The 141,967-nt window shown below is 46.2% G+C and overlaps 2 protein-coding genes and 1 long non-coding RNA gene across 3 annotated transcripts; 2 read left to right on the top strand and 1 right to left on the bottom strand.

Annotated features, from left to right (window-relative positions):
* Window positions 1–21,829: 21,829 nt before the first annotated feature.
* LOC125727614 (hyaluronan and proteoglycan link protein 4-like) lies at window positions 21,830–30,147 on the top strand. Its single transcript, XM_049004460.1, has 5 exons — window positions 21,830–22,151; window positions 23,099–23,216; window positions 24,830–25,192; window positions 25,516–25,818; window positions 27,372–30,147. Exons 1-5 carry the CDS (start codon window positions 21,948–21,950, stop codon window positions 27,701–27,703), a joined length of 1,320 nt encoding a protein of 439 aa, XP_048860417.1. The 5' UTR covers window positions 21,830–21,947; the 3' UTR covers window positions 27,704–30,147.
* Window positions 30,148–42,251: 12,104 nt separating this feature from the next.
* Window positions 42,252–119,021, bottom strand: LOC125727612 (neurocan core protein-like). The gene is made up of 15 exons (XM_049004459.1): window positions 118,659–119,021; window positions 98,065–98,135; window positions 90,470–90,862; window positions 87,853–88,027; window positions 86,875–87,002; window positions 86,098–86,391; window positions 84,301–85,185; window positions 80,223–81,620; window positions 68,394–68,510; window positions 58,864–58,977; window positions 51,724–51,882; window positions 50,371–50,453; window positions 49,676–49,820; window positions 46,521–46,703; window positions 42,252–44,884 (listed from the first exon to the last, which is right to left on the bottom strand). Exons 2-15 carry the CDS (start codon window positions 98,126–98,128, stop codon window positions 44,766–44,768), a joined length of 4,257 nt encoding a protein of 1,418 aa, XP_048860416.1. The 5' UTR covers window positions 98,129–98,135; window positions 118,659–119,021; the 3' UTR covers window positions 42,252–44,765.
* LOC125727615 (uncharacterized) lies at window positions 107,644–110,097 on the top strand. The gene is made up of 5 exons (XR_007388805.1): window positions 107,644–107,912; window positions 108,299–108,493; window positions 108,651–108,847; window positions 109,042–109,184; window positions 109,713–110,097. It is a non-coding gene; the product is annotated as an uncharacterized LOC125727615 (long non-coding RNA).
* Window positions 119,022–141,967: the final 22,946 nt, after the last annotated feature.

Genomic DNA, 141,967 nt, shown 5'->3' with positions numbered 1-141,967 from the left:
AAATTCTTAAGATTCCTTTCCATTGATCAATTTTTAATAACTAATTACTGGCTCTGGGTCAGAGAGATTAGGAGCCAATCGTGTTAATCATATGGAATGGGCCGCTGGCTATCACACCTTCAGATGTCAGTAGACTTATAACCACATGATGAAAAAGTGTAAACCCATAACCTGTATGGCAGTAGCTTAACCCAATAAGAAACCTCAATTTACTCCCCTAATTTTAGTAGTTATACTCATGTTCAATTGTCTACTTCTCTGACCAGTTTTAACGCCTTATGGTTTACATATATAAAAATGATCGAAACAAATCGTGTTGTGTATCACGTGTTACGTGAAAATAAGAAGCGAATGCTTCTCATATGGCTCCGTCTACTGGCTGAAATGTGTAAAAGCATGATTGCAAAAACGCTACTTTATCGTAAGCGAGAAAAAAGAACACCCCACCCCCAGTCTGAGACAAGCTGTTGGAAGGACTTGGGTTCAATCATATGTGATCACTTGAAGGACACATTAGTTTTCTGCGTTTTTTTTTCTAATTCACATTAAAATTAGTTAATACGTAGACCTATATATTACGTTAATATATTGCATAAAATCGTAAATTTGCTGTTGTATTGGTACTAGACTTTGCTCCGGAAAATTTAACTACACCGTCAGAAAAAAGTACCTTTTGTAGGGGAAGTACTTGTCATTGGAGTTGTACCCTCAAAGATCTGCCAGTTGTACACTAGATGTAGTAAATGTACCTTTTAGTCTAATGTAAGGTACAAAAATAGACTCAGGAACACTTGGGGAACAAAACTGTGCCAGATTTGTAGCCTTTTTTTCTCACAGTGCAGAATAGGTGGGTAAAGGTTCAATAAAGGTTTTGTTATGACTGACTTCGTGGATACAATGCAAACCTGCATGAAAAACACATCGCACAATGGTAATGCAAATTTGTCGCGAAACGGTCATATACAACCCTAAAATAAGCTGCTGTGTCCGGTCCTCATTATACCAGTTAATCCCTCATTATATCAGTTAATTTTTTCCACAATGTTCAATTACCTTCTCACTACCAGAGAATCTTCAGGGTTTGTTAACTGCTGCGAGAGGCACTGAGCTGCCCTCGAACAGAAAGGCACGCAAGTGATGGATGCAGTTCGTACTTTCTGTAACCTTTCTGTAACTTTACTGTAACCTTTCAGCAGATACATAACTTCACATAAAGACACTGACGTACCTCGGAACATAGAACACTATGTATACAATTTAGATAATTAAAAAGATTTCACTTAAAATTGGTCATTTTATGTATGTTAGATTTTTTTTCTAAATATTTTAGGCTACAATATAATTATTTGGAGGCGATCAGGTTTATCTTGTCTTAATTAAACAACCGACCAACTTCTCCATCTTGCTTCTTATCATTATTACGGGAAAATGGATCGGCTGCGTTAAGGTGGGTGTCGTCCTGAATAGGCCGCTCTGTAGGCCTAGTTTAGTTTGTGAATTATATGTGGACCTAATTATGATATTGAAGATGCAGCAAGTTAATATGTCACTATGTTGTACTACCACTTTTAAGCAATACAAATTAAACTGAAAAGTGTGATCAAAAACGTATTTTTGTTGGATACCAGCCTATACATATCGGGTGGTTAAATAGTAGACATTTGAAATTTGTCATTGTAGGCTTATGAAGCTTACAAATGCATCAAAATAGCAAGTAACATTCTCCCTTATTCATTTGTATCGTCCGCTTGAAAATGCATTAAAATATCAAGTTATTCATCTTACCACGTCTTAACTCTAGCAGTCTAACTAATAAGGTAAGTGTTATGCAGCAATACGGTAAGTGGAAGAAGCTAAAGTACAACAAGACGGGATATAAAAGTAAGTAAGTCATGTAGGAATATTTCATCCACTCTATAGATTAATGTTCGGTAAGAGCTACATGTACTAATTAAATTATAATGGTCATTATAAAACTGATTGGGGGGGGCATTATTTTAACGCAAAGCTGACATTTTATTAAACTGTTTATTTTTGGTCGTTTACTACATTTTTGGACATCAATAAGGAAAAGGTTAACGTTGAACGAGGCGGAGCTGTTCTCTGGCAAGGTGCGATTTGGACATGAAAATGCAGAGCTGGGCTTCCACTCCCTTAGTTCTCTTATTTTTTAAACAGAAATTTAAAGGCCATCGCATAGTACATTTCAAAGATATATCACTCATGTAAACATCATCTGTAATTGTGAAACAGTAGGCCGTTTGTACATTATTCCGCTATCGTACTGAAACGTTATCTGAGGTCTGGTCAGTCGGGTGTTTCTCAGCCCCTAGGGGGCACTGTAACACTTGCCAGGTCACTATTTTTTTTTTAAATTCAGGCGTTATTAAGGAACCTTACTACAAAGGAGCACATATATGGAGAAAATGCCAGTGTTGGTTTTTATCTGTGCAGCGGTTTTAGTCACGCCATTTATCTAAGTTGGAGTCAGTAGAAATGATTATAATTAGGCTGTCGCTGTTGGTTCTGTAGCCCGCTGGTACTGCCGCTGTTGGTACAGCTGAAAGAAGTGCTTATAATAAAAATGATAATTATAATTGTATTGATTTCTTTATTACCGAGTTGATGGTATGTTTGTGAAAGGATAAATGATGAAGACCTTTACCTTTTATTGATTAGTGTATTCCGCATTTTACAGTTCAGTGACTTTAGATAATGAGCCAGACATATAGAATATTTAGTATTGAAATGTTTCCCCCTTGCTGGGCCCCAACAGCTCTTACGGCGTGAATGTCACACAAACGCACCCGCTATCGTTTTCTCAAGTCAGAAGTGTGGAAAGACTATATGGGTGAGTTCTCCCTGTCTTTCCATTCAGTCTAATTCTTTTCGAAATAAATCTAATCACTAAATAAAAGGCATCGAGTTTCTTGCTGTCTAATATTAAAAGGACAGCCGCCACAGGAATAACAATTATCGCCGCGATTAAAGTTCATTTCCCCAAAGTACGTGCTACTGGTCCTTAAAAACTAGCATTAGTTCCCCAGATAGCACACATATTTTGAAATGAAATGATTCCATATCAGACAAAAAGGTTGAAACAACGTCGGTCTTCGATCTCTCACTTTATATCAACATTGAATCAAGGTTTTACCACCATCGATTTTTCAATATTGAAAATCTGACCAAAAATCAATTCAGTTTCAAGGCTGATAATTTAACACTGACCATAATTCGACGCATTTAACTATAATGCAACGTTGAAACAATAACATGGTGCTATCTGGGTCGTGAATAGCGTATGCCGGGATTTATGAAGGTCGACAATAACTATAAATGAGAGATGGATGATTTTTTACAGACTTTTGCAATTTGCTCAGCCTGTTTGCAAACACCAGTAGGACATGCATACTTCTGCACTGACAACTTGGTGCTTTTGCGGTTTCGGAAAACCTTTGAAGTGTTTGCAAAGAGTAGGGGTTTCAAGTGAAATGACACATCGCGTAAGCTTGCGTGCTACTGTTCAAGAGATCGATAGATTCTATCGCTATTTTCCACCACCTCCTTAAAACACTGAAAAGCAAAGCGGTTATGACCCTTTAAACTCTATTCCAGCTTTTATGGTGAATAAGGGGACGGGGTGAAGAGATTTCGGTAGACTGGATCGATCCCCTTAGCTGGCAGGTTGATCGTGCCCACCAAAGTGTGTGGGAGTGAGTACAGAAAGGTTCACTGGCACTGCACGAGGGAGACAGACCCCATGACCCGCACCGAGGGAAACCCCTGCCTGCACGCGGATGAGGAGGATGGCTTAGGGCCATGCAGTCCTCTGGGGACCCTGCAATATACAAGATGGCTATTCACTCTCTGCCCCAACGTCATAAATGAGCCAGGGGGCTTATCCTACCCTGCACATTATTCAAAAATAGAACAAAAATTACTTTCAGTTTGCCATTAGCGTTATAGAAATAGCACTTCCTGCTTTAAAGAGCCCAGGCTTGAGTATAGCTACACCCCGGTGGCCTCCTCATGGCAAAAGCCCTGTCTGTGTTAGGGTTTCACATCTCGCCCTGCATCTCCTGGTGCACTGGGTATTAATTACAGCCTTTGTCTGCGGGCTCATCGCTGCTCAGTAATTGGAAACCACCGAAAAGGAGCATCACACTCTAGATGAGAGCTAATTAGAGCTGTCGAAAAATCCAGTGGAAATCGCTCCTCTCTGTCAAAAAGTAAAAAAAAAAATCTCCATACCATAAAGTTTTCTTGACAGGTCCTTAGGGTTGTCCCGGGGTATGTTACTCTTGGCCTTATTCTCAGTTTGTCACAAGCCACCCAAAGTCTTCTAGCGGGTAGGAGCCAAGGATGGAGGGGTTAATCCAAAAAACGGAGCAGTATAAGCTGATAAGGGAACACTTAGCGACGAAATATCACGCTCCTTTTCATTTGTTTGGATGTGGTTTGCATAATGGAGATTGCTAAGTTGACAGTTTCTTTATAAATGAAATTTACATCGATCGCCGACTTCTACAAGTCACTTTGTGGCCTAAATCAAACTGCAATTTGCAACAGAAATCTTGTAGGAAAACAATTAATTTTGCTCCAGCATTTGCTGAAGCTTATTTTGCTGTGCACACTTACATCACCAGTTATAATGATGAATTATTTTCATTGTTCGTTCATTTATCCCAAAGCGGCTTATTCGAATCGGGAGGACAGCCAAGTCACGGTCTAGTTTGGCTTTAATGGAGGTGATAAGGAGTGAATTCTGATTTCCTGGCACCAGCTCCACCAAAATGTTTTCATTTATTGATTTTTATTCTTTAAGCTTCTCATTCCGTTTTTGTCTTGATGACAGATTTTCACAGTGTAGCGGGGTACGGTGGCTCAGGAGGTACTGTAGCCCCCACACTACCAAAGCTGCAACTCCGATTTCCATTTCTGACTCTGCAATTCTTGAGTTTGCATGCTCTCCCCAAGGCATGTAGGTAGGCGAACTAACTTCTGTAAATTTCCCACATTGTGGGTGTGTGTGAGACTTGTGAGGGACTTGTACCAAATCCAGGATCCAGGACTGGCCATTTGCCATACCAGTTATTTCTCAATCGGTGTTTGGGTAGGCAAAATTTATTGCTCAGCAACCATTAAACGGGACCTTCCTCAACTCAGTTGGGGGATTCCCAATGTCCAGGTTCGATTTTCAATCACAGTATAGCCCTGTTAGAGTCTCTCCTACACTACCAGAAGTACCAGTTGGTACCTTTAGGGGTACAATTACTTGTCACTGGAGCCGTATCCTCAAGGGTCTGCCAATTATACTCTAGCTGTATGTAAATGTGCCTTTCAGTCTAATTTAAGGAGCAGAAATGGACACTGAGGAACATTTCTGTACCATTGAGGTATTAATGTTGTTTGTACCTTGGGGAAAAAAATCAGTACTAGGGCTGTACTCTGACAGTGAACCTTATGACCTGAGCCTCTGGAGATATACTGTAGGATCACCACGGCACTGCACTGGAAGACCAGTTGTGAATGTTGGATTGATGAATGGGTTGATGGTGGGATTGATTTCTGCATTTTTTAAACAAGGTCACACTTGTTGCTTGAGCTAAAAAAAAAACAGTCAATGTTAAACAAAGAAGCAATGTGCCATAAGTGGGATTTTGAAAGCTAGCGGCTTAAAATCCCCCTATACATTTCTTACAGACCTGCGTCAGTGACAATGCTTCATGGCACAGGAGACACAGTGCTGTGGACTGCCATCTTGCATGATGCTCCCCGCACTGTAACTGCAGGCATGCTTATCCCAATATCTTACCTGTCAGCCTGATAAGCTTAACCAAGAGCCACAAGGATTAAAATGGCTGCGCTGGGCAGCAGGTGCATTTCTGACAGCAGCCATAGCGTAGGAATGGCTAGACTTCTGTGCTGTTACGTCGCTGTAGGCCCACGGTCAATCCGTGGAGGCATCATTAAAAGGATGTTTGAATGCCTGATTTTTCAATACATTTAAACACTGGAAAGTCGATTTAATTATGAATGCAGGCAATACTGCCTTATACCCTAACCCTTTTTGATCCATGTAAGCGGTTGATCACTATAACCATGATCACTGTAAGGGGTTTCTACTCTACTGTGTTTTTGAGCTAGCATGTTTATCTTTGGTGAACTGCAAGGCAGGCTAAATCAGCAGAGCCCCCCCGATTCCCACCGGCCATCCCTCCCACCTACCCCAAAAACAAACTTATCAGCGCCCCGGAGCAGATGCAAGAACCTCTCTCGATGAACCCCTTCAACCTGCTGAACTGGGGTGTTCTCTGGCTCCCATTCCTGCTCTTTTGTTATTCTGAACTCCTAATACCCCAACTCTAGAATAGATACGCTCGGCACCCTACAGCTGGCAGACATCATCATCTCCCCCCCCCAGCAAGAGAAATCGATAGCAGGGTGGATGGGACTGTTGCTGCATACAGCGAGAGGGGACCAGAGGAGGTTCATTGTCATGGGTTAACTCTTAACTGGCGACTGCATTTCATGTCTCAGCCAAATGTTTTTCTTTTTGCCTCTTAGCCTACAGCTTCACACAATCCAATTGTTTAAATTGCAAAGGCTCTAAATATCTTCGCTTTTATAACAAAGATAGAAAAATAGGCCAGGGAATAATATCCAGATTTGTGAACCTTGCCGCAAAATCAGATTATCATATTTCGACCAGTATCAGGAGTCTGCTATGTCGACTATTTATTAGATATAAGATGGTTATGTAACAGAAATTGTTTCTCTTAAATTGTGAGGAATTCTAGCAACAGATGCAGCCCAGATGTACAATAGCATTGCTTGTCCAAATGAATGAAGCAAATCTTTATATTGATAATTTTTTTTCCAGTAACAGATCGATTGTTCGTTGTTTTTGTTTATCTGACTGCTGCCTCGGAGAACAATGGCATCACTTGTGGTCTGATGACCGCAGCTCAGTCACATGACTACATCTGTTTTGGTCCCTCAGCAGGCCAAGAATCTCGTGCTGAGCCAGTTAGCCAGGTGGCACATCGCTGAAGCAGCAGACCCTTACTGCTTGCTGGCCTTATGGTGCTGATTTTTGCAGTGGTCTGCACCGCTAGCACTTGTTCTGCCTCGGCAGAGCCTATGTTTTCATGATGGCTTCCTGGATTGACATTAGGGTCTCCTTATGGTGTGTCAAATGGACAAGAAGGTGGTAGCAGCTACTCCTCTTTTTCCATCTCCTCTTCTTCGCCCCCTGATTTGGCCGGTGTACCTCCCAACGTAATGAATCGAGGCAATTTGCTGGCACTCCTTAGCAATCAGTCGGCCTGGCCGATTTGGTTGGCGGGGAGTTATAGTGTGAGTTATAGTGAACGTGCGTGATTGTGAGGTTTGTGGTATTGACAGTGACCCATAACTGTCACACCACGGGAAGCCAAACTGCAGCTCCTCATCCACCGGCATGATCTTTTGGGATCATCTCCTGTGACAAGCTCCCTCACTACCTGCCTTACTGTGTAGATGTTATGGTAACACTTTCTATGAATGATACGTCTATAAGGATCTATGAACACATTATTAACACACTATAATGTATTCATGAAGCATTATAAACACGGCTGTAAATATTTATAAAAAGACGTAACACATTATAGCCATGTTTATTATGCATTGTGAATACATTATGAAGCTCTGATCTATAATGCACTACAGATTCCTTCATAATGCAGTACAAAGTATCTATAATTCTTATACCAACCATTATAATGCGATATGAAGGTATCTATAGTGCATTATAGATCAGAGCTTCATTGAAGCTTATGAAGTGTTATAATCTGATGCCTTATGACTGTCAATAGAAGATGCTGTAATGCTTTATTGATTCTTATGCTGACCATTGTAATGCATTTATAAAGGCATCTATAATGCATGACAAATGATCACCTTCAGTAAAGTGTTACAGGTGTTATCATAGCTCATGCGCTGGCTGCTTGCCTTTTGATCTGCATTATCAATCAACAGGAAAAAATGGAATTTCACCACACAGTCAGTTCCGAAGATTAAAGCATCACATTTCTGTCACTCCCCGCTGTCCCCGGAGCTCTCTTCAGGGCATCCCTCGAATCTCAAAATAAATATTCTGTGAACATTCGTTTTCTAACTATACTCACAATGGCTAACGTGAAATATGACATAAGCACTATCACCACACACCTTCTTTGATCGGTTATATAGTCAAATTCCATAAGGCGCCTAGTAACCCAGAAATGTGACGGAAATGAGTGTCACAGTTACTTTAGCTCTGTGGCTGATAAAACGTGTTTCAATGGGGGAATATGGTGTCAAGATCCATCCTTCTTCCTGACTCAGTAAACCCTTTGCGTTTGTGTCTTTGTGGGGGGCAAGTTCTCTCCTTATGGATTCCCATGGTGTCTCAAAGGTCTGGGCACCTGTGCACTCCAGTCAGAGCCTGAACACAAGATTAGGCTGATTTATAGAGATGCACATTTCAGGTCCAGAAAGTAAAAATCCAGACCGAGGCTTTGTTTTCGCCAACCAGTTGAGTATGAAGAGTCACAGTGACAGAGCACTCAAGTGCTCGGTTGAAACAACATCTAGACTTCAACTTTCTGCACCTGAAATGTCCACTTTTGCTGGTCTCTCACCCTTTGGACCTGCTCCAGATAATCTGCAGACCTGCTCTTATCCTTTTAATAACAGGACACATGTACTGGAGCCGTCTGGTCTTGGCATCAGGATTATTCGTTTCACCTGGACTGGGGGTATTTACTGTCCCAATAACACTGGAGACGCAACAAAGTCTGAACCCCGGTCAGTAGCTTCACTTCTAAAGCTGACTGTTCATTTGCTCTCCTCTCTTCATGCAGAGTGGGCTTCATTGTCCCCAGGGGGCTTGTTCAGCCTACTTAATTCATTACAAGCATTACTTAGAGAGCCAACAGGCTATCCCAGGGTTATGCTGAGGATGGTTCAACTTAATAGATCTATCCCCGATCAGAAACTAGCACAGAAGTCCCATTTTAATTATGACTGACCAGAAAGGTGTCTTATTTTCACATATCTGCATTTATGTACATCATGAAATAGCCATAGTTCTTGAGTCACATGATGCCATATAGCTGAGCAGATGCAAACAGCTGGGCTGTTTGATTTGTCCATCTGTTTACCTTCAAGCAAAGCTGAAACACCTGCTTTATCGTGGCGTACCAGCACTCAAGGGTTGAGCTCCCCGCTGAGCAATGGATCATCGAAAAAAAAAAAATTAGGAAACACATTCAGGAAGATACTTGATGCTTCGACATTGTGACAGCTTAAGCCAGCTCACAAAATGTACGTGACTCAGAGCTCCACTGACAAGCTTGCAGTTCTCTTAAGCGAAATTCCAGAAGGTTATAAAAATCTATCAATAAAAATGTATTCCATGAAAGCCAAGCTTCCACTGATGCTCTGCACTCCACTCCGAGTGGCTGGCTAACTTGGTTTATGGCGGCTAACCGATCTGTACATTAGTGATGCAGGGGATATGGTGAAAAGGTCTGACCACCACATTAGCTGCAACAGGACAACGACTGTCTCTCACATAAAGTTGAACATTAAAAGAACTAAATGAATTAACGTTTGGGCAGAAAGGGTCATGATCCTGTCAAGTTTACCAATGAACTGTGTAACGTGGAATGCGGCCACTCTGCACTAAAGTCTAAGCTTGCATTAGCCAAACACTGTTAATCTTAAAATCTGGACAGTGTGAACTGGGACTTTGCCGGCATGGTGGTGCAGTGGTTAGCACTGTTGCCTCACACCTCTGGGACCCGGGTTCGAGTCTCCGCCTGGGTCACATGTGTGTGGAGTTTGCATGTTCTCCCCATGTCGTCGTGGAGTTTCCTCCGGGTACTCCGGTTTCCCCCCACAGTCCAAAAACATGCTGAGGCTAATTAGAGTTGTTAAATTGCCCATAGGAGTGCATGAGTGAATGAATGGTGTGTGAGTGTGCCCTGCGATAGGCTCCGGACCCCCCGCGACCCAGTAGGACAAGCGGTTTGGAAAATGGATGGATGGAAGGAGATACTTGGAACAAAGCAATTCCTCAAATGAGATCTACTCGGGGCCATTTGTGTGGAGGGGTTGATCCATACATTGCCCTATGAAAAAGAAAAGCTTTAAAGTTAGCAACATTTAAAACTAATGGTCTGGATGGTTCAGTACCTGAAAAAAATTCTACACTGAATTTGTTCACATGAAACACATCTAATGATTTAATGAACACAGAACATTCAACAAATTCAAAATGGAGTTGCTAGGACAAGCTGATGCATCCTAATTTAGCCAGAAAGCAAGGGGACCCAGTACTCTGATTAACAAAGACATCCTGCTAAGCAGCTCGAAAATGGCTTGACCCCACAGACAGATTTGTTTTAATACAAGGATGAAAATACTCTGAACAATGGACCCTAGTGAGCGTTTATGAACCAAACTTTGATAATCATTTATTTATGTAGTCTGAAGACTTTTATTTAACTGATGTCTTGAGGCAGAAACATCCGCAGGACAGTTATAACCCCTTTTACTCTCACCCACACAGCACACTTAGCTGCATTGATTGATTTTTGCTGTTCACTCTGCTCTTTCATAGAGAATTATATGTTGAATATCCCCTCAGATTGCCTAGTCTTCATTCCGCCCTGGTGCACTCATTATTAATCACAAACAAAACAAGTGGGGCCTACAGTTGGAGACTCAATCCTACACTCCTTAAAGGCCCGGAATCACGTACATTCTGTCAGCCATCTGAAATATGAAGTACGAACGCAGATGGCGGCAGGGGCTGCGAGCAGATACAAATATCTTCAGATGCACAAAAAACATGAAACTCTATCAGGGGAGACAAAATGGGAGCTTAGGTGGTCACAATAGGCAAGAAGAAAAGAGGCAGAACAACTCAGGGGCCTCTATGCCCACAACAAGAGTTTCAAGGCTGAACAGAGGATAGCTGTTGGTCTAAGTAGTCATGTCCATGAGGCACAGGTGATTTCCTTAATGCAGTCATCCTTGCTTACAACACAATGACATCACATTCTAAGGATTCCCACAAGATTCCCCGGAGCCCCTGTCCTCGCTAATGCCACCTGCTGCCCGTGCATGGTATGACGCATGTATCAAACATCAGATTAATATTTTTAGTCTTATTAACCATCCCTACTTTTTCGTGAAGCATTGACGTTGTACCAGTGGGGCTGAATGACTGGCTGCAGGAAGCGATGAATCAAAATACTCAAGAATCCAAAAATTTAGTCCTTGGAGAAATGAAAGAACTCCAACTAAAGGTCTGCACTGGGATTTCGTCGACGTGATATTGAAATATGACGCACTAAACAATTGCTCGGCAGAAAGGGCTATTATTAGATGAACACAATGCTAATACAAAGGAAACATTTAATCAATCCCGAGGTGATAAAATCTTACCTCAGGGATTTTTTTAAGAATTTCATTTTTTTGTTTTAAATTGATATACTTGAATAAGCCAGGGAGGACAAGTATTTTCCAGGTACTTTCTGTAATGCTGCTTTATCCAAAACAAAGGGAAAGACCCCTTACAGTAGGACTCTGACAGGCCTGTCTCACTTCTTAACATTGACTATAAATTAGACATGATGAATAATGCTGTGAGGAATGGCAGAAACATCTACAACAGCAGCTCAATGTGTGCTATGCTGGATCAGGATACGTGCACCGATTGTCTGACCATGGGGTGATAGACCATCTCAATAGACCCAGCTCAAAGTTTCTTTATTTCTTTTTTCGATGTGACACAGAAACAATTTGCCGCCAACATCACCAAAGGGACCTCCTCTGGGCCTGTAGTTGTGTCAATCGACCCAGGGGCTGGGGGACACGTGGGTCTTCCCCTGTGACCCATCAGTCTCCATTTGAAGGTCACCTTCCTGGATGACCAGCCCTTGGGGAAATTATCCATCTAACTGCTTCACTAAGACTGTGAGATGGTGAGATTCACCAAGAAACCCCCCAGATGCTCGTGATCTCATCCCCCTCTGTCCCCACACACTTGAACATACATCATGATGTTAGCATTACTTGTCTATATCCTGCAAAAAAGCACCAACTCTTGGTTTGGAGCCTCCTCTGTTTGTCCCCATGCTGAGCTCTGCCATGCTGTGTTACTTCAATAGGACGCCCTGACACAGCAGCAGTGGATAATGTATCTCCTGAATATGCAGAGTTCCAGATGCTTGCATTAAACCAAGCTGCCTTCGCTTCTTCCACTCCAACCCTGGGACTACTCCAGAAAATTGCTCCCCGGTACATCATTTCCTCAAAGCCAAATTTACCCATCGTCTCTTCCCTAATCTCTAAGGCTCATTTACAACATATTGATGGAGCCCTCAAAACTATATCTATCAACCTTGCCCATGGCTTCCGAATTTTTCTTTATAGAAATAGCAAACAAGGCCTCCGGCCCTGTATCGACTATGACAATTTGGACAGTGATTTGTACACAAAGGTGGAAAAATGTGAGTTCCATGTTAATGAAGTACCTTTGCTCAGTTAAGTACTAAGCTTGCAAATGCTAAAGATGGATCAGGAGTAGCTCATGCCAAAGACTGACAGGGAGATGCCGTTTTTCCTGGGCTTGGCAAACGTTTATAACTGGTTCGTATGTAGCTTCGGTAATGTGGGACCCCTCACATCACTGATTAGGAAATCTAGAACATTGTTTCCCAGCCTGGTCCTCAGGGACCCACAGATGGTCCATGGTTTTGCTCAGACAGTCCAGTCTGGGACTGGGAGGGAGTAAAAATGCAGACCATCTGTGGGTCCCCGGGGACCAGGTTGGGGAACATTGTCCAAGAACCTTGTTCTGGGTAATTGTGAAAGCCTTATTCACATAGTCCAGAGCTCCCCTTTGTTGAAGCAGAAGCTTTGGAGGTAGAACAGGAACTGTCTTGTCTCACTGGCAGGGTGATCCTCAAAGGCCAATCACAGAAACATTGAAAGAATGACGATGGTGGGAGTTTGGAACTGCTTGCTATTAACTAGCATCATAAGTGTGGAGACACTGACTGAGAGGAGCTACCCATCCATGCTTAATTCTCACCACTGAAATATTGAATACATTTTGGGACATAAAGAGACTTAACCTCAGGTCAGCTTGGTAAGAATTAGCTTTCAACCATTTCCAGTTCAGAATACAGCATCTAAAATGGAAAAAGGCAAGTTTCCTTTCACGGATGTACAAACCACCACTGACCCTGGTCATTTTTAGTCTGTTTCCTCCATATTGGGGACAGAAAAGATGATGTCATCTTCACCCTGTCCTCTTTGTACTTGTCATTGAACCATTACTTGAGGCATTCAGAACCAGAGGCTTTGAGTCTGGCCTTGACATACATGACATACACATCACTTTTAGCAGGACAATGATCTTGTAATTGCTAAATACAAAAGACTTCCCTTAGAACCTATAGGATTTATGTAGCTCTTTCTCGGGATATGAGGTCTGCTATGATGAAAGTGAAATTCTCTCTTTTTGACTGTAAAACTGCAGATAATATGTTTCCTTTCAAATGCTTACCTCCTGTCTTGTCTTTATAAATTCAGGCTGGTCTGACTCTTGCAGAGGGTCAGTAATGAATGCGCTGATAGATCCTTCACGCACTCAGTGTAATCAAATTGAACACCTTACATAACTTTTTCTGTATATTCACAGACTATATGTTTCATTGTCTTTTCTCCCTCTCAGTGAACGAATCAAGACTCAATAGTTCTTTATTTTCGACACAACCATGTGCTGAAATAGTTTCTCTTAAGCCTCAATGGTGCTACACATAAATACACCCACCCAATGAATTACACCCACAATACATAGATCCATTTTCAGCAGCTGTTTATCTCATGGGGGGTCCAGAGCCTATCTTGGAGGTTACGGGAACAGGGCAGGGAACAACCCAGGATGGGGCGCCAACCCATCGCAGGGCACACTCATACACCTATGGGGAAACGCCAATTAACCTCAGCATGTTTTAGGACTGTGGGGAGAAATCTGGAGAACCCAGAGGAACCTCCACAATGATTTTGGGAGAACATGCAAACTCTACACACATGGAGCCATGCCAGCGACTAGAACTATGGTCACAGAGGTGTGAGGCAACAGTGCTAACCACTGCACCACCATGCCGCCGACAACACAATACAATACAATACAATATAAATACAGTGTAGAAAACTGTTTGATTTTGTGTGTATAGTGTAGTGCAAAAATGTCCAAATAAACAACATGCAAATGTAATTAAAAAACAGAGAACAAAAAGCAAACCATGGTGGTTTCAGGTCTAAGATTAACTCTGGACTATGATCAAGCAGAACTGTAACTACTTTAAAATGGATTATTGTGCAGGCTACTGAGATGTTTGATGGTCTTTCCCCTTTCTGGTTTAATACTGAAAAGCAGTAAAGTCCAACAGGGATGTCAATGGGATAAAGTTCAATCGAAACTGCAACAAATACCTGCTGAAGAACCTTGGGAACGAAACTTTCCCCCCAAAATGTCCCTAGGGGAAAAGAGGGTTCTCCCAGTGATTTTTTATAAGAATTTCAGATTACAGTTAAAAAAAGGAATCAGTTGTTTGAACATTGCAATGAAATCTCCCTTTACTGCAGAAACAGGAAAATCATTTATGTAATAAGATCTTTTTCTGGCCATTTGTGACTACAAGTTACACTACCCTCTGTGACACACATGGAAATACTGTCATCTAGATCAGCCACTGGGATCTTTAAGCAGTACAAGGCTCTTATATCAAGTCGATCTGTGCCTGAGTGGGATAAGACCAAAATTAGTTGGGTATAGACTAATAAAATGTAACTTTTTACATCCAGATTGCAGGACTTCATTTCTTCAGCTGTAGTTGAAGGAACTTTTTAAACTTTCTACTTAATCATGCTCTAAAGTTCACAGCTTTTGGCAAGGTGAATGTGACACCCCCACCCGAACTTCACAGAATCATCATCCCAAGGTCCCAGACATCTGTCTCCTCCAGAGCAATATTACTCACTCCGGACTTAAGCACTGCTGTGCTGTAAAACTTACAAGCAGAGATATATTAGCGAAGGATAAAAATGTATTGCATGAAATGAAAGTCAGGAATGTGGATGTCTAAAATGAACAGATTCTTAGAAAAGATAATATACAGGCTAAGAACTAAGATAAAAATTTTCTACAAAATCTGGCAACCTTTTATTCATCGCATGGAAAGCACCCCACTAGACCAAATCGATAGCTTTTCTGTATGGTCAATGTTACATTTTATCCATTCATCTTCTTACCCCTTATCATGATCATCTTGATCACATGGGTGGGGGGGTGGTCTGAAGAATAGGCCACATAGCTGGGGTGCACCTTGGATGGGGTGGCTGAGATCAGATGATAGCTGGTGCATCCAGAGAGGTATGGCCAGGAGATCAATGTTATATTTTATATGTATAACAGAGGCGTTTGGTCTATAGAGGTACACGAGGTCTGTCTTTGAGATTAAATTATGAAACAATTAAATTTGAAATAACTCATTACTAAAATTTTGCTGTCATTTCTCTTCTTTGGGAAAATTCACTATCACAATATTATGAAATGTGCTTACCTTAAATCTTCTTACCTCCATCTTTTTTAGCCTCCTGCCACCTCTGATGTATAAGTGAAATAGCAAACATGCCTGCAGTATCTCTGGTAAAAAAAAATTCTGCTTTTGTTGAATGTGTCTGTCATTTATTTCCTCTTTTCTCCTGCGCCTTGTATTTCTTGTAGTGTGGGCTTTGTTTTGTCCTGTTTCCTTTTCATTTGAGCCAGTGGGTTATCGCCTGCACTCGCCGCAGCTGGAGGACGGGCACAATGGCGAGGCATCGATCAGGCGGGGAAGCGGAGGGGCGAACGCTTGATAAGATAATCCCCCCACTGGGTCCGGAGTCCTAGATTAAAGCAACAAAGGGGGCTGGGGTGTGTGTGTGTGTGGGGGGTGCGTGGGTTGTATGAGTGTGTGTGCCATAAATATGCTGTTCAGGATTCCGATGCACATGCTCATTAATTATCAATCATGATAAACTGGAATGGGCCATCAGTTTGCTGCAATCCAAGTTGCCATGCCCCAGAGAATTCTGGGATACTTCTTGCTGGGTTACATAGTCAGCTAATCACACCTCCTCATAACTACAGTTAGTTAAAAGACTCAAGGAACCTATTTACCGCAAATGGTGGTTCTGACCGTTATTTTTTTTCACCCTCTGAGGTAAGCTATTATTATGCTAATGAGACGCCGCGGTTAGCTTGATTGCTTCTGCAAGTGCTCCATCTTTGCAGGTAGAAATAACACGCGAGACAAGTCTGCTAATGAAAAAGTGATGGACCTTAAGTACATTGCCAGCAATATGTATTCAAAGGCTTCTATATAGAGCGAGGCTGTAGTGCTCATTCACTGCAGTGTTCCTCTTTATAGGAGGGAACAGCAGTAGTGTAAAAAGCGTAGTAAGTTGCAATTTATATTCCAAAGGCTGCCTCACTGTCCTCAGAACCTGTTACAGCACACAGTCGGTACGGCACCGGCGACGCCCCCGAGAATGTACCTGCAGAACCTTAGAGCGTGGCGATCCTCCTCCTCTGGATGCTGCTCTCCTCATCCCAAGCTCCACCCCATCTGGCCCCAGAGCCCCGCCCCCACCTGGCCGGTAGGCATTATTGGACATCATTGGCCCTCCCCCTGTGCCACCATACACGGACTTCGGTCATGCAGTCGCTCGGCTCATTCGACAGCATAACATACGCGCAGTCAGGAAGCCTCCCAGGCCACAGATATAAGCTTAGCTGCACCATATTCATATTCCCATAAACCATGATGGTGTTATTTACACCCCCTGACAAGAATTACCGCCATGACAGGCCGGAGCGGGCCATTCCTTGACAGCCGTGTGAATTATGTAGATTACAGGCGGATTTCTTTCCTCTGGCTCTCGCGGACTTGTCCACAGCGGCCTTTGATCAGGGCGCCGTCAGTGTTAGAAGTCTGTCTGCAGCTGCTGTTTACTTGCTCCGACGCAGCGCGATGGCCAAAGCGTCTTTGCATTCGGCATTCTTAATCAAAATTGGGCGCCGGGAACAGCGTGGCGTCACGTGACAACACCGGCAGAGAGGCAGGGTTCAGTGGAACAGCGCATATGGAATAAATCTGCCTGCCTGGTAACATTAACCTCGGTTGTTGAAGTTGCCGTTTATTTAAAGGGGTGTACAGCACTACATCGCACTACATCGCCACATGTGTTGGAGGGTATCGCTTGCTGTTTTTGAAAGCAGAAACAGTCACAGAATTTCGTTTTTGGCCGCATAATTATTAAGCAGCGTTCAGATATTCTGTATTCTCTTTCAGTAGATTTTGGAGTTATATGTCATCCATTCATCTCCTATACCACATACCTTATTCAGGATTGTGGGGATCCAGAGCCTATCCTGAAAATGATGAGCACAATCCTGGCAATAACCCAGAGCAAGATATATGCACTGTTCACAACTATGGAGAATTTGGTAACTCTGATTAACCTTAACGTGTTTTTGGACCGTGAGGGGACGCCAAGGAACCCAGTGGAAACACGACGACGCCAACAGCATGCAAACTCTGCACAGTAGGAAAGGTGAGACTCGAACCCTAGCCCCCTATGTGTGAATCAGCAGTGCTAACCACCCCATACATGACTCAATATAATTCTATTTAATTTCACTTACTTCCATGTGATTCATGCCCTCATTGGTTATCTCCATGCTGTCTGTCTAGTGAAGGAGAAGATCCTACCTGTGATGTTCCCCATCCCTCCATGCCTCAGCAGTTTCACTCTGGCCGCTCTCTGCACCTGCTCAGCCTCCAAATCCCCAGGGGGAGGCAGGGACCCGTCGCCACACTCGTTCCAATATAGGTGGTGCTCCCCCAACTCTCAGCCCTGTGCTGCAACTTCGGTTCCCGTCATCTGCCTGAAAACGGCACCTGGGGGTCAGGCCAGGGGCGAGAGGAAACGCAATTAGCAGTCACCGCGGGAATAAAGCTCATTCTCCTGCCCGGGTTTGACCTTCTTTCTCTCCCAGTCAGCTCTCCCACCCTGACTGTGTAACACTAATAAATGAGTCTACTTGTTAGTTTGTGTTCCCAGGGGCGAAATGAATGAAATGAATGCGTTAATGGTCAGATTAATGGAATATAACTCTGGGCTTATACAGAATGATACAGTAAATTCCATTAATTCTTGGACTGATTATAATAAAAGTTTTAATGCAGTATAACGTTCACACATTGAACCAGTTGTATAGGGAAAATGAGATGAAATAAGAAACCGACACTGCAGCGTCTTTGTAACTGGCATTGAGGGTGAACGCTGACAAAAACAGAAAATGAAGTGAAGGAATGATGCTTCATCTGCCATTTGCTCAAGAGAGTACAGTATAGGTATAATGGAATACCTCGACGCATGTCCCATCATGCTCTCCTTCGGGATATACACACAGAATGAAGCTTGGGGTCCGAGTGCAAGGTCAGGCCATTTGTCCAGCACTCCTGGAACATTTTGGGTGGTTAATGGCTTAGCTCATTCTGCCCCCCCAAACACCTGAGTGTTTGCACCTCTGCAGGAGAGATTTGTTGGTACCCGTTGGCAAAATAACAGGTCATGTGTGTAACATATACATGCATTAACACATAAGGTAAGAAAGGCACATAATTTCCACCAAGTGTAAACATCAAACTGCCTGTATATATTGCAAAGATAAACTGCTGCCGTAAGATGATTCTAGTCCCTGTTCTGGTTAACGCTGACTGCCGATTTAAACATACACAGCTCACATCCTACAGTAATTGAGAGATTTGTGTCTGTTCATTACTCAGAGAGGAGACTCTCTAATCATTGAGGCCTTTAGTAATAACTGTAATAATACAATCATTCTGTTATGGAAGATAACGGCATGACATTCGAATACAGAATTCAAATATCCAATATTTCATAACAAACTTGGAAATGAAAGTTGTTGGCTAATTTTATTTCATGCCACTTTTTTCAAGCAGGAACTGACTGGGTGATAAATCACCAGCCTTTGGGTGTTTTTGTCGTATGATACCAGTCTCTCACTCTTCAGAATTTGTTAACCATAATGCATCTGTGAATCCATAGAATGTCGACTAAGCCTGATTCGTGAAACTTGCTTTTGACAATCCTGCTCACGTCGAATTACTGTCTGCCTCACGTCAGCGCATCCTCCACGCAGATGCCCTTCTGAACTCCGTGCTCCCTTCTTGCTGCCGTGTTACAGTGACATAGTAATGAACGTGTGCTCACCTGTGCATGTTTATTTTTGCACACGTCAGCTCGAGATGATAAGGTCGACACTGTCACTGCTGAAGGTCCTCACTGAGCAGCTCTTTTGACTTCAGGTGCATTCCCAAGCTAGTGTTGGGTTGTATAGTTCTGTTGTACAAGACAGACTGTTTGGCAGTGATATATCCATTGCCTGTCAACACGATCTACATGGGATCCCACTTTCTCCATGTTTGACAGAATCACCCCCACACCCCATTTAACAGCAGCTTCAGCCTCATTAAAATTCCGCCTGATTGAGACACACATTTTAGCTCTCAGCAGCTTTTTCATGCTGAAGAGAGGAATTTCCCACATGCAGACAGTGCAATCCGCGTGACAGCCGTTCTAAATCAAATCCGCGCGCAGTACTGCCGCCCCGCTCGCGCAGTAAGGGATTCCGCAGACTTTTGCTCAGGCGCGCAGGAGAGACTCACAAGCTGTACTTGCTCTGAGCTGAACTGCTTTGAAGCAGCAGTATGGCTTCTCATACTTAAGTCAGTATTTCACATTGACATAGCATTTGTTTGAAAGAGGAATCCAAGGCCCTGCGTGGGGCCTTAGGCGAGCGTCTCTACCACCGCCAGCGCCAAAATAAATGCACAAATGATGGGGAAAATAAAGATCGTTCATTGCTTAATTTAATATAAATGCAATAAATAACACAATAAGTAACATCTATCCATCCATTTTCTGTAGCTGCTTGTTGTATTCAGTTGTGGAGAAATAACTACGCCGAACATTTTATAATAAACATTACATAATATAATAATGTTTTATAATAATATGTTATATAATCAAAATAAATGATTACAAATAAGAATAAAGAAGTAAAAGCTCTCGTATCTGGCATTCAAGTGGCCAGCACAATTCTAAAATAACACTAGAACTATACAAATTTTTAGTTCATAATAACGATTAGTACCATGATACTATTAAAATTTGCACTAGAGTGACTGAAAATACTAAGTAAAAGTATCGCGAAATATATAGACTGTATTGGTTCCTGCTAATGTCTAAGCACGAAGGACGCACCGACATATCTCAAGAAAATTGTCTAGAGGTAAATTGGGTGTGTTCCGAACCCCAAGTTCATTCTTGGGAGGCAAGTTAGCATGACCGACCTTGCCAAGACCACAAGTACGATCTTTGCATTCTTAGTATTAAGAAACTCCCATGGGTAAGGGTGGGAACAGCTGCTGACACAAATAGGAAATCATCTGCAGACCAGACCGTCCCATGTGACATAGTATTCTGTTCGATCTTTGCATAAGGCAGCCTAAAAAGACCGCGAAGCATACAGCCCCAGAATTCAAACACATTTTTAAATGCATTTTTTAAATGCATTTTTTAATACTGGATACCGCTTGTTAAGTTTGATGCGGCACATGACGTAAATCTGATTCTGTGGCCAAATGGTCCAAACATGCCACACTGGTGTCGATTTTTACCGTAGCTTCCTTCTTTAACAAGGCAGCGTTAAGGATGGGGACTAACTTCCATTAATTAATTCATTCCATCAAGTTTGAAAGGGGGTGAAATTTTCTTGACAAGACAAGAACCAAAATTCCAAAAAACACATTAACTGTGGTTGTAGCTACAGCTAGTCCTGGTTACAGTCCGTCATACTCGGCAATTTTTTGGTTTCCTAGTAAATTACATAAATACTTGAGAGCGAGTAGTTGATAAAAACCAAAGCTGGCCGGTTATTATACATAATGTTATATTCTTTGTTGAAATATGTTGCTGAAAAGATGAAAGGCATACTACCTTCTACTCGGATTGGCCCCTGAAACAGTATTGTCAGGTTATTCGAACGTCATGGCTTAACAAGCGGATTGATTGGTAAGAAATAGAAGCAAAAAGTTCAGCAATGAAGCTATTTAATTGGTAGGAAATGGAAGGAGGACCGTGAGCTGACTGGTAAGAAATGGAAGCAAATATTGGAAATGAAACTCTTTCATTGGCTGGCTAATGCAAATCATTAAAAATGCACTATCTGGAGAATGCGGGCATCGATCCCGCTACCTCTCGCATGCTAAGCGAGCGCTCTAACATTTGAGCTAATTCCCCACCTCGAAGATACATGTGTAAAGTACATTAGATATCTGCATAATTGCGCCGTATTTTTCGTAAATAAATTTTACGAAATCTTGGGTTGTTCCCTGCCCATTGCTTCCGGGATAGGCTCCGGACCCCCAGTAGGATAAGCTGTTTGAAAAATGGATGGATGGATGGATGTTGTAATTTAATTGGTAAAGTTTTTCATAAAACTGAAAAAGAAAAAAACTTGCCCGCAGATATAAAAAAATATATATGTAAATGTGACTGTAAAGTTTTTTTCGACACCTGTTATTACGTATGGAATATGATTATAAAATTTCACGCGCCGGCTGTGTATTACGGCGTCCGTGTTTCGGACGGCTGCGTCTGCATGCGACCTCCTGCTACTGCGACATCGCACTGCTGCTGGGTATGAAAATGCGCAGCTAGTCCGTCTGAGGGGGTGACTGGAGAAGTCAGCAGTTTACCCCTGCATGGGGAAAAAAAGAAACGTAGTACAGTGGGCAGGAAAAAGTGACGGGGAACTGCGGGAATGGCAGAATGAGAGACAGGAGGGCGAGAGCAATATTGCAGCAATATATCCCACTTGCATTTTTCCAGCTGACAGTGAAGGGAAATTAACGATAAACGGAGCTTTACGACTGATTAAAAAAATATTTACAGTTGCCTTAAGGATGGTAAGTATTCGTTATATTTGAACGGGAAATATCGCGGCGGGCTACCGCTTCGTGCTCAGTGCGTATAACCTTGAAAATGCGTTAAGCCAAGCGATGGGTAGGAAAGACGAGATGCAGAGCAAAGAAAAACAGGGATCCGAGTGGGACACGCTGTCGCCTTGCTGCAGGTACAGAAGTGGGATACGGACTTGTTTGCTGTTCCCAGAAGGGGCCTGCTTTTATCATTTTAACTGGGCACTTAACCTAAATCCATCCACTGGGGTATCCAGCAGAGTTTATGATAGTATGTAAATCGCGGCAAAAAGAACAACTAACCGGCTCTATATTACAGTAAAAATATAGCCAGTGTGCGGAAACAGATGAATGCAGACGATTGTAAAGTTAATAAAACTTTTGAGCACTAAAATAGTTGCGGTCTGCGTTTTCACGCATCAGCGACCCGTGAACGTATTATCTATAGTTAACGTAGGTATATTAGGGAAGTATATTAACCGGTGCATGTGTAGGTAACGTGACAGCATGTATAAAGTTGCGGCGAAGCACTGCAGTTTGACACAGCTCGGCGCACTGAAGGATCAGCGGCACCGCAGACCAGCCCGAAGCGGACGGTCACGTGACGAGGGGACAAGCAGCTTCCAGCGATTGAGGGATGCTGCATATTTTAGTGCGCTACCGAAGCTAAATCGCATACACTTCTCCCACAGCACAAATAATCTAAGTATACAATTGTATACATATTATAAATAGATAGCACCTGTCTTAATTTTCTTGATCTGCAGCAAGCACACAGACTGTGCTAAGGATAAGCCCTGCGTAAGGATCAGCCGGTGGGCATCCGGGGAGAAGGTGTAAGGAGAAACCAGGAAGAGCCAGGTGCTTTGTGACAGATGCCTTCAATGGTGCTGCAGGGAGAAGAGACTGACATATATGTTTTTTGTCATATTTAGCCCTGTGGACAGCCTCTGCTGTTGATGACCGTCACCTGGATGACTCTGGCCTTAGCCTCACCTGTGACCTCCCTCCCTGAGGCAGACAAAGGAAGGAGAAAGGTGGTTCACGTGCTGGGTAATGTCCCCCCCCCCTCTCTTTGACAGACATGCATAATGGTCTAATTAGGCAGTTAAACCATTTTTAATCGCCCTTCTCTTTCATCCCTCGCTCGTCTCAGTATGTGGCTGTTCTGCATTGCGCATTAAGCTACCAATCGTCAAATCAGTGAAAGTATTAATCTCACCTTTATTGTTGTTTCACAAAGACATGTAAATGAAGCGCTGCTTTGAATATTACCCCCTACCCTTTTACCTGTTCTCTGGTCTGTATTTGCCATTCAGTGGGAAAACACCGTTTTTGGAGAAAGTGTTTAATTATGGAGCAGTAATTGCAGTAATGAGGTAATCAGAAGCATGTTACTATGCTGTCTGGACAAGCCGAAATGTCGGCTTCCCAAGGCAGAGCGGTGAGCCAATCAGCTGGCACATTTGCCATTTTTGAGTGCCTGTTTTTAAACTTCCATGCGTCCTGCATGGCCCAGCTTCACTATAAGATATCCCAAAATAAAGATACCTCCTAGCATTAGTCTTGTGTCTAAACCAAATAGTGCAGCCTACAAAGAAACGGAACTGGCATCTGTGTGCAAATCCTTTTAGCACCACTAGAACAGAGCAGTTAAAATGTTTTGAGCCCATTACCGCAATAATAACGGTTGCAGGCCTGGTGATTCAATGGTTGTAGATCAGGTTATTCACAAAGAACCTGCAGTCCTCTGATCTCAATGGCCGCATCTGTATCTCACAGGTATTCATTTGTTTTTTTTTTTCTTTATCTGTGCCGTGGACAGCGACAGCCAGCCTGAAATGGAGGCTTTTAAGATGCCGCTGCTAATGAGCAGCTGCCACGGCTAATGACAGACCCCAGGATCTGCCTGCAGAAAGGGTCTCTAGTGCTGCCGTCCGGCCGACAAAGGGCCGAGGTTATTATTGGCCCTCAAATGGACGCTCGCTCTAAATGGGCGGAAAGATTGAGAGCAGAGCTGCCAATATGTAAATGGGGGTCTGTGAAGCAGGCATCTGCAAGGCTGACAGGAAGAGGGTCTTTCGCTCCGTGGGATGTAGTGAAATAAGCCGCGACAGGACTGCCATGTACAAAGAGGCCCCAAGGCGGATTTTTTTGTGGATTGGCACACAGACTGCAGAATGCATCTGAACAAGGGGGGGGCATGAAGTCATATCCACTCAGATATAACCTTTATGCTTCATTTTTATTTAAATTGTTGAAGGCTTCTCACCTTACCATACACTCTTTTTCACTTGTGATGCATGATTTAGCTAATGCTGCCGACAGAGGTGGATAGTTCAGGTCCAGATAGTATAAATCCAGACCAGGTGTTTGTTTCAACCAAACAGTTGAGCGTAAAGAGTCACAGTGACAGAGTACTCGGCTGGTTGGTTGAAACAAAATCCTGGTCTGGATTTATACTTTCTGGTCCTGAAATTTCCACCTCTAGCTGTCTGGGGTTGAGTGAGAGGCCGGGCAGGACAAGCCATTTTCCCGTCCCCAGTTGACAAAATGTACAGCATGGCAGAAGTTATCATGGGGGGCCATTTAGGGGTCCAGGGATTATAATCCCTGTCCAGCCCTGACAAGCGGCCAGCTCATCCTGACCCACTGCCCCTCCACAGAGGATGAGACTGGGGCCGTCATTGTGCAGACCGCCCCCGGGAAGGTGGTGACGCATCGCGGGGGCTCCATCACCCTGCCCTGCCGGTACCACCACGAACCGGAGAGCGCCGACCCGGCCCGCATCCGCATCAAGTGGACCAAGGTGTCGGACAGCCTGCAGTTCGAGGATGTCTTCGTGGCGCTGGGCCGGCAGCAGAAGGTCTTCGGCGCGTACCGGGGCCGCGTGGCGCTGGAGAACATGGGCCCCGGCGACGCCTCTGTCGTCATCCACAACATCACGCTGCAGGACTACGGGCGCTACGAGTGCGAGGTCACCAACGACATGGAGGACGACACTGGCTTCGTCAACCTCGACCTGGAAGGTCAGCAAGCGCCGTCCCGGAGCGCGGTCATTAAAGCTGTCGTCCCTCCCTCGAGGAGCAATAGGGATTCATTAAAATAGAAAATAATTAACAATAATAAAGACGCAGGTTTGTTTAAGGGGGCTTTGAAGGTGAAGGTTAAAGCGCGAGTAGGAAGGATGCTCCCCACCTCGTGTGGCTCTCTCCCGCGAGCAAAAGTGATACTTAAAAATTCATCCATCGTTCGGACAGATGAGGATCAAGGGTTAGGGTGATAAATGCATGCGGGAGATCAGCCGTCAGCTGTAGCCGGCCACTCTGGACGCTCGTCCTTCTTCTGGCAGGAGTGGTGTTCCCCTACCATCCCCGCCTGGGCCGCTACAAGCTCAACTACCACGAGGCAGATGAGGTGTGCAGGCAGCAGGACGCCATCTTGGCTTCACACGGCCAGCTGCACAAGGCCTGGGTGGAGGGGCTGGACTGGTGCAACGCGGGCTGGTTGGAGGACGGATCCGTGCAGTACCCCATCGCCCAGCCCCGGGAGCACTGCGGCAGCAAGGACACCCCCGCCGGCGTGCGTAACTACGGCTACCGGCACAAAGAGGACGAACGCTATGATGCCTTTTGCTTCACCTCCAATCTTAACGGTGAGTGTGTCCCTTTGCGTCGAGCATTGGGGGAGTTGAGGTCTACACCCATTTAAGGGGGTGCAGGGTGTTGTATTGGCTGGTTTTAACCCTCTGCATAATTTACACCCATGGTCTGGTCTGGGCGGAAGCTGAGGATTCTGGGATTTTTTCTCCATTTAAGGATGGTGACCTTCCAAAGTCCCAGACTCCAAAGTTTTGCCTGATTATAACAGGTATAAAATTTTATTTCCATTCACCAGCCATTAATCCTGAGCAGGCTCACTGCTGTATCATTTGTTATTCATTATTTATCATTTCTAATATTTTATATCCTTTTTTTGTTTATATTTTTTATTTACAGTACTGTGCAAAATCTTAGATAGTCAAAGAAACTGTTTAATGCTGTCTGGGTAATAAGAAAAAAGAAAATTACACTCTCTGCAAAGGAACAGTTACATGGTAAAAAATAACAAGAATTTATTCTTTTAGAAAATGTCACTGATCTCTTGGATGGTACAGCTTCAGATCCCAAACCTCTCCTCAGGGGCACCTCAGCCATTCCATGTATTTCTTAAATCTTACCACCAGCTCACTTAATTAATGTAAATAACTTGATGAAGCATTGATTAGCTCAAAATGTTATGCTAGCAGTCAACAAGTATGTGGGGTGACTTTAGGAGAAGTTTTGAAATGGCTAAGCTAACACACTTTGACAGACACAAAATCATCCTTTAAAGAATGTAATGGGAGCCACGCTTTGGTGTGTCTGGTAAAGCATTTAATCCGTCCTGTAAACATGTCCGCTTCCCTTCCGTTGGGTTTCGAACAGCGAAAAGCGGGGATGTCTTTGGATTGGAGGCGGTGAGCCGCGATGTCGCTGACGAGACGATGTGGGCAGCTAATAGGCGGCGGCAACATGAGGCAGCAGAAAATCGATAGCAGAGTGCAGCGCTGCTTCCCACCCGTGTGTAGAGTGCGGCCTGGTGGGGGAGGGCTTGTGGTTTCATGCTCGGCTACCCCAGAGTGGCTGTGCTCACACTTGCTAGCCACAGAGTAGATAGACAGATAGATATACTATGCTTATTTTGCATATCCCACACATATACAGAGGTGCGCACAGAGCAATGCTTGGAGTCTGAGCGCAGGGTTATGTTACTTATCCAGGGTCCCTGGAGTATTTGGGGGTTAAGGTCCTTGCTCAGGGGTGCAATGGAAATGTGCAAAGGCTGTTTGAACCGGTTACCTTCTGAATACACGCACAGAGACTTAACTGACTGATCCCCACAGCGCCCCCTATAGATAGGGTTTATAGGAGGCTGGTTCTGTCAATGTCATTTCCTTTAACTGAGGTCCACGTGGAAGGGGACAGGCAACAGCGGGGGAGACAGTTTTATATTGGGGGATGGGGGGCAACTGAATTTAATACAAAGGTCTATTTATTTGGGGGGGGTGAATGAATTCATATTAAATATGGGTGGGTTCCCCACGTTCCTCAGTTCCTGTGGAGTGGACTTTGGGGACTTGGTGACATCTAGAAGCTCATGGTGTCCCCTGCCCCATCTCCTTCCCAGGCAAAGTGTACTTCCTGAAACGCTTCAAGAAGGTGAACTACGCCGAGGCGGCCAAGGCCTGCCTGCGCGACGGCTCCGCGATAGCCAAGGTGGGCCAGCTGTACGCGGCGTGGAAGATCCAGCTTCTGGATCGCTGCGAGGCCGGCTGGCTGGAGGACGGCAGCGTGCGCTACCCCATCGTCAACCCGCGGGGGCGCTGCGGCGGCTCGCACCCGGGCGTCCGCAACCTGGGCTTCCCCGACAAGAAGTTCCGCCTCTATGGGGTCTACTGCTTCCGGAAAAATCCAGAGAAGAGTGCCGTTGGGGGAGCCCACAGAGCTGGGAGCATCTGACGGAAAGCGGCGAGCAACTCCGACCATGACACTCGCTCGTCCAGAGATGACTGACGAGTCAAACGAGGTAGTGGGAACTGCCAGCAGGAGCCGCCTGTGATTTTACAGGGATGTCAGTCATCTGTGGTACAAGTGAGCCGCATTAAAGCCGAAACCATAACACAATAAGTCAGATACACCTGGTTTCACTCTTTATTATTGTGTCTGCTGCCATTGTGAGGTAGGCTCCCCCTTTCAGCTGCTACTTTTCATTTGGTTTTCCAGCCAATAAAAAAAAATAAGGAGATAAGGAGACCCATCTACATCATCAACATTAATTAGTACAAAGACAGAACGGTAGCTCTTTAGAAATGCCGCCGCATCTCTCTCAAGCCTGATCACATCCTTGATTATTTGACGATGGCATGAGAAAATCCTGCGTCTCCCAAACGCAAGCCTGCAGCCTCCTTCATGGACGTCTCCGCTGTCCAGCTTCATCCCCGAAGACTCTGCACAGTTCACACATCAGGAGGAAGGAAGGTGTGGACCAGAAAGTAAAACCACGTCCTGTTGTCTCGATGCGACGCGCTTGCTTATGAACATTTCGGTAATGATTCAGACCTGATAGTAATAAAAAACAAGCATGTTTTAACTGTGATTTAGGCCAAGGAACCCAATTTGACGTACACTGTTCCTGCCATGTAACTGAAATATTAGTGCAATTACGGTCACAGTTACAGTAATGATACAACAAACTAAATGATAGCTCAGTACAGACATTAGAACATATTATATTAAGTGTAAGAGTCTGTAGTTCTAATGAGCTTCATTTCTCGCTTAAGCAGTAGTTTTTGCCAGCATGGAGCTTTGAATTTAAATGTTTGTTACAATGCTTATGAGCAGCAGCAAATGCTAATCTTAAGTTCCACTTAAAGTGTCAAAACTAGCTGTAGGCGTCTCAGAGCTCCGTCAGCAAAACCGTTCTGCTGATGAAGTTGGGATGTTCTCGTCCTTACGTGGCTCTTACAAGGACAGAGTGAGAAGTCAGGAATAGCACACCGCATGCAGCGTTTAACAAACGTAACATTACACTCTGAATATTGCCCTTTCGAACCTGTTAGCCAGAATATAGAACTGAATCTGACCTATAGCTAAGCACATTACCTAAACCCACTTTTGTGGGCCGCACTTAGGTTTTTATGTTTCTGACTGACACCCGAGCGCGAACTGTCAAAAGGCTTAATTTGCCATTGTTCGAAAACTGAAAAGTCTCAAATTATTGATGAATGATTTTTATTTTATTCCATCTGTTATTGTTTCGAGGCTGACAGCTAGAAGCAGTTCGGCATCACTCACTCATTATTATGGCTGGCAGTTGGCATTGTACAACAGACTCCAACAACAATAGATTGAAAGTAGAAGCTGAATGTAATGCACTTGTCTGTGCCTTTCTGCAGAAATATCCCATCAGTTTGAGACAAACATGTACATGTCTGTACTGCCTTGGTTCCGGTCAGTCGCGTGATTCACTGCAGCAGTAAAATGGTAATGTGCTTTATTCAGGATGTTTTAATGGCCATATGTAACAAGCACATTCAAATGATTACTCATTCTTCCTAGTGCCAGGAAGAACAGTCTTCAAATAATCGATAGATAGACAATTAGATATGCAATAGCACAGTGAAGATGAATAACATTTAGATGTTATTTACAGAGTGATGCTCTGTTGGCACAGTGTATTGGGTTTGGATAGATTAAAAGCCTTTAATCAACAGAGTGAGTTTGAACGAACATGAATGTTGTCTGGCTGTTCCTAGACCAACCCATTTTCTCAGAACAGGAGCCAGAACTGCAGAGAGAACGATGGCGAGAGAGTGAGAGAGCAAGCCTCTCCATTCTGCATTTCTCTGCTCGAAATGAAACGCAGTGACCTTGTAAGGGCTGAGCACACCCCCCCCCCCAGAGTAAAAACAGCACAATCGGGTAGCAGGAAGCTTTCATCTGTGCGCTGTTTGTCAGCCGCTGACAGGGGTCAGCAAACTCAAGGAACGGTTTGTACCGAGAAGGCACACTGAGCCAGAACGACACAGAGCAATTGAGACGTTACCAGATGAGCAGCGGATTAAGGACGTGGAAACAGCCATGCGATTCAGAACCAGTGATTGTCACTCATCCACAATCTGCTCACATACTATATACGTTTCATTTATTTATGTTTGTGTATACACACATAAACGATTATAAATGCCACGTAAATGTGTGTATTTGTAAGCATACTCACAACCCTGTACTTGGAAAAACATTTTGGAAGATTGTACAGATGTTACGGAGGTGATACAGATGTGTTAAATACAAATTTGAATCCCATCCCTGGTGGTGTGAGGTTGTTTTTTTACTGCCAACCCCTTTGCATTGCATAAGAAGTCATGGAAGATGGATGCACGCATATTTTAATAGTTTTGAAGTTGCAGATGGTGATAATAAATGTAGTCTATTGCTGACCCCTTACCCCTGGCATATGTTTCTCTCTCTCTCTTTCTCTCGTAGACCTTTTGTTTTGAAGAAGCTTTTTTTGTCTGTTTGCGGTTAAGAGCAACCAAATGCGAATATTGCCCAGTTTGGCAGTGTGGAGTGGCTTACAGGCTGGTTAGCAAGGCCAGACAGGTGGATGGCCATTGAAATGTAAATCACTCTGGCGGAGGTTTGGCATAAATAAAATGACACAGGGAGTTCAATGAGGATTAAGAGATTGGCCCGTTTAGGCTGAAATCCAGCGTGTACATGAAAGGCAGGAAGCAGAGCAAACGGCCTGGTCCGCCGTCCATCTGTCATCAATGCACCAACAGATTTGTTCAGGCTGCAGAAGAAACATGAAGTTTGGGTTTCCAACAAAAAGATCAGAAAAGGAGATTTTATAAGGGAAATATTGAAAGCCACTTAAAGCAAGACCCCCTTCATACAGCAGCCACAAACACTGTGAAGGAGATGGGAATAAGTTAATTAGAGAAAATATGCTTATTGTTTGTTTAGAAATATGCTTATTGTTTGTTAAGTTCCAGTTCTGCGTATCTCTGGGTTATTACTCAAACGCTCATAACAAATTTACTCCAGGCACCTGTAGTTGGGTGAGTACTTGTCTTACAATGCCAGCCAATCAGAGGTATTTAATTAACCTGCATAGCAGATTTGCAGTCCCTTAAAGCCTATTAGAGCTTGATGGTTCACCATCTGCAGGGCCGTCATTTGCATATTTAACGACAGTGAGATTGTAAGCCTTAGAATCTCAATTTGTCAAGCCGCCTGGTAAAAGTTTGCTGCCATAAACGACAATTAACCTTTTACAACTAATCAGGCGCCACAGCAAGGCGCACCGCAGCGCCGATCACAAGGACAGTCCCATCCCCTGGAAATAACGACAGTCCCTCAGTGACGTTCCACACTCAGGAAGAGGAAGGCCGTCTAACTTGCTAGCCTTTAAAGGATAATGCCTGTTAAAATGTCATTTCAAATGTCAAATAATTAAATCTCAAACTCCAAAAATGAACACACATTATAAAAGATATTGGAGGATGCTGAAATTTTCATGAATTAAATCTTCGCCTCCAGTCCTGTCTACAGCCAAGGTGCCCTTGAGACTATCATCAACAGGGACATGTGTTTGAAAAGCGACTATTTTTTTGCATGGGTTCGGGGGGGATTGTGTTCTCACCCATCCAGGGTTGGTGGTTCAAATCCCACCCATGGCCTGTATTTGTGGAGTTTGTACCTTCTCCCTATGTTGTGGCAGTTGCCAATGGATACCATCTTATTCCTGCACTCCCCAGACTTGCAGTTAGGTGAACTGGAGTGTTGAGACTGCACATTGAATATGTGTGTGTGTGTGTGTGCGTGCGTGCGTGTGTGTGTGTGTGTGTGTGTGTGTGTGTGTGTGTGTGTGTGCGTGTACAGGCTTCAGTTCCCCTCTTACCCTGTACTCGAAAAGTGATTAGAATACGGATGTATAATTTCCTAACACCACCTAAGTAAATATTAGAATGAATGTGATTAAAGTGATTAAATTAAATCATAAATATTAATGATAGCTGAATGAAAGCCGGGATGTTACTCCATAAGCAATATATGAAACATTAAATTTTTAATGGCCTTTGAAGTGTTACATTTTAAACTTTTCATACACTTAGCATAAGAATATCATCCACACAAAACGGCTGCAACCTTCTGAAGTTACTGACAGCACATCAGAAAGCAGACGGTATTTTATCGGCACAACCGCGTTCAGTAGATCTGACTGATTAATCAGAAATGTAGACTACCGGGCTCTTTTATGGTTTATCGCGTTCTTCGTACAGTCATGGCCATGCAAGGGTATCTAGCATTAAAGCATCTTAAACCCATCAAGCATCAGAAAAAAACAAACATTTGCATATAGATTAATGATCTATCAAATTATAAGACGCGCCTCTCAAAGCGGGAATTCTCTAATTGCGTTCACATTTCTAAAAGCTATTTAAAGGAACCCGAGGCGCATTTCTTATAATTAGAAGCAAAAAGAAACTCTGTACTTTAGGATCTGATTCTTTCTAAACAATTAATGTCTATTTTGGCATTACTTTAAATACAGGAAAATAAATATACCTAAAAAATATAGCTCAGTCATAGAACGTAAATGGAAAAAGTTCGACTCGCCAGCTATAGATTTCACAGTGTTGGTAGACAGCAAAGGTTAAAAAGTTTTTTGCAACAAGATGACATTCTCTGATTAATAAGTCAGGCCGATTCCGTCAAGCAGCATCACCCGACTTAAAAACCAGACCACTCCAGCAAAGCAATACTTTTTGCGCCTTACACCTGTTGCCCATTTCCGAAAGCGCATTACAATACACTGCCGATATTTTTATGTCTTCCCCACGTCATTAATATGCGTAACAGGTCTTTATATTCTAAAACCAACTTTTATTTACTTCCGTTCTTTTCTATCCCTGCACGAACAGCATAATCCAAAGGGAACTACAACAGACTTTTCCATATCGTGGACAACGAATCGTGGACAGATACCCCTATGGAGCTAATGCAGTCTCTGAACGATTTGCATGTCTACAATGTAATTGTATTCATGAATATGAATTTATCCTCCTACTGACTAGGCTATTTTTAAATGAAGAAAGTTCCTATTTAAAAAGTATTTTACATTTTACGTAAACCATGCATACACTGCAACACTAGAAAGAGAGATATACAAACATGTATAATACAAATTGTCACAATGAAAGCTTCGAGTACATCTTTGCTCAAGAACACTTGCGTCATTCGTTGCAATAGCGTCGTCTTCTGCTGTAGGAATGTGCTGTTAATATTTTTTTCCAGTTGCTTTGCATTATGCAAAAAGGCATTAAATTATGCGACCGCGTTTGGAGGTTATGCATATTTCAAATTTGCAAATGTTTTATGCAGAAACCATGTATAAATGTATTGTTTAATACGTTTTTTCACTTTTGTTCTTGCGAGAACACGGTGACTGGGGGAGCTCTGCTATCGGTGATCATCCTCACCCGGGAGTCACTGTGCTGGAAATAGCGCGTGCCCGGGGGGAGCACAGTGTGCAGGGCCGCGCGCGGGCGAGTCATTGACCCCGATGAACAGCAGCAATGCTCTGGGCAGCGTATTTTGCATCTCAGCGCTGCGTTTTAAACGGAATCCGTTTTTTGAGAGATGTAAACAGCACGATGTGTGACTTTTAAACCGGAAATTTTAAATTGCGAGGAAGAAACATTAAAGGCTTTCACTTAATTATCACCACGTGCCTACCCCGCATCAGGGTAGAAAGTAAAATGTCAAGAGGCAATGAAATTTAGAAAAACTGCTAAAGAAACAGAGAAAACGGGATACAGCTCACAACGGGGTGGATAATAAAGATATAGTGGCTTCTTTATGCGACGTGCATGTTGCAAAAAAGGATGCCGTTAATTACCGTTTAATCCGAGGAATGAATACAACATACTAATTGAATAAACAGTCAATATAAAACATGTTCTCATGGCTACAGGGGATCGTGATCATGTTATAGATAGACATTAAATTGTTCAGTATCAGGTTTAAGGTGACAATAAACAATATTATAACAAGTATATTTATAACAATATTATCATTGCAGTAAATAATTTAAAAATTATAATTAGTTTAAGAGTTAAAAAAACTGATCAGTTTAATACTTCTTTTAACGGGGCACATTTGTTTGTGCATGTTTGTGACGTATGTAAATTTGAACTCTGTTTTCCTGAAAGTAGAGCCATTTGTCAGGGCAGCTGGCAGGAAGCTCCGCCGTTTTGTTGTGACTCATCACGCCTCATTCTCCTCAACGTACCTGGCTGATAACGGCAAAATCACGTAGATTCACGATCAATGTTTACTTCATCAAGCGTTTCCAAAACTTCGTCCTGATTAAATCTCAAACATAGTCAGGGCCTTTCATTTTTCTGCGTTAGAAGTACACCTTGCACATTCCAAGGAATCTTCTAATAGAATGGTCCGACTCCAATTCTAAGCATTTCTCTGTTTGATCTGTAAATAGATAACGCCCTTTTATGTATAATCACAGATGCAGAAATGCATCATTTCTAGCTCAAGAAGGAAGAGGAATTATTGATGTATCACCATCATCATCGTCATCATCATCATCATTAGTATTATTATTATTATTTTAACATGTGCAAGCATTTAGTTGGCTAATTATTGTCGCTCAACCCATCTATTGGTATTTGTAATCATCTGACCAGTGCGATTAGATGACTTCTAGGCAGCTTAAATTGAGAAAGTTCCTCCTAGTTGGCCCTGTGCCCAAGAGGGTTGTGCACCCTTTCCCAGTGCATGACCATAACTCCTACCAGTTCCCTTTGCCTGTTCTCCCGGCAGTGTGCCCGATTACCTGTTTGGCTTTGACATACCATCTGGACACATGCAGCTGAAGACAGGCAGCAAAGGCCTGTTCAGTCTACAGTGTACCTCTGTTTCTATGGGCAGAATAGCAGGCACCTGGGGACTGGAGGGAGGCTCTGGAAGACAGATCCACATGTATGAAACACCTTTATAGGCTAGCTCTATGGTAAAGGAATTACAATAGAATCTGGCTACAGTTTGAAAAGAACTGACTTGATTTACCTAAAGTACAATCAGTTCTCTATTGTGTAACCCAGCTATCAAATTATACTGCATAATGAATTGTACTCTTTACTAAACACTAGATTCTGGTTATGTGTTTGGTTAATATTACCTTTGCTGTAGAATTGCCCAGTATTTTTGAATGCAATTATAAAAATGAAATATTGCCTATAAGTATGATTACATTGCAAAGAAATACGTGTAATTCTGAGATTGCATTACTTACACACAGTTTCTGTGCTTAACGTCCAGTTCCTGAGGTACTTCGAGAAGCCAGTGGCCTTAGACTTGACCTAATATTCCAGAAAGATCATTCACAAACCGTGGTATGTGAGTATGCTTCATGGAAGGGTCACTTATCAGAAGTCATAATTTACATGACTGGTACATATTCTCACTGGCTTTTGACATTGTACAGATAGCTCAGACCTACCACATTTCCCCGTCATGAGAAGATGGCAGCCGCTCTCTGAGAATTTTAAACAAGCATAGAACAAAATTACAGGCATAAAAAAGGGTTAGCAAAAACAAAAACCAAAAAACACAAGTTTACTTTGATAGTGCGTGTAGGTACAGTGCCCTCCTGTCCTCCAACCCCACAGTAGGCTAGTGGATAATGATCTGCCAATTCTCCTCGCCCAATCAGCACAGCCTCTCTTGAGGACCATGCATTTAAGTGAAAGATTGCGATATTTTTCCCGGTACCACTGGCACAGCTTATCTATAATAAACTTGAACTTGTCTCCATATCTGGAGAATTACAGAAATTTCGAGCAGTTTCCCTGGAGACCCAGTAAGCGATCAACATTCCATTTATGTAGTTTTGATTCAAGTCCTACACACTTTTGACTACATATATCTCCATGATGTGTATCTCTCTTGGCAGTATCTCTTCAGTCAAGCACTGGGGAAGAAGTGTAACATTCGAGACACGCGTCAATATGGAGGAAAACTACACTTAGCTCAAGGTCTTGAAACTTTTAGTATTGCATGCAACTCTTTTGAAAAACCGCGTGTTTTTGCCTTAAATCAAATTTTTCTGAAGCCTACTGGAGGATGGAAAAATGCATCATTAGAGATTAATGTTTCAAGTAGTGGTGATTTGGTATTGCTCAAGAGAAGAGCGTTGGTGTTTATATTTGTGTGCAGTTTCGATGGATTACAGTAGAACATTAAATCATATTATGTCAAACCAAAGGTTTCCACCTCTACTCTACTTTCAGGTCTGTCTGTCCCTGCTGACCAGGTGAGGAAAGTCCTGGGGAGCCTCTGCACAGGCAAGGCTGTGGGCCCCCTGGTAATAGACCACCTGGATCCCCTGCAGCTTCCCTACCACATTGATGTGAACGGCGCTGTAGTCCACTTGCGGCATGGAGGATTCTCCTAGCTAGACAAATATGGCACCATTGCCAGTATCGTGTTCAATGATTTCTCAAGTGCCTGTAACACCATCCAGACACTCTGACAGGATAAGAAGCTCAGGACACTGCAGCCTGAAGCCCCCACAGCCTCCAGGATCATGGATTACCTATCTAATAGATGGCAACACTGAGCAACACTGGAGCACCTCACGGAACCATCCTGTCTACCGTCTTGCTTACCCTCAACACGCCTGACTTCCACTCCCGCACCAGCTCTTGCCATCTACAGAATTTCTCAGATGACTCTTACATTGTAGGATGTAATGACAATGATGAGTCGGAGTACAGAGGACTAGTAGAGGACTTTGGAAGTGGAAGTGGTGCAGGGCTGCAAGATCCTGGGGGGGTCCACCTGCAGGCTGGACTGAGTGATCATCACAGCAGTGCTGTACAAGAAAGGCCAAAGCAGACTCTACTTTCTGAGGAGGTCTTTCAATGTGTGTAGCAAGATGATGTGTTGTCTACAGCGGCCAGTGTGCGTTTCTACTCTGTGGCCTGCTGGGGAAGTGGCATCTGTTCGGGAGGCAGTAGAAATGAAGAGGTTGTTGGCAAAATAAGATAATATTATGAACATGTCTGTCAGGATCGGTCACTGTCCTGTGTCTGTCCCCTGTTTGGCCAGCAGGTTGTTGGGCATCGTGTCCTTGGCGCCTAATGCGCTTCGCTCTCCCATGGCTGCAGTGGGTAGCTTTCAACCAATCAACCAACCAACTTGTGATGGGTTCAAAGCTGGCGAGAGATCAGTCTCACCTTCTTCAAATGTTCTTCTTCCCTGATTTTCTGTCACGCTATTTTGTCAAATGTGTTCTTGCACCTCTGTTTGGACCCTTGTTTTTGTACCTTGGTTACACTACCTGATAGTTGCATGTAATTTTTTAGTATGTTCTGTTCCCACGTTCAAGTGCCTCCTTGTGTTTGTATGCTTAGTATTTGATTATTACCCTCATCTGTTCTTCGTTGCCTCTAGTCTATTGTGTTTGTGGATAATTAGTAATAGCTTGCACTCGGCCCTTGTTAAGCCCATGTTACCTATTGTATTTAAGTGCCTTCTTTTGATTTAATCTTTAGTTGGTCATTGTATTTGTCATTGAATTTGCTACATGGTTTGTTCCAGTCTTGCTCCCTTCTTTAGTTCATTAATTTTTCCTGCCTCTGTTTAGACCCTTTGTGGTTCCTTTTGTTTCTTTGTTTTTAATTGAGTTAAAAAGTATCTCCTTTTGTTTGAGCTGTAACGTGGATTGTCCCTTTGTCCTTCCGCTATGCCCATCTGTAACTAATTCTGCCCCTCCATTGCAGAGGGCGCTATCCTGCTCGTTCTAGCAATATGTCACAAAGAAACACTACTGGGGTTCATCTGCTGCCATCAGACAGCACAGTGCCTCCTCCTGACCTGCCAGCCCATAATATCAGGAAGCATCTTGTACAATAAAAAAAAATTCTCAGGAGATCTTCTAAACAAAGTTACGGCGAGACCTACATTGAACAGTGGGGTGGAATGTTACTTCATGGGTTAGGCCTCTACGTTTGTGATTGGAAGGTTGCTGGTGTGAGACCTGGCCTCACCAGAATACTAAAATCTCCATTGGACCTTTGAGCAAGGCCCTTAACCCCCCAAGATCCCCCAGGGGAGCTGGATAAATGACCTGACCCTGCAGTCAGACCCCAAGCTTTGCTCTCAGTTATGTGTGTGTGTGTCTCTCTCAAAGGAGAGTAAGACGGGATATGCGAGAAGAAGCATTCTAATGTACTTGTGCAAATAAAGTATCATTTAATTTCATGGGGGAATTACTTAAAAAGTAAAATCTTTAAATGTCCACTAGAGTGCTGTCAAAATCCACATTAAAATGGACAAAACATATTGCAAGATGTGGCTCCCATTCAGTGAACCAGCACTAATCAGGGAGGCCGCAGGACGAGTTTTATTTAGATGTTTAGATATTTTACATCTTGTTTTTCAAAAATTTGGAGCATTAGCTCATAAATAAAAATTAGTTTCTTATCTGTTGGCTTACAAACGGTCCTGGTAGGCTTGCTTTGAGGAATTTCAGCATGTACTGTATGTATTCTCTCTGGAAGGCTTGAGAATCCCGCCTGCGTTTCCTCTCTGTCCGAACCCTGCAAAAAGCCTCCCATGGAACCGAAACCCACCTATTCCCTGGGGTTTTGTCTTTTTACTGCTGTGCACACCGTCATACTTCTGACAAACCCACCAAGTTGTGAGCTGAAAACCAGAGGTTGCTGTCATGTACACACCGACTCTACAGAAGGCGCTCTGGTGAAGTCCCACAGCCGTCCATCTTCACATCGCCACTTTGACTAAGAATCTTCTGACTTACTGGTTAGTGGTAGATCGTGCAAAATGCAGGTCACACCCCAAAGCTGGTATTCATGGGAAGCAAAGATGCCAGGGCCTTCTACAGTTTCATGGACTTCATTCTCCTAACAGGCACCTTTCTTAGCATGCTGACCTTCCCAAAGTCCCACTTTTCAAGTCTAATACATTCATTCTGTACCTCATCAAGCACACGATTGCCGCTCCTTTACAATAATTGCAGTTTATGAGATGCATTGTTCACCTTTTCCGGAGGAGATCATTCATGTTAAGACACGATTTCTATTTTCGCAGTACTGCTGGAACATGGATATATTTTGGGTACCCCCCCCCCCCATAAAGTGTTATGAAAAGCATATGGAATAAATGCTACTTCTGTAAGGTCTGTGATGGTGGACTGATTTTAGAGGTTATTATCATGACAGAACTACTTTATGCTGTTTCTTTAGACCAGGATTCACCAGTTCTGGTCCTGGAGAGCCAGTCTGCACCACAGTTTGCAGATTTCCCTGCTCAAACATACCAAGCTAATATCCAGGCTTAATAAGTGTATTTGAGCCTGCAAACTGTGCTGCAGACTGGCCTTCCAGGACCAGAATTGGGGAACTGTGCTTTAGACTAACAAGGATAACAAGTATCAACAACTTAGTATGGTTTTATCAGTATCCATTATCTGGATGTTTCATCCAAATATCTCTCGCTGGTGAGTGGCTCAGGGAGTTGGGGCCCTGTGATTGGATGGTTGCCAGTTCCAATCCCAAGGTTGGTAGAATGATTTTGCCAGTGGGCCCTTTAATACGGCCCTTAACACCAATTGCTCCAGGGCCGGGCTGACCCTACTCTCTGATCCATACTTGTACATCAGTTTAGATTAAATCTTCTGCTAAATATATAAATTTCAACCATGTGTCAATCTGCACTGTGTGGTGTCCCGCAAAATTGACTCTAGCAATTGATCTGTTACGTCTGCAGATAATGTTTTCTGATGTTTTTCAATGAAGCGGCATGACATTATAGCAGTCTACTATTTCCTAGTAGAAGTAAACATTTAGGTTCAACAGACAGGGCCCGTAGAGTGTAGAAAAACGAAAGCAAGAGTGTTTTGTCACCTCCTCGATGTATGCACAGCTGAATGTCCTTATATGCGGAGAGCAATCAGCTCCCGCTTAGCGGAGCTCATAGTGTCTTCTGAAGTTTTAATTTTTGCACTCACAAATTGAACTTAATTTCGCACTTAAAACCCCATAAATCTACTTTGTGCTTTTCGGTCTTCGTGACACATGAGGAAAATGTAAAACAAACCTTTGATCACTAGGGGTGAGACTTCATCTTTGGAAACTCAGCATGTCAGCAAGGAGGTTTACAGTCAAAGGCATCCATCCATCTATTCATCTTCAAACCACTTATCTAGGGCAATGACATGTGTTTAAAAATGATTTTCAGGCCTTTATGGAGAAGGTCTGACAACGGGGACATAGAAGCCCACAGTTGTGGGATCACTACCTGTTTTGTAACAATGGATGATTGGCTGAAACTGAAGGAGTCTGACAGCCTGCAATAAACATGCGGGCACTTGTAGGCCTTGACATTTGTTTGTCATGAGCAATAAAACTCTAGTTGGCAGAAAAAGGGAATGACAGCATGCTAGTCTACAGTTCAAGGAAGTTACATATGACCTTATACATTAATATATCAGATAAACTCAATGCCCTTTGACACTGAAAACCGAACCTCAATTTCAATTTAAAATGCAAACAAGACAGGAGCTTTCAATAACAAGATGGATCCAATCAGTCCTTTAATGTTTTGTGTTTTTTTTTTCCAATTTTGTAAAGAACAAAATACAATGACAAGACTAGAATTGATAACATCTAAGAATACTGATCAATACGTAAAGGCCACATTTCCAGAGCATCCCCCACCACACAAGCAGCCTCTCACAGGCAGAGAACTGCGACATCAAATTGCAGTTACCCTGCCCCCCCCCCCCCCCCCCCCGTAAGTGTCTGTTAAGGTTATTAGTTAGTTTTAAACTTGCTACAGCTTTGAGAGGTTTCAGAGTGCTGTGTGGCCCAGAAGGCTTTGCAAACAAGGCCCCTAAGGAACAAACAGATATCAAGATTCCAAAGTATTTCAAAAATCCCACAGTATTTACATCACAGAGTAGAAATGCTTTACAGGCTCTGGAGTGAGATACATGTCTGCTTTTGTTTTTGGATTTCCGGTTCTTTCTCATGACCACTTGCTGGTTTAAACCCAGAAAGGCGCTTTGTCGGTGAGTTATTTTCATCTGTAATCAAGCATTTGATGAAAGAATAGATCTTAAAACATCAAGATATAAATAAATACACTCATACATAAGACATGAAATCATAGCATCAAACGTTCCGAAGTGTTTTACTCTCTAGACAAAGAATTTTGCTGTTAGGGCTCTTTGGGGTAAATAAACAAGAGCAATTTGAATGAGAGGATCTTCTTTGTCCTGCTGCGTTCACGGCACGTTCACTCCCGGCACCGAGTCACGTTCCATAATTAGTTTAAAAACACTCATCAGGCGAAGGGGCTGATTCGGTCGCTTTCAGTCTTCGATCTCTCTACAGTGGGGATGAGCTCGTATGCAAGATAAGGCAAATACGATCGCGAAAGAACATGCACGTGCACAAACACACACACACACGCACACATGCCCGCACATACATACGCACACCGCATGGGCGATATCGTAAAACTGGAGGCACTGCGAGGAGAGTGGGAAACCGAAATTTCATGTGAAAGGTCAAATGGAAATGAAAGCTGAGAAAGTCGGTTTGGGGTAGCTGAATGCGAGCAGACATGTGGGAGCACACAAGCGCAGTAGGGGCATGGGTACCCCGGCAGTGCAGGGGCCCTTGAATACATTAGATTATGAATCTTATTGGCCCAAGGTGACGTTTTATAGGTATCTGTAGTTATACCCTTAGGTACGGGTATATACAGTGAAATCCACCTAGAAAGGGGCACATGTAGTGTATGTGTGACTGACTGCAGCTTTTCCCGCCAAATGGATATCCTGTATGGATCTGCCTCCAAGCCCCGCCCCTCTAATGCAGCGGATGAGACCTGTGTTGACGTCTGCTCTCTCATTGGCCAAGTATCGGCATGGGAGAAGGGAAACACTGCCCTTAAATTCTGGGCTCGGCAGGCAGACTTCGCATAGGCCCCTACAGAGATCCTTAAACCTACCCCCCCCCCATATCATCACACTCTGGGGCTTTTCTTTTGGTCGTCTGAGTCACAGCTGGGACAGAAGGCTGCTACTAATGAGAGCGCAATGGAGAGTGGATCAGAGCCCTAGCACATGGGGGGGGGGGGGCAGCTTGGCTGTGCCCAATGCGAGGTTCAGTTTTGCTGCAGTTCTGATTATCCGCCATTCTGGGCCTGACTGGCTCTCCTCAGACCGCTGAGGAGAGGGATGCCACATGGATTGCTCCATCCGGTGGGCAGCTGAGGTAGCCAATCCCGGTCGTGATCGGCCAGTGAAACCATGCTGTCCCACAATGTCCCCGGTAAACGAGGCCGCATGGATGACAGAGACAGCACAGCACCCGTTAACCTGCGGATATGTGACGGCCACATGTCCCTCGCCAGGAACCCCCCCCCCCCCCCTCCCCATATGCCAGCCGGGGGCTGTTGGGGATGCCGATCGCTGCTGCAGTGGCAGGTGACACAGCTCAGCCTGCCGCTAGCTTAGCTGTTAGCTCACATGGGAGCCGTGCTCATCGGGTCCTGCCACGTTCATAACCCAGAAAAAACCAAGGAGCTCTGCTGTAGTCATTGATGGATCTACGGTACTCGTGAAAAGCCTATATTAAACAGAGGGAATGGTGTCTCGCCGGGCTCTCGTGACTACTTGCCACATCCCTGTCCTATTTTCCCACACCTGTGTCGCCTACTAGCGCTGACAGCAGGCCAAAAGTCTCCTTCATCTTCTGCTTCCGAACATTAATCTTTTATTTTTACGATGGTGTGGGCAGGGATCAACCCCTATAGGATCATATTAGGCCAACAGCTCTCGCCCATCGCTGGCGGTAATTACGCTTGCGACGGAGCTGTGCTGTAAATCCAGTCTTACCACTAAAACACACGCCCCGGCGACACATCTGAGACACTCACGGCCGATAAAGGAAGGGATGAAGACAGTGGTGAGCGTCAAAGCAGACTCGTTAAGGAGCTGGCTCTCTCGCGGCTCGTGAACGAACTGTGAATGGCGGCGCGGCGAGCGGGCGGCGCAAAGCGGGATGAAAGCCATGCCGCTAGGAAAGCCGCAGCTGGCTTTTGAAGTCTCGCCCCGGGGCTAAGAGCAGCTCCTATTTAGTGCTTCATCTTCATAATCAGAGTGTGCAATCAGACTGTCTCGTCTGAGGCCGCTTGTCTGCCTTTTGAGACCTCAACTGGGGAGTCTGAAAATGCCTGTGGTGGGAGGGTGGGTGTGAGGGGGGAGCACATAAGGGACGCTGAGTCACTTTTAATAGCAACGATGCGTCTCAGAGTCATCTGCCAACAATCTGGCTATGAAGATCCGCGCCAAATTTGCACCCAAATTTGATCGATCGCTCTCTGGTCTGGCTGCAGAGCCCCTGTAAGTCCCCCCCGATTCGCCTTCTGGCTAATTCTTTTCAGTGGCAGCGTTTCCGTGCTGATGACTGACAGGTGGAACCTAAGCCTGCCGGCTGAATTGTACCCCGCAGGAATCAATCACGCTGCGGCCATTGTGATGTCACTATATAAAATCTGGGAAATACAAATATCAGAAATGCAGGTAGAAACAGCCTCTTATTGCTCTGAGTGACAGATGCTGCAGAGATACAGCGTATAAATTATTGAACGGGCTGTATTAAGATTGACTGTGCAGACGTTCAGCCTGATTCCCCATTATTCCATGAGGCACAGAGGCAGCAGAAAGACCCTGGATGGCTTGGAAAGGGGCTGAACCGGTAATTCCGGCTTGATGTCAGGAAGGCAGGTTTCATGGAGAGGTTACGCAGAACCTGAAGCTCCCTCTATCCATGCGTACTTTACTTGTCCAAAGCGGTCAAGCCCTTCTGTAGAGCTTCAGACCATGGCCCCCACCACGTCTCAGATACATGTGCCCATTCCCCCCCCCAGCTGCCCTCTCTGTGATGCCTCACACTGTTCCACCCTTCATCCTTCTGCTCCACACTGCCTTCACCTTCCATGGGGTCCTCAGCGGGGCCGCGGTGAAAGGTCTCCCATGCATGAGATCGCTTCATTCCCATAGCCGAACCCAAGCGAATAGACCCGACGCTGCTGTTAAAGATCTCAGACTGGATACTTTCACTAATCCACATTCTTACTGGTGTCTGAGTATTACGCTTTGTGATGCAAAGATACAGCAGCGAACTGAGAGAGATCTAGTATGTACGACTACTCTTCTTGAAGAGAACAGGGGAGGTTTAAAAGCGATATGAGATACAAAAAAAAAACACCCTCTGGGTTGAATCGCGATGAGACGTCCATCTTTAAAATAAGCAAAGCAAAAACCGTCACTTTAAGGGCCACACCGATGTCCAGAAAGAAATTAAGTCAGTGCTAAAGGGCCACGAGCGTGCAAACGCACGCCTGCCTCAGCTCTCTGGCCTGACACTCTGCACATGTGAAGAAATATCAGGGGTGGAAAGTTCAGGTCCCGGAAGTACAAATCCAGACCAAGGTTTCGTTTCAACCAACCAGCTGAGCCTAAAGAGTCACATTCGTAGGGTATTTAACTGGTTGGTTGGAACAAAACCTTGGTCTGGATTTATACTTACTGGACCTGAATGCTGCACCTCTGAGAAGGATACAGTATTTACAACTAGCTGTTTACTAAATTCCATCCTCTACCGTAAAATGAATATTAAAGACGAACAGTGGCCTTAGAAAAAGGGAGGAACGATCTGGAATAATCGAGAGGGTAAAGGGGACGGATTCTTTAAAGTCTGAGACGGAATGGGGAAGGGAAAAATGAGGATGAGGGCGGAGGAAAGGCTTGCTATAGTCCCCTGCAGGCCTGGCGGTCCCCTCTCAAGCCTCCCGGTCGAGCTGAAGTGGCAGCTTGACCCCGAGAGGCGGGGCCAGGGTGGGGAGGGGGAGAAGCTGGGGCTCTGGGCCAGCGCGGCAGGCGGCGGGGCACTTCCGTTTAATAGTGACCGCGGCCGTCCTCGTCACCGTGGTGACCGCCGGCGCCATGCTTCCTGTGCTTCCGCCGCTCGTGCCGGGACTTGTGGTGATGGCGCCGGTAGCGGTGGGATCGCCGAGCTGAAAAAGACGACGGATGAAGAAGGAGTTTACAAGAGGAACAGCCGGTAGCGAGCACCCGGCCTCGGTCCCAGCTCGTCTTGATTGTTCTCGTTTGTTTTGTTCTTTCTCACAATCCCCCAGTGGTACTTCGAGCTGTTTTAAAGTCTTGTAAAATGCTGATGAAGGTGGCTTTTACGTCTGGTGCTGTTCAATGGGGCAACCTTGGTTTTCTGTGGCCCGTGTCGGGGGTGATGGGAGCCAATCACAGGGGAACAGGCCCTGAAGCATGAGACCTGGCTGGTGGGACCCCGATGTTGGGTTTGGGCTCGGCATATAAACGGATGCACTCCCTGACAGAGCCTGTTGATGGCGCTCCCAAGCAAACCAAGGGGCAGTGGCTGACTTAGCCCCTCGGCACCATTCCTTGCTGGCTGAGGGCCTCCAGAACCCATGCAGTTTATGACTAAGCATCAGAGATGGACCAGAAGGCGGGACCGAAACATCTGATTTGGATGGTCCGCCTTCACTAGTTGCATGGACCCATTTCCTCTACAATCTGATGATGGAGATGACGACTCTTAGCTCGCCGTCCACCGCAGCACCTGTGCAGTGGGACCCTTTCTGTGCCTGACACATGTCCGGGTCCCTAATGCAATCCACAGGCCCTAGGAGTTCCCCACACCGTCAAAGTTTTACTGTCATCATTACTGACACTTACTGTAACCCACCCTGATGGCCAGGAAGCCGTTCATGATCAGAGCGGCAATGAACTGAATAAAAGCACTGAAATAGTTTTCACCACTAAGCACTCTGTCCTGAGACTCGGCTTTATAATACGGCCTACGTGAGCTTTAGTGGCATCCAAACCACATCCTGTAGGACACACACCACTTCACTGCTTTGTAACTGCTTCTCATCCAAGATCTCTGTATATACCAGCTGCAGTCATCGCAACTTTTTTCTGCACTACAGAAAAGTAAACTTACAGCTGCATTGTATGTAACATGCAGATGAAAACGGTCTGCAGTACTACTGTGGCTGCTGCGGTAATGAAAACGGTGCTTCGCTGAATAACAATGTGGTCCAACACCACCAGGGCTGGAGGTTTGAATCCGGCTTCTGGCTGCATGGGTACATTCTGCCTGCTTTCCCTGTGTTTGCATGGGGTTTCTCCCATAGTCCAAAAGCATGCAGATCTGCTGAACAGGTGTCCCTGCGATGGACTGGTGACCCATCCACACTGGGTGCACACTGGGGTAGGTTCCTGGCCTACTGTAACCCTATAGTAGATGGTTATGGAAATCAGTTGCTAAGTACGTTCCCAGGAAGTGTCTGGAAGCTGGTCATGGGACCAGAAGGTTCCCCAGATGAAAGTGCTGTGAAGACCTTATACTCATGGTACTCTCACTTGAGCACCCCCTATAGGTATTCAGGGGTAAAACATCTGATGATTATTGCAAAAGAAAAAAAAAAACAACATTCCGTAATGGTCTAATTGACAGGCAGGTGGCGTAGTGGTTAAGGACAGGGAAGGTAACAGTGAAGCCTTGTGGTTCTGACCTGAGAAAGGCACTTAACCTGAATGTCTCCAGTGAAACATTCAGCCACGTAAAAGAGCCAAAGGGGATCCCTCCCCCCCCCGGTGTCCACTCACGCTTCGTGCAGATGATCTTGGGCCGGTCCCACTTCCCATTGGCGCGGCACTTGGCCGTGGGCACGTGGCGCTGGAGGAAGCCGTCGGCGCACTGGTAACGCACCACCGAGTGGATGTCGTAGTGGGGCCGCTTCCGGCCAATCAGGAATGCATTGTCCACAGTAGGAGGCGCTCCGCACAGCACTGGGAAAGGGGGAACAGGAGCCGTGTCCCATTAATGGCTTCATGCAGCATGTCAGTGAGCTGTCTGCAGCTGTGTTCCAGTGCATGGCTGTGCCAGAATTACATTACCAAGAATTTGATTACCGGTAACTTCGTTACTGTTGGCACTGATTAAAAAAATAAAGCTATTAATAGAAACTACCTTAGGACTAGTTTAGACCAGAACACAGAAAATGTTTCTCTGTATAAGTGGTAATGAGGATTTGGAATAAATTACTTTGCAATGTGGTGAAACTATGGTCTTTATATACATTGAGACACCGAACACTGAGAAGCCCTCTCTGATGTTAAGGTCTTATATGCATCATAGCAGATCTGACCCAGTCAAATGGGCCCGGCAGAGCTGGGCAGAAACCACACAGCATACACTGCCCAACTGACCCAAACAGCGTGTCAGTCTTCAAGGGGGCACACTGGTGTTGGAGCCGCGCTCACGTTAATTCTCTATGCACGTGCACAAAGGATCAACCACGGGTGCCCATGGAAACTGCCAGCCTGATCCCACACCTCTCCATTCCATTCCAATGCTCAGACGTAACTAGTCCACCACTCCCAGTTAATTTTTAATCAGTACTATTTTTAGAAATAGTCCTTCCTTTTAACTGCAGTATCAAAGTGTTGATTCACTGATTAAGTGCTAAAAGAGCTGTGATTTTAATATGCAGATTATTCTTATGAATCGAAAAATGAAAACGATTGAGTAATTAAGTAATTAAGGTGGCATGTTGGGGAGAGGGGGTGTACGTAAGGTTTTACTCCAGTGACCCAGCAGGGAGGTGGGACTCCTGCCCCTTAGCTTAAAATCTCATCCGTAGTCCCAGTACATCAGCAAATTTCCAGGTCCAGACAACCCCAAATTATATATAATTTACCACAATTAATAAATGGAGCATAAGGGGTGTCAGGTCTTGTCCGCTGTTTGCATTCCTTACCCTAGAGGGCGCTCTTGGTAATGACAATTAATGCTATTTGAAAGAGTCCAAGGAGCCTTTGTGTGGCAAGGCTGTCCATTCCGTGCTGGATAATCATGGATTCCACAATAGCTGATTAGTCCCCAGGGTGGCGAGTTGCAAACCTTCAGCGGCCTCAGAGCGGAAAGCCCCGCCTCCTAATTCCAATCAGGACAGGAGCCCAACGCCATTAATCCTGCAGTCACATTTCATGCCACATTTACAATCAAATTAATCGTAAATTTGACCCCCCTCACACAAAGAAGCTGAATGGAAGGAATTTAGCAGAGGATTGATTTGGAGGAGGTGCCAGGCTCGTTGGAAGAGCTGACAGCTACTGGCTAGCAACCTGCGTTGATGCTGTCACCCCTGTGGAGACCTTCAGCGCCTTTGTGGGGGACGCCTACCTCACCAGTGATGGAGACAGATGACCAACAGAGCAGTGAGAGTCACTGGCAACAACCGAGATGCTAATCCAACGTGAGTCACCCAAAAGTTCACCTTAGTCTGTCTAATATTTTTATAAATAATTCAAGATTCCGAATCAGGCATATAATACGGAGTTTCACTTCAAAGGCTTATAGAATGTATACAGCATTTTCTGTACTGTACTGTAACAGCTCCTGACTTTTGAGATAGTCTAGTGTAAACTCCAAGTGTCTGTACGCAGCTCTCTAGACGAGCAAGTCAGAGGATAAATTTGATCTTAGTTACGTTTCCAGGACTCCTTAGGTGATTACAGCACCTGAAAGTGATTTCTTTTAAATCAATTACGTTTACATATTTAGCAGAATCAGTGTCATTCCTTCAGTTTTACATCTTTGGTTCAAGTGGCTCAAAATTCCATGTTTTTTGCTTGTTTTAAGCGCACAGGAACATCAAAGAGGCCGTTGTGGACTATTGCCGTGCAGAGGGATCAGCGATCAGCCTCCCGACGACTCAGAAGTCACCAGGCAATCCAGCTTGCCGTTTCTGAACACATTGTTGGAACGGCAGGCAATTAAGCCGAGCAACGCACTCGTACACAGAAAGGTTTGAAAGACAGCCCGGCCTGTTGACCAGCCAATCAAGACTCCAGCCCATACCACTCGGGGTGCAGAGATCGGCTGGAGCCAGGGCAGAAGGCGGAGCTGGAAGTGTTGGGGGCGGGGTCAATGGAACAGGGGGTGTGATCAGGAATACAGGGAGAGGGGTCGGGAGCACAGGGGGCGAGTGCAACGATAACTGGTGGCTTAGCAAAGTGGTTAGTGGTTTGGGCTTAGCAAACGGATGTCCCGGGGGAGGATTTAACAGCAGTGTATAGTGTGCAGTGGGGGGCTGGGGGGGGGTTGGCACTTCCTCTGAAAGCTGTTCCGTGGGAGTCAGCAGGCTCCAGCAAGGGGAGACAGAGGAGAAAGTTCTCCTCACCAACAAGTCCTGCGCCAAGGCCCAGGCAGATGAACGTGGCCCCCCCCAGTGGCACTACGGAGCTGTTCTCCCCATGTGAGGGTCATCCTTGGCAGAGATGCTTACATCCGACCTTCCAGTAAATAAGCAGTGGAACACAGAACTTAAATGTCTCCTGCTCCAGACACCTTGGATGCAGGCAGCTTTCTGAGCCACTGAAGATGATGACACAAATGAAAACTGCTATTATTTTAAGGCCGTAGGAGCAAAAGGGGCTTCCTGTGAGAATCCCTGCCACCTGGGCTTACAGACGGACGCTCACAGACACGGCCCCAAAAGGCTGGACCCAAGAGGATTCTCATTCGCTAATGCTGTGCTACTCTCTACTGCCCCCAAGAGGTAAACTGGGTTTCATGCTCTGGAAATAAAAGCACTTATCAGAAAGAAACTGGCATCTCCAACTTCCGTTTTGAGGTTCGATCTGCTTACGCCGCTTCTCAGCTCTCTTCTTCTGGCAGACATGACCCATGGAAGGTGCTTTGGACACAGCCGGGAGTAGGTGGAGCCTGCTACTTACCCCCCCTCACCCCTCCTCACCTGTGCCCTTCTTGCAGATATAGGGCAGGTTGTAGTTACAGGGCACGTCGTTCCACTTCCCATTTTCGTGGGCGATCATCACCACGCAGTCCTCGCCACCCGCAAAGAAGTTGTCCGGCTGGTTCTCCCTCCAGTTCTCGTATTGCTGTGCAGAGAAGATGTATATGTGCCGGTAATTAACGTGGAGGATGAGGGTCTGGGACAGTATCACAGACCACAAGTCTGGCTGTGATGGAATATATGACAGAGAGCCTCATGTACTGTACTGTAGCCCTTGTAAGTGGTCTAGGCCAGTTTCAGCTGCTAAATCCCTAAATGATGAACAGAGGAGCTTACGGCTAACTTAGGAGTAACACTGCCTGGATTAAGTCCCCCCTCCGACAGCCCGATTGGTTCTGTTCCAGCAGCCGCAAGCTTGAGACAAATTATCAAGGGTTTTATAATCAGCTGACATGTATGGGTAGGAACAGAGCTGTGGGAGGCCGGAGGACGACATTCAGAAGCACTCAAATGCTGAAAACTCACTTGTTTAAGATGCACTGAAGCGCTAAAGGGCTCTCGCACCGACCTGCCATGGTGAGTGAGTCACCTTAGGGGGTTCTGACCAGCCAGTCTTGGCAAAAGAGACACGTCACGCCATCTAGAGGCGAGGACAGGGGCTGCGTCGTGTCTTGCAGGAGGCAGCGTGGGCATACCAGAGCCATGTTGTCCGTCCACTGGAAGTCGTCCTCCACGGTGCGGTCATTCAGGCCAATCCAGGTGTTCTCGTGGCTCAGGTCTACGGGAGATGAGAGACGTCGGTGAGGAGGAGAGGTCAAAGGTCACAGGGAAGGCTGTCGCATCAAGATGGCCGTAGGCTAGGGCAGGGGAGGTCATCGCCGCGTCAGCCGGCGGGGGTGTGAAAAGTGCATGCTGGGAGAGCATTAGCACTTAGAGCATGAACAGGGTGGAGGGATGAGGGTGTCTGGCTTTCATCGTGTCCTGAACGCAAATCGAGAAACCAGCTCCGAGCTAGGTCAGCGACCGAACTACCCCTTTGGTTTGAAGCACAGAACCTGCATTTGATCTTTCTGAATATGAAGTATTACAAGGCTGAAATGATGCAACTGAACTTGAACTTGAACGGAAATGAAGCGCAAAAAAAAAAAATCTGCATTCTTACATGCGTCATTCAATGCACTCGAGTCATTAAATGCGAATCGTTTCCAGCTTGTCTGATATCTGCCATTACATCAAGCCATCATAACTTATAAATTTTGCAAAGACAAATAAATCTATCTTCCATCTTTATAAGGTATTTATGCGAGTTCTGCATGGAGTTAAATAGAATCACAATCAGCATGTAAACAATTAACATCATTATGGAGCAAATTAATCTGCCTAATGGCACTGGTCCACTTATCGCAGGGGAAAAGACAGCCATTTTCAAGGCAATTAAACACACTTATTCAGGAGAAAAAAAAGGACTCACAAATGTTCAGCTGCTTTTCAAGAGTTCGTAAGACCCGAAGGACCTCCCCCTGAATTTCACTGCTGGATAACACGATGGCGGTCACCTGCGTGCTCACCGTTAAGACATGCTTTTGTAAACGCCGCTGTCTTTTATGTGACTCTTTCTGCCATCTCAGTGAAACACCACAAGAGGGGGAAAAGTATTTCCATGGTAGCCGTGAGGGGAAAAAAAATAAAAACTATATAAAAATATAAGAGGAAGATGTGTGGAAAGCAGAAGAGCCAGATAAAAGATGGGGGATTTAAACCTTCTTAAAGGTGCTTGGAGTCCTGTTTCAATTCCTAATGATTATTTAGAGTCTGTGGTTTTTCCTTTGTATTAAACTGAGAGGAAGTTACAGGGACAGTGTTCTTCATGGGCTAATTTGTCTCACTCTTAGTTAAACAAGCCATCTCCACCGCCAGCAACCCATTCCTGTGAAGACAATGGAGATTTGTGGCTTCTTTTAGCAGCGGTCGCCTCTGTGCTCTCCTTGGCCGGGTTTCAGGCAGTGGTGGCGTGTAGTGCGCTATGGCGCCCCCTGCAGGCGACTCACCATTGACGAAGTCCTGCTCTTCCGATGAGTGGATGCTGACCAGATGGCCGCGGTGTTCCCGGCAGTCCTTTTCGGCATCCTCCCAGGTGTGCCGGTGGCTGAAGGCACGGTAACAGTGGCCGTGAAACTTCCTCCAGTTGTGTTCGCAGCCCTCTGTGTCTGTGAGGAGAGAGAGAGGAATTATGGGTAAGGAATCACTGACACCGCCGTACACCTTGATCCTGCTCCCGACCCGGATCATGTGCCCATGTACTGCAGTGTCAGTTCCCCTCGGCCGTATGACTCTGCCGGAATGATGAGAGGGAGCTTTACTGTACGAGACGCGTTTTAATCCGCTCACACGACAACAATCCGCCGCAATGGCACCCGCCACTCTGCCACGGCGCTAATTAAGCCCCGTCAAAATCCCCGTCAAACAGAGCACCCCCCCCTCTGGCATCCTGGTGCATCTGAGCTGAGTCTCAGAGCTAGTGGAGTCCCCCCCCCCCTACGCACACACACACTTCTTGGGGTGGGGGTCCCGTTATCTGTGAGTGCAGCCACGCTCCTCATCCGCTATCTGGCCAAACTGGAGCTTTCCTCGCGCCCCGAAAATCTGAAGCGACACAAATAAATTGGCCAGTGCAAACTGTGCCAGCTGGGGCCCTCGCTAAGTGCGAGGAGAAGGGGGGGGGGGGGGTGCTGGTGTGGGTGGAGGGCAGAGAGAGAGAGACGCAGAGCAAAGCAGCAGGGTAAGATGGAGGAGGAGGGAAGCGATCAGTGGCGGAGGATGAGAGGAGAGGAAGCAGCAGGAGAGCAGAGACGGAGAGGAGAAGCTGCCCAGGAGCTGCCTGTCAGGAGAGAGACTGGGGCATGCTGGGAGAATGGGAGGCGGCCTGCCGGCCAATGGGATGTTCAGATCTGCCCACCAATGGGATGTTGGGGTTTCTCCCTGCCCTGCCCGCTCTGCACTGAGACGCCTGCTGTGCACTCTGAGCCTCCAGCATCAACAGAGGGGCTTTAAGGCAGATGAGGGAAGCCGCTGGTGACAACCCCTGTCCCCCCCTCCACACCCCGGCGAGGTGCGGATTGGCCACAGATGGGGGGGTGGGCTCCACACCTTGCTGTGGAAACGGTTACTGACTGACCCATAGATCACAGCCTGCGGCAGCCGGTCCACACACCGGTTACACTCCGGTTAACCTTCAGCCTGCACGACAGATGAAAAGAGCCACCCTCAGTGATTTTGGGGGGGGGGGTCTTTCATGTGTGTTTTCCCTGATTTCCTGTGAATATGTATAAAATCATCTGGTGCTTAGGGTAATGTTGTATTTGGGGGGGAATTGCTGTTTAATGCCACCCCGTCTATCACGCAGGGTACCGCGGGGTTGTGTGATTGGCGCGGGGGGGCAGGTTGTCATGGGTGACCCGGTGACTCCTGGGTGCTTCACAGCAATTTCCCACCTCCCTGCATGGCGCGGTGGGGAGCGGAGATGTACATCAAGCATGGAATCGAACTCGGGGGGCATGGAGGGGTCCCATCGGATACAGAAGAGGGCAGCCAGCAGCTACAATGTGCCAGCCAGCAACCAACTGCGGGTCTCATATCCGTTAGGGTTTCTGAGGGGCCCTCCCCCTTTGTCCTTGGGGGGAACAGACGGAGCTGTTAAATTGCTGATATTTATTAGGCAAAAATCTGGAGCGCACTGGGGGGCGCAGTGGAGCTGAGCAGACGAGCTGATCACAGACACAGACACGCCAAAGTCTGGCTACATGTAACACACACACACACACACACACAGGTTTGTAATTGTATCTTTGTGGGGACTCTCCATTCATTTCTATGGGGGAAACTCTAATCCCAACATGACGACCTTAACCCCGACCAGCCCTAACCTTAACCATAAGTGACCAAAGGAAATACGAGACTTTTAGCATTTTTACTTTTTTGGTTGCATTCACAGATCTTTGTGGTCCCTACAAAATGGTCCCCACAATGTCACAAAATCAGGTTACAAAAAACAATCTAATACAAACCTAATCCACACACACACAGACACACACACACACACACACACACACACACACACACACACAGGCCGTGATGCAGCACAAGGCTACACGCTATCTAAAGAGGCCCTGTTTTAATGCCCTTTCACAGAGTCCGAAAAAACTGGACATCATTATGAAACAAACATGTTTTTTCAAAGCCTTCCACACCAAGTCTGACAAATTTGCATTATTGTGATCCTCCATTTTTTTTTTTTTTTATTCGGACGGGACTCGATTTTTGCAGGTTTCAGATACATTAATTAAACAAACAACCAATAGGATGTCCGCTTCTACACATGTGATCAGTTTGTTTTTCTAACAGCAAGGAAGTCGTCCATTTGGTTTCCAACACTCGCCTGTAATGATGGGTGATACCACAGGTTTTCTCTTCGATCCAGTGTCGGGATTGCAGACAGGGAAACTCAGTGAAGGTCCCGACGATAAGTAATAACTGCCAAATGGGGGGTGGGCATTTGCCTGTGGATTGATCCTTCCATTTTCCTATAGTGTCTGGGCAACATCTCAACAATGCTTCTCAAAATGCAGATCGAAAGCATCCGTACTGCTCCGTCTTGGCGGATGACAAGGGTCATGTTAAGCTTTTCTGGTGATTTATAATTTTTTTTTGATTGATTTATAGACATATTTGTATACAATCGATATCTAAGAAAAATCCTTTTTAAAAAAATCAATAAGCTCCGTTTTCTCTATTCCTGAATTTAATTAACTGATTATTGGTGATGTTGCTACTATGTTGTTAATATTAATTTTGCTGATGCAGAAGCACCGGCAAATCCGCGTTCTAGTCTATCCTCCTGTACTCATTTAACTGATAATATATTGATACACAAAAAGCTCTTTTTGACTGTCTGGAACGGACTCTGAAAGGTTTAAGCTTTTTTTAAAATTAGATGTATTCAATATTTGCCTTTTTCTTTTCATGCGTTTGCTGAAAAGACACACGAAAAACGTGCCAGTGCTTCCAGTGATTGTTCGTGGTTTGACGATTTCTTTCAGCGCGTCAACTTCTCTCGATCAGTCGTGAAAATTTTGCATCGTGTTTGGTGCGAGCGTTTTTTGGTCCATCAAATTCGCATCTGAATATTTCACAAGTTCCTGCTGCCGCGTTCAGTGTGAAATGACCTTCAGCGCCGACTTCAAGGTCATTTGCAGTCGCTCTCCTGAGCGGGACCTCAACCTACGACCCTTTGGACTCAAGTCTATCTTCTTCATGATTGCTGCTGCCCAAGCGCTGGCACTGGGCCAAGATGGTGGCAGGGTGCACCATGGGAAAGCGCCCCCACAGCCAAAAATCCTACTCATTCGCGGTGTCTGCGTGGGGATAGACTTGCGCTGTCTGAGTGGGCGGGGAGGTTTAAACAATAACATTCCAGTTACCATGGCGCTCACTCTAACATCCAGCCCTTCATAAGCTACTCAAGCTGTCAATGTTTACAGAGAGCAAGTGTGCAGGACAGACCTGAGCAATTGAGACGTTGGGGCAGTGAGGATGATTGGCAGAGAAGCAAACCCCCCCCCCCATCCTCGGAATGACTCTAATCGCCTCTTATTTTTACCCGAGGCTCCTTCACATCCAAGAGCCGTAGGCTTTGTGTGACCCAGCACCGGATAAGTATTCAGACGATGGATGCTTGGTGCAGCTTTTTGTAAAGGTTGAATTTGAGGAGAAGTAAACATTTTTAACAAGTACATAACTGGCTCATTTAATACATAGCAAGATGCAGTTTTAATTTATATTTTTCTGTACTTTTCAGACCTCATTTCCACGGGATCTCTGAGATGACATCTTTGCACCGCCAATAATTAATCTCTCTGCTGTTGAATAAATCAGTGACCAGAATATCACATTTCTTGAATTCATTTAGGGAGGCAAAAATATAGGTCTGTTACTCATTTGTGGCAAGGACACAGACTTTGGTAGACATGGCAGAAAATCCAATCAGAAAGGATTATTTATGACTAATGGGTTTGTCTGCCTCGCCCGTCTCATTGCCTAGGAAACCCCACCCCCCCCGTTTCCAGAACCTTCTACAGTGGAACGGAGGAAAGACATGCACCGTGGTGGCAGATGTCTGACTGAGAACAAAGGACACCTGTAACTGATAGAGGAAAGGAGAGAGGAGGGGAGGTGACAGAGGAGGTGGGCGGTTGGCATTCGCACCGGGAGCCTCGTCTCCTTCCTGATTGAAATGCCACACCGCTCGTTAAGGCCGATTTGAGCTGACAGGGTCGACGCCATTCCAGCTCCAAGGAGGCAGTGGGAGAGTCCTGCCAAGCTAAAGGCGTCTGGGGTAGGTGCCAGGCCAGGAACTGGGCCCGCTAACCGGAGAGGCAGGGCTGGCTGCCCAGAGGAGGGCCGCCCCCGACCTCCTGCCAGGTCTGCCCCCCCCCCACACACACTCCCAGCTGGTGTCGTCCCCTCAAGCCGCACCAAAGTCACCCGGCGATACAACACTACCACCGACAAGCACATAGGGGGTGTCACTAATTTATGTGGCGGCTCAGCCCTCATTAGGAGCCCTGTGGGAGAAACAGATGTGCAAGTGCGTTACGTAAGGGTGGCAGTTTCTTCTTTACTGAAGTAGTTGTGGGAAATGCTGCATGACCCCATATGGATGGAGAAGCCAAGCGTCTGAAGTCTTAGCGGGAAAAGTCAATGTGGATCATTTAAATCCATTTGAGGTGGTAGGTGGCTCAGCGGGTTAGGACACTGCTTGTGATTGGAAGGTTGCTGGTTCAAATCCCATAATTGGCAGTGATTTAAAACATTGGGCGCATAAGCAAGGCCCTTAAGTGTTTAGGAGCAACCAAAATCCCTGTATGGGTAAGATAACTGCAGCCCATGCAGGGTGTTCCCTCACCCCGGGGGGTCAGTCTGCCAGATACAGGCCCAGGGAAGCTGATCTAGAGCCCCTAAGAATCAGCTGTGGTGATCGTGACGGCTTTCTGTGCACGGCACGTCAGCTCAGTCAGTGCCAAGGGTCAGCCAAAGGACAGAGGCTTGCTGGCTTTGATATATATATATATATATATATATATATATATAAAGTAAAGAAAAGTTGCCTTTGTTTGCCACATGATCTCTCTGCTGCACCAATCCAGGGCGGTAATTTGGGAGAAGAGCACATAAAGGATGTGGTGGATTTGGGGTCACGATGTTCTTCTGAGAAGGGGAAAGATTTAGATTTAATTGCCAAGTTCAAAACTGAGCTTTCGAAACGCTGTTTTTGGGATTTTTAGGGGGGTGGTGGAGATCCGCAGCTCGTATTTTGTGTGGGACTGGGTGTCTTTGCTTCAAAATGGTTTATGGCGTGAAACTAAGAGGGATTCGGACAGAGGATCTCGGTGGTATAGAGCATGGATAGAGCAGTGGGGAGCGGGTTTGAGACACGTTCTGGAACCTGGGTGTCACACAATCAAATGAACGTCAATCGGACATCAAGGCATCTCTGTGTGTTCTAGGCAGGCGTTCAGAAAATACTAAGCTGCCAGAAACAAAGGAAGCATCCAGCCCCCGCGGGAATGGCGCAGAACTGCATAAATGAATTTATTGACTGGCTAGCATGTTGCCGCTGTTTGATGGGGATTCCCTGATGAACAAACTACACCACAGGGCTCTGCACAGTGAGAAGCCAAGCACTGAAACGACCGGAACTAGAGGTCCGATCCGTTGGCTGGCAGATGTCAGATCCTAATTGGAACCATCTTACAAGAAACAAACACTGTAAAATATACACTAAATGACCAAAATTATGCAGACGTCAGCTTTTCCAACATGTAATTCTGAAACAAAGGGTATTAATATGAAGCTGGTCAGCTCATTGTTGCTAACATAGCCTCCACTCTTCTGGGAAGGCTTCCTATTAGGTGTTGAGACTTTGCTGGTAGGATCTGCTATGATTCATGTTGGATGTCAATGTTGAGTGATCAGGTCCCTTTCTGTGAATTCGTGTGACCGACCACTGCACAACTGAACTTGCTCCCAGATGTTTTGACCTTCAAGCACTTCCTTTGTGGTTGACCAGAAATGTGGAGAAATGACTCGTTGAGTAGACGGCCTTCTATGATGGGGCCAAGTGGAACATCACTAACCTTCTCTGCACAACAATCTCTGCTGCTCATGACTGCTGCAGGAGATCCTGTGACTATGTGCTTATTTTTACAACTGAGTCAGCAATGGGTGTAACTTAATTAGGCAATTTCATTAACAGGGGTATCCACATACTTTTGGCCAAGTAATGTATTCGGATAGTTTTCATACAACCTTTCCAGCTATAAATATGCAGCCACTCGTTCACTAAAACCAATATTTAACTCCCGGCATTTGCAGGCATGCCAGCAGACACAGAAGATCCGTTGAAGGCAGGTGAGGCCTCGAATCGGAGAGTGTACCCCAAAGATCACCTCCTTCATACTGCAGTCTGCCCCATTTTGGTGGTGGAGCATTTGTTATTGTCACCTTATCCTGTCACCATGGTGCGGGAGAGATGGCCTCGCGGGTCAGACTGGGCTGACGGAAGAGGAAGTACGGCAGACGGCCATGAAGAAAAAGGGCGGACGGACCTGCAGCTTCACCGGTCAGGCGGGGGGACATGAGCTGCAAACAATCCATGTACGCCCAGCTGCAATTTGGGGAATGCGGCGAGGCCACACATGGGGCGGGGCCACATATGTAACCCCACCCACACTTGTATTCATTGGCTCAGACAACTTTCAAGGCGGGACTAAATTAAACCGATGTAGCGAGTGCTAACTTAAGCCATTTCCTGTAGTAGGACTGTTAAAGGGGTTATAGCTAATATATCTAATCAAAAAACACTTTATTATTCATTACAACACAAAGGCGTGATTACGACCATTATGTGTACGTGCTAAAGGGTTTGGCTACACATGCCTCTGTGACTCAGGGGTCCTTGGAATCATCCAAACTGCCCCCCTTTTGTCTCCCCTGAATGCCTTTAACTCCCAGCTGCTCCAGACCCTGATTTCTCCAAAAACAATATATGTCGCTTTGGATAAAAGTGTCTGCCATATAAATAGAATGTACCCTCCTTGGGTGCCCAAGGGCGACTCTCGCCCTCTGCTTACCTTTCTCACACGTGGCCCCTCCGTAACTAGGCAGGCACAAGCAGACGAAGGAGTCAATCTCGTCGATGCAGGTGCCTCCGTTCTGACATGGATTTGATTGACAGTCGTCGATATCTGCGGATGACAGACGAGACACGTGGCGTGAACATTCGCCGGGGACCCGTATCGGCCATCACCGCGGCCTTTGCTTTCCCGCCTCAATGGCTTTACGTTTTGGCTTTTATGCTTACACCAGACAGGAAACCACACAGCCTTCTGGAAACATGAAAGCCAAAGATATTAAAGACTCTTACAGCCCTAACGAGGGTATCGATTTGTTCCGGCTATGCATAAACAATGGCAGCGATTATTTACATCTCAATTCATTCCGGGGGCGGGTGTATGAGAACTATCTGCACCTTTAAAACCTCTGATTCAGAGGGGAAATGGCTAAGCCTTCTCTGGTGGATTTCCAAGACCCAACAGAGGGGAACAAAACAAAAACAAAGAAAACGTGGATATCCTAGCCTCTCTGTAGGCTAATCTGTGCAGGCTACCCAGTACTGGATTAAATGAAATATTTATGTTTGCAGATAGTTAACCATAGGCAATCTGGAAATACAGAGGTTATGGGTCTCCTTCCTGTACGTGAAACAGCTTGCTCCCTCCTTCAGATGGTACGCATTTTTACTTTTTTTTTTATCTAGCTTGAGGGCAAAATCAATTAAAAGCACAAATGGTATCCCAGAATCCTTTGCCTTAAAAAAATCTGAGTGGACCTCTCCTGGACCTGGAGAAAGGGTATGTAGCAAACATGAGTTTAAAAGATTCCTCAAGTTTTAAGGTTGCCAACCCCCCCTACCCCCCACCACCCAGCCCCTACTTTTTATTCAAACTCACAGAAGAGTTGCTGCTCTTTTAGGCCTACCCATAATGCATTGGTCGAGAAGATTAATGTATTAAAACAATGACATAGGGGATTATAGGGCAGCAGTTTTTGAGCTACCCTGAGTGGTCCGTCCGTTTAAGTGCAGTAGGACAGCACAGTAGAAGGGCTTGCTGTGTAAGTGCACATGGTCCAGTATGGATTGCAAAGAAATGATAATGAAAAAAGCCTAAATTATACTGGCTGGCTTTTCTCTGTTGACCCAGAACACAAAACCACATTGCAGCCAGGGCATAGATAACTGCAAGCACCAGCTTCTAGTTCCCAGAGGGTGAAGGGCCAGGTGGAGGAGCTGGTCTGGATTTGGGCCATGAGGAGCCCAACCTTGCACTGGCCTGACCCTCACACCTGCAGTGAGGCTGCTCATGGTCAATGTCACTGTGGCCTAATATTAAAAATAGCCCCTGATCAGTTTCCTTCTCAGTATTTCAGAGCTTGACATCAGGTGATCACAAAAAGGCCTAAGATGTGATCTACTTAGATTTCCAGAAGGTCTTTGATGTTGTCCCCCACAAACAGCCCTTGGTTAAGCTCACAGCTGCAGGGATTTTAGGAACTGTGGCAGCTTGGGTCAAAATCTGACTAACAGACAGGAAGCAGCGGGTAGTTATTACAGGCACAGTGTCACAGTGGGCATGTGTGTTCATAGAGGGGTACCGCAGGGTTCAATTTCAGGACCACTATTGTTCCTAATTTACATTAATGATATTCACACCAATACATACAGTAAACTGGTTACATTTACAAATGACACCAAGGTGGGTAGAGTAGCAGATACCAAACTAGCAAAACAGAGACTACAACGAGATTTAATTAGCGACTGAGCTGATACCTGGCAGATGAAATTTAATGTAGATAAATATAAAATAATCTATGCAGAGAGAAGAAATATAAAGTACAGATATTTTATGGGTTCCACTGAAATATAGGTAGCTGATTATGAGAAAGACCTCGGTGTGTATGTTGATGCTTCCATGTCCCACTCTGTGTGGGGAAGCAATTAAAAAGGCCAATAGGATGTTGGGTTACATCTCTAGGTGTGTGGAGTTTAAGTCAAGGGAGGTGATGATACGATTATATAATTCCTTGGTAAGACCCCACCTAGAATATTGTGTGCAGGTTTGGTCATCATACCTTAAGAAGGGCATTGCTGCCTTGGAAAGGGTACAACGTAGGGCTACAAGAATGATTCCAGGTCTTAGAGGAATATCTTATGAGGAGGTTAGCTGAGTTGAATCTGTTTAGCCTCAAGTAAAGGAGATTAAGGGGGGACATGATCCAGGTATATAAGATTCTAACAGGTCTGGATGCCGTTCAGCCAAATGGCTACTTCAATATTAGTTTAAATATTAGGACTCGTGGCCATGGGTGGAAATTAACGGGTAATGTGAGGGACTGGCCTGCCATCCAGTGTACCCCCACCCTGTGCTGCCTGAGATGGACTCCCATCTCAGTCTGTCTTCATAGAAGATGGATAGAGGGATGTGATTCTCCATCTGCGGCCTCTGCTGCCATTATCCCGGTCTGACAGACCAGCCATTGAGGACGAGCAAAAAGGTCAGTGTCCTTCACAGCGATCCGGTCGCCGAAGAAGACAGAGGGAGGCGCACCTTACAAAACGGGGATGAAACATGGTGGGTGACCGAGACACCGACAGCACCTGGCACACTGCGGAGAAATGGCCCGGACCCCAAAGAGATGGACCCAGTCCAGAGCAGAGCTTCCCTTTCATACAGCAATAGCGAGAAAGCGACCTGCGGCCTCGGCAGACACCAGCATTAACCACGCGGCTGTAAACCTGTGATTACCGTAGCAACCACTTGCTCCTCGCCTCCTTATCTTGTCTCGTTACGTTTTTGCTCCATTACTGCACATTCTTTTACAGCAATCTATTAAAGATAAATACCTTCCCGCTCGTTAGCGCTGTGACTCAAAGCATCATTGAAAACATAGCTTTTCAACATTAAGTTGCTTTAAAAGCTTTTCCTAATAAATAATAGCTTAGCTGATAAGCAGTAATAACCTCCCCTGATCACACAGCCTTCTAAAGGAATATGCCGATGTCACAGCAGGCTGCTCTATGTGTTACCTAGCTAAGTTATCCAGGAACAAAAGATATAAGCCATTTATTTAGATTAAATATATTTAATCTTCGTAAATATACCTTCTTCAAATATCAGTCTGATATTATACAGAGGACATACTGCATGTTTCTTATTTGCCCTAAATCAGGAGCAGCTGACAGAATTTCCCTTCTTCAAACACAAACGTGTGTTATTACATCTGCTAATCTGACTCCATACAGTCACACACATATTACTTTATGTCTCTTTACTGAGGGCTGAGGGACTCTTGTGTCTGGAAGGGTAAGATTCAGCTGGATTGGTTTTCAGGGTTCATTTCAGGATATTTGCCACTGGAGATGTCTGCAGATAATGGCGTTCTTTGTGCCCTGATGAAAGACGCCACGTACTTTCGCAGGTCCGTGCTGCGGTTTGCTCGGCTTCCCGTGCGACCGGTTCGCCGCCATACGCGGCAGTGTGTCTGGCCAGAGTTGCCCCCCTTTGTTGCCCCCGGGACACATCGCAGTGGAGCTCAGAGTTTGCCAGGTGCTAGGGTGTGACTTATGGGCTACTGAAAACACTGCATGCTGGTATCTCATCATAAAAGTCGTACAAATAAAGTAGGAGTTCATGAGTACTCTAGGATACACATACACGCCTTTTGGTGTGATTTCCATCACCTTTCATTCAGCTGCACAGCAATCCTAACTGCATCTCTACACAGGTGAAGTCATTGCTGCTGTCCGCTTCTCCGTGGGAGGGGGGCGTCCTTCTGTGTGTGTGTGTGTGTGGGGGGGGGGGCACTCTGAGCATCTCCAGCCTCTGGGTTTAAATCAGTCAGAATCACACCTCGTGTTATTTTCCTGCGTTTGTAAGCTGGGACCTAAGAAAACCCAAACGTCATTTCGTATGATACAATCACGGTGATGCATTCGGATGAAGTTCCACCGAGGGAAACTTCACAGGCAGAAGAAAAATCGATATCGCTCTGGAGCGATGTATTTCCTGGCCAGCAGTGAAATCACGGTACACAGGGCTGGATGTGCTAAGGCATTAGGGTCCAGCTGTTCCCGCAGAAGGGTTAGCACTACCTTCTGCATGACCATCCCCCTCACTGGAGAGATCAGTTCAGGATGTTCTCCGGACTGGAGGATCACATCTGCGCAGTGCAGAACCCCAGATAGGAAAACAGCGGAAGCATGTGCTTTGAAATCTTATGGAAATTAGGGGGGGCTCGGCAGGATTTTAGATTTGCTGTGACCTTTGTTGTAAGAAATGTTTCGCATAGATTGTGGCTAAAAACCCAGAGGCTGAAGTGTGAGCAGCTTACAGGAAATGATGTTCAACCCCCCCCCCCTATGACAGTGAGCAAGCAGCCTCTGCATCACCTCTGAAGAGATACATTTCAGGGTAGTGCATTTAAGGTTAGGGCTGGCCATGTTTGTCACCAATAGTCTTGCGAATTGTGATTGGCCAGGGAGGAGCAGGTCTGTTGGGGGGGGCAGACAGATGCCAAAGGTAATCGCTTACATCCCAGAGTTCCTCTTTAATGACTTAAGGAGGCGACGGAATACAGGAGCCCATTGAACAATGGCTTACGAAAGCAGACAGGACCTTCTCAAATGAAGTTAAACCTGTAGGAGGGGGAGTGAGTAGGGAACTGATGCAAACCGCCATCTGTCCCAGTTGTGAAGAAACGGTTACACAGGTGTGTAGAAGTGGCTACAATACTGGGTACAGTACAATCTACCAGTACTGGGTCACAGACAGCCTCATGTCTATCCCAGTAAGCTTAGGGTGAGCATGGAACATCCTGGACAGCATGCCAGACTGCCACAATAGACACACACACTCAGGCTAACTCACCGTAGGCGAACCCTTGACCCTGAAGATGTGAAACAACATTGGAACCCGGTACACCATCACACTGCTCACACATGCTTCTGAAACCTGGAATCAGTGGTAATTAAGGGCAGAACGCCTTGGTCAAAACGTGAATCAGTGCCCAAATTACTTAAGTGCCAGACAACTCAAAGTCACACGGGAAGCACTTCAGGGGGAGAGAAGCGTCACATCTGCCATCTTCCGTCTTTGTGGATCTGCAGCTTGGTATTTCTGCTGCCGTATCCTGCCCCACTCGCCACAGGAGTCCCCGGGGGATCATGTAAATTATGGCAGGATTAGCCCGAAGGAAAGAGGTCAGGAGCAATGGTTAGCTGCGAGGCTACCTGTGAAAAACACCCAAGATGGAGAGGAAGAGGTCTGACGCGGTTACCCAAGCGACCCCCGCGACTCGCCCGAGTTAAGGCGCTGTGTGATTCTGTTTCCAGACCGCACATTCTGAATTCTGCTCGGAGTCGGTGAACTCAATCGGAGCGACGGGGCTTCTGCAGCCGGTAGCTGAGACGCCCCCCCCTCTCTTTTTCTCTGGGTCAGGGTGATTTACGACAGGACTGCGGCAGAAAGGATCCCCCTCTTACACACACACCGACATGCCTTCCCCGCCCCTCTGGTCAAAAACCTACTGTTTTGCAAGCCACGGTTACAGGCGAAAGTAGGGGGTCGCACTGGCAAAAGGTGTGGATACCTTTACATTTCCCAGGGTTCCACGCAGCAATTTGTGGGTCTCCTTCTGTTGATATGTCCCCGCCCCACCCATGTGGCTGGCAAACAAATCTGGAACGTCGGCAGTATAACAGCGTGACAACAAAGGTGGCAGATAAGAGAAACATCCATATCCGTCTCCAATGGCGACGGCAGGTGTTCCGGAATCCCGCTGGGTTCCAAGGAGATGTGCCTCGTTCTCACTTGGCAGCGAGAGGGCGACACCAGCCTGCCACTTTCCACCCCTGCAGCGGCTGCCCAGGTGGTATGTGGGCTCTGTCTGGAGGAGTAGGTGATGCAGGGTTGGGGGAGGAGAGGGCCGGACAGGCGGACGGGTGGGTGGATTTCGGGGATGGGGGAGGAGGGTGTTGAGGGCGTCCCATCTGTGGCATGAGAAGCTTGCGAATGACAGATAATGGAGCGGGGTCCACTGATCTCGTCCCGATAAGTGACAGAGCGCCGGGGGCTGAATTAATGAAGCATGGGTGGCGGGCGGAGCCAATCATCTGTCTTAAGCGACGGCACGGCGCCAGGAGAGCAGCATGGAAACCGGGCCATCAATCAGCCGGTGCTGCCGTGCAGCCACTGGCGTGCTAGAGCCGCCGCAGCCAGCCGCAACCTGCACACAGGCACCGCCACCGCCCTGCACCACACGACTTTATTACCCAGTTGCAAAGAGGCTTATTGCTGCCTGAGCGCTGCAGCGAGTCCTGCGCCGGGCGCTGGTCGCATGTTCTGCAGCGTGTGCGAGTGTGTACGAGAGAGAAGGAGAGACAGATCTCAGCTAGCGGAGAGTCATCCCCGGCGATGCGAATGTGCGACCTAACGCAAAGACCGGCGGCCTCGGGAGTTCCATACGCGCTCCATGCCACATCGCAAACAGCTGGGGGAACAGGGAGCGGAACGGTAACAGGAACGAAGAAGCGCTAGAGATTGCAAGAGATAAAAGAGAATGGCAGCGGAAGTTCTGATTGGCTGACTGGTCTGACCAGTGAACAGGTGCTTGAGCCCCACCCAAGACGAAGTTTATCTTGCAACCGCATACTTTCTCCCTCGGGTTTAGAGGGGGAAAACGGAGTGCAACACCCCCTCACTGGATCGAGAGGGCCGAGGAGCAGCCTGTAGAATGGTGCCATCATTCTGCTGTGGCTGTTCTTTTATACTCACTGATGCTTTTATCGGGGGGGGGAGCAAATCTGAATAATTTTCTCATTATCTGCGTATGGATGGGAGACAGAATATCCAGAATATCCCCCCCACATACATGCAGCTTTGAATACCAAACAGGCGCATTCAATGTCAGGTCTATCATCGCAATCGCATTTTACTCCTGTTTTTGTTTATGGCTTCGGATCTCTGTTTGCTTTACGATTCCATTTAAAATCCATGAAGCCTGGCTAGTGAAAAAAACACATTGCGGGTTTATGCAGGGAGTGTTTTCCTTTGCGAGGCCAACCCACCCCCCCCCATCTTTCCCCCACTCCTCTCTGCTTGTAATTTCACAGAAAGTGTCTCATGTAAGCTGGACAGTAATGGGAGTAGCTCTGGTCCAGTAACCATCTGGCACACTCATCCTCACGCTGAAGAGTTACGTCCTCCTCGCCCAGCACAGTGCGACGGGAAGCCTGGCCTCCTCTAAATGTGGGCCTGCCCTCCGCAGACGCTCTCATTAGCAGGACGGAGGCTGGCGCTGCTGTATCCACCGTTGCTAAGGGAGGTCGGCCTGCAGTCGTCATTTGCATGCAACGCTGAGGCGGCTGCAGACTCTAAACGGAGATCGAGCGCTGCTAGGAATGATGCAAGAGAAACTGAGAATCTCCCCCCCAGGTGGTAACGGACCTCCCCCCCCACCCCAGTGGCCCAAGCTGTCCCTGCTCACGCCTGGTCCCTCTGGGGTGCTGGCAAGAAGCGCATCTCTGCTCCTCATGAATCTTTCATTCCCCTGGTGTAGAAACGCAGGCCGCACCTTATACATTATGCAGGGATCCTAAACACGTTTTTCAGAAATAATTGCGATTACAACTTAAGTCCCGGGGACTGCCTTTCACGGGACTGCACACCTCTCCTACCTCCATCATCATTTTCTTCACGAGGAAATGGAGCCAGAATTGCTTCTTATATCTCTGCCAATGATAATATTATTACCCTAATCTATGGTCAGGAGTCAGTGAGACAGTATCTATGTCAAATGAACCAGGCCAAGTACAGGTGACATCCTTAGCAGATTTAAAATTTATATTTCGGAAAGTGCAATAGAAAAAAAATAACTGTGAAAATATAAACCAATCTGGAAAATGCCTGCGGCGTCAGTATACATAGTAAAACTATGCTACTACTTTTTATTTGCATACTTTTTAATATAAATGTATGCTTTAACTTCTCTCGTCTAAACAATGGGCGAGTAATGTTTCATTTATTTAAACCTTCGTTGATGGACTATAGGGTGACCATAGACAGATAAGCCTTTTCAGACTTGCCAATGAGTCTTGGGAGCCCATCGACGAAATCGTTTAACAACACAGACCCCTTTTCTCAGCCCCCAACCCTCATCTGCCGGTCCATTGTCTCGGGTGTGATGGAGCTTTCGACCTTTGACCCATCTGTAAACCGTCTGTCCGGCAATAGATTTAATGCGCCGCGCCAATCCACGGTGACGTCTTGTCGGCGGCAGCTGTGACCGCTGGGTAAATCTCACCTCCCCTTTCTATCGAACGCTGCTTTGCATTATGGGATCATCCGTCACTGACATCAGGGACACGTTCAGAAATGTAGCCACCGTGTGCCGTCCCACACCAGGATAGCAAGCTGCACGAGTGACAAATCTCTACAAATATCTAGGGAGCTTAAATAATGCTTCATTCTTCCCCTCTTCCAGGTCTATGTGCGGCTTTTCAGTACCTAGGCTAACGTTCCTGGTCAAATGCCTCGCTATCTCAAGTCATATTAAGTCAAGCAGGGCTTTATTGTCACACCAGCCATATTCAATGCACTGCATGGACAAGACAAGTCAAGCAAGACAAGAGCTGGTTCAGACCATTGTGCCCTCTGCACTAAACCTCATAATAAGCGCCAGAGCACATGTGCTACCAACAAAGCACAAGCAAATCAGATGCTCCTCATTCCGACCTCGGGCCCAACAGCGGTTGAAGTGGCGAGTCGTCAAGTGTGACCAATCCTTACAGGCTCTTCGGCATCTGTAGCTCACTCACATTTCAGATATCCCCGAACGGTTTCATTTCAATTTTATTGTGAGTTCCATTCTTACAGACCGTGGATATAATGTATGAGCATAAAAGCGTACAGCATAAAAGGAAATACTGCCCAAGGAATGGAGTCATGGTTTTAGACTGGAAAATACGACACATCTCAATGTCCTGACACCACCCTCGATCTCTCTGTCCATTGCTCTGCAGACTACTAGTGAATCACTTCACTGCTATGACAACCCAACTTCGCTAGATTGTTAAATTAAATCGCCGATAACATTCGAGGCGGGCTTGGCACTGAGCACTGAGGCCTCCCTGGGCTGCTGCTATGTGAAACGGGTTTGAAAATTACCAAAGGAGGAGATTTTTTAAAAAGCGGCTTTGTGGCGATATTTCCATCATATCTCGAACTGTCACCCAACCACTGAAAACATGAACATTTCATTTTCTGCGGGCTGCTATAGGAATCTCAGGCGGTGCTGGAATAGGCTAAATAACAGTGCCAAACTCTGCTAAAGGCAGTGGGCGTCCTGGACGTGAGTCAGTTCCTGATTACCGCAAGATGGGTCACGGGTGTAATCGATTCCTATCCTTGTGCTTTGTATCGAAAACTTTGCATTTGTAACTGTAGGATGGGACTGAGGAATAAACAAGTAACGGCGATGCTAACAGCGGTTAGCAAATAGCACAGGATGCGCTGGAAGGGGTGACCAGTGACCCCGGGCTCCTTACCGATCTCGCAGCTCTCCCCGGAGTATCCCTGCGGGCAGTAGCAGCTGTAGCCCTTCCCTTCAGGCAGGCAGCTCCCTCCATGAAGACAGGGGTTGGTCTGGCAGGGGTTGTCCTCAGCTGTGGAGATGGAGTGCACAGAAAACATTAGAGTGAGTCAACCCTAGCTTGTAGACACTCAACCTAGCATTTCATGACTGGTGCAATTTCCATGGTGATGGAGGTGACCTCAGACCAGAGACAGGAAACTGTACCCAAAGGCGATTCTAGGGACTTTGGGGGTCCTGGGGGCCCTCCAACTCACCCTCCCCCAACAGGGTAAAAGTTATTACCATTGTTTTAGCAATCTAACAAAGACAATCTAAAAAACACAAGTGCATTATTTTCACTTTTGTGAAAAAACAGGATACATAAATAAAGGAGATGTGTTGTTAAATTGGACGCCCTCGGGGGCCCCTCCCAGCTTGGGGCCTTGCCTGTCCTGTCGCTACACTTCTGGCCACACCCATTTGACTGTCCAGCAAACGGCACGGCCAGTGCAACAAAAATCCTGCCTTCACTGGGAAGGTCTCCAAGTGGCGTCAATTGCAGAACACTGCCGAGGACGTGGATGTTTGTTTGATATGCCCACGGTGAAGATGGAGGAAAACTCCAGACTTTCAACGCAGCAGAAAGGGCACCGGCTATTGGTTGATCAAGATGGATGGCGAGCAGTGGAGGACAATGCTAAACGTGTCCGGCTGACAAGCTGGCCTTCATAAATAATGAGATCATTATGCAGTCAGAGCCCAAAGAGTGATGGAGTCTGCCGCATCTTAGAGCACCGATCTAATGCAGCACTTTCACTCTTCAGCGCTATGACACCTTAGCTTAGCAGAGCCTTTCTGCGGATAAATGGCGCAATTTAACGGATTAAATTACGATTAACTCTACTTTTGTGAGAGGGAAATTTACAGAGACAATGCATTATGCTTTATCTCGCTGCCTTACTAAGGAGATTAAGCGCTGTTTCATGATCCATTAGAGTATCATGAATTCGGACGTGATCGGGTGGTACATCAAATGTATCACATCGGGCGCTATATAAAACTTGTCATATACTCTTAAACTGTAGCAGTGACGTGGATAAAGGGTGACACACTCACAGGCAGAGGATATCACATCCTCAGATGCTGGGTTGCTGGGGTGACCACGCAGGAAGAACAGCAGAGCCAAAGGCGTGGGCAAAGTGCCACTGAATGCAAGTTCACATCAAGAACAGGCGAGAGAGCAATTGCCTTTTAATCAGATCTCACTAATAAAAACAGGCTGTATGATATATGGGCAGACAGAAGCTCTGAATGATACTGTCTTCAAGAATATATCAAAAATGCTTGACACCAGTGACATCCCGGCCGGTACTAGATAAGCAGTTGGAAGATGAGATAGATTCTTAACCAGCTTTGATCCTGTTCTATACGTAAACATGCATTGTTAGAATTCGGGGTGTACATCGTAAGCTTTGTCACGATACTATTTAATTTAGATTTTGCAAGGCAGCAGTTTGACATCAGGCAATATTTGAAATGTTACCGCGATACTACTCGATTCGGTAGTACAAGGTCGATATTTTCAATACAGAAAAACATAAGCTAATTTCAGTGAAATCAGACTTAACAAGACATAAAAATAAATGTTTAATTGTTCATATATTGAAAAAATATACAAAGTATTTAACAACATTCTGTCTTGTACTTATACTTTAGCAAAAAAATAACTATTTCTGGATTTTCTTCTCCCTGAAATTACTGGAATACAGATGTACTAACCTGCATAAAATGAGCTGTAATGTGTTGGTCTCCACTCTCTACGAAGGTGAATCTCTAGATTGCTTTGTGTGTGAGATTTTTTTCAGATTTTTTCCAGCAGCATTTCAGCGTTTCGTCATAGTTTAATGATACGAATCAATATTTGTTAATTGAGTCAGCTGAATCGTATCATCGTAGCAATCAATACATCGATCAGAATCGCCTAATTGTTACAGGCCTAGTACAATGTCCGAGATGTTTAATAAATTGTGTAATTATTGTAGTAATTACAGTTTTATATACATGCATGTGCACATGTGATGGGCTGTAGCAGAAACTGCTGACTGGTGACAGATGAGTTGTAATGCCTGGCGGCATCATTTCAGGGAACGATGAGCGCTGCTGTCTCAAACCCACTCTTCCTCAGCCGAGACAGGAAGCAAACGACCGAAATTGCTTATACACAGAAACAATAAAGACACGAACAGAAAAATGCACTGTCCCACCACCGAGTCTGTGCATCCAACAGCGACTCAAGGAACCTTTTCGCTTCGCTGGTTTTTCATCTCGCCCAGTAAAAGGGAATCTACTTGCCAACCTAAATTTGCTTAAACTGGCAAAAAATAAAAAAAAACCCAGCTTGCTCTCAGCAGCTCTGGCCCAGTTCGGTCGAGTGACTCAAAAAGAGATGTGAGGCACACGTGAGCGCTGACAGCGAGGCCGAACGCTGTGCCCACGGCCAGCGCAGGGGGAGGGACGTCCACTCGCCGCTCACACAATTAGTCACAAATTATCGAGCACAGACGGTTCCTCGCTGGCTGCAAGCTGGGGCCAGATTTCTGGCGGTGACTTTGCACGTGGATACAAGCACAAGTGAACAAGCACCGGGTGTGTGGACAAGCGCGCACACACACACACACACACACATATACACACACACACATTATGCACTACACAAGCATTACCTGCACATTCCTCATGATGCTGTACTTAAATCCCACCCTGTTTAGTTCAGATCGTTCTATCTACTTAAATCCCACCCTGTTTAGTTAAGATCCTTCTATCTGCATGTTATTAAGAAGGGCTCATCTATCTGAGCGTGTAGCTGGGAGTGAGATATAGAGAGGGATTAGCTCTATGTTACAAGGCGGCTCTATCAGCTAATATCACGTAGCACTGTGCCCATGGCTAATTAGAGCAGTGTCTCTCAGCCTAGTGATTGGGGCCCCCAGACAGTCCACATTTTTTCTCCCTCCCAGTTCCCAACAAACCTGTATCACGTATTCGGTGTTATTGATTGTCTGGGAGATGGGAGGAAGCAAAAATACGGAATGTCTGGGGGTCCCCAGCGACTGGGCTGAGAAACACTGAAATAAAGTCCCCCCTTAAAACAGAAGAACCCCCTGCCTCTCCATCTCTGTCCAATTTCCCCCCCATCTGTCTTGACCGGGTGCTTGCCACCGGTGCTTCCCCCTGTTTGTCGAGTGGAAAACTCGTTGTGGCCATACTGCGGGATGGCATCCCCGGCGGAGCTTCGAGGGGCTCCATGCCGACTTGCAGCAGTGGGGTTGTGGCGTTAGATCAGTAGGTGGGCAGCTACCTTGGAGACTGTCCCATCACCGCAGGACTCGGGGCAGCAACCATCCGTCAAAACGAGTCAGGCATGCTGAGCAATGAAGCTACCTCACACTGTCAGGAGGAAATCTGCCTTTTTGTTTGATTCTTTTGATAAAATTCTGTAATTAAATACGACAGTTTGGCCATTTGTGAGCCTATAGATATACCTCTGGCTTTGGGACCTACTGTCCTCCACGCAGAAACACACACACACACACACTCTGTCTCCGATGCCTCCCCGCGCCATCGTTCCAAGAATTACTGAGCCTTGTAATGGGATCGCAGAGACAGGGATCGCGGCTTTGCTGAGCTCAGGTGGGTCTCTACACGCCAGATAAGCCATTAGTCCTGAAGCTGGAGACCGGGCCACCGGAGCAGCACTTTCGGGACATAATCCAGACCGGGATCCCCTGTGCTGTCTGGGCAAGCTGACGTTCAGAAGCCAAAGAGTAGACGTAATCGGTTCCCGGGAAGGTCATCGTGGAGGTGCACTTGTCAAAATCAGAATGGCTACGGCTGCACTGGAATCCCAAAGAGCGCACAGGCTTTACTGATTAAACGACGGGGGAAAAAACAACAAAAAAGTGATAAGACCACTATAGTACATCCACCTAAAAATGTTGCCATGTCTGCTGACCTAAAAAACAAATATAGGTTTATGGCTGGGCGCTGATCTGGGAGCAGAGGATGGCTGCACGGTGGCTGATCATTTACATGCTGTGAGAGAGGTTTTGATGACGAACACTGAAGAGCTTCCATGACAATATGAAACCGGCTTCTGCCCAAAATAAGGCTTCTGTGTTTGGATACAACACAAAAAAAGTGAGAGATTTAGGAGCCCCAGAAGGGTCCTTGTCCTACTCCGGCCTGCAAGCCCTGTCCTCCAGGCACATGCAGAATGAATCATGGGAGCCTCATCAGCCAATCCAAATTCACAGCTCCAGATGTAGTTATGGTGGAGGTGGAGACGCACAGTGAAGAAGGAGCCAGACTCCGTGAGATGGATATGCTGCCGTCAGGATGAATGTAGAGCAGCATGACGGTCCCTACAAAGCTCCCCCAAGAGGGGCTGCACAGAAATCATGTGACAAGAACGTAACACCCAGGGCTCCGCGGTTAATCAATCGTGCTGCATCGATCACACTGCGGAGGTCTTGGGACCGTGCACGTCCCATGTGCTCTCAGATAAAAGTTAAGGTGTTGGAATCTGGAATAAGCTAAATGCTATGGAGAATCCCAAAGCCCCTATATTCATTTTAGTGTGTGATTACATGTTCTTTAGGGGATAAGCCCAGAATCAGGACTAGGGGGTTTGAATTCTGCCTCTGTGTCTGTGTGGAGTTTGCATGTTCTCCGCGTGCTTCCTCCTACACTCTATAAACATGTAATTAAGTGACCCAAGGTGGGTGTGTCCTGTGATGGACTAGCATCCTGCCTATGAAATCCCAGTCCTCCAGACAAATGCAGAACCGATTTCCCTTTCCTCCGGGGTGAGGTTCCAGGCGTACCATCACACTACAAAGGTGCGAAGTTCAGGTCCAGAAAGTAGAAGTCCAGACCAAGGTTTTGTTTCAACCAACCAGTTGAGTATAAAGATTCACAGTCACAGAGCCCTCAAGTGGTGGTTAAAACAAAACTATGATAATACTATAATAAACCTGTCCGCACAGGTATATGGCCTGTTATACACGCCTTTACTCCGCAAAACCATCCTACACTAAAGCCAACTTATCTGTCTCTCTGTTCCAGGTCTCCAGTGACACAACTGTCGTGTACTGCAATTCTAATTAATTTTAATTCATGTAACTTTTCATACTAATCGTATTCATGATACAAATAGCTCGTAATTACTTATACGGCTGACATAAATCGCTGAATAAATCCAATTAAGAACCCTGCATCTAAAATAGGGTCAAAACATTCTAATAAAAACTAGATACTGAAACCTACAATGAACTCAAATTTATCAGAATTCAACAAATGTTACCTGTATGCTTCAGCAATCTAAATTTGACTAAGAAAAAAATAACAAAGAAATGAAAATGAAACAAAATCATTCGTTTTTAAAACCAATATAAACAGAACGGGCAAAGCCAGTTAAATGTATCCCCGTTATCACATCCAGACTGCCAGTGCTGAATTACATCATATGTTGTTAAATATAAAATGAAATCGCACACTGCAGGATACATTTCCGCCGTGATGCTAGAAACATATGTTTCGATCCTTAGTAAAAACTTTCCGTTTGCATGGAGCGCCGTTTCTACGGCATCGTAGTATCGTGAATACCGGAGCAGGGTGGATAAAGCCAGACAGACAGCAACCTGCTACGTTCCAGGCTACTGTAGTGCTAATTCATAACCCTAACTCTAACCCTAACCCCAAAAAACCCCATAACCCACTTACCCTAACCCAGGGGTGTCAAACTCAAACTCAGCGCTTCGGAACCCCAGGACTGGAATTTGACACCCCTGCCACAACCCCTAAAACCTAACCCTAATCCCAGGCAGGTGGAACTGCACATGCGCAGAAAGGCTCGATGGCACGTCTGGATAGGTAGCACTTTCCGATATTACACCGGCTCTGAGATCGTCGGTGTGAATGATTGTTAGGAGACGGTGCGAAAGTATAAAATAAAGACCAGACACTGATACAACGACACTTGTAGGGTTAGAACTGAGCTCAGATAAACTGCGCTTGTATCTGTACTGCAAGAGAACAGACCATCGCGACTTCACCACCGGCAGTAAGCCTGTTTGATTCCACGTTTTTTTTACTTCTTAGGGAAAAAGGAGTAGGTCAGCAATTGACTCACTTAACTGGCATACAGATTAAACATGGATGCATTTGGAAAATACAGCAAATAAAACACAAAGTATGGGCAGAGAGAGAGAAATGAATATTAAGCATGTGGCGTTTTGGAAAGCAAACCATGCATTTTTCCCCAGTTGCTTTTGATGCCAGATGAGGCAAACAAAGCATGCGATTACACCGCCGTTAGTGTCTAGCAAACAGCCCAACTAATAGGTGTTTGTGAGGTGTCAGTGCGCTTGGGAAGCAAGCCCCCACCTCTCTGACCCCCATACATCCTTCCCTTCGACCTGTACTGCATCCATCTCAACGCAGATCGCAGTTTCTTCCGTTATTGCTCTCATTATGGTGGCAGCAGGAAGAACACCGGTTCCATAATGGACTTTGGGCTGTTTCGATCTGTTAAGTGAAACGAATTCACATCACGCTGGTCAAACAGCTAACTAAGTAAGGGTAAATGAAATCCTCAAAAAACTATACGGTTTTAAACGCATGGCTGCGGAGGCAACTAAATGTATATATTCGGCCAATGTTAATTTAGCTTGTTGTACTTTCTGGTATTCAATTTTGGGTAAATCCCGATTTATTCAGTGTTTACCGATTATTAAAACCGGACTTGCGTACCGTCTCTTTTATGCATGTGTAACAGGACTGTAAAGCATGACTGGACTACAACTGCTTTGTGTCAGTAAATCATTTTGGGGTTTTATCACTGACCACAGGTCCTGGTCCTCAGCTTGAAGCATTGTTGTTGTCTTGGTGATTTGCAGCGATTTCTTTGCTTTCATTGTTTCCATTAAATCATGTTAGGATAAAGATTATAATCGCGCATTGATTTACTAGCGTGATTCGCCTGGCCGGCACTACTTGTGAGGTTATAGAAAATTAAGCAAGGCTTCAAATTCGAGAATTCTGCAGTGCCGAATATAACAGCATAATCAGCAACTGCCCAGTGACGCTCGTCCTTCATCTGCATTGCGTTCTGGATATGAAACTGAAAAAACACCGAGCTTTTATATTCCGGATTATTTTTGTGTCATTAAAGCAGTTGGAAAAAACTGATGAAATGTGCACTTGTCCTGACATCTGTAGGAATCTAGACAAGGATTTTGCAAACGGATACAGCATTTAGTGTCAGACTCCATGTTCTAGACACATGTTAATGCAGAAACCCGAATCCACCCTCATTTAATTAGATGGGAATGAATACTTTGCCCCGATCTGTAACCAGGTCAGAGTCCCTTGGCCGTATCATATTCAGGCGGCAATCAGGACATTTTATTGAGCTTGTAGTATTGGCAGTTGTATTTTGTGGGGCGCAGAGCAGATATAACGGTTTATAAAGCGCCACTCACCGTGCATTATCGCAGCGCTGCGGACAGTAAAAGATTGATGTCCTTCTTTTAATAGGGGGACATATGGCTGGAGCAAAGGATTTGGTTTCAAAAAGCCGAATGAGGTCCAAAACAATCAGTTAGTAAATGGGCTCTCTCACAGTGCTGCGACTTATATGATAGTCGAATTTATATTCAGCCTGTAAGCTTTATGTTGCGCGCTATAACTTTAATACATGCAACTGCTGTTTGCAACGTGATCAGACTTAAAGCATGGAACATGCAGATACATATTAAAGCCAACAGCGAAAGTTAAAAAAGTAATGAAAGCATATAGCATATAATCGACTCTGGCAATCGAAACATTAATTAACGACACACTCAGCAGCATAAATTCGTTTGCCGAAAGATTAAAATGTCTTATAGAAATAGCTTATCTAAATTTAAAAATGCCAAGGGTTTAATGTTATCTCATAAGCACTTCATCTGCCGTTGACACAACTGCACTGAGGTCATACACGACTCTTAGAATAAATGGAAATGATTTTTAAAACTGGTTTAGACAAACAAACGGAGGTTGAAATGTTACATCGAGGGATGACGTGTACTGGAACAAAAGGAGTGAAGTGTTAGAGCTTTTTCAGGTTTTTTTTTTTGGAGACTATATTACTTTGTTCATGGAAGTAAATTTACCCAGCATGTGCTATGCAAATCTAGGTCATATGTATGAGAAAGATGGAAATTTTAAAAGGGCTGCAATTATCAAACGATATGCCACAGAGGACGGTTCATACATTGGAGGCAGCGATAAGAATAGTTCTCTGTGGGACTCCTTTGTGGATCGGACGTCATGGAGATAGGGAGTAAGGTCTGAAATATATGTACCTGAAGGGAGAGCAACCGTCAAGCATCCAGCATTACGCATGTACTGTAGCTGATACGAAAAAATGTCTGTACATAAATGTCACACTTCTTGGGAGTCTATGTAACTGTGGTAAAATAAAAAAAAAATAGTCGAGTATTGATCGCGCTTATTGTGTTTAAAGAACAATCGGGCACCTAGGAGGTTATGAAACAATGGCGCGCGTCGGTGTTTTCAAAGTGCGGGTCTATAAGGTAAAGGCTATGATCTCAGCGGTGAATAACCTACCGTCTTCCCTTTAGCCCATGCAAATGTATTCAAGACATTCAGCGCACCAAGGTAAAGCTAATTTTCTGCTCTCTGGAGCCAGCAGCGCTATCTCCACCCAGTTACACAGACACAAAGGAGAAAGCTCAAAATAGTCAAATTATTTATCATGAACCAGCACTGACTACAGTTTTCCCGGGAGGCAATTTTACAGATGCCATACAAGCAATGCTTACTGTCTGTTCCGGGTTCCTGTTCAACGCAAATCATTGTGATTCAACGAGATGAATATTGAGATTACAAGGACAGCAGGACTACTTCACATGTTTATTCAGGTAATAAAACATTAGGTCAGAGTCACCCAACAAGAATTGTGAGGGCCGTAAGTATGAGTCACATATCCTCATGCACACACACACACACACACACACACACACACACACACACACACACACACACACACACACACACACACACACACACAACACACACACACACACACACACACGGCTTGTTTAATGCGCCCGGATAATACTCCGGAGGACAAACTGGTCAGCACAATGTTAGCATTGTTCAACTATTAGTTCTATTAAAATGAAATGCCATTATTTTTACTAACCTATTAGCAGATCAATTCTGCAAGGTTTCTGTTTGGTGCTACGCAAACATTTACTGATTTTTTACAAGCCCTAAGTAAGTAATCCAGAGTCAATTTGTCGTAATGTCGATTTCAGCTCTCATTATGTTATTCCTCTTGACATGCACCTGAGTGCATGATGCCCAAGGTCGATGACACCAAATGTGATCTTCACAAAGAAGACCTCTTCTGGTTCTGTGCTTCTGCTTGAGGACTTCACATTCAACCTTTTTACTTGTGACATATAAAAACTCCTTAGCAGACTGGGGAAAAAAGCATGACTGGTTCTTGACAGTAGTGAAACTCTGGAATAGTTTAGTGAAATTGCTGAATGTAAAAATGATCACTACCCAATTGGTAGCTGTTTTAAAGACCTAGGTACACCTAGAGAGTCAAACAAATTCCACTGCCATGCTTTTCAATGACCTCCAGATCTGTTACATATCCTGGTCAAGGAGGTCCCCATGTTATGATTTTGTAAAAGGGGTTTGCAAAATACTTGCTTCGGAGGGATAAGTTTAATCCTCCCATTTGTCACAGCAACTTTTGTTAGGGTGGAGCTATATAAATATTACAAGGGAGGTAGACCAACCAATAGCCAACAAGCTCATTTTCTTGTGGAGAAAAAATAGAGCAAAGAAATCAATAGCTGGACAGACCGTTCTTCACAAAGCTTAACGTCAAATTCACAGTGGAATAGGATAAGAACTTGGTATCATTAAACCAGAGCCAATGTGTCTTTCTCAGGCAAAGTGAGGGAAAGCTTATATCCTCTCAAGCCATGTACATCACTTGTGGGTAGTGTGGCTAAACCATGTCCCCCAAGAGCTCAATAAATTCACACGTTACAGTCAACATTTCTGACTGTTGAAACTACCGAATATGTTTGTCAATTCAACATTCCTTAAAACAGTCTTCTCAGCCTTTCGACGGGTACCGATGGGGCAAGTGTCATTTTTTCTCTATAACCGAGGAAAACCAAAGCGATTTGTTTGTTGTGAACTACGAGAATGCATATGAGGATTTCCTCATTCATTTATCGGTGACGATTGATAATGGAGGTGAGCTTGCAGTGAGAGTTATATATGCTCAAGAGGATGTCACATTTAATATGGATAAGTGATTAATTATCAGTTTACAGTTATGCTCCAGAGTGATTTATCAGCTCAGAGTTGCATTCCGGTAATTATTATAACCACGGCTGATCCTTCTGAGAATACAATTATTCTCTGCGTTTGGGTTCTGCAGCCGTAACTGGACGTGGGCAATAATTCACGTCTCTGTCCCCATGGAGTCCAGATCTCTTCTGTGGGCGTGTGCATGTTCACGTGTGTAGCTATGGGATATGTATCCTGCGGCAACCTAAGAGCAAGGTTGGTAGTGACATGGGACCTCACCTCCCTGTGATGAAGGACGCGGTTAATTAAGGGGGGCAACCCCAGCCCGATACTCTTCCTTGTCTGCAATGAGGAGGGCTATTTTTCAAAGAGCAGATCTGTAATGTCTAAATGGACTCTAGGGAGAACCTTATTTCAGAAGCCTCTCCTGCAGCTGATCATTGATTAAAGAGGCTTACAGACTTTCACCTGCTCTAGAGCGGAATGCAAACAGAGAGCGCTTGTCTTTACCTAAAGCCACCGTGGCCTTTTATTAACTCCTTTATTTACCTGCACTCTGAACACTGATGCTTCAGAGCTATTTAGAATTTGAGCTACCTCAACACATGCTTGAATACAATCAGTTTAGCAGTCACAGTGCCGGTGTTTCAGTGCCCTGTTTCACAACCTCACCACCTTTGTCAGATTTACTGTCATTACATAATAATTTAGAAAAAGATGCTATAGAAATCTGTTTCCTAATTTGCGTTTTGCCGCTCATTTATCATAAGGAATTGTATCAAACATACTTTTCCACACGTATTTGCATCACCCACCTCTCGCCTTGTGTCAGATTAAGCTCTCAGCCCATCATCGCTCTCAAATTTTTCCATCACTTACAACATGCACTCATGCATACTGGTAGTAGGGGCTTGCACATGTTCATGCAACACTATACCCCAAAAGGTCCATGTGTCGTCAGAAAATACAGAACAAGCGAGGCAATATGTCATTACTCATGAACATGTACATCTACAGTATGACCATCCTTTGAATGCATCTCAGCAAATGAAGTTTGAGTTGTTAATCCATAGCGAGTCACTCTGTACGACTATCAGCCTTAGTCGACGCTAGTTTGCTCGAGAGTGAGCGGTAAACTGTTTGGCATATTCATACATATATTCTATACTGTACTGCTAAATGTCTTAGTGCTTTATACCGTTCTGGTACTGCTAACATTTATCCCATACGGTTTATAACTTTTAATGCTACACAAGTTTGGGATTCGAAGGCCAGTCCCAAACTAAGGAAAAGTTCAAACAAATGATCTATGAAATTGTAGAACGACAGATGTAAGCATAGCACATACACTTGTAGAATCATTCCACTTAAAAGAATCATTCAATGATGTGAAGCCTACCTGCGGTGGTCTTAGTTTCGTTATCCAAGCTGAGTTCAGAACTGGGCCAGTCCTCAACTCCTGTGTTGCTGGGGAACTGAACTCTGACAGTCAGAAGGTGAGTTCTGTCAGTAGGCAAACTGATTTCTGGGGCTGGAGTCGCCCCGGTCTGCATCACGACAGCCAACAACTCTGTGGATTGAGACTCTGCATTGTGGGCAATTTCCCTGAGACTTGGTGTCAATATGGTTGGTTCCTCTGAGGTAGTGCCAGAATCGGACTTCTCAAAACCTAAAAGCACCTCTGAGACATAATGCTGGAGGTCTTCGGTACCAAAGGTTACCTTCTCCGTTGCTACCAATGAGTAGGAGCTATTGAGATCTGCAATTGACTCGGTATCATTCTCTGAAGGAACTTCAGTCACACCATCTTTTGATTCATTTGTCAGTAAATTTTCTGTTGGTATCCTGTTGGTGGAGAGAAGCCCTGTGACAGGAACCTCTGTGGTTAACCACGCATCCGATGTTGTTGACATGTCCACGGGCTTTTCATATTCATTCATACTGTCTCTGCTGGAAGTGGTGCTTTCTGGGTTGCTAGAAGGCAGACTAGTAAAAAGAATCTCTTCTCTTATCTCTGTGGCAACCTCTTCAATTACGTGTTGCTGTGGGTTAGTGGAGTTAGTGCTAACGTGAGGTGATGTGGTTGGCTGATCTTCCATCTCCCACTGCCTGATGGTGGTGTACTGGTTAATTGTCTGGCTGCCAGTTGGTGCAGAAGTGGGCGGTAAAGAAGGAGAATGATTTGAGGGGTTTTCAGAGACAATGTGACTGTCAGAGCTTGATCCAATGATGATCTCGTGGCCCATCCCACTTCCTTCAGCCTCATGCTCGACTTCTGAGGTGAAGCTTTCTGAGGCTGGTTGAGGTGATGCATCATTTGGAAAAGGCTCTTTGGGAAGCGGGTAGGCAACCTCTTCTTCTTGATCTTTCCCCTCTCCAGAGAAATTATCTGGGATGTCTTTAGAGGAGGGTAAAACCAAGAGTTCAACAGCTTCAGCCCTGGCCTCCAAAGATTTAGGGAGTTCCTCTGCAGCATTATCCTGGTCATGAGGTTCAGATAAGTTTTCCATTAGTCTGGGCAGCTCTGTTGACATATCCACTGTGGAGTCTACTGGGGCATTGGTCTGAGGAATGCTGCCCATGGCTGGAGTCATTGCCAAGTACTCCTCGCTCTGTGTTGTTAGTGAGGTTGCCACAAGGCCTTCCTGAGAACATTGTGCGCATCCCGTTGTGGAGTCAAGTATCGGTGCATCATAGCTGCCTGGCGAAGTGGTCGACACTGGCACACTCCCAGGACCAGAGAAGTCAGATGATTCAGTCATATTCGTGACCTCTGCATGCTCTGATACAATTACTCCTGCAAGGACAAGACAATTTTATTAACTTAGTGAGTGCAAAGGATGGCTTTGATAAACTATTAAATTAGTAATGGCACACGTGCAAGCACAATTAATAGAAAGTTTTTTGTTGAAGTTTATAGAATCTGCATCAGTATCTCCCTCACTTCAATATGGGCATACCGTTTACTTGTAGCTTTAGTGGCTAAATCTTTTGTCAAACACAAGGAAATAATGAGAAATAATGATAATTGGATCTGTTAGCTCTTTGGAAAGCTCATAATTTATTTGCATGCTTATACTAAATCACATTTGGCGCAATAATTTTCTGTAATTCCTGTTAAACCTGGGTAAATAATTGAGCTACAGTGGTGTCTGTCAACTTGCCCCCACCCCCCTCCCACCGGGCCCCACACAAAGCAGAGACCAATCAGCCACAATTAAACACTTCCTTTCATACTTCGCCCTCTTTCTCTCTGGTTCCTGTTTCAAGGAGGCCAAATAAAATGGCCCTTGAGCGCATGAGCGTTTTAAGCACAGCGGGCACCGGAGTTGGAGACGGCACTAGGATATACGGCAATCCCAAAACCTGGGGCATGCCACTGCATGGCACGCAGTATAAACAGCTGTTAAAGGGGCACATACATGAATACACACCCGGACATTAAATATTAAACCTTTGTTAAATTATTTACTACTCATCCGTCACATTACTCTCATCAACTATTGTGATGCAATATGCATAATAAACGTATTACTACTCAGTGCAAGCATGCGAATCCATAGCTCAGCAAAGGGATGTCAGTGGCACGTGACAGCGTCCATACTTGAGGAAAGTACATCGCTAGACAACCATTAGACGCAGGATATGGGCTTTTCCCAGGCATTTATTTTACTGCTGCATCAACAGACTTGAGGTTTGGAGCCCACGAAACTGGAAGACAGGTACCTCATGGACCGGAAGAACAAATTGTACGCATAAAAGATTTTTTTATTAGCGGGGCTCCATGCGGGATGTGAGCTTGGAGCGTGCCGTTAAGGAGCCCCACATACAGTTGGAAGGGTCCATTTTGACCGCGAAGGATACTCCTGTGATGCCTGAGCACTCAGGCTTGCCCAGTTTCACCACTCGTGTCCGGCAAGCGATTCCCGCGGTGACATCACATAACGGGGCCTCCACCGTCTCCTCGCAGTTGGAAACTGATTGACGAAGACTGGAAAATTCATACCGCATACAGTAACTTGTTTTTCCTGACAACTGATTCCCGTTGGCACGGTGACTCAGCGGGAAGCATTGTTGGCCTCATATCACCAGGATTTGGGGGGGGGGGCGGTTTGAATCCCACCTCTTTTTGCAAGAAAAGAGACACCCCCCAGCACCCCTGCAACACACACCGGAGCACCCCAGGCTTGTGCCCTGTGCTGTCTGGAATGGACTCCAAGCCCACTGCAACCCAGACCAGTCAAAGCAAGTAGAAGATGGATGACGGACTGAAGTTTGTAAGAGACAAACATGCAAATGGCTGAGTCACAAAGCAGCGCCTTTCCTATCTTGGCCTCCGCTATTTCCGTCTACGGACGCTTTGGCGTTCGGAATAACTGGAAACAACATTTCAAGGAGGCTATAATTGGGTAAGACTCAGCACCGGAGCCCCCGGTAAGTGCTGCATTAATTGTAGGCAACGCTGAATAATGTATACCAACCAAAGCTAGACTTTCACGTAGTATTAAACATTAATGCCCATGGCTGAATTTGGCATGGGGTTTATGTCTGTATTAATGATGCCCAGGGGATAGAAAAGTCTGTCCAGTCGCTGAATTACAATCTTAACAATTTTTCATACCTGCCTGCTGTCCTCATGCTTTATTGGTTTTGCTCCTGAGTGGTCCAGTTATTGTGTCATTTTTTACCTCTTCACTTTGCTCCTCCATACTGACCATCCATCCCTCCACCCATCCATCCATCCCTCCACTCCCCCCTTTCACCGATTATCCCAGTCAGGGGTGACAGGGACATTAACAAAGATGTCTCAGGTATCGATTCTAATTTTAAGCCACCTAACAGGAATGACGGCCGTCCCCTGCACTGTGACCCCCGCTACCCCCACCTTCACCCTAGCATTTTGCTGATCCCCGGAGCTAAGATTCAGGCTAAATATTTTCTACCCACAATCCCTTTCCCTCTCACCTCTGGCCCCAGACATCACTGTTGTTGACACCATACTCGGCGCCGTCCACTTCCCTGATTTAATAAACTCCACTAAACCTCTCTCCGCTAGCCTTCTACCACTCTCCACAGTCGTTTTCAAGAGTCCCAAATTGCTGATTGAGACAAAATTAAGTCATATTCGCAGTGAGCTATTCCCCTTCCCGACTGCGTATTTTCGTACGTGACTTGATTAGGAGCACCTACACTCAATGTCAAATTGAATTTCGCTGCAGCATAGAAAACTGAACTGATGACTAATATTGCTGTCCTCATTTGAGGAAAATGTCAAAGCGGTACACAGGTTTCACTTATCTATTTTTTCTTGATGCCAAACTGGGAAGTAGGACTGAACCAAGTGACCTTCGGCAAAGTAGCATTTTGTGGAACATACTCTTTGAATTCATAGCGTAGCTGAAAAGTATTGCATAGAAAAATGTAATATAATCATACATGCAATGATGAAATAAGCAAGACCACCCAATGGTACTTACCACCTGAGGAGACCGTCTCGAGCGCTTCCGGAGTCTCAGTAGGGATTCCAGTCAGATTCATCCAACTCGTCTTTGTAGCTGCATCACCGTGCTTTGGCTCAGAGGTGATTTCCCTCTCCCACTGAGAGAGTTCCTCATCTAAGTCCGCTGCGTAGCCTTCTGAGACTCTGCGTGATTCCTGTTCCCCGAAACTCTCCAATATAGCATTTTTGTGGCTACTTTTGCTATATTCATCCTTCGCTCCTGGTGGAGTTCCCCTTCCCGACTCTGTCAGTTCCTGGTTCTCCAATAGGCTCTCTGTGCTCGGGGTTGCCTGTGTGGATAGTGATTCTGACTCAGAAGACCCCGTCAGATACCTCCAGGGCCTTATGAAGGAGCCCATGATATTCGAAATCAGAGTGCTGCTGGTCTGGGTCTTGACTGTAGGGGTGGGAGTAGAGAAGATCGGTGGGAGTGATGAATCTGAACGCACATCAGGATCTTCATCTACTTCCTCCTCCCTGGCAGAGCCTCCGTGGGTGTCCAGGCTCTCCAGTGCTGAAGGTAGCAGGACTGTCGTGATTTTTGGAGCCAGTACCTCCTGGGGAGCCTGTACCTCTGCACCCAGCTGCTCGGCCCAGTCGAGGGGAGACTGCTCCGACCTGAGATGGATCACCACGTGTTCCTCTGAAATCTCAGACTCGTTGCCCATAATGGAGTCCGTCCCTTCTTTGTCCAGGTCCACCAAGCCAGTCCAGGTGGAAGGCTCGGGCCTGGGCTGGTTTGAGGCCACGCTTAGCTGAGAGCTCAGGAAGCTCTGCCCGGCTCCCGTGGAGTCATTCACAGAAGGTGTCCTGGAGTGAAGAAGCCCCACAGCTTGTCCTGATGGATTTTCTGCTGCTGTCTCTGCAGTTCAGATAGTGATAGAAAGATGATTACTAATGTACTTGTGTTTGTATGCACACATTTATGTATATATTCACACGCACACATACACACACACTCTTCCTACAGCTGAAACTTTATAGACACATACACAGTATGGCCCTAAGTATGCTGGACATCAGCATATCCAACATCTCATTCCAAAACCAAGGGAAGTAACATGATGAAGCAGGTCAGCCCTTGGTGTTGTAACAGCCTCTACTTTTCTGGGAAGGCTTCCCATTGCATGCTGGGACATCTCCTGCCATTCAGGCTGGGTAGTGATGCTCAGTGAAAAGGTCCCTTTCTGTGAGATAGTGTGACTCACCACTGCACAACTAAATTTGCTCCCAGACACTTTAACCTTCACAACCACGTCACCTGCGGGTGACCAGAGAAGCTCTAGCAGGACAGGAATGTCATTAAATGACTAGTTGGGAAGACCCATCCTATGATGGTGCCGAGTGGAAAGTCACTAACCTCTTTGGTACAACCACCCACTCTGCTGCTAATGTTTGTTGCAGGAGATTGCGTGACTGTGAGCTTAATTATGCACCTGTGTCAGAAATGGGTGTGGCTTAACTAGGCAATTCCTCTAATTGACAGGGGTGTCCACCTACTTTTGGCCATTTAGTGTATTATATGGAAAATGGTATGATAAGAATTTATGTTGCTCTTTAGACAAAAATAATATTCCAAGAAAATAGCAAGCATTAAAGGTGACAAGAATGCTCTGAATTCAGAATAAAAATAAGAATTCTGGGCAGGAGGGAAGATGGATTGGAGGCAAAAACAGAAAGCTGGAGGGAATAGAATGTCACAGAAGCCAGAATCTGAACGTGTCAGACGGCCGACTCAAGCACTTAATCACAGGCGGCCGGCGTGGGGCGGCACCTCTGTAGCAGTAAGCGTCGAAGGAGGTCATCGTGTCCGGGAAGCCGGTGCGGTTGGGGTTCAGGTAGACGGTGCGCACCCCCGGCTCGTCCCCCCCGCAGTTCCGGCGGGGCTGGTTGATGGGGTAGCGCACGCTGCCGTCTGCCAGCCAGCCGGGGTCGCAGCGGTCCAGGCCCGACTGCCAGGCCAGGTAAAGCTGCCCCGCGGTGGCCAGCTGACCGCCCAGGGAGTGGCAGTGTATGGAGGCCTTGGCCAGGCTCAGCTTCTCGGGCACGGTGACATGGAAAACCTCGCCTGGGGGGGTAAGGTGAATTCATTATGTGTCCGCTAGAGAACACAGGAGGTGGAAAAAGAAGAATCTTGCAGGAACCTATCCTTCTTTACTGTGCTAAAATGAGAACCAGGCAAGGAAAAGGCATTTTAGGAAAATCGGGGAATATCGCACCTCCTCCATAGCAGCTTTAAAACCTCACAGAACATTCCAGATGTTACAGGTAAATGGTGGACAGCTTGGGTGGCCTTGTCAACATATGATGTTTGTTGGAAATGACCCCGTTTTCCCAAATGTTCACTTAAATACACGTGTGGACTCACCTCCAGCACGACTACGTGGTACTGAGCTTTAAACAGTACTGACCTACTTGAGACAGAAATTGAGATCTGGGGTATGCAGTTTACCGCTGCTTGTGCTAGTGAGTGAACATGAAACCGCTGCTCTTCAGCCGCCCTAAAGACTCGGGTGTCGTACGCAGCTAAATCCTTTACGAGAAAAGGTACCCTTCAGTTCCTCGGCGTAGCAGTAGACATCAAACAGATCGTCTGGGGCCCTGCTACCGTAATTCCTCACACCAGGTGAATCCTCTCTGTCCCCATAGCAACCTGGCCTTGGTGACTGAATTGGATACCTGCAGAAAGAAACCAGAAGGGTGAGGACATTTCTCCGATCTTAGAGTGTGGAAAAGAAAGCGCACACTGTATCACTGCATGCACGCCGTAGAGTTAGCTTAAGATTGAACAGCTAAAGGCTCTTTAAGTTATAAGACCACACAAGTGTCAAGGAGTCTCACATCATCTCTGGAACTGATCGCCTTTTTCGTCGAGTGATCTTGCAGATCTAGGCTAAATCTACAAAGGGTAAAGTGAAATGGAGGTTTTTGCCCTCCCCTCCCCCCACCCATGTGGAACCACATGTGTTATAAGATTAGAAATAGCCTAACTGGGGGCAGTAGTTCATGGAATGGTGAGGAAACCAATCTTGTGACTGAAAAGGAGCAGGTGAACCTTTAAAGGATGCACTTGATGTCTTCTGTGAATATAAACGGGAGGTAATTTGGGTAAAAGCATCTGCTAAGCAGCTAAGTATTGTGATTGAATCGAAGCCATTTGGAGAAGGGATGAAGTATTAAATCTTCCGAGCAGGCTTATCCTTGCCCAAGATCGTTGTACACTGCAGCGTTATATCGATACGGATTCATTCCAGGTATAGCAGTTACTAGTGCTAAAAAATTGGACATGCGAGGAAATATTAGGTCCGTTGATGGTCACTCAGAAAAAATGTTGGCTAGGGGTTTCTGATTTCCAGTTATGGTGAATCAGTGGGCGCAGTTGTCGTGTTGAATTCCCTGTGGCTTGAAATGAAGCCTAAACTGAGTATAGGGTCTGAACATCATAGACCTGAGTGAATTTGAATGCAGCGTGTGTGTATGAGAGCACAGTGCCCCTTAGAGTTATGTTTGGTGTATGTTTGATGCTCACCTGACGGTTTGATCGGACAGCCAGCCCGCGTCACAGTTGTCGTAGCCGTCGTCGAAGGTGGCTTGCAGCTGAGCGGGCGTGGCGATGACTGCGGAATTTTCTAGACAAACGCGCTTGGCCTCCGTAAAGGACAGGGCGTAACGGTCGTGGGCTGCGCGGTAGTGAAACACAACACCTACAAATGACAGAGTGATGCTGAACCAACACGGGCAGTGACACGGGTAACAGCACAGTTACATCGACATCTGCATCACTGCTGCGAGCATAGCGAACGCCCGTACGTCCAATTTGCCACTTAAACTACACTTATATTCCCTGAATGGGGCTTTTTTCAAGGAGAAATCGTATCCAGAAATCTGCTAACATCTGAGTGGTAATATCAGGAATAAAGGTATGATCCCAGTGTTGCTTAGAAGATGAGAAAAACAATAGCAGGGGGAATCAAAGTAAATAAGAACCGCCGCAGAACTGCAGACGCAATATCTCTACTGTGAAATCCAGACTGTGGAGAAATGATTTTCTGCGTTTCTCCAAATACTACCACCAGCCCGGAAACGCCAACACTATCCCTCTCTGAAGGCCAGTATTTCCTCTTTAGGGAAATACAGTGGGCTAGAGGTCAGGGTGGGAAAAAAGTACAATCTGGATGTTATGAAGTAAAATAGGAAGAAAATCCATTCAGCTGAGGGTCAGTTTCGCCAGCAGAGCTCCAGGTCGGGAATAAACATCGGAATTTGCTCTTTTCTCTGTGATAGAAGAAAGCCAAATGATAATCCTTGAAATAGTTTTCATTTCGGATTTTCACAAGCAGGGTTCACTCGTTCACTCTGGCTTCCTTCCAGAAATAGCAGCATTTAATCTTCCTCAAAAGATTTGGGTTTATACCCAAATAAAACCAACTAATGCCCGAAGTATAAAACTAGAGCCTGACTGATACATGGGGACACACCTCTAATCTGCCACTGCAGGGATACACATTTACAAATTTGTTCCATTGCCAAAACATCTAAGCAACACATTTGGAGCCTAAAACTTTCAAGGAACAGTGATATTATGTCGAGAAAGGTGCCGTTTGGTGAAACGGTGGATACATACATCTTTTACTACTTCAGAGCACTACCTTAGAAATGCCTGCTCGCCGGTATTTACACACTTATTGACACAGGCGTATAGTGCAACTACTCTAGACAATGGTACTTTAAAGGGGACTCTTGGGTGGAAATCAATGGTGGGAATGACACAGACGATTGACCACCCAATGTGAGCTAAAATTGCTGACAAAATAAGATATAAGACCTTTGAAAAGAAAGGGAAAGCACAACTATAGCAGGACCCAGTTAAGTAATATGCTATTGATCTTATTTAACAATATTGATGCTAGTTAATTAACTTTTGGGACTTTGGAACGTGCACTGTCCACAAACACACCCTGACTTGCAATTAAGGCTAGACCCTTGAGATCGCTAGCAGACCACACAGTAATGGATTTGTTTCTCCAAAAGAAAGGTTTCTTTTACACATGTTAATTGATAAGCTATGCTGGGGAGCAGAGGTGGGTAATTCAGGTCCAGAGAGTAAACGTCCAGACCAGGATTTTGTTTCAGCCGGTCAGTTGAGCATAAAGTCACAACTGCACTCAACTGCTTGGTTGAAACAAAATCTTGATTTGGACTTTTACTCTCTGGACCAGAACTACCCAACTCTGCTAGGAAGATCTTGAGCAGTGGTCTTAACAAGAACAGCAGGAAATGTTCTTGAATTAGGGACTAGTCCACTGGTCACACCAGATGCCTCAAAACTCAAATTGGTGATAGTGTTAGTATATGTTGGTGTGCTGATTATAAAGTGCCCTGTCACGTTAAACAGTGCCGATCATTCTAAACGTGACTATCCTTAATATTTGCTGAAGAATCTGAAACAGATCACCACACAGCATACAACATGTAAGGACATGGGATTCACCCATGCAGCATCTAGTTCAGGGCATTTCTGTAACTGGAAGCAAAGAAATTTTGACCTAGAAGTACTACAAACAATAAGAGCAACCGAACAAAAGAAATCAAACTCATTTTGTGTCACCAATTTTGTCCTTCATCTTGAAGGAATTTCTAAAGGCTGAAGGTGACGTCTGGGGGCATACTGTCAATTTGTCCAAAAACACAAAAGAATTCAGTGTTACATTAAAATGATCGTGGCTGGGCAGAGCCAAAGTTCTCCTAAATGAACCCGTCATTTCCCTTATGACTACAAACCAAGATTTTATTTCAACCAACCAGTTGTACACTCTGTGGATGTAACTCTGTATGTTCAACTGGTCAGTTGTATTTCCACCTCTGTAAGCAGTACATAGCTTGACCAAAAGCATGAGTAATGGTGACCAAAGTCTGAGAGGAAAGAGAAACTCTGGAACTACTAGAGTAGCCCTAAGTGACATCCTGTGTCCAGGGTGTACCCCTGTGATGCCCCTCGTAACCCTGTCCAGGGTGGTTGTAAGATGGAGCAATGGATGGAGAAACAAAATGCATTCATTATTTAAACAATAATCTTCCAAACCATGCGCAATAAAAACATCCAGATTTTGTAAGCTTTGATGTGTTACAATGGGTGCAGAACTCACCTGAGACCACTAGGGGCACTGTGTCCTGTTCGTCATTAATTCCAACTACCACTTCACAGCGGTACATGCCCGAGTCACTAGACCGTAGACCAGTCAGGGCCAAAGTGGCATTGTAGCGGTTATCTGGGTATCCAGGCAGGGTGACGCGGCCCTGAAAAGCCTTCTTCACCTTGATGATGTTGTCCTTGGCCACCAGCACTGACTGCTCCCTCCGCATCCCATCTGGGCCTCCCTGCCCCCAGAGTTTGGTCCATTTGATGCGGGGCGGCTCATGGGAGGGGCTAGGGCGCAGAGTAAACACACACGGAAGGAAGGTGGTGCCGGCCAGCTTCTCGTGGATCACCTGATGCGTCACCTTGCGCATATTCACAAGGGGGTCTGCCCAGCTTTTGCCTGTAGAGCCCAAAGAGATGGCAGCGGTGAGATAAGCCACCACAGAACACAACATTTACAGGTGTTCTCCCGGATTAAAAGATTTGCACCTGTAGTTAAACTAGCGATTGGTTGGATTTATCTAAACTACGCGAAATTCAAACAAAATCCCATGATAACATTTAATTACCCGGAACCGTCAGTGTAGTTCCCAGTGGACCCCATTAAGTACCAAAACTCGGTCATAACACTTTTATTGGATAACAACTCTGAAGTGTTTTCTGTTATCTAACGAAAAAGTTACATGTGGATAACCACGGATTTCTATTTATCTTTAAATAATTCTGTAAAGATTTACAGATTCTGTTAAGTCAGTTGTACTAATCGTGTATCCCGCAGTGCAAGATCAAATACGTTCAAGAAATGCGTATAAATAGCTTTTTGCCATTGACTAAAAGCCATCCATGATAGCTTGCTCGCTTGCCAAAAGGCGTTATTGCAAAAAGTGTTTCGTTGAGGCTGGGCTTGCAGCTTCTCAGAGGTAACAAATGTCCCTATTTGCCCATGTGCAGTACAATAAGGCAGCTAGCGTGGTTGTCACACACAGACAGCTAATTTAACAAACTGAAATGCAGCCATGGAGATGCAGCGCGTCACAGATGCTGGCGGAGGCAGTGCTGCTGGCTGAGACATTTCCAGCTACATGAGAAATGACGGACCAGAAGGGATCGACTCTAAATCAACACTATAAATCGCTATAAACGTAATGGCCTATAGCTGGAGGTAAATGCCTGCTATTGGTAAATGAAGTTCAGCTCGTTTTATCTGTACATCCAGTACCTGTTTGCATTTTTGGGTTGTTATCTCGATTTCGACAGCACTGGTAGATATCAGTGTTATATGGGGCAGCATTTCCCATTACATTTTACATTTTATAAGTTAACGCTGCCCATAAAACGATCATTAATTATTGGATGTGCCTTAACTTATCTGTACCTGGCATCACAGACATTTACTCTCTGGATAGTCCCAAGGCACATTATGAATTTCAGGTTATAATAACTTGGTGTTAATTATTGCTCAGATGGAATGTGGCTACATGCTCTTTTTCGTGGTTCACTCACTTGACCGACTTTAATTTAAATGCAGATTATTGCTTTGCTTTGTAAAGTACACCAACAGCAATGTTCCCGAAATGCTTTGTGGCTGCATGCAAATACCGATTGATTTACCGATCGCCAGTGAACGAGTGTTATAACCAGGTAGTACTTATCAAATGATATACAATGTGTCCTAGCTAATACAGTACGTGCTTTGAACAAGCAAAACACTTGTCTCTGCCACGCTGACTGTTTAGCTGGCAGGCACAGTAATCTTAATTAAACATTTTGTTTGTTTAACAGAATCTCATTATTTATTTTTTTCCCCCTAATTTCCGGACTTTTTTTTTTTTTTCACGATAAGCCATCTTCAGTAACAACAGATAAATGCTACCTTAGCTCGTGTTAATTGTATGGAATCTGTTGACCTTTCAGCCAAACACTGGAAAGTATGTTTGTGCTTGGCAGGTATTGTCGTGTCAGAGTTGCTAATGAGAACAGTTTAGGCGCGTGACAATGAAAATAATGCGGACTAACACTGATTATTGACGCCTTCTGTGGAAAGGTCAAGTCGTAGGTTATTTAGTTTTCATTATTATTAGTTTTTCCTAATTACATGTGGAAATGTAAACCAGAGATCCTGGGATATTGGGCTATGAGAATTCTCTGATGGCCCCCTACTATTTTCTACGGGAGGGATTATCCAGATCACATGGGTGTAAGATAAATTACGTCCCAGATGATAACTCTAGGTCTAAAATTTTATTAAACAAAGTTAGTTGAGAGCCCTTTTTAGTGGAGGCCCCTGGGCTTCAACCCAGGTAAACCATGCATTAAAATACCCTTGTTGAGTCTGAGTTATGCGCAGGTACCGGCGCAGGTCCCGGCGCAGGCTGCGCGGCCTCCCCCACCTGCACAGACCGTTGGCGCTAACTCATCCCCAGTGAAAATGAGAGTCTATTGCTTACACCTCGTGTCAGCATGTCAGCCGATGCGTGGCTCATCCCCAAAAAGCATCTGTTAATAAAAGCGCAGCGATTTATCAAAGATATCATTCGAGAGGAACCGGAGAGGCAAACGTATACTTAAATCATGTTTTATTTCCATACTGAGGAAGGATAAAATCTCATTTCGGGCCGAAATGAATGACGCGGCATGTAGGGGAAAATCGAAGGCGCTGACAGTCTCCCTTAGAAGCACGAAAATGAATTTATTGATCCGTTTTCATCATACTCACCTTATTTTTCTCCTACACACCTGCCCCCCCCTTACCTGTTTCAATTCATTTGGCTGGGGGTGCAGACCACTGGGAGACTCTCTCACCATGAAAATGCCCTTACAGTTGTACTAGAAGACTCACTCCCTGAGAAATGGTTGAAAAGCACACTGCTGCTAACGCCTCCTTCCACATTACTAATGCGAGCCGGGCCCTCTAGCTTTTCTCGAGCTTTAAATCTATGTCATGGCTTGGTCACACCGTGCTTCCCGCCTTTTCCTGCTTCCACTGAAAGGTGGTCAATCAGCTGTCCACGACAGCGTAACTCGCGCATCATCGCGACCGTCAGCTACATGCAGTGAGAGCGCCCTCGTCACTACGGAATCTGGCAAGCATTTACGGAGTCGACCGTGGATGCGAGTCGCGCATGTGCCAGTGCTGAAAGCCAAATGCAAAAGCAGCTAAAACTAACTAAAGCTGGCAAGAACTAAAAGCAGACCATATGCAAAAATAACGTATATGCCCAGTTCCTGTGAGGAGCTTTGCCAGTGTTAGTACAGACAATTAAAAGGCAATCAGCCATTTTATGAAAATTCATAGTATGAGTTGGGGCTTAACTTTCTATCAGTGGTAAGGGTGCCGGTTTGGCAGATGGTCCTTTAAAGTCCTTTATTACTTTAATAGTTTAATAGTTCATCATGGCTGACTCAAACCACCAACGCATGAGTGACTCAAATCCACGCTCCACTCAGATCCTGTAGTGACAGCCCTCAGCTCAGGTACCAACGTGTCCGTCACATGAAATCGAAAGTAGAATGCAGATCGCACCTCTATGACCAATGTCCGACTGGAGCGTTTCACGGTATAGGTGGTGTAGCATCCTTCCCCTTCTTTAAGCTATCGAGAGGGATGTGTACAGACCAGGTGCTGTGAGTCCCGCCGATGCAGACACATCACAAAATAACATGCGCGTGACGCTTAAGCCCATGAGTCGTTTGCCTGGCTGGTTCACCTTCTGAGAGCCAATAACGATGCAGCCGATTGGTGAAATATATGTCACTCCCATTGTCCCACTCATGGGGCCTTTTTTTATTGACAGAGGGATGTAGGATTCATTCAGAGTCTCAATATGAGCATTTGTACGTCAACAACAATAGTGTACAACCTATTTACTGCCACTGTCTGTTGAAGTCAGCACGCACTGTGAAATTTAGTTGACCACGGTGTAACGGGGGTCATGTTTCACTCGTGATGGAATAGGGGGTGAAGAAGGTGCAACTGAACGTTTGAGTCTTGAGTGAAATCTCATTTCTAAAGTTGTACAGAAAAGCATCTGTTTGTCTGCAATAGAAGGCATGGTTTCCGTCCAAGGGGCATGCAATATGCTTTTTTTTTATAGAAAACAAATCACGGCTCACCACTAAGGAAAATTTTTGAAGTGACTGAATTTTCATTACACTTATTCGTTTATCAGATGCTTTTATCCAAAGTAATAGATATTTGAAAAGGTAGGATCAGTTTGTCCTGGGAGTATCTGCAGGTTAAGAGCATTACAAGTGCCCAGTGGTGAAATCACTTTGGCGAACATGGGATTTGAACTGACGACCTTCTGATCAAAGACACAGGTAAATGAATACACGGATGCAGAGGGTCTCTGAGTGCTGGACCCTGATGAATGAAACCCAGGGAACAGAAGAACACAAAGACAACCACCAAACGCACCCCACACCCTTTGACGAAAAAGGTTCAGCACAGCAGGACATGGTCAGATCCCTCCAATAAGTGGAAAGTGGGCGAGACGTGCGGTGCTGGCGGAGGGGGGCGGTCAGGAGCATCAGGGACGAGCAGGAGACACAGGCACTGTGCCAGCCATAATGCTCGACCGCTGAGAGCAATGAGGCTCCAGGCTGCACTGCATTTGGTGTGCTGCCCCCCCGGCAGGAGCAGCCCTGATTTTTGGGCTCGACTGTATGGTAATGAATCCGCGCTGCTGATTTCCATCCAGCGTGATGGCAGACTTTGGCAAACAGCACTTCAATAATCTTTATTACTTTTGCATTGTTGCTGGTCCCGCGGCGGTATCGCAAGCGTACGGTGAATTACACAGCGTGCTGTCGAGTCTCCCTCTTCCTTGTGTAAATATGTGCTCATTCATTCTCTGGCTTGAGTCTCCCTGCCCTGACGTCTATCGCATTTTGAACCGAAACCATTTACTCTGCAACATAAAACAAAAACGATTAATCGGAGATATTTCCTTAAGAATGGCAGCTAATGGAGAAATCGAGGGGCGGGGGGCTTGCTATTCCCACATGGCTAAATAATGAATCTAAGCAGCGTGTCCCCATCACTGTAGGAATAGAGAATCTGCATTTAGATGGAAATGTTTTTACAAGCACAGCTCCCCGGAGACCACCCCCCCCCCAACCTTTGTTTGAAAATCTGCCTGGTTAAGAGAAAAATGTTAAAAAAAAAAAAAAAAAATCTTTTAAATTTTTTTAAATAAGATGCAATTGTGATCATCCACAGGAAGGGGGGGGTAGGGGAAAGTGGGGGCCAGTCCCATTTTGGGATCGGCCCCCATGCTGATCCAGGCCCAAATTGGCCTGCCATGCAAACTCGCAGGGCAGATGCAGAGACGCGCGTCATTAATTACTGCCATAATAATCCCACAGTGATGTGGCGCCCACCCCCCGCACCACCCCTCCTCGCCTCTAATGGATTTATTACTGACGGGGGCTCCTTCTTCCTAAATTACCTGCCAGACGGAGAGGTGCCTGATCGATGGCTCCGCCCCTCTGTCACCAAAAGGGGTGATTTCTTTGTTTTCCGCATCGGGGCGGGATCTGCACTCGAGTGAGTGTGGCAGCTGCAGGCATCCGCAGGTTAACCACGGATGCATCGTGGATCGCGACCATCGCTCTCTCACCCGCCCGGGCGCGCCTCTCCGTCAGTCTTCTCCGTCAGAAGATTCTGGAGGCCCTACTCCTTCCGAACGCGCTCGTTCTGGGCGGCACCCTTCCCACGTGATTGAGCGTGTGGTCGCGGCCAAGGCATATAGGGGTCGCGACCCATCGGCTTCACGAAAGCGAGACGTGAGAGAGCACAGAGAGAGAGTTATGCTAACTCCCCATCCCCAGGCTACCCCTGCCCCCCCTACCGCCATCACGCTATTAATAACCATAGCAACAGACACACAATAACCAGGCACTGTGCGCTGGGGAAACCGCGGTGTAACTGGCAGCAGAGCCAGGAGGCGGCCTGGATCCGAGAACCGTCACTGAGCCGTGTGCTGCTTCTCAGGGGCGCTAATGCGTAGGTTTGCACACAACCTTCCCAGCCGCTAAACACTGTGTGCCAGCTACCCCCCCCCCAAGATTGACGCTGCCCAATGGACTGTACGGAAACGTAGGCTGGTGGGGGCAGGCACGATGGTGTGGTGGGGGGGAGGCACATACCTGCTCCATGGAGTTAATTGCTTTCTTCTCCCGAGTGGACGGAGTGTGAATCAAACGAGAGACAGGAAACAAAGAGTGGCAGTGTATGCGGGGGGGCGGGAAGGTGGGGTCGTAACGATGCTCCCGTGATGTGAGGCTCAGGCACGAAATCCTCTACCTGGACTCCCTTGGCACACCCGAGATGTGCCCACCCCCGGTCTATGAATATTAATGGTGATGGGGATTTGACTGCGTGTGCCTCACTGTGCACGGAGCGCGCTCAGAAGCCGGGAGGCGGGGCTAATTCCCGCACACCTTCTGGCGAGAAAGTGTTGGATGTGCTGGCTGGGGGAGGTGTGGGAGGATATGGGGAAATCACTGGAGCAGCGGGGGGAGGGGGGTGTCTATCTGAATAAGACTTCTGGGAAGGTTGCTTGCACCTGGCCCCTGCGTGCACTAGGGGGCACTGCATCTTTCTTCTGGGAGCGTCCATGGTAGGTCTCTCCATCCAGAAAGCTCTACATCCATAAATACTTGCCAGCAATCTGTCACGCTCGCCACAGACACTCGTGTCCCTGACTTGCAGGGATCTGACCTCCCGCTTAATGGGGGGAGGGGGGCACAATTCGGCACTGATGGGTCTGGCAACAGATGGCTCACGCTGTCACGTTCAGATGGAGCTTGCCGGCGGGCACCGATACCACCCTGTACACCTCCCCCCGCCTCAGCACGTCACCAGCAGACGAGGCCATCTGAGGGTCAGCGAGTCTGGCGAGGGAAGCCTTATTAGCCAGACAGGCCTGCTAAACAGCCCGCAGCTGATCGCTAGACGTTCGTCCAGGGGTGTGTGCAGGGGTCTTTCCTGGCAGGTGGGGGGTAAAGTCAGCGTGTTACTGCGATTCCGCCAGGTGTCCGGAGCTCAAAGAGAATGACCAATGAGCTTGTGGGAGACAAGAAATGTTCGGAGGGCAGAATGAAAAATGATTGGGTTAGAGAGATAACCAATCAGATTGTAGAGGAGGTGGGTCCAAGCAACTGGAGGAGGCGGGACCAAGACATCTGATTAGTTGGTCCTGCGTCCTCTAGTTGCTTGGACCCACCTCCTCGATAATCTGATTGGTTATCTCTCTGATTCTATCATTTTTCTTTCTGCCCTCAAAACATCAACCCAGAGAGAATTTGGGAGTTTCCAAAACAGCCAATGCCGGAAACAACGACTAAATAAGCCCATCCATAAAGAAGAGCCACGTTGATAAAGTTCTGTTAGAAGATCGAGAAGTCACCACGTGTGACCCTGAGATGTGGAACCACCATTGGGTGATGGGCAGCTGGCCAGCCTTGCGAAGACGCCACCACTCAGGTGGATGTGATCAGCCGCTCGATCAGAGATCGCTTTGCAGCCGCTCCCTGGCAATGGATGTTGGTGCCCGTTGCTTGACCACCCTGCCAACCAGGGCCCGGCTGGGAACTTACCACAACCCGCCACGTGGAGCAGAATGACGACCAGAAGGCCGGATGCACGGGTGGCACTCCCCATCCTGGACCTGGCTGTGAAGAAAGAACACACACGTTAGATTCGTAATCCAAGGACATGCATCATCATGTGCCGCTACTCTACGCTGCAGCCTCCCCGTCGCATTCGAGACGGCAGCTCGGTCCCACCGGAGCAACATTTACACCTAGTGCATCTCAAAAGGTACAAAATTTTGCACCCCAGTAAAACAAGGCAGAGTCTGCAGCAAAAACAGAGAGTTACTATGAATAAAAAGATCATAGCAATAAAAATAAAACCCAGCAATTCCATAATAAATATACCTGCACCCCCCCCCCTCTACATATATTAAAATTTATATAAACCTAAAATGTTGCAAAACATGGTTCAGAAGTGGGGCCCTTAACCCTCGATTGCTCCAGAGCGTCGGAATCTGCTTTCACAATTGTAAGTCGCTTTGGATGGAAGAATCAGCAAAATAAATGCAACAGTTTGTATTAAGGCTACATATTGATCATGAAGAAACTCTCCAGTCCTGCTCGGCAACGGAAAAAGCAACATGTTAAATTAAACTTCATCTCCGAGAGCAGCATCAATCCCGATGGAGCCTGTCCTCCTCCACACACCTCCGTGTGTCCGTACGCCGCATGTAGAGCGAGAGAATAAGGCATCTTTCCCGTGAGCCCCCCGAGGTTGCCACCCTACTCCGATTGGAGTAGATTTCCAGCAGGGGTCAGAATGAAACATGAGGTGCGCCCAGCCAGATCGGGCGGGCCATAGCCGGTGTCTGTCACAACGCTCACGTCGGTTCAGTGGCAAATGGGATGAAAGCAGACGGCGGCACGGATAGGATAGCAGATAGCGTGTAACGTCTGTGACTCTAAAAGCACTACCATTTCAGCCATTAAAACCGTCTGCGCTTCATGATGACCCCTAGACCGCTCATCTTAGCACACGACGGGCCATACTGGGCCGGCATTCATTGCAGGCTTGCTCCGAGTGGACCGGCCCACGGGGGCACATGTCACAAAACCCTTCAGGCGTCCACGCCAGCTTGAGTAATTTGTGCAGAGCTGCGGAGTTGTAATACAGCAAGGTTAGTTGCAGGAAATAGGAAGCAGGCTTTTTAACTGTCTATCTATGCGCTAAAAGGCTCTTTGCCGGGAGCAGCCAAATGAAATGAGTGCATTCTGTCAGCACGCCTCTAGCTTCAGTTCCTGCGACCTCGGGGTCGTCTAACCATAACCCCTCAGGAACATCATCTACCGGAGTGTCTCTTAGATATATCTCCCGGTTGGATGCATGCAATTATTAACTGGTTCATCTTTAGTCTGTTACCTTCCCGTCAGTCTTAGCTTCCCCACTGTAGTTAGGCATAAGTGGAGAGAGGGCGACAGGAAATGACATCACGATAACACATCATGTCATATCTATATATAATAGGATCGAACACAAAACTCAATGTGAGGTTAAATTCTACTTTCCCAAAAATGTTTCTCTATGGTTCATTTTGCTGAGAAACTTATAATATGCGATTTTGTTGTCTCCTGCTTGGAACATGAAGCCCTTCACTTCCAAACGGCCTTTTACATGACAGATGGTGCCACGCGCTCATTCAGGTGGCATTTAGACGCAGATCATCCCAAGCTGTCATCACCAAGGTTCAACAGACGCACCGCAAAGCACTGCTGTCGGAACACCTGTGTTCAACCGCAGCTTAAAGACAAGCCCAGCAGAACCGGCCCAAGTGACCCAAACACGTCACGCATTTTGATTTTGCTGATAGAAAATCTTGCGCTTCTGCCAAAGAGCTCCAGGAGGCGCCACTGAGATGCTCTGAAACGCTGTGCGCTTGTGTCATAGAGTGTTTGTGTAGTTCCCACCCATGTGTGTCTGCATGTGTGCGTGCTCGGACGCGATCACTGACGGGGAAAGGCACATTGAGGCAGGAGATGGGTTTTAGAGGCAGAGAGGGGTCTGTCGCATTAATGCCAGCCTGCAGAATGGAGCTGTCAGTCACACTCAGTTGAGGAGCCCTCCGCTGCCCCCCCCTTTAATGTTCGGGGGGTATAGATGGGGTGTGACAGGCGTGTGCGTGCAGGTCCGAGCGTCTGTGGTGTTTTTCCTAATGGTATGACTTTGCACACATGACATCAGAACTGAACAGCCCTCCTCGTCATGCGCCGCACCACAAAGTGAAGAGCAAGCGGTCCTAAATTCCTAGCTTACATCATTGGCTGTCAGCTGTAAACATGTCAGGAGGGGGCGTATTCAAGGGCAGGGCTAATGGCCCCAACTGAAAGCTGATTGGCCCTCGGGAATGCCGCCTCCCCTGTCACTCATCGAGTTGAAATGTACCATTGGTGAATAACAAGATGGGCTCCTGCGTATGAATTACGGCCTTCCCAGTCCAAATGGAACGCAGCATTACATGTGTCGCCAAACATGGTCGATAAAGGCTGGTCCCCCTGGGGGCCAGCAGGCAGGGCACCATAGATGAAGCGCGGTTTCATGAGCGGTGTGAAGACCGCATCATTGCTTTATTATTTCCCAAGGTCTTCAGCTCCTTGCCGTTACATATTTCACCTCTGCCTTCAGCGTGCAGCCCACATCGGAGCGAGCATCGGCGTGCGCAAAGGAGGGGCAGAGCTGGGGCCAAGTCAAGGCCATTAAGACCATCCAGTTAATCAAAGTGAGCAGCTGTGATTCATGATGTGCTGATGCGTACTTCACTGAGGGCCCATTTGTCCTGCTGTAAACCCCCCCCCCCCCCCAAGAAATGTCCAGTGCCACACCCACCTCCAGCAAAAGATCTGCAGAGGAAACCTTTAATGCAGCTGTACAGCCTCATGTCAAACATATGGATTTTCATTATGAAACAGGAGGACTGGGGTGTTAGACGCTTTCCCGGGGAATATTCCAGAGATCCAAACATAAGCATGTCAAACGGACCCCTTCGACTAAAAGAGAGACAGCTGAGAGAGAAGGACATTTAACTTGCACCTCTAATTAACTTCACATAAAACATCATCCCCCCTCCACCCATAAAGGGCGAGACTTTCGGGGGCCCAGACACTAGGGGGCACCCATGAGTGGGGGAACATGGATAATGGTAGCTTTGGTTTGGAGAAGGGCGGGGGCCAATTCAGTGGAATTTTACAGGGGTCCAGCCGTGTCTTTGTGCAGCGCTGCCTACGGACAGCCTGTGTCTGCTCAGAATATCATCGCAGGCGCCGTCCCCAAAGTTCACCCCGATGCTCAGAGCAAGGCTGACTCCGGTTCACTCGCTCCAGGGGTAAACTCCGCTATAACTATTTGGTTTGCGATAAAGAGAGGCCGGGTCTCTATGCACAAAGGTGGCACCAGACGGCACAACAGCCAGTGACAGAGACAGTGATGGGCAGAGAGGGTCAGCCGGCCTGTAAAACGTGGCGGTAAGTCAGCCGCAGGTGCTGATGGAGGATGCTATGGGCGGTGTTTTAATAAGACTTCATTTTGCTTGAGCTCGCGGGATACGCAGCCTGATAGCATCTCCCTTACGCAAAGGCAGCGTCGTTGTAATTAAGCCACACGGCATGGACGCAGTGCGCTGCTCGCCGTATGTGGATGAGCTTCACTACGGAGGATGGAGGTGCTTCAAAACACGCCTGGTATCCCCACACGCCAGCAACAGGTGAGAGCGCCGGGGAACATCGATTCCACCCCACCTTCCCACCATGGTGCTCGGAGCTCAGAAGCTGTCACAGGCATTTTACTAACCAGCCAAAAACACCTACAACCCGCCCCCACTGAATTAGCAGCAGCCATACAGGAGCAACTGCATCGCAAGGAGGCTTGATCTCCTTCATTGCCAATGACACTGGACCACCAGGGGAAGACGAGAAGTAAACCTCTGACATATCACTGACACAAGACAGAATAAGTAACAGACATACAGCCATTCAACCAAAGTCCCCAACAGATTGACTGAACCACTCTTGATCTCCTCTTTTTCTCGACTGCCCAAACCAGTCATATATTCTAAGGTCGAGAGACACAAACTTGCAGGCCACTCATTTTTTTAATACAATCTTTTTGAATAGTATGAACAGGGGTGTACCTAGAAATTCTGGCCTCCCATGATAGAATATCACCTTGCCCCCCCCCCCCCCCCAACTATGGTCCCCCAAGTACCTTTTACAGAGTGGGGGGAGGTTCTCGAAGGTAGATTTTGGGGACCCTGCAAAGTTCTGGGCATCTCCCAGTGTCCCCATACACATGATGAATCATGGCCTCCTTCATTTTGCAACCCAGGCTGATATCCATTTTTCTGAAGGAGTACAGGATCCCATTTTACGACATTTGGAGTGCGATGCTCAGGACCCGGGATTAATTGGCCGCTAGATTTAGAGGGGTTCTGTTCTGGGGGAATCAATAGCCATTCCGGTTAGTTGAGGCAAGCAGCGCATTGGATAAATGAGAAATGTGTGTCCTCTTTTCCTTTCAACTTTTCAGCCAGAGAGTTCGCGAAAGTAGCAGTGGGGGGCACAATGTACATGACAGGTATTGGTAATGAAGGTCTGCAACTGCGATAGAAATGGGTTACTTCACTGGTTAGTAACGTGAGAGTAGCTATCATCAATAGCCAAAATGGCAGGTTCTACCATATTATTACACTTCCTAAAAGACTACTACTATTGACAAATGTTTGTACCTTTGCTCTCTGTGTCTTCATAGTGAGACTAATCTAACTTTTAGATATATATTGCTAAACCCCTGTTCCATTTAATTCTCTGTGACATATCAGCTCAACAGGAGATCACCGGGTGAACCTACTTCTTGCCAGAAGTGGACATTTCTGGTCCAGAAAGTAAAAATCCAGACCAATATTTTGTTTCAACCCACCAGAATCAGAGTCACAGAGAACTCAACTGTTGGTTGAAACAAAAACTCGGTCTGGATTTTTACTCTCTGCTAGTTACCCCGCATAACCCCCAGCCAAACCAAACCTGTGCTATCACTTCATGTATGAAGACACCAATTGCCTCGAAAAGAGTAGAGTGGAAATCCCTCATCCGTCCAAGACTATGTGGTATTCTAAGTACGCCTGGATCATTTAGCTTATCCTCTGGCCTCAAGTCAGATGCAGAAGATTATCATCTGTTCGTCCAGCACCCCAGATCATGACAACCAGCATCCCTACGGCAGACACTGAGTACAGAATAGAATCGACAAAGTGGAGGCTTGCCCTGTCTATCCACCATCAACAGGCTCAGAATGTTCCAGAAATAACAGCTGAGAATTTCTAAGCCTCTAGTTAACCTGTGGGTGATGGATTCTGGATAGATTCTCTATTATGGTTATATACTAGTTTCTGTTATCTTTATAAATATATTATGTGTGTGTGTGTGTGTGTGCGTGTGTGTCTTTCCAGTTGGAGCCTGCTGTTGGATTCCAAACCTGAGAGCCTTTTACGGCCTCGTTTGGTAGTTTACCAGCACAAAGCTCAGCGTTTGCATAACCTCTCACTTAATGTTGATAGGATGACGGGAAGGAGACCACAGGATCTGTCAGGTCCATCTCAGTGACGTTCTAGAAAGTTCCCAGAAGCCTAAAGGCAACTGGACCAATACTGCAGACATGAATACGTCAAACCACCACAATGTGATGCTGCCGTCTTAAGGCTGCGGGAGATGAAAGGATCAGCCTCCTAATGAGATATGATCACAGCAGTCTGGGACTGGCAGGGCTCAAATAACCTCTGGCAGTCTTGAGCCTTTGTGGGCCTGCTGTCCTAATATTTGTGCAATGTCGGATTTGTCTGGGCTTCGGCTCCACAACAAGAACATCACATTCCAATGGGGCTCCAAGAAACAGAGACATTCTTCGACATGTTGAAGTCTTGGATCCCATGTGGATGCAAGCAGGGCGATACCCTCTGTACCAAGAGAAGAGATACCCAGCGCACGGGGTTAGGCGTAGATTCGCACAACGTCCGACAGCACAATGCCATAAGACAGCCACGTCTAAGATCAGGGCGATATTGTGGAAATGAGACAAAGCGAACTGTGGACTAAAAGCTGGAGGAAGGTCACTTTGACATTAACGAGATGCTAAGATGTAATATTTCTACTGAATCATCTGTCAGCGAGCAAGAGAAGATATCAGATGTTTCAGAACACAATAGCAGCGACATTAATGTGTAGGATGGCTGATGAAATCACAGGTAGTTAACCGGCCGGGACCCTCCTCACAAACCCCTAGAAGGGGGGGTGGGTGCATCATTTTGCTTTAGCGCAGCGGTCAGAGGAATACATATTGCCCCACTAAGAAGCTTTGACACAGAGGTATTCTGTTTCAGCAAACACGAATTCATTGAGCTGCATCAGCTTACATCTTTTTGTAATTTACATCTAAATGTCAGCAGCCTTTCCTTTTATCTCCACTTTGGATTTATATAGTACTCACTTTCTACATGACCTCACACCTTCAAATATCTGATACTTTTTATTAATAGCAACAACAGAAGAATTTCCATAATAAGCCAGTCTCTATCATGTCATAGGGGCCATTGGAATAAGACGTGTACAAGACAAAATAGACCAGCTCTCAACATATTCGTATCAGGTTTTTGGTGTTCCTGACTGTATGTAGGTTTTGTTCAGATGTTCTGGGAGCTGGGAGAGAGTAAAAATGTGGATCGTCTGCGGTTCTTTAAGAACTGGTTTGAAAAACACTGAGAATTCAGTTATAAGATATTGAGATCTTAATTCAACTGTGCTGTAACCACTTGTGAGTTGTTGATCAACGTGATGTTACGGTGACAATGCAGGTATTACAATCATGAACAGAATGACAAGTCGCAGCTATACTGTATGCGACGTCTTCTGGAAAGACAGGACCCAATAGTGATGGAACGGAAAGCTATTGGTAAAGACTCCAGCTGGCAACAATGGTTACCACAGACCAGAGTGGGTCTTCATGTTTTTCGACTCACTTGCCAGCTGCTCTGAAGACCAACTGCTATAGCTGAAAAAAGCGTGATGGTCCTGGGGAAGGAGCTACTCTTTCTGTTGATCCTTCCGTCCAAGACAGGGTTGTTGGGACCACACCCCAGTTTGGGCCAAAATGTGTGCAAACAAATTTGGGAACAGATGGAGGAAGCTGAGGGGAAGACAAGTCACGGGTTAAGAGGGGCAGACGTGGTGGGTCTTTTATTTAGGTCAAGTTAGTGAAAGGGATCTGTTAATGCAATCGGCCTGAGAGCCTCTTAATTGTTTTAGTAAGTCATTATTAAGACATCAGATGTGCGGGGGTGGTGTGGGAGGTTAGTGGCTGGATGGTAGAGCAGCATTTGACTTTCTGCGCTTTTCATTTTCGTCCCGTTGATTGTTTTATAACCACGCAACAAATCCTACAGGGACATTTAAAGGGGATTCCACAGCACAGCTCTTTCTCAGTCTATAACGCTACAATATAAATATCGATTCAGCTAACATATCAGATGTGAGACCTTGCACCTCTAAATGTATCACTTCTGCCAAGAGATAAATAGTCATTATTATGTAACAAATGCAATTACCTCCAAATCAGAGAACATGGATACAATGAAGAAAAGATATTTTCAAGAGCGATTGGATGAACGAGATGTCAGTAACTGAAACCCCGGCCCACACTCTGAAAAACAGGATTTGGGCTGATCTTGACACTGATAGTGTTAAATGAGCATCCCCACTTCCGCTGCCTGGTTTATCTGATTAGGGCTGAACCAATTTTCATATTTTGTTTACCACTGTCTGGGACTGCTGGTTTATTACCATATTAGAGTATTTTTTTCGGCTTTGAACTGTTTATGTTCAACTGTTCTTTTCGGTATAATTCATCATTTTGTAATCTCTCACACTAGGACATAATTCCTTATGTTTCTCTCCCTTGGGGAACATGAACTATAAAGGCTTTATGTCTCAAAATGCCCTGAGGTAACTCGAAATGCCTGATTTTTAATGCATACTTTTTGGTTTAAAGTATTTTCGCCCCCATTCATCATTTGGACACAAGACATTACTGTCAGAAGCACACCTGCCTTTAAACCCAGGCCTTAATGACATTATTTAAGGCTCAGAACTCTTCCATGACTGAACCTTTAGATGTATCTATGGGCTGCTGATCAAAACACATGAAAATAATTGGCCAAAACATCTCACACGTGTGTCGCCAGGTTTCCCCCCCATTATGACCTTCTGATGCTCATAGTTTTATTATCCTTGCTGATATTTCACAGCCTGGCAGTCAAATGACAATAAAATGGCATAGGGATTTCAGGTGACGCAATCATATGTGACAGTCACGCGTGACTGTGATAGTCACACCAAGCTGTAAACTGCCTTCTGGCCATCTGTGCTGAATGAATATTCCCACATGGTATGTTGTGCTCTGTGAGAATGACTTCAGGCACCTGACCGCATAGGGGAGGGTGAAGGGTGAAATAATCACAGCAAGGGCAGGGAGGAGAGCCTGATGGACAGTGGTGGTACTTTCCATTAAGGTAGGTGAGCGCGCAGTGTAGGAATGGAGTGAAGAGGCGAAAGAGACAACGGAAGCCTTGCCGAGATGTGAGGGTGACGCTGGCAGAGGTGCTGCCCGGGGGCCTGAAATCTTACCCAGCTGAGATATGTTAAGTAGTAATATTCACTGGCACAAGGCCTCTGCGACACTATAGGGAAAACACACAGTGTGCGGTTTTTCTGTTTCTTGGTCAAACATTATTAAATAAACATTTTGAATTCATGAATAAATGAGTGTTACATTTATATAGCGCTTTTCGAGACATCCAAAGCGCTTTGCAGAACCGATGGGGAGCCACTTCAACCATCACCTCTGTGTTCCACCCACCTGGATGATGCAAGAGCAGCCATTCTGCACCAGTACGCTCACCACACGATAGCTAAGGGGGCGGGGGGGAAATTGACATTTTTTTTATCTTATTATTTATACACAGTGACAAAAAAAATACACTGTTTCTGATGGTAGGGTGTGATGGGTAGATCAGGGATGCGGGTAGAGGTTTTGGGCCCCACGAAAGCACATCATATCGGGCCCCCAACCGAAACCACTGTGATTATCTTCCTTATTTTTTAGGGCCCTTGTCTCTTACCGGCACTTGGAATCTGGATATATTGCATTTGTCAGGGACGAGGAATATGGCCAAATATTTCTAAGCCAGTCTGGGAATCAGAAGAAGCCACAAACTTTTATAAAGATGTGGCCAGTTTCTTCCTAGGGAGTGACTGTATGACGCACAAATGAATCCCACCTCAGCGACATACTATTACACGAGTGGCTCTGAGTACTCGGATAATACCGTTTCTCCCTTACACCGATGGTCATGTCCCATTTTTACGCTATTGTTAGCCCATTAAGAGGGCCAGTGTAACGACGCCTCAGGCAGCTCCGTCTGCCCGCTGCGGTCCGAGAGTGAGAACACACACCAAGCCACTCTGCCACGCTTCGCAGTTTTGGACGACGCTGAACGCCACACAGTTTTTAACCGAAGCGCCCATTTTAACTCGATCGCTAACACAAAAAATCTAGACCGTTTGCTTTCCTTCAATGTTTAAACTACATCCAAAATTACCCAACCCCCCACCACAAACTCATAAGTTTAGCAAGAAGCCGGGTAATTGGATTTACACAGACAGTTTGAATAATTCTGTGAATTAATTAGGGACGGAATTTAGACACGATCTCTGGTAAATTTGTCACTCTGCCAGACGTGCAGTGGTGCTAAAGGCAGAAGGCGAGGAAGGAGGGAAACGTGTCTCCATGACAGGAGTCATAACAGCCCTGTTAGGTAATCGGTAACGAGCCAGAAATAGAGACTGTTCACAGTCACACAAACTGAAAGTAAAACTAGCGTACGACATTTTTGCAAGCCATTTCTTGTTTCAGTTCTCGTGTGTAACATTACATGTATTCCTTGACAACACATGTAGAAAATCTAGAAATCAACCGTTCACTGTCTCATGTTTTTTTATTTGACTGGGGTTAAAATTAGAATAACATTCTGCTATTATTAAGTCTGTGTCCATCAGCTAGTTTATAAGTCTGGTCCTCTACAATTACGATTTCACGCAGTCGGGCACCTGAAAAGACACCACAACAGAATGACACAAGATTACAACATTACAGCGAATGTGTTACAACGACGGCAGCTTTCTCACTCCATTTCTTCCACAGCGTCGCTCGCAGCCATTATGGAAATAAGTAAGACCCTCGATACATGCCGAATATAGAGAATCCAGCCTAATGAGTCAGACAGCAACAGGCTGACGTATTTTTGATTCCGAAATCACCGGAGAGGATGCGAAATAGACAGTGAAGCCATAACCCAGAGTTGCAGATTCAGTGCCACAGATATACCATGAACGGGAGGTATATTAATGATGAGAACAAATCCCTACAAATACTGTGGGAGTGCTATGTGTTATGGGGCTGATTTGGCCCCTACCGGTGTCAAAACCAAACCTACAGCCTTGTAATTGCATACAATGAGACAGATAAATGTTACAAACATCACGTCTCGTTCCAGCTGGAGCCACACTATGTGATCAGGGAGTGGAAGATAAGCAAGAAAGCACTGATTTTGAAATCGAAACAGACTGTACAACATTGCAGCCAAGATCCAGTGGAATAAATAAAGTGTTTTGTAGCTACACAGCCCATAAGAGCGCATGGAAAGGACAAGAAGCGGGACCCGATTATTAACGGCCATGGCAGAAAAGGGCGGTCAGTTTGATTCATATGAACAGCTCAACGTTCTCAGAAGGCAAAAGTGATGGTAATATTGGGCTATAATTCCTGGTGTGTTTAATTACTTAAGTCATGCCCTTTTAAATGGCGGAACGTACACTCGTCATTCTGTGAATAAAGGCTACCAAAAATGGAATAACCAGTCTTGGTTTTTCCGTTTTTGTATCTAGCTGAACATTGCCTCCATGGAGATGGGAAGGCAATTGTGGGATGCAAGGCTTCCTCAAGGCTGCCTGCCTCTAGCTGACTCACAGCTCCATGTCTCGCAGTCTCTGTCCCAGACGGTTTTCCAAACAAGGATTCTGAGGTTTAGGTTAGTAAGTGAACCCGTGGCTGAGTCACACAGCCTCGTCGAAGGGCAGGAGACATGCAGACATGTCCGGGAGGGTCACGTCAACGTTGCCAACCTACTACATGTGTGGACTAATGGATCCTCATGGACACCACAGCGTTCCAACTGAAACCGGTTGGCTGGTCACAGAGGGCTTATAGCCTATCCCAACATGCCCTGGGTGCACAGCAGTAGGCCTATAACCAGAAATAAATTTTGCGGAGGCTCCAGTAACCTTACATCAGGGCATTTTGTCAACTGAGGGGAGGGGGCTCTGTAAATCTCACTGACCCAGGGCTGAAGTGTATTTTGAGGGAGGTTCAAACTCATGATTGTGCTACTATGTACCTAATCGGGAGAGATTCTAACCCGTTATTTTACTACGTGGCTACAGCAGAAGATGCCCCCCCCCCGGCTGGGAACTGCAGCCCAACATCATCAGGTGTATTAGGGAGCAGCTACGTACGACTCGGCTCGCCACTTACTTCCATTTCGCCTTCTGACTCGCAGAATCTTACCATGGAAATGGGGGCCCAGCCGTGTTAAAATGCCGATCAGCGGAGGCTAACAAGCCATCCCTCACTTCGCTAGAGACCATTTCGTGGAAGCAAGATACTCACTTCTTCTATCTTCCCAGAACAGAACAGAACAGATAAGAATAAATTACATTTTTTTATCTTCCCGAATCCGCTGCAAAATGCCCGAGTGTCGGTTAATTTGTAATGCGGTTTGTTAACGCAGAATGTTAAAATGCTGCAGACATTTTCTGCCAGTCTGTCCTGCGTAATATCAGTGAAGTGTTTTCATGAATGTATTTTTCATTATTTATTTATTTTTCGCATTTTCTGAAACACAGGAGGCTGCAGAGGCAATACTCAGTCTTACACGTCCATACCAAAGGTGCTGTCAAACCATGTTGGGCACTACACTAACGATGGTCCAGTTTTCATTTAAATAAAATGCTTTAAATACTATGTGAAAATGAATCAGTTAATCAGAATCTGTGTGTGACTGACTGGACTGATGCGTGCAACACTCAAATTTTTTGATTCAAATGAGTGAAAGACACTATTTTCCATTTAAAAAAAAAATTATATATATATATATCCAAGATGTATTTAATCATGTTACTGCAGAGTTTTTATCATTTTTCAGGAGGGATGTTTTTTGCTATATATGAAGCAAATATACATATTTATATGATTAATTGGCTAAAATGATAATCTGCTTTTTATGTATATATCTAATACACACAAACTACTCATTACATGCTAATTTGGCACATTAAACACAGTTCAGACACAAAGATCAATCTCTTCGCTCCATTTAATTCCAAAACTGGATATTGGGTTTCAGTGATAATGTTTGTGTAAAAGCCGATTAAACGTGATCTTTGATGTCATTTCTACAAATATTTAGGTAGATGATCCTTAGTGAAGAAGCCATCCCTCCACACTGACACTTCACAGGAAAACTGTCGACATCATTTGTGGTGGACCGCCTGCGAGACGGAGATACCGACAGCAGCGGCTGGTTTCGGTAAATATGACACCACAGCTCAAGAGGACCGATTCAGTGCAAGCTCATCCAGCTCGATCAATGCCCGTCAACTGATAAACGGTCGTACCCAAAGTCGGTTCTGAAACCGAAGGGCAGCCCTGCTTCTGGGCACCGATAACGTCAATAACGGCTTTTCTGCCACGTCCCAACGTTGCCTCCCAGTTACGTCAGCGATGGCTCTCGGTTTCTGAGGATGCCTCTTCCATGGATGCCTTGCTTGGCCCAGGTCAGGAGACGCCTTTAAGGGCGTCAGTCTCCAACCCGGCGTCAGTCATCACTGGTCACTAAATGATAGCTTATAGCGAACATTCCTTAACTAATCATTCCTTAGAGCTCCTCGGGATTTGGGTCATGCAAAAGCAGCGAATCATCATAAGGAGACCTTCCACTAAACCATCACCATCATCCCATCAGCTTTCATCTCCTGCTACTGGAGGCCTATAGCAGCTCATAATTTCCCAGAAGTCTCTATTCTTTGAAACGCAGCTTCATCTGAAAGCTTTTTCCACCACGCCATTTTTTTTTTGTTCCTACTGTAGAAGGAATTTTCGAAAGTACCAGGAACTGGAAGGGATTGAAAAAGCCTTTCCAAGAAGCATCTATAAAAAGTGAAACGTGAACGTGACTTGTAAAGGCAGCCGTCTGTGGCCTGGGTGCCGCATCGTTATTTATTTATAGCTGTCACGGCTTGGCGGCAGAGCTGATGGAGACATAGTGTGCGATTAATGAGCGAGGCCGTCGTCGCTTCTCTCCGAGCCCTGTGGAATCCTCTCCACACTCCCAGCGGGATTAATAATGCTGCAGGACGGCAGCCCTGAGGCCCAGTGCGGGCAGATAGCTGCCCGGAGCCACCAGCAGGGACACTGCGCTGGGGGAGGGATGTTCCATGGGAATCGACCCATGCCGAAGTAACCATGTGACCAGTGCCGGGTCCGGAACAAAGTCACTAAGAGTGTATTTGAAATTAGTGAGGGGACACAACCCCCGTAATCACAGTGGTTCATGGGAGTTTAATTTACACAAAAAATGTCCAAGAAACTAGAGGAGGCAGGTCCAACCAATCATATGTCTTCATCCCGCCTCTTGTAGTTACTTGGACCCACCGCCTCTGCAGTTTTATTGGTTCTTTTCTTCTCTCTGAACCAATCATTTTTCGTTCTGCCCTCAGAACATTTTTGTTCCCACGAGCACCACACTGCAGTCAGGGACTGACTGGCTTCCTTTTGAGGGAGCATGTAATTAATGTGAGAGTGCTCTGCACCTCTAGACACCGCGTCTGACCATGTTACTCTGAAGCTCTTCTTTCTTGTCACCTCATGGAACCGGAATCGGGGTACGGGGCTGACAGGAGGCTTATCTCAGGGTTTGGCCACCTCCCCTCCTCCGGTACAGGAGTCGCGGTTCTCATTTCCAGGATTCCTTCACCCCGAGAGCTATCAACCTTCCCCTTGTCACTCTCACCAAACGGGTAGCCCTAGGAGATACCAGCAGGGAAGGGGACCTCTCATTCTTGAGAGCAAACACGGCCCCCGTGGCTCCATGCATGGAAGACACAGCATGATACATGTGTAAAGAACTGCAGAAAGAATGGCAGCGGGAACAGCTGAGGCGGACCCTGTGGAATATACTGGGCACTATTTGTCTCGTGGATAATCGACCTTGACCTTGAAAAGTTTCCCAGCCCTAAAAAACCGCAGCAATGAAGAGCGATGGCTTCTGTGTAGACAACTGGAGTCGAACAGACAAGCGTTTGATTCTGTAGTCTGCGTCGTCAAACAAGCACTTTACATGAAATGTAAATAATTTATCTGTGACAAATGCGTCCCGACGGAGGAGGGGCAGTCGTGTCCGCTTCCTTGATGTTCAGATATCTCATAAAAACCCCGAAAAACTGTCACACAAGGGACACATGAAAGCAAACTCATATGATTTGGCATCTGCAGTAAAGCAGCTTAAAACAGGCCGGACACCAAACCACCGGGTATCATGAAAGATACCAAAGCATGGCGTAACACTGGTGATACTGACCATTTTTAAAACCTCTATTAAAACTCAATAAAGGTCTAGTTTAATAGACAGCTACTTAGCCCGAATCAACAATTAATCAGAAAAGGCAAATTCCCTGATAACAGATCGGAGCAACACGTACACCATGTGGTCATACTTCAGACGGCTATGATCCCTATAACTAGCTGCAAAAGGTAAAACTGCCCCTTCAGGATCCCCCTCCCCCACCTAAATAATCTTGAAATGGGAAAAGTAATGGAACAGAGTCACTGCCGGGGGTGTAGATGAATAGACCCCACGTGTAATCAGTCCTGCAACATTGTGATAAGCTAGACAGCTTTTCCCCCATTACACCACCACAGCTAGTAGGGGGTGGGGGCTGGCAAACACCCTCAAGTTATCTACCCCCCCCCCCTCCCCCCGTGGAATAAATAACAGCAAAGTTAGAGAAAAGCCAGCTGGATAATTGCTGTTGGTTGTTATTTCCTGTCCGTTCGTTGTGTTAGGTGTGGGGGGGGGGGGGTTCCTGCTGGATTTCTCTGCCAAAAACCTGGAAGGTCATGGACCAAGAAAGCCAATTAGTCCCAGTGGGTCCCTGGTTCTCAACGGAAATGGGAGCTCTGAGCCAGAACAGAAGAGAACCTTCTAGTGCCTTCAGGATACAAGGCTGCTGTCTGCAAACCCTCTTCACTGCCGGCCCCACGTGATGAGCAGGGAAGTGGGCTGGAGAATGAGCCCTGTGAGGGTCAAAGGGTATCCTTACCAAGCTGGTGTAACTCAGAAACCTGGGTCTCCATCGTCTGCACACTTATCAGTATCCACCTCCCGGCGTGGGGGCAGGATCTCGATCACATAGGGAACAATTCCTCGGCATGATGCACCAAGATCCACTGCATCCCTGCCACTGGATGGGAGGCGAACAAAGAGAAACACCCTTCTTCCCACTTGCTGCAGGATGTAGCCAATTAAAATCCCTGGCAGGAAATAAAGACTGTTCCTTTAATTAAAGGGAAGGGGTCAAAGGGCAAGGAGACGCCGTGATGGCGAGAGGCTGCTACCCGTCGTCACGGCGCCCTGGTGGTGACCGCCACCGGGCAGGTGAGAAGGAGATGGCTGGAATGAATTGAATGTCAATACGTGCCAAAGAAAACCCCCCCCCCCCCCCCGCCCGAAAACCACGATGGGGCATACTTCTCGTTAAATGCCACGCTGCTAATTAACGCAAGAGAGTCAACCCCCCACACACTCTCTCTTTCCGAAAAACTTCTTTTCCTTTTTGATATTTTACGGTACGCCATTTAATTACAGAGGGCAACTGGGTGCAGCCCTGCCCGTTTAGGCTTAATGTAGCACGCAGAATTGAAAAACCATTTGTGTCGGCGAGGATAATTGGCATCCAGAGTTTATGCATTGGCACTAATTGTAAAAAGGCATGGGGAGTGAACAGTGGATCCTACAAAGCGCCCCCCCCCCCCCCGTTCTTACCCACTATACCTTAAATTGATCATGTGACCAGCACCTGGTTAAATTACGCTGTGTGCATGTAAATAATTGAGTAGAATATTCTGGGAATCAGCTACGCCTCTTTTTCCCTGTTCATTTTCTTTTTGAAATGATTTAACACTCCAGGAAAGAGAACGCTTTTCCACACATTGCACTGTGTAAAAAAAAATCCATTCCTTTGTTATTTTTACTCTCATATCGTGTGCATTTACGCCAAATTTAATGCTTCCTATAATAAGACCACTTAGATGACCTGCTTTTAAATGCAAACTCACTGAAAATGTCAGATGGAAGAGCCTGTTAAAGATCATGGAAGAGCAGACGGTCCCCCAGCCAGACGTCTCATACTCCAATACGTTTTAACAGTCCATTGATTAATGTAACCCCTCCCCCCAACCCCGTCCCATTTGCTCTGGTGGGCGGGGCTGACTCCGCCCCCTGCCACGATCCAGAGTGGGAAGGGGCCCACAATTTGACCTCGGGTGTTGCTACAATCCGGCAGTGTCCAGGGTTGTTCTGACTTGTTGACCAAGTGTCACTTAAGCCTTGGTAGGTTCAATGAATCTGAGGAAGCAGACTCCAGGCCCACCAGTAGGGGGAGCACCGGTTAAAACCACCACAGCTGACAGGATGCGAAAGGCAGCGATGCGTGCCTGACCTCTGGCTAGAGAGGCGAGCACTCGATATGAGGGAGGGATCAAAGCAAAAAGAGGAACGAGCAATTTATTATTAACAAGCCAAGATAGTGGAAATCCGAAAAATAAAAATTCCAAAGGAGCCGGCAAAGACAGTCTGCAGGATTTGCAGCTACGTTAACGGATCAGCTCCGAGGCCAAAGCTAAAAACGTAAACTTCAATAACGTTGATTAACATGCTAATGGGCGCGACTTTGGAATTATGCGGAAGAGCAGAGACTGATCGCCATTAGGCACTAATATCTCTCGACATAAGCAGATAAGGGAAATCACTCAGAGACTGGTTTCACAAAGGCGCCGGTCCCACGTTGAGGAGAACCACAGCCCCCGTCTGCCAGATTTTGGGTGGGAATAACTACATCACACTGACAAAGCTCCCCACCCACACCCCCACTCATGAATTTCATTGTTTAATAATCGGTGTAATTCATCCCCAGGCTCAAGCAAACCCCAGATACAGGATTGGTGCCTCTAATTTGTACCAGACAGCTCTGAGAGCTGCGCTTTAATAAATACTCACTCAAGGGTTTTATGTCAGACCTGAGGACCTCGACTTATTGCCGAGCAGCAGTGGACCCTCTCAGCCATTGAGATTGTGGACCAGGCCCAACACGACAAGAGGTGTCAGAGGATACTGCCAACAAAGGCCGGAAGGGGCGGATCTTTGGCTGCCACACCCCCCATCCACCCGACAACCAATAACAGCTATCATAATCTAAATACAGCGGAGAGGCCCCCAACAGGGGTCCCACATTGTTTGTTGGGACAGCCTCCTGTCCCCTGCCACTTCTCTCTTTGTTTTCATCTGTGTTGCGCCTAGCTGTATTACCCTCGTGTGCGACTCCCTCCCGGCTCCGGGAAGACGAAGAGGGGAGCGTGCCAGTCGGGAAGAGGACTGCAAACACTGTCGGGTCCTTCAGAGACATTAACGGGCGAAATGGTAGGCTGGTTACCCAGCAATTTTATTTAGTCGTCTTCTAACAGTTTGCCGTAAAACAGTGAAAGCTTAGTGTAGAGAATGCGGCACATTTCATAGCTCGCTCAAACGATACACAAAGACCGTACTACGAAATATAAGTCGACCCGGAGAGATTCCGCGGCCCCGGAGAGCCGTAAAATCAGAATCCCGCCAGCAGAACAGCTGCAGGCTTAACCCTTTGTGCGCCCCTCCTTTTAAAGGAGCAGGGAAAAACGACTACCAGATGTCATTATTTATTTATGCATTTAATGGTGGGGGAGCAGCTTCTGAATAATGCATTTTCTTTTTGTAAACCAATTAATATTCAAGAGCCGGGAGAACGACGTGATAATATGCTATGGGCTCACACAGCAGGTCGGCGCTGTGTATGCTCGCTTACCGCCGGCCCGACCCGCAAAGCCACTGGCGCGTGTCCGTTCTGGCCGCCGATACCAGTACTCCGCCGTAACCGTGAGTTTATTGCCCCCCCCCCCCCCCACTCCCTTCCGCTAGCAGTCTGGCTCGGCACCGGACACTTAGCCGGGCCGCTTTTCGCCGGTTAATTGGATCAGCCTTTGACACTGTGTGCAGTCAACATTTCATGAGGACTTGGAAGACGATGACACCACCACCCCCCCCAGCCCTGCTTACAGGCCAGGAATCCTGAGGCTCTGCCTAGGAACGGGAGGGGGGCCAAGAGGAGGGTCTGGCCACAGCTAAGGGCCATCTTCGAGATCTGCCCCCCATGACCAGCTACCTATACTTACTCTGTCATCCTATGCAATTTATTGAAAAGAAAACACATTAGATTGTGTTTAGTTATACTTTCATTATACACTGCATGAGAATTATTAATTTAACACATGCCTAAAGCAGCTCAATATTCAAACATTTGCTTTATCTAAGAAAACGTGGCTGTAGGGGGCCACTCTGCAGCTAGCTGATGGAAGGAGGCGCCGAGCCGCAGAGCGAGAACTGTGGAGACGAGGCAGGCATGCGGAAGGCCCGGCACTCTCACAGCCGCTTTGGCTTTCAACGTCGCTGGAACGCGGCCCACAATGCAACGCTCCTGCGACTGTTAAGAGGGCAGCGTATCTGTCTCTGATGGGAGGGGGTAAATATGATTCTGTGAGGATAATCTATGCAAATAAAGGGATTAGAATCAGTTAAATCGGTAGCTACGTGCATGTTGGTGGTATCTAGTGTCACCCCCTGGACCCTGGAGTTTTAATTTTTTTCGGCAGAGTCACGTGACGGATCAACCGGTGGGGAAGGTGAAGCTTTACAAATGTAATGTATTACGCAGCTATCCGGCGTTAGGCTGTGCCAGAACCTTCTTTCCGGAGCATACCGCTTTCAGCGTGCCGGTGGAACCCGTCCCTTTCTACTCCGCTTGAGCCACTTCACAAAAACGGCACGGGGATGCAGGCGAAGCTGCCCCCCCCCCAGGTCACAGGCACACGCCACGTTCCCAGCATTTTGCAATCAGCAGCCACAACCCCGTGACGGATTTCCCCGGGGTCTGTCATGCAACTAAACACCCCCACCTCCACCTGGGTCTCTCCCACATTCACTCACATGTGTGTCTCAAAACAGAGGTATTTACACGCATATTTATATTAAAACACATCTGACCGATGGGACCAAATGCACAAAAAGAAAATAAATAAAAACACGTACACTTGCATAGATTTTCACGTCAGCTGTGACTCCTGGGTTTTCATAGATATACACAGACCGGAAGGCATGTGTGACAGTGTGATTTCTCAGAGGAGAAACTGGCTGTCATTCTCCACGGCATGTTTGGTGTCAGCAAGTCTCAGGCAGACTCAGAGACTGAGGACTGCCGGTCTGAATGGCTAATTTTAGCTGGAGCCAGATAGACACTCTCCTGTACTAATCATTTTGCCTCAAATGTATAAGAATTTCGTCCATGTTCACCTGAGCTGTGTCACATTTAATCTAATAAACCGGGCAGCCCGCAGTGAAGAGGCATTTCCTCCGATTTACACAAACCATTAAGAACCACACTCCATTAGCAGAGAACGAGTTTCCAGTTCAGGCACATATTTCAGGCCAAATCATAAAGTAAGATTCAGATAATTCGTGCATTCTCTTCCAAGTAAGGAGCAAATACACCATCCTTGAAACGCGCGGTGTTATCGGCTACTTGGGAACTATAGGCGGCTGTTTAAAAAAGGCGCAAAACCTGCAGCATCCTGAATCAGCCGCTTTGCTGGAAATGGCTGGCACTGCTGTCCAGAGCAAACCAAGACGCATTCCTGCATTACCAATAAGTTGTAAATTTGGAGTTTCTCACACGGCAACCGAAAACCCCACAGCGAGAGATATAGCAGATCCGGCTTTTTAGCAGTCCGCGGTCCCTAAAAGCCCAAATACCGGCATGAGATAAATGCAACCTGTGTTTCGCTCTCAAAAACCACAAAACAAAGCAAAAAACATTATATACATTTCTAACTTCAGATGCTGAAATACTCGCTGTCCATAGGTTAGTATTAATGCAGATGCAGGGTTTCTAAATGCTTGACAGCTTTCCTTTGTTTTCGATCCTTTAGCGATATATATTCTTTACCGATGCGCTCGGTGTAGAAGACGAGCACCAGTTACTAATAAACATAGCCCAACTAACAATTATAAATAAAAAGCAAGGTGGCAAACGCCGACTATAATATTCTAGTAATATATTTAAATATACAAAGCCATCGCTGTCACCTTTGGGGTCTTCAGGAATGTAGTCGGTCTTGTCCTAGCGAGAGGTTGATCTTGTTCAGTGCAGGTGCTCCGGTAACGTCCGTGTGCCACAGCAGCCGATGCCAACCATCAGACGACGAGTTTCATTGCCAGAGTTTGCTCACATGCCAAGAGGTTTCAGAAAACCGGCGTTGGAGCGGAGAGTGGGGCGTTTTTTGAAAAGCGACCACATCAAAAGTCGAAATCTCCGGCGCGCAGATGATTCTCCAGACAAGATTATATCTCGTGCAGAGGGCAATATATATATATATACAGAGAGAGAGAGAGAGACAAGAGAAAGGAGAGCGGCGATGTTCACGTCCCGAGCAGCAAAACGCTACTGAACAAAAGGGACCTGGCGAGTAGGCTGCTCTCTGCAGAGTCCCTCTATTCATATGGTGGGAGTCGGCGGAGGGGCTGGGAAATAGGGTGCGAGCAGCCGGGGGAGGGCAAAGGCAACCCCGATTGTCTCCTTAGTCGTCCTATTTCTTAAATCTGTCTTAAGGTGTGATTAATTAATCATAAAATTGCAAGCGCGTCATTTAAGTAATAAAGGGGGAAAACATTCGCATTTCAGTAATTTTGAAACAACTTCGAGGCTATGGGACTACCGGGAATATTACATGACATAAACGCACCGAGAAGAAACAAATAGTGAAATCAGTAAGGGGACAATTGTTTTTCTGTAAAACTTAAGCTACATTAACTCTGACATATTGGGGGAAAATAAAATGAGAGGAAAAACGATTTATTACTTGCTTCTTGTATTTCTGTGCTTGTATGTTGTATGATTTATCTTCATTAAACTAGTCTAATTGGTTAAAATGAAAAGTTTTTAACTCTGGATAGATGCGACTGAATGAAATGTTTATTTTTTTGTCGGTTTTGCTTAATTAGGCAATATGTTACTGTATGTTAATGGCTTACAATAAGACAACATTCTGAGTCATAAAGCGATTGCAATAATTGTTAAGGTTGTTCAGCCCGCTAAAACATCACAGCTTTTTAACTTACAAAGGAATCCCGTGTGATATGACAGTTTCTGTAGACATTAATCATGTTACTCCCAATGTACTGAAAAAGCAAACAGGCATTTACCGGCGTTTTTAGGGTTGCGTAGCATCTTGGTCATCAAAACTTGACTCCTTTGTACCCCCCAGTTCTCTTTGTCTGCATCTTTTTGTGACTGGGGAATTTTATTGTATATTTAATAAGTTAGCGCTTGGCATTGTCTCAAAGATGTGACTAATTATGTCTAAGAGATTAATATATTGCGGCTGCCAAGGCGGATGTGTCTTGCTGCGGTTTAAAACAGTCAATAGAGAGAATCCCTCCTGACACACAATCCCTGCCCACACCAACCATAATTAACCCCATTGAGATTTTACATTCCGGTGCTGCAGGGCATTAATGTGACTCAATAATTTAATATAATTTCAATCCGTATTACCATTTACTCTCAGTATTACACGAGGTTTGATAGATTCTCTTTAATTTTCGTCATTTCAGAAGATGAGCTCACACATGTCCAGAGTCATATATTTTCACCCCGAACTGTACGCAAACGTGACCGATAGCTCATATACGATGCGAAATTCTTTCAGAACTTCGAAATAACGCTGCCATTTGACGTAGGAGCGTATGAACTGTCCGTGGTGCTGAATGTCATCTTACACCACCGCTGGAGGGTCGTTGTTAATATGATTCTACATATTTCAGACAACATAAAAATTGTAATACTAAATTAAAACCGTGAGATTTTTGCATTTGATATGATTAAGATGTCATCACCCTCCCTCTCCTTTTGACTTTGCGGGACCGCAGAGAGTCAGTACAGTATGTGGCCATTTGGAGATAATATTACAATGAGTGGAAGAATAGCAGACCTGATCCTTTGTTCTCCAGGAATTCATGCAAAAAGTAAGAGACGGTACTTTACCTGAGTAGACTCGTTTGAATTCTAGTTTCGCTATGTTTCTGAGACAGACAACCTCACATGTACTTCAGTGAAGGTAGGACCCGCATCATTTACAGCAGCGCACCACAGCCATCTAACACATCCCCGAGGCCCCAATAAACAAGCTCGTAAGATCTGCAGCTCTGAACCGAAAACGCATCAGCACCCACAGTCTGGGACTCAGATCAATTCACAGCCAAGTGCTTCAAAGGACAAGCCAGCTTGATATGGGATGGGGGAGCAATACAATCGTCCTCTTGATGTCTCCAGGTAAACAATTCGCACCAATCTACAATCACAAGCCACATGTGTCATCAGCCCATTACAGCCATAGCATGGTAACGACGCAGGAAGATTTTTAATTGATCTCAAGGACGTGTGGAGGAAAATTCTGACCACTGCTTAGCCATCATAGTTTTAGATTTAACGACACACGCGGCACGTGCTCAAAAGAGGGACGATCAGTCCTCAAGACTAATGCAATTATTTCAGTGCTGTGTCTATGGATGGTGTTTAAAGAATAAGAGAAATCTGTTCTCTCAATTTGTGTTAAGAATTGCCAGTCAGGTGGCATTATATGCAGAGTATTGGCATTTTAAAATGAAGTCAAATTACCTTATTTTTGTGCCACATTGTTGCCTTACACCTCCAAGTAGGACCAATTTTAGTGAGCTCCATAACTGAAGTCATTGTGGGACCCTACTTACAACCCAAAATGCTGCTGTAACAAACAGGACAAAAGTTTGGTGCCCCCTACAATTCTGGGCCCTGGGCAACAGCCCAGGTTAAGCCCGTGGATAAATCTGACTTTGCCTCCAAGGATAGAAATCCCTTCCAGGGTGACCCTCACCTTGTACCCTAAGATGGACTGGTACCCCATCCAGGGTGTCCCCCGCCTTGTGCCCTGAGATGGACTGGTATCCTTTCCAGGGTGTCCCCCGCCTTGTGCCCTGAGATGGACTGGTATCCTTTCCAGGGTGTCCCCCACCTTGTGCCCTAAGATGGACTGGTATCCTTTCCAGGGTGTCCCCCGCCTTGTGCCCTAAGATGGACTGGTATCCCTTCCAGGGTGTCCCCCGTTTTGTGCCCTAAGATGGACTGGTATCCCATCCAGGGTGTCCCCCGCCATGTGCCCTGAGATGGACTGGTACCCCATCCAGGGTGTCCCCTGCCTTGTGCCCTAAGATGGACTGGTATCCCATCCAGGGTGTCCCCTGCCTTGTGCCCTGAGATGGACTGGTATCCTTTCCAGGGTGTCCCCCGCCTTGTGCCCTAAGATGGACTGGTATCCCTTCCAGGGTGTCCCCCGTTTTGTGCCCTAAGATGGACTGGTATCCCATCCAGGGTGTCCCCCGCCATGTGCCCTGAGATGGACTGGTACCCCATCCAGGGTGTCCCCTGCCTTGTGCCCTAAGATGGACTGGTATCCCATCCAGGGTGTCCCCTGCCTTGTGCCCTGAGATGGACTGGTATCCTTTCCAGGTTGTTCTTTGACTTGTATCCCATATTTTCTGGAATACACTTCATGTGTCATGACCCGGCTCGTCGGCTCCTCGTGTGTGCCACGCCCCCTGATTACCCGCGTGTGCGTCCCTGATTGTCTCCAGCCTTGTCTGATTACTTTGCTTAGTCTTGTCCTGTTTTAAGTCCTGGTCTTGCCTGTTACCCTGGTCCGTCATTGTGGATGTTTGTTAGTCCCTGTCCGATGCTCCCTAGTCCCCGTTACTCCAATAAAACCCCGTTATTCCCCGTACCTGGTTTCCCTTGCCTGTTTCCCGCACGATCGCCGTCTCCAGTATTTCCGGATCGTGACAGAATGACGGACCCAAAGAAGAAGCGGAGAGGGAGGAAGAGGCTCCCTCAAGAGCCGATCTCTCTCGGCGCCTGCTCGCTCTCCAGGCTTTGGCTTCCGGCGGAGGACGAGAGGGAGGTACCTGCCCTACCTCCAGCCCGGGGGCCGACCACATGCGTCCCCGATCCTGCGTGGAAGTACTGGCTCTCAAGTGAGGACGAGGACGAGGAGCCCTTCCACTACCCGGAGCCAGAAGCCTTTTCTCCACCCTCCGTTTTCACGGACATCGCGCCGCCTCCCGCAACCGCCAGGCGCCTGCGAGGGAGACGGAGGAGAACGGCGATCGCCCGTACGGAGGACCTCCCTCCGTCATTGCCGGCGGACCCCGCTCCCGTGCGGCCGCCATTGCCGGCGGACCCCGCTCCCGTGCGGCCGCCCTTGCCGGCGGACCCCGCTCCCGTGCGGCCGCCATTGCCGGCGGACACCGCTCCCGTGCGGCCGCCATTGCCGGCGGACACCGCTCCCGTGCGGCCGCCATTGCCGGCGGACACCGCTCCCGTGCGGCCGCCATTGCCGGCGGACCCCGTTCCCGTGCGGCCGCCGCCGCCTGCGCAGCCGTCTTCGCTGCCGCCGCCACCCATGATCCTCGCTGACAGGTACTTCACCCTCCAGGGACTGTATTGGAGGGTGATGGGAGAACCGGCCCCACAGGGCCCTCCGGAGGGGGAAAAGCTCGCAGTGCAACTAGGGCAGGATTTCGCCTCTTTCACTCCAGAATCCCCGTATTCAGATCTGGAGAGGATGGCTGAAGACCTCCGGAGGCTGATCAAGCTCCGGAGAGCTCCGGAAGCGCCCCCTCCGCCTGCAGCTCCAGGGCAGGCGCCCCCACTGCAGCAGCCTGCAGCTCCAGGGCAGGCGCCCCCACTGCCTCCAGTTCCTGACCGCGCTCCAGTTCCTGACCGTGCTCCAGTTCCTGCAGAGGCACCCCCTCTGCAGCCGCCTGCTGCAGCTCCCGGGCAGGCGCCCCCACTGCAGCCACTTGCTGCAGCTCCAGGGCAGGTGCCCCCACTGCAGCCACCTGCAGCTCCAGGGCAGGCGCCCCCTCTGCAGCCGCCTGCTGCAGCTCCCGGGCCGGCGCCCCCACTGCAGCCACCTCCAGTTCCTGACCGCGCTCCAGTTCCTGACCGTGCTCCAGTTCCTGCAGAGGCACCCCCTCTGCAACCGCCTGCTGCAGCTCCCGGGCCGGCGCCCCCACTGCAGCCACCTCCAGTTCCTGACCGCGCTCCAGTTCCTGACCGCGCTCCAGTTCCTGACCGCGCTCCAGTTCCTGACCGCGCTCCAGTTCCTGACCGCGCTCCAGTTCCTGACCGCGCTCCAGTTCCCGGGCAGGCGCCCCCCCCGCGGCCTGACCGTGTTCCTGTCCCGGCGCCCCGGCGACCTGACCGTGTTCCTGTCCCGGCGCCCCGGCGGCATGCAGCAGCTCCAGAGGCGCCCCCTCCGCCTGCAGCAGCTCCAGAGGCGCCCCCTCCGCCTGCAGCAGCTCCAGAGGCGCCCCCTCCGCCTGCAGCAGCTCCAGAGGCGCCCCCTCCGCCTGCAGCAGCTCCAGAGGCGCCCCCTCCGCCTGCAGCAGCTCCAGAGGCGCCCCCTCCGCCTGCAGCAGCTCCAGAGGCGCCCCCTCCGCCTGCAGCAGCTCCAGAGGCGCCCCCTCCGCCTGCAGCAGCTCCAGAGGCGCCCCCCTCCGCCTGCAGCAGCTCCAGTCCCTGTCCTAGTCCCCGAGGTGGTCCTGGACAACTCCATCTTGGCTCCTCCCTCTTCGGAGGTGGAGGAGCTGGAATGGGACCCCTCGGGGACAGAACTCGTAACCCCTAGTCCCTCGCCCCGGCGAGATCGACCCCGAACTAGGGTCGGCTTGTCTGTGTCCCGCAGGGGAAGGGGACACAGACGCAGGGCTGGGGTCCCGCCCGCCCTGCCCCCTGGCTCGCCCTCCCTCGCCTGCGCTGGGGCTCGGTTGGCGCCTGCGGGTCCTGGCCCTCCGGGTCGGCTGTCGCCTGCAGGTCCCTCTCCGGTGCCTCGTCGCCCTGCCTCGCTCCCCTCTCTGGGTCCTGGTCGGTCGCCTGGGGGTTCCCCGACGGCGGCTCCTCGGTTGCCTGCGGGGCCCCTACCTCCGGCCCTCCCCCGGACGTCGCCGCCTGCTGCGGCTCCCCCCTCCTCCGGGCCTTCGCCCTGGCCCCTTCCTACTCCCTCGTCCCCTTCCCCGGTGCTCCCTCCTGCTCCCTCCCTGGCCCCTCCGCGGGTCCCTCGCCCTGTCTCCTCGGCCCCTCCGGGGTCCCTTCCGGCTCCGGCCTCCCGGCCGCCTGCGGCCCCTCCGGCTGCCTCCCGTCGCCCGCTTAGGCTCCCTCGGGCTCCCCTTGGTACCCCCCTCCTTCTCGCCCTCTGCCTCTGCCTTCGTACCTCATGTCTTTGCCCCGTCTGCTTTTGTTCCTCGCCCGTCTGTTCCGCCCTTTCCTGCTCCTCGTTTCCCGATGTTCCCTCCTTGCACTCCCGCTCCTAGTGTCCCGCCTGTCCCTCCTATCTCTCCCTTCCTGGTCTGTCTCTCCGCTTTCCCGGTCCTGTGTCGAGTCGTGTCTTACGTTCTGTCTCTCGCTATGTTTTGTGCCTCTGTCCTGTTTCCGGTCTCTCGTTAGTTTTGTTCTTTTCTCGGTCCCGGTTCCTGTGTCCCGTTCGTCGCCTCCTCCCTGGCGCGCCCGGTGAAGCGCGCCTTTGGGGGGGGGTTCTGTCATGACCCGGCTCGTCGGCTCCTCGTGTGTGCCACGCCCCCTGATTACCCGCGTGTGCGTCCCTGATTGTCTCCAGCCTTGTCTGATTACTTTGCTTAGTCTTGTCCTGTTTTAAGTCCTGGTCTTGCCTGTTACCCTGGTCCGTCATTGTGGATGTTTGTTAGTCCCTGTCCGATGCTCCCTAGTCCCCGTTACTCCAATAAAACCCCGTTATTCCCCGTACCTGGTTTCCCTTGCCTGTTTCCCGCACGATCGCCGTCTCCAGTATTTCCGGATCGTGACATCATGCTCCTTGCGACCCTGCACTGACAGCATTTTGAAGATGGATGGATAGACGATCTTGTCTTTGGTTGGAAGTTCATGACTGAAGCTCTCTGTTGTTCAGTTTAGTCCCTGCCTAAATTCAGCTTAATTCTAAATATAAAAATTACTAAAAATAGGAACAAAGAGGAAGCATAAACCAGAAACAGACATGCAGAGGTACAATCATACTGACAATACTTAAAGTGATTAGAGGAGTAATGGTAATAATTATGTGGCACCAAACAGTTTTATTTTTATTCCCCTGAACATTACTTTTATTTGAACATCAGAAAAAAAGAGATGAATGGATGAATCTCAGAACCAAAATAAAAATGTGTCCCAGTGGCGAAAAGGCTGTATTTCACCGAATTACTGAACTCAGCATTTTAAAAATAGCTGTCTAACAAGTTAAAAGTTTGTCAGCTTTCATCTGATGGCTGCAAGGTTCTTTGATGTTGTACATGGGATCCGGTTTGCCTACTGAGCACTGTTCAGTCCAGCAAAAATGTGGAATTATGAACTTTTTACCGTTATGGTTTGGAAGGATAGTTAAGGACGTTTTGCATCATACAGTATATACTATACACTACTATGCAGTATATACTATACTTTACAGTATATACTATACACTATTATGCAGTATATACTATACACTATTATACAGTATATTTTATGCACTCTACGATACCATATATTACAAACACTGCACATGCATGTGAATATATTCTACATTCTCATTATACAGTACATACTACGTACGCTATACTGCACCTGCATTGTACAGTGCAGGATGTGTACACCAGGTACCAGGGCTGCTAAATTATTTTTCCCCGACAGACAAATTCCATCAGCAACGCAAAGCCAAAGGCCACAAAAGAATTATCTAAGCAGTTGGGGGGGAGGGGGGGGGGGGGTCAGTTGCGGAACCCTAGTATACATGGTCTACATTAGACTGTGGAGAAAAATGTTATTCTTGGTGCTGCATTTGGTCCCAATTAAATTGCATTTTGGTCCAAATGCAGAACCATGGAACATAGAAATTGACTAATCTCACCAACATTTGAATACCTATAAAAGTGTAAGAAAGAAGGAGGAGATGAAGAAGAAAATAGGTATTGCATTTTATGTTAATGATGCCCACATTCAATATTAATAAGCATAAGGTGGAAAGTGTTTAAAACTGTCAGTATTTAGCAGGTAGGTTTCATCAAGGAGGATCCAATATTCACTAATGTTACTCTGTTAGCTAGTAGACTTTCATTCTAAACGTTTTATTTACTCACAGATGTTCATATTTATGTCAGAGAGTATATAAAAATGTGTGCATGGATGCACGCTCAGTTGAAATGTATGTGTGTTTGTGTTTGTGTGTGTGTGTGTGTGTGTGTGTGTGTGTGTGTGTGTGCTTATGGCTGCTTCCGAATCCTCTAACGCTGATTTAACGAGTCAGTTTTGCCTGAAAGGGGACGAGATTCCGCTTCACACCTCTGACGCTTGTGCATCACAGCCACCCCCCTCCGTGGGGGTAGTCGAGGTCATCGCAGAGGAGGAGCTTGGCACGGGGCCAGCCACGCTGCTCACTGACCCAGAAATGAGTCAGCGAAGCACCATGAGCCGATCAACAAGCCAAAGCTCGGGCAATTGCCGTTCAGTGGCAGCACGGGAATGTGTGAGGTCACGTGCAATCGAGCAGGGAGTGTGCCCAAGCAAAGGTGGTATGTATTTGGTGTAAGGCTGGGGTGGAAGTGGGGGGGGGGGGGGGGGGTGGTGCGTTTTTATTATCTAACTAAGGTGAAATATGCATCACATTATCTAGGTATGTAATAAGCTTAGCAAAGCTGTATGAGATAAATACTTAGATCATAACAATAGTAGCTGAATAATTACAGGTTACACTGTGCTTCTTATCGGAAGGTTGTTGGTTCAAATCCCGTGATTTCACCGCTGGGCCCTTGAGTAAGGCCCTTCACCTCCAATTGCTACAGGGATACTTGCTGACTCTGCTGTCTGACCCTTAATTATATGTCCTTACAGAAGAAAGCATCTGCTTTGCAAATATACTACGAAACTGAGTCCCACGTTTTAAGGTAACATATTTGATTACGACTTATTTCATTATATCACTGTAATTGTTTACCCCTCATGCTTTACTACAGCTGCCTTCCTACTCAGCCAAAAAGCTCAGTACATTTAAGCGTCCATTTTTCTGCAGACTGTGCATGTCCCCTTAATCAAAACAGGCACTTACAGCACTTCGTTTAAAAAAAAAAAAAAAAAAAGCAAAAATAATTGTCAAGTCGCAAGAAGTCAGCAATTTCACCGGGTCGTGTGCCCACAACCCTCGCATTTCCAGAAGGTCACTGGACGACCCAGGTGTTCATGCAAGGACAGCGGAAAGCCTAATTTCTCAAGAAACACAGGGTGCCCTAAACTTAGATAAATGACTGTGCTCAGCAGTCAGGAAGCTTCACGAATTTTCATTCTCGCCCTCGCGCCCAATTACATCCCAGAATGGGCCTCTCTGATGGGCCTATGCTGTCGATTGCATTGTTTTCTCACTTGATCAAAATGCCTCTGACTCTTACTTATAGATGACTGGCAGAATAAAATAGGCTTAAACATTTCAACAGATGGATTTTTCACAGAAAACACTGCCCAGTATCTGAAAGAATTCCTGAAATCTGTCTTTAGTAGCCACACGTAGAGTGTACCAAGCATTATTTGCGTAGTCGTTGGAGGTTTAGGGGAATTCTCAGGTATTTCCAGCCAAGGTAGTGCTACTTGTCCAGTTAGCTCCGTTGGAAAAGCATGAAACCCTTAATCGCAGGGTTGTGGGGTTGCGCCCCATATTGGATTATGTCTCATGTATGTCACTTTGAATAAAAGCATCTGCTAAACAAAAAAGTTTTTCTTTTTTCCTGCTATATTTGGCACCTTCTTCCATTTGAAAGTACCGTTTTATCTCATAAATGGAAACAAAGATCAAACACACTCATCCTCATCCTAAGAATACCTTCAGTAAATATATTCATCTCCGACATTCTGCTGAACTGTTCCGTAGACTAAAAAGGGCGTCCAAATATACGACACAGTATAAGAAAAGCAAACACCTTCCTTCTGTGAAACGCTTTCTGAAACCATCCAGGTATCAGTTGTACCTAATCGAGCTGTGAAGGGCTGATCTAGTGTGAGATTTGGACTGAGAGGATGAGACTGAAGGAAGGGTGAGGAGACAAGCATCTTTGAGGAGTCACATGGAGCTGAGAAGGAACAGAAATCTGAACTGTCTGGCAGGGACCTCAGTGGGAGCAAAAACATGGACCGACTGCAGGGCCCCGGGGATCGGACTGGAAAACATGGACATAGACATTATAAGCCAAACAGACGTTAGACTCCCCTGTTGATCTGTTCTAATGCTGAGTGCCCAGGGTATTGCTGTGGGAAGATAAAATATGACCACATGCTTGGTCACACCAAGAGTTAGTACCTCCTTGTGGTTCATCTTTGTTTTACCCATGTTCTAAGCACTTTCCTCCTCTTAATTGATCTCTCTTAATGGAGGCGATTACACACCTCCCCACCCTCTCTCGTGGGGCTCCAATAAAAGTAGAGAGCTGAAAATTCAAAGGACAGTTATTTAAAAACTTGTTTTTTGCCCCACAAAATTCTATGGATATGCCATAAAACGACACTATAAATTAGATGGTCCAACACAAAGATTTACGGGGTACCGGAACTGACTCAGATAAATAAAGAGCAGCCTCTTTCACACACGTCTGCTCTAACTCTGCTCCTTAGCTCTATAGTGCCTAGATATTGTTTTTATCGGGGCCTTGTAGAGACTTTTAGAGGGTCTGGTGATTAACCAGTACATTTATGTTATTGCTGGTGATGGAAAATGTGCTGTTGGTGAAATCTGGTGCACCAGTGGGGGGGGACAGGTGCCCCTACCCGCATACCTGGTCGTTATTAGGGCTGCAAAGGGGTGGAAAATTTCCAAAAACTTTCCATTTGATGGGAAGTTAAGCTGGGGAACCTTGGGAATATTCCAAGTTGGAAACTTTCTAAGGGAAATTAATGGGAAAATCCCCAGAATTGTGTAAGTTTTTATAGCCTCATATCTGCACCCCACATCCTGACATCTTTTCTACAGCACGTTCACATCCTGTTGGTCTGTCGATCCTCCTTATCATACTGGAAGCTCTGTGCGGTAGCACAGGTTTCCAGCCAGATGGCCGAGATATCTGCTGCAAACTAAGGCACCTTGAAGCTTGCGAAGCTTGTTGAAGCTCCCTCCAACAAGCCAGAAGGGGCTGCGAGGGAGAGCAGGCCAGGAGTAGGTGTCAAAAGCAAACAAATAAATACATGCACTCACGCACAAACACGCACGCAAATACATAACATTGACTCCGCCTCTGCATTACTGACCCCAAAGTCTCCATGTCCTGTTTTATCCCACAGCACCCTGCTGTAACATTTCTAGCTTTTTTTTTCCTGCTGAATCCTTACATGAGCTGCCTCCAATTTTCACGGTTTCTCAGCAATATCTGTATTAGCCTTTACGGGGCGTGAAACCACACAGGAAGAGACCCCCCCCCCCCATAGCAGTGGACTACACTGGACATAAAGAGGACAGAGGCATTGATTATCGCTTAAATAAACTGTTAAAGAAATACAAATAAGATAAAAACCAAAGAGACAAATTTACTCTGCGTTTCAGCCCTCCGTTGTCTTTGGCTGGCGTATGCCCCAAGCGAGTGTGCGTATCAGATTTGCAATTGTTATTAAATACATGCACAAAGGCGGCATCAGACAGATGAATTATTGAATGCCTTGCGGTGTGTGTTATTCCTCTGGGGACAAAGCAATCCGCCTCTGCCGCCACATGACCACGAGTGGCAGCAGCGATCACCAGCACTCAGGCAAGGTGACTTTTACAAATGTCAGCCTCCTTCTAACACCACACCATCTCTGGCAAGACAGAATGATGCCTGTCACTGCGATGTGAGCAAGCGCCCCATCTTATTATTCCTTTGGCCCAGGCAAAGAAAAATAAAAAAAACAGAGGTGAACACATACAATTGGAAATATGACCATCATTATTGCATGATGAAAAATACATATTTTTTGCTAAAGGGCCTGGAACTATTGCTGATTTAATGTTCAAAGGAAGCGTTTCTTAATTAGAATTATAAATTCCAGTGCACACCAAGAATCAGCTGCGGGCCACATGTTTATCATAAATAAATGTTTCTTTATTCACTTGCAGTGCAAGCCCAGCCGATTTGCAGAACTCACCTCCGCGATTTTGAGGGCTACGGCACGAATCGTGTAATTATTGCTCCCTTATCTAGGCCGTGACATTGGTGAAGCTCGCGAAATCCGCAGCAGGCGAGCCACCCGGAAGGCCTGCCGGAGCTCGCCTGCTCCTCGATGTTCCTCGGGGAAGGTCTCCAGATAAGGGGTGCTCCTGTCACTGACACCGGCAAGGCGATAGCAAACTCACGAGCGATGCTGACCCCAGGCGATCCGGTGGCCGCTGCATGCGAGCCGCGTCTCCCAGCCCCCAAGGGGCGGTCCTTCAAAATGCCGGTTCCGTTGGAGCCAGGTGACGGCAATCAACAGCTTCATAACTTAAAGGAAAGTCAATCCTCTTTGTGATTATGTCCAATGGCCCAGAAGCTTGTCATTAATACATACACATTCTGTCGTCTCCATATGCATTTGGAACTTCTCCAACACTTTCACTGACTACTACTTACCACATAAATGACATAACTCTTCATCTTTTAACTTTTAACTATTATAGCCTTCCCTAAGACACCGGATCTTCTCATAATATACCCAAAATAAATATATGAATGAGAACGAGTCTATTTCACTGGAGCAGTTCCAGTTCTGTACCTCTGGGGCAGGACAGCCTGGTTCCTACCTGGATTGAATACCCAGCCTTCTGGATACAGTTCTTTAAATTTAATGCTTCCTACCATCTGTTCACGGGGCAGAAATGACCATTAACTAACAAGTACGATACCAAGCAGAAGTCCACAGGGAAGCTCAAATCGGCCAAAAACGACTCACATGACAACATAAAAATCAAACAGTAAATGATGTCTGGCATTTAGGAAAGAGACAGATTACATGACACTTGCCCATAATATCCTTCTGTTCCAGGGGCCAGTGACATTGCTCAAAATTACTGTAGGGGTCACATTACTACTTTACTACATTAGAGATCACGATGTTGATCCGAATGACAATAAAGATGACAATGCTGATTGTGACGAAACGACAAAATCACAACATTGATCCAAAATACATTCCAGACCACCAATGCTTATCCAAACGACATTAGAGATCACAGACACTGATCCAATCTACTGCAGGTATCAGTGACACTGATCCAAACTATTGCAGGGATCACCAGTGCTGATCCAAACGACAGCACCAGCTCTTGCAGTTTTTTTGCACTTTTCTGTTTCACGGAGAGAGCAGAAGCTGGTGAGGTCCAGAGTGTCTGTGATACCTCCTCTCCCTGTAAGAGGATCCCTTACAGTTCAGCTTGGTGTACGGTGCTTGATTACCCGCATGTGAGCGATCCACAAGTGGGGAAAGTCGATCTGTGTGACTCATGCCTGGAAACTCGGGTGTTCATGTTGTCACTGCCTGAGGTAGATAGTGATGACAAGACGAAGATTAAGGAATTCTGTATATCGAGCCTGTCCTTCTGTCATCAATCAGAGGCGGACTGCCCTCATACAAGCCTAAAAATGGCACCTGGTCAAACACAGGAAGTTCCACTAGGGTTAAAATGTCACTACTGGCCACAAAAATGGCCAACAAGGGTGTAACAGAAAGCAACGGTCTTTCAAAAATATGATCTGTGCGGTAAATATAAAAAATTAATAGTTAACATTTCAGTAGAGTGCACACATGAATTAATAATCTGAACATTGAGTACAGCACACACTTACAGGCATACATACAAATGCGTGTACATGATTCTTAAATGGTTTTTCAGCTCGGTAAAAAAAAAAAAACACAATGTAAATTGGAAGATTCAAAGCATAAAAAGATCAGAGGCTCCAAGAAAGAGGACACAGTGTCATGTTTAAATTTTGGCCCCAGCTCCAACGTGGGAAACGTTTAACTGTATCCTTTGATTTTTTTTTTTTCTGCTTCCTACGGCATTTTCCAGGGGGTTTGTGCGGCGGAATTAGTTAGCGGGTTTGAAGCAAATCTTCGGCCAACCTCCAGTCTAAAACAGATGAGGTCTATACAACATGGACCACAAAGGGTAGCTCTCTCCATTGTACACACCACGGTCCCCCTCCCCCCATGCTTAAAATTCTACTCATGAGTAACTCTGCCAGTGTGGCTGGCGACTGCATGGCTTCAGCTCTCTCATCTTCATTCCCACTCGATAATGAACACCCCCCCCCCCCCCCCCAACCCCTGTGAATGCCGCATGGAGTCCCGCAGTACTCCCCAAGCTGTCTTCTCCCTCTTCCTCTTCATCCGCCGGGGCCGCCAGCCTCTGCCCTCCGGGTGGTATAGAGAGCAAGGGCTTGAGATTTCAGCAGAACATTCCGGAAACACCGCACAGCCCCATTCTGCGTGACAGGTGAGGGGGTGCGGGGGTCTCGGGAGCAAGAGTCGGATCACCGAGGCCAGCGTGTCGATTACCTCCACCTGTCCGTCATTCCCAGTGAGGTTTATAAACTGGTCTGTCCATTTTTTTTATCCGAATTGAAAAACACACTAGATGCCCCAACCCACACCACCCTCCCAGCAAACACATTCCTGTCGTCACACTGTCTGCCCATTTCTGTTCAGTCCCCGGCTGAAACAACAGAGTTCTTTTAAAATCCCACTGGTAGCTCGCCCGGCCTGATCTCTCCTGTAAAGGACACTCCCCACCCAAATAAAGATTCCACCAGCTGCCTGGCCTTTGTCCAGAGTCTCTCCTCACTGCTTCAGATGCTGCCTGTGAGCTGCACAGCCTTCAGACTGTCACCCTCGATACGCTCATGTCCCAGAATGTTCCACAAGGAAGCTGTATGGTGAAGAAAACAAAATCCAGACTGCTAGTATCAACCACATGAGCTGCAAATGGTTAACCTGAGCCATTGTTTCAGAATGCATATATGTATTCAGTATAATTAGTCTTTTTGACTATATGGTTCAGAGAGTCCATCTGAATTCAGCCAGAAAATCTAGGTTATTTATCCAGTCTGGTATAGCAACTGTTGAAAATATGCAACAAAATAGCCACATCTCAGAATAGACAATATATTCACTATATATACACATTGAGAGACAGCAACTATAAATGGCTGAGGATGTAAGTATACAGACATTAAATTCCTCCTTTGCCCATTTTCCAACTTTCCAGGACACCATCATAAGGTTTTAGTGTAGAAGGATATGGTATCAGAATATGGCAGCCCATTTTCCGAGGGGAATAGTCTTGGCTCCCATTAAACCAATAATGAGGAAAATGGGTGGTTGCTGGATTGATTTTTAACACGATGAGCAGCATCCCGCAGAACGTGTTTCCAAATACAATGTGCTGCCGCTGATTCAGCCCCGGTGCCGCTCAGTATCAAGAACCCTTCCGCCGGAACTACTTTCCGTGGGGGGGATCGCGAGCAGAGCCAAGAGTTAGATCCAATCCTCTTTCTCATTTTCTGCACATTACGCTGTGTGTGTGTGTGTGTGTGTGTGTGTGTATATATATATATATGTATATATATATATATATATATATATATATATATATATATATATATATATATATATATACACACACACACAAATAAACACACACAATACAGAATGCGAATAAATAACACTGTGCACACAGACAAGCTGCTACCGCAGGGCTGCTTCGCGCTGCTGTTTTTATTAAATACATTCCACTTGTACATTACTAATAGAATTACGAAGATTACCTCGGGTGCCTGCATTGGTCCCTTTAACTTAAAAATACGGTCTAACTTCTTTTTTAACAGAATATACTGTGCAAGTTAAATTCTTAGTCCATTATCTCAGTTTGGAAAAACAAACACTTTGCTGTGAAAACTACATCTGTTTGTGTAATGGGAAAAGCACATCGTAGCCTTTGTGAGTAATTAAATTCTTAATGCGATTTTAAACAGATATTGCTCGGAAACTTTGGGGTCTTTCGCTCTACACTATTAGGAAAACCTTCCTTGACCAACTAAAAAATGATTTAATTGACATTTAAATGGTTAAAGGCCTCGTATAACTGAACTAATTTGATTATTAGTCATAAGAAATGCGTACAGCTCGAAAGAACGTGATGTTTCTGTTTTGTGAATGATAGCATCCAGGCATTTTTAAAGCCACGTTGCATTTAAGAAAAATAACCAAGAGCAAAACTGATTGTTTTTATCCAGTGCTTGTAATTGTATTAGCACAGACGCGCTTCACTGCCCTAATTGCAAACAGAACCGAAGATCCTACAAACAGGCATATTGGTTTTTTTTTACTGCATCGCCTCCCTAATTCATTCATTATTAGTATATGAGTTACTGCTGAAAGATTTTAACTTTATGGATGAATTCCCTTTCAAGAGGCCGTGCGCACCGCGTGGAGAGGCATTTAGAACAGATCATTAAGGTTGCCTACGATTTGCTTTTCGCCCATTTTTTTTCACTAATCAAAAGATTCAGCCAGCAAAACACAGTCCGATGGGGGATTTATCACGTCCCCGCAGTGTGAGAAACACACACTGGATGTCAGCAAATGCCAAAATCCGGCAAGACGCTGCACAATACATTTGTAATAACAGCTTACTGCGTAATAAACAAGGTTCCTCGCCATGCTAATGAACTGCAGCTCTGAGCCCACAATGGATTTTACGTTTCTCACTGAAGCTTTGTAGTTTAACTCTCCCCTGACTCGTGTAAAAATAGTTTTGCTAGTGATCTCCGAAATCTCCCCACCTCTGTTTCTCAAACAAACACACCATCACTCACGCCATTACTAATTTCTTGGAGCTCAAAGAATGAATATAGGCATATACAGACACAAAGCAATGAAACGAGGCAGGGCGGGAATATGGTGAAAATCTTTAAGGTAATCCGTGATCCTCCTGCGAGCATACATAAAAACAGACGAAAAACAGAAACAGCATCTTTAATCATTAAACATCACAACCACTTCAGAGTGAGTTAGTGTTAAAACAACAAACAAAACACTGGTGACTAACAGATAAATTCCGTAACTCCCCTTCTAGTCAAACACAGGGAAAAAAACAATACAGAATAAAACTGGACAAGGAGATTCTCCATCCATCCATCCATCCATCCATCCATCCATCCATCCATCCATCCATCCATCCAATCATCCATCCATCCATCCAAGGTTGTAGGGGGCCTGGACCATGTTCCAGACAGCAAAGGGCACGAAGTTAAGGTACAGTATACCCAACATACTGTCCATTCAAATCATTATATACAATCTTTATATTCAGTTTTGAATGTCTTACACCCAGATAAGCAGATAGAAAATGAATACTAACGAATATTGCTGTAATATTAGAGGAATGCTTGTAAATAATGCAACTATAATATACGCCCTAACCTGCTTATGGTTTAGCCAAATAAATATTTGATATTTATGAAGCATTTTTTCCAGCTACAGTAGCATTCGTTCTCAGACTGAGAGTCAGTGGGAGAATGTATGCATGTAGATGAAACGTAATGAAAAGCATTGTTCAATTTGCTCAGCGTGATCCTACTTGACAGCTAAACCAGAGAAGTCTAGCATTCACAGCAAGACGCTAAAAGCAAACATGAATTAAGGATAATTGGTAATTGGACTCGAAACTGAAAAAAACAGACAGAATTCTCGGTGTTCTGAGAAGCCGGTGAACTGTGAAAACGAATGTTTTCCGAGGGGTTTCCGCGTGAACGATGGGCTGGCGGGTTTGATTCCATGGTTGGTGGAATGATGTGCGTCAAAGGCTTGAGTTACAATGCAATTCCACCGCAGCCCTTCGATTAAGGACCGCCTGGCACATGAAAAACTAGACGCGGTTTTCATGCCATCAAATCAGCAATTCTGAGGAACAAGACGCACCCTAGGTGAATATAAAACCCTACCTCACAGGAGGATGCAGATTTCAGCCAATCACCGTCAAACAGTCATGCCCAGATGCTACATTCTGGTGTAAAGTTACCCATTCCTTTGGCACTGACATTTTATAACCCTGTTTTATTTCCTCCTAATTGCTCAGCGGTGAGGTGTTGTGTACCTGACATTGAACGTCTATCAAGGGATCTTTGGCAGCTCAGGTCCCCATAGACGGAATCGGGGGGGATACACAAAAAGATTTATTTTGTGTCGAATACAGTCTATCAACCTAAAATTTAGTGTGAGAAGAGAAGGACTTCAAACACCCAGTAACCCCCGGCATCATATATATACACACAGAGATAACAACCCCATTTGTCAACTGCCTGACATTTCAGCAGCAATTCCGCAGAATGCGGCGTGACTACGGGGGAATCCTATCACTTTGCAGCATGTAAATCCAGCCAATGGGTGGCCAAATCCCGCCCCCCAGGAGCCCAAGGAGCGAGAACACGTCGCTAAGATACAGAATCACTGTCCTCGAGATGAGCTTCAGCCACGAGAGCTGAAGCTGCAAACTGATGCTTCTGTTGCTTGCGTGCAGATCACATGGATCTCATTCCACAGCGCCGGGAAGTACAGCGTTCGTTCCTTTTAAGATCAGCCGCTCTTTTGGGATTTATACAGCTCATAGTCACTCTATTTGTTATGTATTTTTTATCTGCTGTCAAATAAACAGTAAACAGTTCTCAGTCATTCTGCTCTTTCTCCTTAAACTGTTTTTCATCTGTTAATATCTGTTGATTAGTCTACTGTCTCGAACTCCAAAATCCTCTGAACTGTAACTCTAAAATTGTGTTTGTAGATTCTTTAGAAATGATTAAACTGAAGCGAATTATTCCTTTGACATCATTAATTGGATGGGAAACTTTGCAGCCTCATACCTTAAGGGTTGGAATTTTAAGTCCTGCGTGGGTTCTGAGTATGAAGCTTGACCCTACCGTACAAGAACATGCCGTTACGGGAAACAGCGTCTCTAAACGACTCATTGCGTTCTCGATGATGGACTGGCATCCTGTCGACAACGTCCCCCACCTCGCGCCCTGTGCTTCCTGCAATAGGCTCGATGCAACCCTGCATTAGAGAAACGGTCACGGAAGATGGATGGATGTATTGTGAATTATACTATGCTATAGTACAAGACAAATGTTGTCTCTCAAATGATGCACCTCATTTGAGAAACTGGAGGCAACCCCGGCCATTTGATGTCTGAAAGCGGAGCGACGAGCCGCGGTGGAAGCCATAAATAAGCCAATCTGACGACCTGAGACTCAGGCGTGAGATGAGTCCTCGGCCCGGGCGGGGCTGTCCGCCATCCCGCCTGCGTGCGCCAAGCGCCGAAGAACAATAAATCACCAGCTGTAATGAACACGCAGTGCTGGAAATGGGACAGAGCAGCCCTGGCCTGCAGGAAACACCCCATCAGGCGTCCGTGGGCAGCCTTTGCGAGCGGCGGGACCCTGGCAGAGGGGCACGAGTCACGCTGCATGAAAGCATCTCTTCTATAATGAAGACCCGACTGGGTGCCCTCTCAGAACAGCACACGACCTCGACAGAGTAAACGGAGGACTGACAAGCGCAGAGCACTCCAGGAATCTCGACTCTTTAAACATACTTTTTCCAGGTCTGAGTTCTCATTTTGTGACTAATTACTAAGGGAAAGTAGGAGTGACAGGAATCCCTGTGGCTTCAAGAAGATATTATCATCTGCCAGTGGGGAGAGAATTAACCATGAATTTAAGGACCCGGCGCCAAAACTCAAGGGGTCTCTTTATATTCATGGCAACGCTGCCCATCTGGAGGGCGACATCCTTACCGGAGGATCTTAAAAAAATAAAAGCGATTTGCAAACCATGAAGGCAAGCAGCACTTTAAAGTGGGATTAGACTGACGGCGGATAGCGTTTGAATTACGCTGGACTGCGTGATGGAGCACGAGGGGCTGAAAGCCGACTGGAAATGAAAAGCCTCTTAATTGGAAGGGAGGGTGCAGTCGCCTAATGACAAAAAACCAGGACCGGCGAGTCTCGGGGGAAAGCTGATCTCGTACACGACCGAATGGCTCCATGAAAAATAGAGGGGCTTTTTAAAACAGGTGTGATATCCACTAAAGTAAACTGATAATAGGAATAACCTGACAGAAGCTGGGAACTGTCACTGGTGGTGAAGGAGCTGTGAGCCTTTCCGGATCCATCCGCGTGAGGCTCCTATTACAGGGCTGTCCCTGCTGATTAAAGAGCTGGCCGGAGGTAGGCTATGGCTGCTTTTATGCGCCCCCCCCCCCGTGGAACTGGCCCCCATATCAAGATGGCTGACCTTGTCACTGCCACCCCCCCCCTCCCCACCACCACCCCCCACAGAGCGAGAGGCTCAGGTGTCGAGCGCTGTCACATTCTGCATTAGTCACAGCTAATGAGAACGAATTCACTGTAATTAGAGCTGCCATTTTGTGATAATTGCCCTATACACAGTGTGCGGGGCTAACCTAAATGCCCCGGTTGGGGCGTCTAGACAACTGCGATTGCATAGCCAATGGGACTCGCCTTCTCCACTGCATCTTTGTGACCCCTGAGAGCGACAGAGTCACTGGGGAGGCACCTCGGTAAGAAATGGACTCGTCACATACGGCCTCCAGATACGAAAAAACGACCATCACAAAGCTTTGTTTACAATCTTCTAGTTTAAGTAATTATATATCACAGAGCAAGAGCTGTTTTCATGCAACATGGCTTTTTATAATTGGTTATATCCATCCATCCATCCATTTTCCAAACCGCTTATCCTACTGGGTCGCGGGGGGTCTGGAGCCCATCCCGGAAGCAATGGGCACGAGGCAGGGAACAACCCAGGATGGGGGGCCAGCCCATCGCAGAATTGGTTATATAAGGGACTTAATTACAATACTGTTAATTTTATCACATCACCAACTGATATTATTGTTAGCTGTTTTTTATTATTATTTATTTTGATTTAGGACGCGCCATAAAGCGAGTCAGTTTGTTAAACAGCATACTGTGAAATGCAGCTATACTCCGGAATTCTCTCTCAAATCAAGAGCCCTGCCAAACACTCTTTGATGATACATAAAAAGGCACAACATACAGAAGACGTACATGCAAACACGACGGATCGTTTCAGTGCCCTGCCCATAGCCTACGGGTAAAGAAGCCACCAAGCTCAGGGAATATGGAAACCAATCATCTTCACCTGATTCGACCACTTCTGATGACCAGGCTGAGTTATATCATGCTGAAAATGAAATAACCACAACATGAAGAAATTTGACAGATAGGAGCAGAGCCCAGATTCCTCTTAGTGATGAGCAAGTCAGTTTCTGGACCGGAGCCTGAGGGGAGTTTTCAATTCATTTTATTTTTATTTAGCACCTTTCACAACACAGTCACCCCAAGGCGCTTTACATGGATGTAATACATTCCTACATAATTTCACACAATAATTCTAAAGCTTGGAAAAGGGAAGACAAAGAAATGAAAGAAAGATGATAACAGAGGAGAGGAACCAAACACTCAAAGTGGGGAGGGGAATAAAAACCTTTAGGGGTCCAAGGTCAACTGGCTGCCAAACCCCGCCTCCCCCCAACATTACAGGAAAGAGAGAATGGGCCTTCTTGCTAAAAACAAGATGTAAGATGAAAGTCCATCGACGATTCAGTTGTCCATGCAGCCTGTGTTGGGTGGCCGATTGAAGGCTGCATGACATCACAGTTTGTAAATCGTATCTATGATGTTACTCTTTCAGTACCCACCCTGTACACCATCCGGACATGTGGGAAATATAAGTATATACACTGTGAACAACCACGGTCAGCATCTGCGTGTGTATGCATTATCTTGTTATTGGGTTTATGGTGATTTAATTGCGTCAGTTTTAAGGTAACGACTGGTGAGAGATCAAACAGAGTGGTACATGACGTCTAAGATGCTCCCCCAGCATGCTCCCATACTACAGAGGGCACTCTATAGACTGCTGCGGATCTAAGGGAAGTGAATTAATGTCACGGGTGCCACTGAGGGAATGGAATTAGACAGTGACACACAATGCTGTTGTCATGTCGTGGTCCCACGGCCAGGCCACGTGTCTCATGTCCAAAGGGCTCAGCAAACAGGTCAGAAGATGGAAGATCGCTGCAGGAGGCAGCGCTGCCATGGCAACGTCAAGCCCGGCTGATCGCTGATGCTCGATCAGCACGCCGCAAATGTGTAGCGGTCAGGGTCACGCCAAGAACGACATTAATTAGCCGCCATTGAGAGTAAATATCCCTGTGAGGAAATTCTGAGTGTGGCAATATGAGATTTATTTCTGCAGTGCCTCACTGCGCCACATTTTTGCAATCAACTGTATCCCTATTAGACATCACAGCCTACATTTTCAGTGGACTCGCCGGCTGCATTTGATTGGACAGAGGCTAGAAGAATTCTCCAAGATCAGCAGACAAAGAGGAAAGATGCAGTGTTGACGATCCATGCCACATTTGTTGCTATTGCCTTTTCTTTTATTTGCCTGCATTGCTATTGTCTGTTTTCTTTTCTAGTGTTCTGGCAGCCAATGAGGAGGCCAGCTGAAGACACAGGAAGACCAATAGCACAAATGCTAAGGAAACAGCATTCGCAACATCTCAGCATGGGTGCACTGGCCAGTCCAAGAGGGGAAGCTTTAAAAATAAAGGATTATTTTTTTCCTATTCCTACCCCAGGCGTTACCTGCCTTCTGCTGTTTGGGATAGACTATTGTCCCCTGTGACTATGTACTGGAAAGGTGCATGTGAGACGGATGGGTTTTTCTGAATACTTCTAAATAATCTAAAATGACCGTCTATATTCCAATCCCTTCTTGTTTGATGAAATCTAAATAAATATCAGCATGTTAAATTCAAGGTGCAGTTACAAGCTTTACAAATCTCCTTATAACCTGCAAAACGCAGCAGAGCGTTTTATATCTTAAGTATTGTAATGGCATCAATGGTTTATAATTATAATGGAATAAAATGCCTCTCACTCTGTCCTCCATCTTTTTTTTACTCCTTCAGCAGCTTTCACAAAGGATCCAAGTGCATTTTCATCTAAATGGTGAGCCAGGGAGAATAATGGCCAGCCACACACCCTCTACAAGCACACACACACACACACAAAGTCACACACAGACAATGAGTGAGATCCAGTGTTTGCAGATGTAAGTGAACAAATTACAAATGATTGCCCTTTGTAATGAAGGCAGCCGGGCATATTTTGCAAATGCTCTGCTCCTTAATGATTTAATTAAGAAGTTCAGAAGAACCAGCG

The sequence above is a fragment of the Brienomyrus brachyistius genome, unplaced genomic scaffold (assembly GCF_023856365.1).
Source record: "Brienomyrus brachyistius isolate T26 unplaced genomic scaffold, BBRACH_0.4 scaffold104, whole genome shotgun sequence".
NCBI classification, from domain to species: domain Eukaryota; kingdom Metazoa; phylum Chordata; class Actinopteri; order Osteoglossiformes; family Mormyridae; genus Brienomyrus; species Brienomyrus brachyistius.
Note: the sequence above shows the minus strand (reverse complement) of the source record. Positions and strands in the feature narration are given on the sequence as shown.

What these genes read in the sequence shown, in the direction of transcription:
- LOC125727614 (XM_049004460.1), top strand. Translation starts at nt 21,948, where the DNA reads ATGGGGAAAAAAAGAAACGTAGTACAGTGGGCAGGAAAAAGTGACGGG. An exon ending in AAAGGTGGTTCACGTGCTGG is followed by an intron (nt 23,217 to 24,829) that starts GTAATGTCCCCC and finishes GCCCCTCCACAG; the next exon opens with AGGATGAGACTGGGGCCGTC. An exon ending in CGTCAACCTCGACCTGGAAG is followed by an intron (nt 25,193 to 25,515) that starts GTCAGCAAGCGC and finishes TTCTTCTGGCAG; the next exon opens with GAGTGGTGTTCCCCTACCAT.
- LOC125727612 (XM_049004459.1), bottom strand. Translation starts at nt 98,128, where the DNA reads ATGGGGAGTGCCACCCGTGCATCCGGCCTTCTGGTCGTCATTCTGCTC. An exon ending in AGGGGCCACGTGTGAGAAAG is followed by an intron (nt 51,883 to 58,863) that starts GTAAGCAGAGGG and finishes CTCTCCTCACAG; the next exon opens with ACACAGAGGGCTGCGAACAC. An exon ending in TATCTGCAAGAAGGGCACAG is followed by an intron (nt 46,704 to 49,675) that starts GTGAGGAGGGGT and finishes CCCCTTTCCCAG; the next exon opens with TGCTGTGCGGAGCGCCTCCT.